General features: G+C 34.9%; 2 protein-coding genes and 1 pseudogene across 2 annotated transcripts; 1 reads left to right on the plus strand and 2 right to left on the minus strand.

Annotated features, from left to right (window-relative positions):
• The first annotated feature begins 15,989 nt into the window (after window positions 1-15,989).
• On the plus strand, window positions 15,990-16,898 carry LOC135155458 (dentin sialophosphoprotein-like). The gene has a single exon (XM_064104432.1). It carries the CDS (start codon window positions 15,990-15,992, stop codon window positions 16,896-16,898), a length of 909 nt encoding a protein of 302 aa, XP_063960502.1.
• Window positions 16,899-20,707: 3,809 nt separating this feature from the next.
• Window positions 20,708-47,415, minus strand: LOC129268481 (SCY1-like protein 2). Its single transcript, XM_064104433.1, has 13 exons — window positions 47,326-47,415; window positions 46,840-47,039; window positions 46,205-46,253; window positions 44,169-44,285; window positions 42,916-43,041; window positions 41,260-41,436; window positions 38,455-38,577; window positions 37,131-37,244; window positions 36,050-36,182; window positions 35,450-35,568; window positions 34,516-34,616; window positions 33,947-34,046; window positions 20,708-21,703 (listed from the first exon to the last, which is right to left on the minus strand). The coding sequence occupies exons 1-13, from the start codon at window positions 47,398-47,400 to the stop codon at window positions 20,708-20,710; spliced, it is 2,430 nt and encodes an 809-aa protein (XP_063960503.1). The 5' UTR covers window positions 47,401-47,415.
• An 18,188-nt stretch (window positions 47,416-65,603) lies between these two features.
• On the minus strand, window positions 65,604-73,240 carry LOC129283849 (uncharacterized; annotated as a pseudogene).
• Between the last annotated feature and the right edge of the window lie 70,939 nt (window positions 73,241-144,179).

Below are 144,179 nucleotides of genomic sequence, written 5' to 3' on the forward strand. Positions count from 1 at the left end.
CTAAAGGATACATTCTAAGCTAAAACATATTGAAAATTTGGCGAGAACAGACCAAGATTTACGGAATTAAAATCAATTTAAATGACTGTGGTGACATCATGAAACAGAAAACACTTGTTCTTAGTTCCGACGCCATTTTGATGACGTCACGATGTAATTAAGAGTCAAATGTGGCATGAAATCATATCTCCTATTCATACTCTATTCGAATATGAAAAGAAAAATTGGGGTCAACGGACTCCCTGAAGAGCTACAGTGAATTTTATATAGGCATATTTTAGCCCATTTACGCGCGCGTAATGCAAATTTGAATGGACGCGCATTCCCGTATTATTGGTCGTAAGAGGCTGAATGAGGTATCAAATTAATCAGAAGATAATGAACAATGGAAAGACATGAAAGAAATGATGACTCGAAGATGCATAACGATGGTAGGTGCAAGAACGCGCACGCATACCTGTGCGCGCGCAAATTCTTGACATGCTCAAAATGACCAGAAACGTACCCAAACTTGACCACGGTCGATTTGGGGAAATTTAAAATTTTGACGCGCGCGTACATGCGCGTCGTGACCTTTGCATGACCTCTGATGATATGTCCTGATGACCTGTCACCTGAACTTGATATGATGCAAATATGGATGATTTTTGATGATTAGTTGCGATGATATGATCAATCATTTAATTTTACAAAATGGCGCCTAGATGACGTCATCATGATTTGATAACCTTGAAAAGTTTCCATTCCCATGTCCATAATGATGCCCATACATGACATGAAAATCAAGGAAATTGACATGCCCGATTTTGAGATAGAGGTGGACAAAGATTTGGCAATAAAAATAAATAAAGTAAATTCTGACGAATATAATAGGTGATCTGTCATCTTAATGACAGACCACCTAAAAAGGACCAAAAAAAAAAAAAAAAAAAAAAGGGGGTCCAGCGAGGTTTGAACCACCGAACCCTGGTATACCAGTCAGGTGTGTTATCCAGTCGGCCACAGTGTGTTCGACAAGCACAGAGAGCAAAATAGGAAACATATTGTCAACTTGACATTGAATGTACATTCTTGCAATTCCAAATTGGCATGATGACAAAACTCTACAAATTCTAGTTTTGAGAATAGTACAAGCTTTAAAATGAAACAGTGGAGATATTGTCTAAAGGATACATTCTAAGCTAAAACATATTGAAAATTTGGCGAGAACAGACCAAGATTTACGGAATTAAAATCAATTTAAATGACTGTGGTGACATCATGAAACAGAAAACACTTGTTCTTAGTTCCGACGCCATTTTGATGACGTCACGATGTAATTAAGAGTCAAATGTGGCATGAAATCATATCTCCTATTCATACTCTATTCGAATATGAAAAGAAAAATTGGGGTCAACGGACTCCCTGAAGAGCTACAGTGAATTTTATATAGGCATATTTTAGCCCATTTACGCGCGCGTAATGCAAATTTGAATGGACGCGCATTCCCGTATTATTGGTCGTAAGAGGCTGAATGAGGTATCAAATTAATCAGAAGATAATGAACAATGGAAAGACATGAAAGAAATGATGACTCGAAGATGCATAACGATGGTAGGTGCAAGAACGCGCACGCATACCTGTGCGCGCGCAAATTCTTGACATGCTCAAAATGACCAGAAACGTACCCAAACTTGACCACGGTCGATTTGGGGAAATTTAAAATTTTGACGCGCGCGTACATGCGCGTCGTGACCTTTGCATGACCTCTGATGATATGTCCTGATGACCTGTCACCTGAACTTGATATGATGCAAATATGGATGATTTTTGATGATTAGTTGCGATGATATGATCAATCATTTAATTTTACAAAATGGCGCCTAGATGACGTCATCATGATTTGATAACCTTGAAAAGTTTCCATTCCCATGTCCATAATGATGCCCATACATGACATGAAAATCAAGGAAATTGACATGCCCGATTTTGAGATAGAGGTGGACAAAGATTTGGCAATAAAAATAAATAAAGTAAATTCTGACGAATATAATAGGTGATCTGTCATCTTAATGACAGACCACCTAAAAAGGACCAAAAAAAAAAAAAAAAAAAAAAGGGGGTCCAGCGAGGTTTGAACCACCGAACCCTGGTATACCAGTCAGGTGTGTTATCCAGTCGGCCACAGTGTGTTCGACAAGCACAGAGAGCAAAATAGGAAACATATTGTCAACTTGACATTGAATGTACATTCTTGCAATTCCAAATTGGCATGATGACAAAACTCTACAAATTCTAGTTTTGAGAATAGTACAAGCTTTAAAATGAAACAGTGGAGATATTGTCTAAAGGATACATTCTAAGCTAAAACATATTGAAAATTTGGCGAGAACAGACCAAGATTTACGGAATTAAAATCAATTTAAATGACTGTGGTGACATCATGAAACAGAAAACACTTGTTCTTAGTTCCGACGCCATTTTGATGACGTCACGATGTAATTAAGAGTCAAATGTGGCATGAAATCATATCTCCTATTCATACTCTATTCGAATATGAAAAGAAAAATTGGGGTCAACGGACTCCCTGAAGAGCTACAGTGAATTTTATATAGGCATATTTTAGCCCATTTACGCGCGCGTAATGCAAATTTGAATGGACGCGCATTCCCGTATTATTGGTCGTAAGAGGCTGAATGAGGTATCAAATTAATCAGAAGATAATGAACAATGGAAAGACATGAAAGAAATGATGACTCGAAGATGCATAACGATGGTAGGTGCAAGAACGCGCACGCATACCTGTGCGCGCGCAAATTCTTGACATGCTCAAAATGACCAGAAACGTACCCAAACTTGACCACGGTCGATTTGGGGAAATTTAAAATTTTGACGCGCGCGTACATGCGCGTCGTGACCTTTGCATGACCTCTGATGATATGTCCTGATGACCTGTCACCTGAACTTGATATGATGCAAATATGGATGATTTTTGATGATTAGTTGCGATGATATGATCAATCATTTAATTTTACAAAATGGCGCCTAGATGACGTCATCATGATTTGATAACCTTGAAAAGTTTCCATTCCCATGTCCATAATGATGCCCATACATGACATGAAAATCAAGGAAATTGACATGCCCGATTTTGAGATAGAGGTGGACAAAGATTTGGCAATAAAAATAAATAAAGTAAATTCTGACGAATATAATAGGTGATCTGTCATCTTAATGACAGACCACCTAAAAAGGACCAAAAAAAAAAAAAAAAAAAAAAGGGGGTCCAGCGAGGTTTGAACCACCGAACCCTGGTATACCAGTCAGGTGTGTTATCCAGTCGGCCACAGTGTGTTCGACAAGCACAGAGAGCAAAATAGGAAACATATTGTCAACTTGACATTGAATGTACATTCTTGCAATTCCAAATTGGCATGATGACAAAACTCTACAAATTCTAGTTTTGAGAATAGTACAAGCTTTAAAATGAAACAGTGGAGATATTGTCTAAAGGATACATTCTAAGCTAAAACATATTGAAAATTTGGCGAGAACAGACCAAGATTTACGGAATTAAAATCAATTTAAATGACTGTGGTGACATCATGAAACAGAAAACACTTGTTCTTAGTTCCGACGCCATTTTGATGACGTCACGATGTAATTAAGAGTCAAATGTGGCATGAAATCATATCTCCTATTCATACTCTATTCGAATATGAAAAGAAAAATTGGGGTCAACGGACTCCCTGAAGAGCTACAGTGAATTTTATATAGGCATATTTTAGCCCATTTACGCGCGCGTAATGCAAATTTGAATGGACGCGCATTCCCGTATTATTGGTCGTAAGAGGCTGAATGAGGTATCAAATTAATCAGAAGATAATGAACAATGGAAAGACATGAAAGAAATGATGACTCGAAGATGCATAACGATGGTAGGTGCAAGAACGCGCACGCATACCTGTGCGCGCGCAAATTCTTGACATGCTCAAAATGACCAGAAACGTACCCAAACTTGACCACGGTCGATTTGGGGAAATTTAAAATTTTGACGCGCGCGTACATGCGCGTCGTGACCTTTGCATGACCTCTGATGATATGTCCTGATGACCTGTCACCTGAACTTGATATGATGCAAATATGGATGATTTTTGATGATTAGTTGCGATGATATGATCAATCATTTAATTTTACAAAATGGCGCCTAGATGACGTCATCATGATTTGATAACCTTGAAAAGTTTCCATTCCCATGTCCATAATGATGCCCATACATGACATGAAAATCAAGGAAATTGACATGCCCGATTTTGAGATAGAGGTGGACAAAGATTTGGCAATAAAAATAAATAAAGTAAATTCTGACGAATATAATAGGTGATCTGTCATCTTAATGACAGACCACCTAAAAAGGACCAAAAAAAAAAAAAAAAAAAAAAGGGGGTCCAGCGAGGTTTGAACCACCGAACCCTGGTATACCAGTCAGGTGTGTTATCCAGTCGGCCACAGTGTGTTCGACAAGCACAGAGAGCAAAATAGGAAACATATTGTCAACTTGACATTGAATGTACATTCTTGCAATTCCAAATTGGCATGATGACAAAACTCTACAAATTCTAGTTTTGAGAATAGTACAAGCTTTAAAATGAAACAGTGGAGATATTGTCTAAAGGATACATTCTAAGCTAAAACATATTGAAAATTTGGCGAGAACAGACCAAGATTTACGGAATTAAAATCAATTTAAATGACTGTGGTGACATCATGAAACAGAAAACACTTGTTCTTAGTTCCGACGCCATTTTGATGACGTCACGATGTAATTAAGAGTCAAATGTGGCATGAAATCATATCTCCTATTCATACTCTATTCGAATATGAAAAGAAAAATTGGGGTCAACGGACTCCCTGAAGAGCTACAGTGAATTTTATATAGGCATATTTTAGCCCATTTACGCGCGCGTAATGCAAATTTGAATGGACGCGCATTCCCGTATTATTGGTCGTAAGAGGCTGAATGAGGTATCAAATTAATCAGAAGATAATGAACAATGGAAAGACATGAAAGAAATGATGACTCGAAGATGCATAACGATGGTAGGTGCAAGAACGCGCACGCATACCTGTGCGCGCGCAAATTCTTGACATGCTCAAAATGACCAGAAACGTACCCAAACTTGACCACGGTCGATTTGGGGAAATTTAAAATTTTGACGCGCGCGTACATGCGCGTCGTGACCTTTGCATGACCTCTGATGATATGTCCTGATGACCTGTCACCTGAACTTGATATGATGCAAATATGGATGATTTTTGATGATTAGTTGCGATGATATGATCAATCATTTAATTTTACAAAATGGCGCCTAGATGACGTCATCATGATTTGATAACCTTGAAAAGTTTCCATTCCCATGTCCATAATGATGCCCATACATGACATGAAAATCAAGGAAATTGACATGCCCGATTTTGAGATAGAGGTGGACAAAGATTTGGCAATAAAAATAAATAAAGTAAATTCTGACGAATATAATAGGTGATCTGTCATCTTAATGACAGACCACCTAAAAAGGACCAAAAAAAAAAAAAAAAAAAAAAGGGGGTCCAGCGAGGTTTGAACCACCGAACCCTGGTATACCAGTCAGGTGTGTTATCCAGTCGGCCACAGTGTGTTCGACAAGCACAGAGAGCAAAATAGGAAACATATTGTCAACTTGACATTGAATGTACATTCTTGCAATTCCAAATTGGCATGATGACAAAACTCTACAAATTCTAGTTTTGAGAATAGTACAAGCTTTAAAATGAAACAGTGGAGATATTGTCTAAAGGATACATTCTAAGCTAAAACATATTGAAAATTTGGCGAGAACAGACCAAGATTTACGGAATTAAAATCAATTTAAATGACTGTGGTGACATCATGAAACAGAAAACACTTGTTCTTAGTTCCGACGCCATTTTGATGACGTCACGATGTAATTAAGAGTCAAATGTGGCATGAAATCATATCTCCTATTCATACTCTATTCGAATATGAAAAGAAAAATTGGGGTCAACGGACTCCCTGAAGAGCTACAGTGAATTTTATATAGGCATATTTTAGCCCATTTACGCGCGCGTAATGCAAATTTGAATGGACGCGCATTCCCGTATTATTGGTCGTAAGAGGCTGAATGAGGTATCAAATTAATCAGAAGATAATGAACAATGGAAAGACATGAAAGAAATGATGACTCGAAGATGCATAACGATGGTAGGTGCAAGAACGCGCACGCATACCTGTGCGCGCGCAAATTCTTGACATGCTCAAAATGACCAGAAACGTACCCAAACTTGACCACGGTCGATTTGGGGAAATTTAAAATTTTGACGCGCGCGTACATGCGCGTCGTGACCTTTGCATGACCTCTGATGATATGTCCTGATGACCTGTCACCTGAACTTGATATGATGCAAATATGGATGATTTTTGATGATTAGTTGCGATGATATGATCAATCATTTAATTTTACAAAATGGCGCCTAGATGACGTCATCATGATTTGATAACCTTGAAAAGTTTCCATTCCCATGTCCATAATGATGCCCATACATGACATGAAAATCAAGGAAATTGACATGCCCGATTTTGAGATAGAGGTGGACAAAGATTTGGCAATAAAAATAAATAAAGTAAATTCTGACGAATATAATAGGTGATCTGTCATCTTAATGACAGACCACCTAAAAAGGACCAAAAAAAAAAAAAAAAAAAAAAGGGGGTCCAGCGAGGTTTGAACCACCGAACCCTGGTATACCAGTCAGGTGTGTTATCCAGTCGGCCACAGTGTGTTCGACAAGCACAGAGAGCAAAATAGGAAACATATTGTCAACTTGACATTGAATGTACATTCTTGCAATTCCAAATTGGCATGATGACAAAACTCTACAAATTCTAGTTTTGAGAATAGTACAAGCTTTAAAATGAAACAGTGGAGATATTGTCTAAAGGATACATTCTAAGCTAAAACATATTGAAAATTTGGCGAGAACAGACCAAGATTTACGGAATTAAAATCAATTTAAATGACTGTGGTGACATCATGAAACAGAAAACACTTGTTCTTAGTTCCGACGCCATTTTGATGACGTCACGATGTAATTAAGAGTCAAATGTGGCATGAAATCATATCTCCTATTCATACTCTATTCGAATATGAAAAGAAAAATTGGGGTCAACGGACTCCCTGAAGAGCTACAGTGAATTTTATATAGGCATATTTTAGCCCATTTACGCGCGCGTAATGCAAATTTGAATGGACGCGCATTCCCGTATTATTGGTCGTAAGAGGCTGAATGAGGTATCAAATTAATCAGAAGATAATGAACAATGGAAAGACATGAAAGAAATGATGACTCGAAGATGCATAACGATGGTAGGTGCAAGAACGCGCACGCATACCTGTGCGCGCGCAAATTCTTGACATGCTCAAAATGACCAGAAACGTACCCAAACTTGACCACGGTCGATTTGGGGAAATTTAAAATTTTGACGCGCGCGTACATGCGCGTCGTGACCTTTGCATGACCTCTGATGATATGTCCTGATGACCTGTCACCTGAACTTGATATGATGCAAATATGGATGATTTTTGATGATTAGTTGCGATGATATGATCAATCATTTAATTTTACAAAATGGCGCCTAGATGACGTCATCATGATTTGATAACCTTGAAAAGTTTCCATTCCCATGTCCATAATGATGCCCATACATGACATGAAAATCAAGGAAATTGACATGCCCGATTTTGAGATAGAGGTGGACAAAGATTTGGCAATAAAAATAAATAAAGTAAATTCTGACGAATATAATAGGTGATCTGTCATCTTAATGACAGACCACCTAATAAAAATAAATAAAAAAGAAAATTCGTACGAAATTAAGAGGTGATCTGTCGATTGACAGATCACCTAACTAGAATTTTAATTCGTCTTGAGGACGAATTAGGTGATCTGTCTGTCATTCTCATGATCACGATCTAATTTTCGATCATTATAACCATGACAATGCAGATCAATATGATCATCATGATTAAAAACAGACTTTTATTAACAAAAGAACATCTTAAATACAGCAGCTGAAAGACAAAATATTACGTTGTGTAAACGATCTTGTTTTATTAGAGAACGCCAAATGCAATTTCCCAAGTGACTACACGAAATAGTGAAAATAATGTTGCCGGAATCCAAGAATGTAGAATCAAATTTTGAGAAAAATGAGTATTTAATAGACGTTACACACAAATACATGAACAAAAAAAAAACATTGTAAAGTGAGTTTCGAACCAGGGACCCTCGCATTACAAGGCAGGTGTGCTATCCATTAGACCACAAAACGTCCCATTCTCTCATCGTTCAAAGAATGAATATCATCTTAAATTGACTTATGACAGTGAAAATTGGCATTGTGATATGCCTCTATAAATTCTCAGTTTTGAGGATGAATAGGTAATATAAATTAAAGTTTAATGAAATATTGAGTAAGAGTATAAGCTCAGCTACAATATGTCGAAATCTGGGCGAAAAATGATCAACAATTACGGAGTTAAAGTCATATTTGCAAATTTATTAAAACGTCATCAAACAAAAATGGAAAATTTTAGTTCCGACGCCATTTTGATGACGTCATGATAAAATTTAGGGTCAAATGTGACATGAAATCATATTTACAACTCATACTCTATCCGAATATAAAAGAAAATTTAGGGGTCAACGGACTATCTGAAGAGTTATACTGAATTTTGTATAGGCATGTTTTTGCACATTTTTGGCCTATTGTGAAAGCGCGCTTGCGCGCGTAATGCAAACTTTGACGGCGGCTTATTCCTTTATTACTGGTCGTAGAAGGTTGGTCAAGGTATCGAATTATTGACAATTTTATAATAAATGCATTATTGTAAAATAAAGTGCGATTCTACGTTGCGTAACGACGCTACGCGCGTGAACGCGCGCGAAAACGTGTGAGCGCGCAAATTCTTGAAATGCTTCAAATGACCTGATTCGTACTCTACTTTGATCAAAAAGTGATTTTGAGCATTTTAAAATTTTGACGCGCGCGTACATGCGCGTCGTGACGTGTTAATGACCTTTGATCACATGGACAGTTGACCCATGATCTGAAGTTAATTTCATGTTAATATTGTTCATTTTTGATGATTGATGATGAAGATATTGTTGATAATGTGATTTTACAAAATGGCGCGTAGATGAGGTCACGATGACCATTTGACGTTGAACTTGTTTCGTACACATTGCATGATAACTGTGCATAATTGATAATATTTTGATGAAAATTGATCGATCACTTTTTTTGATTTTGGTGGAACAAGAAAAGGGTGGAAAAAGAAAAATAAACTAGAATTTTAATTCGTCTTGAGGACGAATTAGGTGATCTGTCAGTCATTCTCATGATCACGATGTAATATTTGATCATTATATCCATGGCAATGCACATCAATATAATCATCATCATTAAAAACAGACTTTTATTAACAAAAGAACATATTAAATACAGCAGCTGAAAGACAAAATATTACGTTGTGTAAACGATCTTGTTGTATCAGAGAATGCCAAATGCAATTTCGCAAGTGACTACACGAAATAGTTAAATTAATGTTCCCGAAATCCATGAATGTAGAATCAAATTTTGAAAAAAATCAGTATTTAATAGACGTTACACACAAATACATGACCAAAAAAAAAAAAACATTGTCAAGTGAGTTTCGAACCAAGGATCCTCGCATTGCAAGGCAGGTGTGCTATCCATTAGACTACACAGCGCCCCGTACTCACTTAGTTCAAAGAAGGAATATTATCTTAAATTGACTTATGACAGTGAAAATTGGCATTGTGATATGCCTCTATAAATTCTCAGTTTTGAGGATGAATAATTAATATAAATGAAAATTTTATTGAATATTTAGTAAGAGTATTAGCTCAGCTAAGATATGTCGAAATCTGGGCGAAAAATGATCAAGAATTACGGAGTTATATTCATATTTGCAAAATTATTAAAACGACATAAAACAAAAATGGAAAATTTTAGTTCCGACGCCATTTTGATGACGTCATGATAAAATTAAGGGTCAAATGTGACATGAAATCACATCTACAATTCATACTCTATCCGAATTTAAAAGAAAATATAGGGGTCAACGGACTATCTGAATAGTTATATTGAATTTTGTAAAGACATGTTTTTGCACATATTTGGCCTATTTTCAATGCGCGCTTGTGCGCGTAATGCAAACTTTGACGGAGGCTAATTCCTTTATTACTTGTTGTAAAAGGTCGGTCAAGGTATCAAATTATTGACAATTTCATAAAAAATGCATTGACGTAAAAGAAACGGCGATTCTACATTGCGTAACGACATTACGCGCGTGAACGCGCGCGAAAACGTGTGAGCGCGCAAATTCTTGAAATGCTTCAAATGACCTGATTCGTACTCTACTTTGATCAAAAAGTGATTTTGAGCATTTTAAAATTTTGACGCGCGCGTACATGCGCGTCGTGACCTGTTCATGACCTTTGATGACATGGACAGTTGACCCATGATCTGAAGTTAATTTGATGTTAATATTGTTCATTTTTGATGATTGATGATGAAGATATTGTTGATAATGTGATTTTACAAAATGGCGCGTAGATGACGTCACGATGACCATTTGACGTTGAACTTGTTTCGTACACATCGCATGATAACTGTGCATAATTGATAATATTTTGATGAAAATTGATGGATCACTTTTTCTGATTTTGGTGGAACAAGAAAAGGGTGGAAAAAGAAAAATAAATAAAAATAAATAAAAAAGAAAATTCGTAGAAACACAAGAGGTGATCTGTCAGTTGACAGATCACCTAATAAAAACTAGATTTTAATTCGTCATGCGGACGAATTAGGTGGTCTGTCATGATTTTTCATTCATTGTCGGCTAATGTTGTATAAAATGAATCCCGGGAATGAATCATTCAGATATGATTGATAATCTTGATCATAGACATCAAAGGAATAAATTTTGACCATTGCTAAATGTGATTATAAATGTAGTGATGACAATCGTGATGATTATAATGATGGTGGTGATAATGCAATATGTTAAATACGAAATAAAGTTAGGAGCACGTAAAATGCCGGCTTAAAAACTCTCCAAAAATCTCAGACGATTTTACCGAAATTGGCTTTCCAAAATTGCGCAATGAAAGGCGCCTTAATTTTCACAGCAGCTAATTTTTAATCGACAGTTTGATGTTTTTTATGCAAATTCTTGTTAAAAATTCTTTGTACTTTGAGCATTTTTTTTTTAATTTCACCCACTGACATTTCACAATGTCAGTGGGTATTAATTTCACAGAATACTTGAAAATTCATAGGTGATACTTTTTAAAAGCTAAAATATCTTAAATATTTTTGTTCAAATTTTCTGCTACATTTCAATAGATTTTAATGAGAAGTTTCATAATGCTATAATTTCACAGCATTCACCTCAAAACTCATGAGTGATGTATTTGATAAAAGAACCAGATTTTTTTGTAAATGTTTGCCAAATTTCTGAAAATTTTTAAACATTTCAAATAATATTTTCCGTCAAAAATTTTCAATATCCATTTATTAATTGTGTATGACTTTGACATTTACTTGAAAATTCTTTCTTGATGATTTTTACTGAAAAAAAGTCAGGTAAAAGATTCAAATACTGGCAATTTTCCCGCAAAATTTCGGGAACATGTGTAATTAACTAAATTGCACAATTTTTTCATTTCACAGAAGGTACCTGAAAATTTGTTATATGTTATATTAAGTAAAAATGAACAAACAGAAAAAAATCCAGGAATTTCCGCAAAATGTCCGGAATGAAAATTTTCAACCCAATAGCGTTTAAATATTGCAGCGTTTACTAAAAAATACATAAATGATGTTTTACAATGTTAAAATTGCCCCTTAAAAAGTTCCGGCAAAATTACAAAAATTGTCCTACATAAAAAAATGCAAGGCAAGTGGGCTTGAAATTTTCAGGAAGACTGTACAATTGGTTAATAAAACATTTCTCTAAAGAATTTCTCAAAAATTACGTCCAGAAAAAATTTGCAAAAATTTAAACACATCATAACACATTGATGCTGTGGTCAAAAGTCAAAATTATTCACACGTTATTTGTAGAGAATTGTCTTCACTATACGATATCAAAATTTGGAAGAAAACTGACCAGTAAAAACGAAGATACGGTCAAGTCATTGACGTTTGTTGCGGAAATATGTAATTTTCACTAATAACTTAAAATTGACGTAATTACAAAATCTCCAAATGAAATATTGAATATATAAAAGAGTGAGAAAAAATTTGGGGTCAACGGACTCCCTGAAGAGCTACAGTGAATTTTATATAGGCATATTTTAGCCCATTTACGCGCGCGTAATGCAAATTTGAATGGACGCGCATTCCCGTATTATTGGTCGTAAGAGGCTGAATGAGGTATCAAATTAATCAGAAGATAATGAACAATGGAAAGACATGAAAGAAATGATGACTCGAAGATGCATAACGATGGTAGGTGCAAGAACGCGCACGCATACCTGTGCGCGCGCAAATTCTTGACATGCTCAAAATGACCAGAAACGTACCCAAACTTGACCACGGTCGATTTGGGGAAATTTAAAATTTTGACGCGCGCGTACATGCGCGTCGTGACCTTTGCATGACCTCTGATGATATGTCCTGATGACCTGTCACCTGAACTTGATATGATGCAAATATGGATGATTTTTGATGATTAGTTGCGATGATATGATCAATCATTTAATTTTACAAAATGGCGCCTAGATGACGTCATCATGATTTGATAACCTTGAAAAGTTTCCATTCCCATGTCCATAATGATGCCCATACATGACATGAAAATCAAGGAAATTGACATGCCCGATTTTGAGATAGAGGTGGACAAAGATTTGGCAATAAAAATAAATAAAGTAAATTCTGACGAATATAATAGGTGATCTGTCATCTTAATGACAGACCACCTAAAAAGGACCAAAAAAAAAAAAAAAAAAAAAAGGGGGTCCAGCGAGGTTTGAACCACCGAACCCTGGTATACCAGTCAGGTGTGTTATCCAGTCGGCCACAGTGTGTTCGACAAGCACAGAGAGCAAAATAGGAAACATATTGTCAACTTGACATTGAATGTACATTCTTGCAATTCCAAATTGGCATGATGACAAAACTCTACAAATTCTAGTTTTGAGAATAGTACAAGCTTTAAAATGAAACAGTGGAGATATTGTCTAAAGGATACATTCTAAGCTAAAACATATTGAAAATTTGGCGAGAACAGACCAAGATTTACGGAATTAAAATCAATTTAAATGACTGTGGTGACATCATGAAACAGAAAACACTTGTTCTTAGTTCCGACGCCATTTTGATGACGTCACGATGTAATTAAGAGTCAAATGTGGCATGAAATCATATCTCCTATTCATACTCTATTCGAATATGAAAAGAAAAATTGGGGTCAACGGACTCCCTGAAGAGCTACAGTGAATTTTATATAGGCATATTTTAGCCCATTTACGCGCGCGTAATGCAAATTTGAATGGACGCGCATTCCCGTATTATTGGTCGTAAGAGGCTGAATGAGGTATCAAATTAATCAGAAGATAATGAACAATGGAAAGACATGAAAGAAATGATGACTCGAAGATGCATAACGATGGTAGGTGCAAGAACGCGCACGCATACCTGTGCGCGCGCAAATTCTTGACATGCTCAAAATGACCAGAAACGTACCCAAACTTGACCACGGTCGATTTGGGGAAATTTAAAATTTTGACGCGCGCGTACATGCGCGTCGTGACCTTTGCATGACCTCTGATGATATGTCCTGATGACCTGTCACCTGAACTTGATATGATGCAAATATGGATGATTTTTGATGATTAGTTGCGATGATATGATCAATCATTTAATTTTACAAAATGGCGCCTAGATGACGTCATCATGATTTGATAACCTTGAAAAGTTTCCATTCCCATGTCCATAATGATGCCCATACATGACATGAAAATCAAGGAAATTGACATGCCCGATTTTGAGATAGAGGTGGACAAAGATTTGGCAATAAAAATAAATAAAGTAAATTCTGACGAATATAATAGGTGATCTGTCATCTTAATGACAGACCACCTAATAAATAAAAAAGAAAATTCGTACGAAATTAAGAGGTGATCTGTCGATTGACAGATCACCTAATAAAAAAGAAAATTCGTAGAAACACAAGAGGTGATCTGTCAACAGACAGATCACCTAATAACATGATAAAGGGCACTAGATATGTTTGCTTTGAATATTTAAATTTTCACAGAAAATCGCTAGTTGAAAAACGGATCAAATGGCAACTAAAACTTTTTAAGATTAGAATGTTTGATGATGATGATAATATGCTACATTAATGTAGTGCTTAATACAATGTATCTAAGTGCTGCATTCTATTATCTAGTTTTTTCCACATCAGCGACCCTTTACCAAAGATAAAACATGCTTTAACCTCGCTGCTTCTCCAATATTCCCATCTGTAAAACATACTAGTATATATTATAATAGTTAAAGGGGAAGCTCACCCTGAAGAAAAGTTTGGTGTCAAAATACCAGAAAATATAATTGAAGATATTGATGTCAGGTTGGAGGAAAATCCTTCAAAGATTAAGATATTAGAATTTGAAGTTTTTGAATTGTGACGTCATATACAAGCAGCTGCCCCAAATGTTATGTAATATAAATTGCATAATATTGTTTTAATGGGTCACGGTGACTTATTTTTTTCTTTTCCTTTTTTGTAAGGAGAGGGAGTGGAATAACTTGTGTTGATTTACAGAAGGTATAATAAGAACGCATTTTCTTCCATTATTTCAAAAGAAATTTTACTGAATTTTCATTACACGATATATTGGGATGCTGCTCAGAATAAAAATAATTAAAATTCTAATAAAGTCTTTAATCTTTGATGGATATTCCTCAAACATTCATCGATATCTTTTATTTTCTCTGCTATTTTTTAAATAAACTTCTTATCAGGGTAAACTTTCTCTTTAATCATAGTGAATAATATTTCTTAGCACATAACACATGCACTGGAAAAAATAAAATCAAAATAAAATAAAATCAAATCAAATCAGAAATCAAATCTTCAAATAGACACATTGAGATCTTGATTAAACTAATTTTATTAGATTGCAGCATCCCGCAAATTATATAAAATCAAATTATTTCACTTTTTGTGACAAAAACAAATTTATAAACATGCAATCAAGAAAATTTTGCAGAAGGCTTTTGCTAGTCTGCATGCACAGACCTTTAGTTTTTGCAATTCACACATTGCATATTAAAGGCAGAGTCTGTGAGTAGTGTGAGTAGTGAGAGTAGATTAAATAAGTACTGTACATGCCTCTACACATTTAAAGGACAAGTCCACCCCAACAAAAAGCAGATTTGAATAGAAAAAGAAAAATCAAACACGCATAACACTGAACATTTCATCAAAATCGGATGTAAAATTAGAGAGTTATGACAAGTTAAAGTTTCGCTTATTTTTTCACAAAACAGTGATAATGCACAGCGAGGTGAATCGACAATGAGAAAATAAGAATATTTCATAAAATAAACTACAAAAGAAATAGAGAGTGGATGACACCATTGTCTCCTCATTTGCACATTAGCCAGGATGTGCATATAACTGTTTTGCGAAATTAAGCGAAATTTTTTAATGTCAAAACTTTCTTATTTTACATGCGATTTTGATGAAATTTTTAGTGTTATGCTTGTTGGATTTTTCTCTTTTATTCAAATCAACTTTTGTTGGGGTGGACTTGTCCTTTAAGCTGAAGAAGTTGAAAAGACAAGCATCAAGAATACAAACATTGAGAAGTTGGACAAGGATCATGACCAGGAGAGGAACAGTAGTGATGAGATGTGTGAGGAAAGCAACTCAGAGACAGATCTTTGTAGAGCTGAAGAAGTTGAAAAGACAAGCATCAAGAACACAAACATTGAGAAGTTTTCCGAGAATGAGGACGTAGACGATCCAGACTATGTGCCAGAGACCACCGATTCAGAGGATGATGTACCGCAGACCACCAATTCAGAGGATGATGTACCGCAGACTACCAATTCAGAGGATGATGTACCGCAGACCACCAATTCAGAGGATGATGTACCGCAGACCACCAATTCAGAGGATGATGTACCGCAGACTACCAATTCAGAGGATGATGTTCTGCAGACCACCAATTCAGAGGATGATGTACCGCAGACCACCAATTCAGAGGATGATGTACCGCAGACCACCAATTCAGAGGATGATGTACTGCAGACTACCAATTCAGAGGATGATGTACCGCAGACCACCAATTCAGAGGATGATGTACCGCAGACCACCGATTCAGAGGATGATGTACCGCAGACTACCAATTCAGAGGATGATGTACCGCAGACTACCAATTCAGAGGATGATGTACCACAGACTTCCAATTCAGAGGATGATGTACCGCAGACTACCAATTCAGAGGATGATGTTCCGCAGACTACCAATTCACAGGATGATGTACCGCAGACTACCAATTCAGAGGATGATGTACCGCAGACTACCAATTCAGAGGATGATGTACCGCAGACCACCGATTCAGAGGATGATGTACCGCAGACTACCAATTCAGAGGATGATGTACCGCAGACTACCAATTCAGAGGATGATGTACCGCAGACCACCAATTCAGAGGATGATGTACCGCAGACCACCAATTCACAGGATGATGCGCCTGCTGTTTTACCAGGAATGCCAGTTGTGTTCATGACCAAGAGAGGAAAAGAATGGATGTAGGAGAACATGGAGAAAGAAAGAGCATACTTATTTGACACAGAGAGTTCAGAGTCCAGCCTTCACTCCAGAAATGGTATAATTGTTTAAAGTTTAAAATTTGTGTCTGTGCTCGCAGACTAGACTTCTTCAGCCTCCAACTGAAATGACTAAGTTCATACATGTTTACTGTTTCTTATGAATAATAACAAAATGTCTAGTCAAATCAGTATCCAAACCATGTGATGTATACCTCTAAGTTCAATTTCTTGAAAGGTGACCAGGGCTCCGAAACACAAAGGTTTGTGATGAATTGCAATTATGAAAGAACCGCTGTTATTGGTTCCTGGTCAGTATTATAAACAAAGTGCGCATGCCACAATGATCTTGATTGGTCATTGGTATTTAGCGATTGATTGCAAACCTTTGTGTTACGGAACCCAGATTTGTCTGTGAAACATAATTCCAGAGTCACCCGAAATATTCTATTAAATCTCTTGTATTGTTACATTTTGGAATGTCATCCATTAAATTCCCTTTTTACTACATAGAAATAAGAAATACTTTTCATTTTGAGGGTTAATAATGCTAAGCCTCAACAAATACGCTTCAATATACACATATATTTTAAAGAATAATATAAAGGTTTTCTACACATTATCCACTAGTCACATTTTCATTTTTGGGTCAGAAAGAACTTTTTGGAAAAAAAATCATTTGTTTTTAATATATGTATGTGTGTTTGTTACACTTTTGGGTGTTTCTTTTTTTTCTAAAACAAATTGATTCATTGCTTGGATTTTAAAAGATATGTTTTTTTTCAGATTCTTTTGGGTTACCAGTATTCAATATGTGTATCTATAAATACTAATTAAAATTGTAGTACTATCGATTATGTAAATATTACCAACTTAAAGGTAAATGCTAGTTTTGGTAAAGATATCAAAATGAGTTCGTACAGAATCCAATGAAATGACCACCAAAGTGTCTGTTTGTATAAATAAAACATATGTGCCAAAGGATTCTGGAAGAAATTGTGTAATTGCTGAGAAATCAGCAAATAAGCACAGGATTCGGGTAGGGCGTCGTGCCCGACGCTCAAAGCAATAATAATACACTGCCCCACGTGCGCTTATCTGTGTTGGTGATCTTCAGCGTGAACATTTTTCAGCGTAGATTTCAAGATTTCACAAAGTTCGGTTTATGTAACTGTACCAGATCAAGATCCTCGATGATATACTGACAATTAAGCCTTGTTTACAGATTTTCTCATGAAATCAGTGTTTACTGCAACTACTGGAATTTCTCTTTAATTACATTAATTATAACAAATGTTATGTGGACAGGGCTGTTGTGGTAAGCAGTTCTGAAACTGACAATGCTACCCTGTATAAATAAAACTACAAATAAATTAATAAATAAAAAAAATATGTTCTTCATCCTTGTCTTTGATGCTTCTCTTTTGTAATTTTTTTTGTTCACAACTTGAAAAATTATACAAGTGGAATGCCTCTGGCCGTCTCACCTGCATCACGCGATTCAATATAGCAGCAGTGCTGATTTTGAAAACTACTATATAACTCGCACAAGATGATCAGTGATACTTGGTTACTCTTATTTCCACGTTTTATAAACTAGACCAATACACTTATAGAGATATGATGGTAATTCAACAAATACCCCCAACGTGGCCAAAGTTTATTGACCTTACATGACCTTTGGCCTTGATCATGTGACCTGAAACTCACATAGGATGTTCAGTGATACTTGATTACTCTTATGTCCAATTTTCAAGAGTAAGATCCAACAACTTTCCAAGTTATAATGATAATTAAACAGAAACGCTCATTGTGGCCAAAGTCCAAAGTTCATTGACCTTTGACCTTGGTCATGTGACCTAAAATGCGCACAAAATGTTCAGTGATACTTGATTACTCTTATGTCCAAGTTTTATGAACTAGACCAACACACTTTCAAAGTTATGGCGGTAATTCAACAAATACCCGAATTCAGCCAAAGTTCATTGACCCTGAGTGACCTTTGACCTTGGTCATGTGACGTGAAACTCATGCAGGATGTTCAGTAATACTTGATTACTATTATGTCCAAGTTTCATGAATCAGATCCATAAACTTTTAAAGTTATGGCGGTAATTCAACAAATACCCCAATTCGACCAAAGTTCATTGACCCTAAATGACCTTTGACCTTGATCATGTGACCTGAAACTTGCACAGGATGTTCAGTAATACTTGATTACTATTATGTCCAAGTTTCATAAATCAGATCCATAAAGTTTTAAAGTTATGATGGTAATTCAACAGATACACCAAATTCGGCCAAAGTTCATTGACCCTAAATGACCTTTGACCTTGGTCATGTGACGTGAAACTCATGCAGGATGTTCAGTGATACTTGATTAACCTTATGTATAATTTTTATGAACTAGGTCCATATATTTTCTAATTTATGATGACATTTCAAAAACTTAACCTTAGGTTAAGATTTTGATGTTGATTCCCCCAACATGGTCTAAGTTCATTGACCCTAAATGACCATTGACCAAGGTCATGTGACATGAAACTCAGGCAGGATCATGGATGTTCAGTAATACTTGATTAACCTTATGGCCAAGTTTCATGAACTAGGACCATATACTTTCTAAGTTATGCTGTCATTTCAAAAACTTAACCTCAGGTTAAGATTTGGTGTTGACGCCGCCGCCGCCGCCGTCAGAAAAGCGGCACCTATAGTAGTCTCACTCTGCTATGCAGGTGAGACAATAAAAATGGTTACTCGGCAGAAAGGTCAATGAATAATGAATACATATACATTTTTAATTTAAAAGAGAATCTTAATCATAATCTAAATGTAAGATGGCATTTATCAATGCTCAGTACAGTTTCACAAAATAGCTTTATTTCGTGTTGTGGAATTACATACATAAAATACAAACTAATAATCAGTGATTATTCTTTTACACAATATACAAATAAATAGATACATACAATACATGTATATATATATTGCAAAATAAATACTAAAGATTTCCATGTAAGATTACTCTCTTCCGTGAGATCACATGTGATTTCAATAACTTTCCCACTATAAATGTACTTTGAAAGTTTTCAATAAAAAGTTTGGCTTGTCTGATTTATCCGTTATGAATAGGTTTTGTCCGTCGGCCAGTGGGACCAGGGACCCATCTTACAAAGGGTTGCGATTGATCAAATCAATTGCAACTATGGATAGCCAGCAAAGTCAACAAATAAAATATATGTTTGTTCAAAAAAAAATATTGATATAAATGTATATCCATAAATTCATTGATTTCTTGACAATTTGGTGTGTTCTCCTTTGTTTACAAAGGACAATCTGCAAATTTTCTGTAGAAAAAATTATGACACTGACGGATTTCCATAGGGTTACGCTTGATTGGATCAATCGTAGCTCTTTGTAAGATAGGGCCAAAGTCTTTATGAAAGTGACTTGATGCAGGGGAATTAACTCTCATCCTACAATGAAAAGGTCGTAGGTTCAAATTCCATTCCATGTATTCATTTTATTTAATACCTAGATAATGTAAATGGGTACCCAGTAGGAGAGTGCTGCTGATAGAATCCCAGCGCAGCACTGACCAGCCAGGACAAGGTGTACAGTACTTAGATGGCCAAAACACCAACAACTCCTGGTAGACCACCTTCCTACTTAGATCCCATAAGATGTAATCTAATATTATTTCTTCAGCTGTAATGTAACTGCATGGACTAATAATATACTCTAATAATAATAATAATAAGAATAATAATACTGCATCTATCCATAATACTGCATCTATCCTAGGAAATCCAGTAGGTTGTCCCCACCAACAGCCTTCTGCTTCTGTTGACTCGTTGCACCAGTGCTGGCGAAAGGATCAAATCCTGCAGCCATTCCCGTTCCTTGTTGCTGCATGGTTGACCCCGGGAACAATCTTTGACCGGTGCCCGCAGAACCTCCGCCGTAATTTACCATCATGCCTTGCTGTCCGAAGGCACCTTGTCCTTGATGATTCATGTTTCCGAATGACCCCTGACCCATGCCTCCCTGCAACCCCTTACCAAATGTCGCCTGGGCCATGCCAACTTGAGGTCTCTGGAAAGAGTTCTGCCCCATTGGAGGGTTAGCAGGGTGTGCGGGATTCGCCGAAGACATCTGATTGAGCGTCCTGTTGGACTTCTGCGACTGGGACGGAGCTAAGAGGGAATCGAACGGTGACATGTCAATGTTCTTTTTCGCTTGAGACGGTTGGCCCATTTGAGGAACCCTCTGTGGCACGTTACCGACCGGCTGCGAGAGCAAGGAAGAATTTGAAAGGCCCATTCCCCCGGTCCCAACGGCACTCCCTGCAGACATAGAACCTGATGGGGAGTAAGGTGAACTGTTCATGCTGCTCATCCCGCTCGACAGAAGACCAGTGTTTCCGCTTCCACCTGTCCTTGTGCCCATACCCACACTGTCCACTCCCGCAGCCTGGCCTTGACCCTTACTCCTGGAATCCATCAGTGACCCCGTCAGATCCTTGGCAGTAGACCTTGACGGTTGCTTCACAGCATCTTCAGGCTGGATTGCCTTCTGATTCTTCAATCTCTGTTGGAATTCCTGCTCCTTCTGAAGCCGTTGTTTCTCTTCCAAGCTCAGGGAGACCTGGGACGGACGTACAGGAGCAGGGTCTGGTCTCTTGCTGGAGGAGCTGTTTGCTTGGCTGATAGAGCTGGATGGGGAGTATTTCTCGATCACAGGGCTGCTCTTTCCGTTTGTGTGACTGTCCAAACCAAACATCTGGTCAATCTAGGAAATTAAGGTTTGACATTTTATTAAGTTATGAATACATGTAAGTGTGATTAGTTTTTTAAAGGTCAAGTCAACCCCAGAAAAATGTTGATATGAATAACAGAGAAAAATCAAACCAGCAAAACGCTGAAAATTTCATTAATATCGGATGTAACATAAGAAAGTAATGACACTTTAAAGTTTTGCTTATTTTTCAAAAAAAGTGATATGCACAACTCAAATGAGAAAGCTGATGATGTCCCTCACTCACTATTTCATTTGTTTTTCATTGTTTGAATTATACGATATTTCATTTTTATAGATTTGACAATGAGGACCAACTTGACTGAATAATACAGTCTTAAACAATGCTCATTCCATATGTTCAGGGAGGAATTAATTGTTGTTTCACTTGACAAGGAGGAGAAAAATAGAACATTTCCTATTTCATATAATACAAAAGAATTAGTGAGTGAATCACATCATTGGTCTCCTCATTTGCATACCGACCAGGATGTGCATATAACTGTTTCGTGAAATTAAGCAAGACATTCTTATAATTTAGAAATTTCAGTTTCATAAAGACAGAATTTTCAAATTAAGACATATAACTAAGTTAGGCATTTATCAAATTAGACGTTTAAAGGTCAAGTCCACCTCAGAAAATGTTGATTTGAATCAATGGAGAAAAATCAGACAAGCACAATGCTGAAAATTTCATCAAAATTGGATGTAAAATAAAAAAGTTAAGACATTTCAAAGTTTTGCTTATTTTTAACAAAATTGTTATATGAACGAGCCAGTTACATCCAAATGAGAGAGTCGATGATGTCACTCACTCACTATTTATTTTTGTTTTTTATTGTTTGAATGATACAATATTTCAATTTTACGAATTTGACGATTAGGACCTCCTTGCCTGAAGCACAAAATGTTAAAATAATGGGATTCCATGTGTTCAAGGAGGAATGACACTTCATTTCACATGACAATGACGAGAAAATCAAAATATTTCATATTTCATATAATAAAATACAAAACAAATAGTGAGTGAGTGATGTCATCAGTTCCTCATTTGCATACCGACCGAGATGTGCATATGACTGTTTTGTGAAGTGAAGCGAAACTTAAAAATGCCATAACTTTCTTATTTTACATCCGATTTTGATGAAATTTAAAGTGTTATGCTTGTTGAATTTTTATCTTTTTATTCAAATCAAGTTTTTGTTGGGGTGGACTTGTCCTTTAAGTTTTATCAAGTTCAAAATTTAGATTTAGACATTTTACTAATTTATACATTTAATCAAATGAGATTATTAAGTTTTATGTTAGAAAACTAAAGTTGACATTTTACTAAGTTTGACATTGAATTAACAAGACTTTTAAGTTTAATTAAGTCTGAAATCTGAAGACATATTATTAAGTTTGATTTTTAATTAACTCTTACTGTGCCAATACGAATACCCCTTGACTGCCAGGGGTATTCGATGGAATCCTAAATTGACCGAAACGTGAGCAGCGACTGATTTTAAAACGGTCATAATTTTTTACCCGTACGTTGTATAATAAAACTTTCTACACATGAAATGATGCATGGTTCATGGGCTTTATAATCGTGTTATTATCTTTCATATTCGTGTTTGGAAAAATTGAGAAAATATGTAATATTTTACATCGTTTTTTTTCAATAAGTAAAACCTAGAAAATAATGATTTCATGAACATTTCAAAGAGTAAATAACCTGAGGAATTGTAGAGATACCAAGAAATTACGAAGATAAAATGAAAGTTCAATGTTTAACCTTTCAAATGACGTATCTATTTATGAAATTGAACAAACAGAAATAACGAAAAAGTATGCTCTTTTGAATGAAATACTATTTTGCTATTCAAGTTATTTCCTCTGAAGTACGAGAGAGTATGTATAAAGGCATTGTCTTCGATCAAGTGACCAATCACAGCACAGCTGCGATCCCCACGCAAACACACACAATAATATATTAGTGCCATGTATCTTCAAAGTGCGGCCAACCATACCCTTTCATTCGTGTAGTCTTCAAAATAAGACTCTGTAATTTTTTTTATTCGTATTGTAAAAAACAAAGTTATTGCCAGTCAGAAGGAGACAAAATATAAAAGAACTAAAGATGATATATTGAAATATAGATAAAGAGGGGTCGGACAGATTCAATACTTACAAGTTTGGGGTATAAAATCCCACAAAATAATATGGGCGTTCTTGGCAAAGTGCACAGAAGTAAGAAAAAAAAAGTTTAAATTTTTTTGTGAATCAAAGAAGAGGGAATGCAGATCAGTTACAAACAAAAAAATCAATACAAATTTTCAAAAATAAAATAGGCCTATTTGTTCTCTATTACTGGTCTGACCAAAGTAGCCACCTGTTAACATTCTACATGAGTACATTCTTTTGTTCATGCCACCAAGTCATGAACAATAGATGCCCAGACTCTCTTTCATGAGGAATCTCTAATCCGCGCTCCCTCCTGACCTATTATCTAAAAGAAGAGTAATTTAGCACAGGATGTTCATAGAAATCGGGGCTCACGCGTGTCTTTTGATTTGACTTTTGAATACTTTCAAAGGTTCCGGTATTGATTTCTTATGGGTGACCCAGGTAAAGAGAAAACAATTTGCCTCCCTACAGAAAAATCCTGCATCCGCCCAGGGCCTCCCCAGCTCGTAGCACTATCCATGGTAAAAGAAATAATTTGTTCAGATAACATAGTGTACAATAATATGCGTGGTATAAAGAATTGTAATATTCAACCCGTTAGGGAATGCATCCATATTGTATTGGCAGCGTGCACCCGGCGAGCGTACGCCTGCACACTCTAAGACGGGATAATAGCGTCGGCCAGCGGCAGCTAGCTGCGATAATTAAAGCACAATAGAACTCACATCAGCTCTCGCAGCTCCCCCTGTGCCTGCTGCCGCTCGCTGCCATACTTTATAATCCATTGGATTAGAGATTTAATCCCCAGCTAGCTGTATCTAGCGGCAGCTCGCTGCCGCTAGCTGCGCTGTAGATATCTCAAACGCTGCCGCTGCTCCCCATTTCTATCAAAATTCGCAAAGGCAATCTCACGTACCCCGCGCCAGCCACGACTAGCCTTCAATAATTCCGCGGCTCGCTCTGGAAGAGTTGACATATACGTCGTGGTGCCTGTACTAGCTAGTTCCACTTGTCGTGCTGTTTTACTTCGAATTATTTTTTTTCTTAAGCATGATAATGAAAGGCGTTCCTCTTTTATGTTCCTAGCAAAGCATGCATGCAAGCACGCTCTATATTGGAAACGACTACAGCTAGCTAGTATATGCTCGGCCGCATCGTGTCGCATGGCGACCGAGTACAGATCAACAACCACGTGCGCACGATGTGATTATGACAACAATTCTCGATCTCGATATTAAAGTCGCGATGGTTCTTGATAGTTTCCGTTGTCAACGAACTGAACTGAAAATTAACACTATCGATAGAAATACTGCCGATTTCGAAAATGTTGCAGCTTGTGAATTGAGATTGACACAGAAGATTCACACATGAAAAATAAGTTGAATTAATTACTTTTTTAACGTATGATTTTGGGGCCGGATACTGATGGATAATGCATTACACGCCTATTTTATCCCGTTTTATCCGAACGTCAACATTGCTTCTTAGCACTGACAACAAAAATATTAATTCTTGAGCATGAAAATCAAGAAGCGCAAGACCAACCGTTCGTTTTAAAAGAATATTAATGATCGAGCAGTTGCACGAATGGTGCCCATGCATAGTTTTTACCTCTATTGAGGCCATAGTTTGAGACATCTTGGTATGAATAGGCCTATATCATCCAACTCGCCGGATAATGTCCACCAAGAGCGTATAAATAGAGTGGTAGGCCTATTCATCTTTGCCATGGGAAGATATTAATATCTTTTAGAGGCCAGATAAAATGAGACAATATGAATATGATGCCCGAATGTAACTAAATTAGGGCGAACTATGATAGCAACGGCAGACTAAGTTTTGGAGAATGATAATGACGCCAAATCATTCAACACGCTAAATCGCAAATCAACAAAATGTCTACTTCTTTTTATTTTGTTTGACATCATGCTGCCTTACTTTTTATGTTAATTTGATATACTTCCTTTTATGTTATTTTTGTTTTTATGTTTTTGACATTTTGATTTTGTTTCTGACATCATATAATTTGTTTGGGTATATTTGTTTTTTGTTGTTGTAACTTTTGCCGAATTTTTGATATTGTAGGCACTCTTGATTCTTGAAAATTATTGGGAACGCAATCTGCTTCTGTGGGACTTTATTGGAAAAATACGCGAATTGTATTTATTTCAGGAGAATAAGAGTTTACATTGGGAGGTTTTAATTAAGTTTATATAATTTATTTCCACTTCAAAACAATTTCGAAAATACGTCTCGAACGATCGTGCATTATAATCTAAGATGTCGAGTACTTTTATTTCAACGTATTTCCCTTTCTGACTTTATTGGAAAGATAAGCGAATAATATTTATTTCAGGATAAATAGTTTATGGTATCTGAAATAAATTCTATATAATTTCCACCTCAAATAATTTTAAAATACGTTCCGATCGTTCATGAGCTGATCTGAGACGTTGAGACCATTATCCAATGTATTTAGAATTTAGATTTCTGACTTAATTGAAAAGAGACGTGAATTGTACTATAGGGTTAGGAGGGTTTTTAGGAGAGAGTTTATTCTAGAAGGTAATTAAATCATTTCAATATAATTTCCAAATCAAAACAATTTTGAAATAATTTCTGTCCCGAACGATTTTCAATTAATCTGAGACGTTTAATTCTTTTTATTCAAACCCTTACCTTTTACCGGACCTAATAAACCGGCCAAAGTCAACGATCAGCACCATTAGCGTACCAAATAAGGGGGGGGGCAGACTTCCCCCCCCCCTGACGAGTCACAGCACATGCAAGTGACGTATCCCTGCCCCCCCCCCCCCCCTGACGAGTCAAAAGTGATACCTGACGGGCCATAAGTGACCCCTCTCCTAATGTGAAGACCTTTTTTTGCTTGTCTTTTTTTTCTGGCGCGAAATGTCATTTACTTGTGGTTCAAGACCTTTTTTGTTTGTCAAATTTTTTGGGGGGGGACGAATTTGCACCCCCTTTGAAAAATCTAGGTATACGCCACTAATCAGCACTACTATTTATACCTCGGTCACATTTGCTCTACAGCGGCTGTACGGCGAGTCGAAAACAGCCGTTTTAACATTTTTGAACCAGCTGCAAATACATGGTTTGTATTTAAAAAAATGAATAAACGGCTGTTTTTTATTCGCTTTACGGCTGCCGTAGATCAAACGTGACCGAGGTTTAAGTCTCGGCATAAAAATCAGTGCTTCTCAGTATCAAGAATATTCAATACTGTATTTCTAGGCACGGGATTAAATCCGATCAGCCTTTCATCCACCAGTTTCCTATAGTGCGCTAACAATTCCCTAGTGACGCTAAAGACCACACGCAGAGTGGGGAGAGGGATTGCGGGGGCGTTAAGGGTCGAATGCAAATTATCGCCCATTATCATTAACTTTCAAAGCTAGACAAACGCCGTCTTTTGATCGCTCTGTATCATTTCGAGCAGGAACAATAATAACAAACCGGATATGTGGTTTAGTAGTCCATTTTTTTTCTTATTAAGAAACATTGAATGAAGAAAAAGAAAACGCTTGGGATCCACAGATGACATCCCCATACAAAACATCTTACTTATGAAAAAAAGGGAAACTGTATGATACTCATTGTAACTTCCATACTGCAATATTTGATGACCCAGTATCATTTTAGGTCTATTTTTTAAGTTTAGCAACATTTTGTGAATAAATAGGCTAGGGCCTTTATACAAATAATGGGAACTGATAGATGTGACGATCCTTTTTTGTGCGCATGTGGTTATTCAAATGAGGAAACTCTTCACCCTCTATATTTTGTTATGAACATGATGAATGGGTGCTACTGCGTATTTCGCGAACCAATTCCATTAGATTGTTGGATGCATGGAATATCTCTGTCGTTCTTTGATTTTCGCCATCATTTCCGATTGATGTTGTTTTGAGGTGCAAACAATTCAAGATAAATTTCATATATCTTTAGGACTGAATTCATGTTCTTTGAGAACATAAATGACACTTTCCCCGACAATATCGGAAAGACAAATGAAATGGAGTTACAAACATCTCAAATTAATGCACGATCGATCGTGCATGATTTGAAATTTAATTTGAGTGTAAACGATTTAAATTTTCCTAGATGGACGAACCTATGTTTTGTCCGAAAAAAATTAAATTACTTATTTTCCCGACAAAGTCGAAAAGGCATTTTTTTAATGGAATAAAAGTCGCAAAATGTCTTATTCTTGATCCAATCCAGCATGAGATGAAAGTATTTCAGTATGGAATATCGAGTTAAAAGATATCCTCTGTCAATAAAAATATATTTGAAGACTTTCGATGTGGAAATAATTGATTTTTGTAGGATTATGAATATCTATATCTTCCAACAATATACGATTGTTGTTCTTGATCCGTCCCGTTATAAAATGATGGTCGACTTCAAGAAAATCGTAGATATACCTATACAGAGTTTCGATCTAGATGATACTTCTAAAAGGTTTCGAATCGGAAAGAGATCCGACCCGACATAAAATGGCGGTATGAAGTTGACAAATATCGAGTTCATAAAGATCTTAAATCATCAAAAATATACTTCTGAAGAGTTTTGGAACGGAAAGAATCTAATTCTCCCTACGCTATAATATCTACATCTTTTAACAAGATGCAACCATTGCTTGTTCTTGTTCCGATATGAAATTAAGTATAAAAAAGTTACTCCTCCCCCTAATCAAAATTACACTGCTGCCGCCCATCCTCCTACCCCGGATGACGGGCAAGGGGATTTAAAAATATAGTAATGTACATAAAATAATGATCCGCATATATTCATACAATTTGCGTTCAGAATTTTATATTGCTCTAGATGCACATCACAAGGCGGTAAATGAACGTGGACTGAAGAAGGGACGATATGTTCTATTTCCACTCCATGCAGAATCATTGCCATGTTCGTGCCATTTCTAGTTAATTGATGCATACGCAATTGTTGATGATTATTTTACATCTCTAACAATTTTGTCCAAAAAGCGTCACTTTTCTCCTGTATCTAATTTGTCAACAAAGTTAGAGCTGCAATGCTTTTATCCTTTCAACGATAAAATGCAAAGAAACAATAGATTTAATTCCCTATAGAAATTAGAGCTATTGTGACAAGTTCGAGCAACTGGCACTTCGTCATTTCACAAAGGAGTGATTAGTCCTCATGATCGAATTCATTGAGCCCGAGCTTCATTGAAAACAGTTGGCATCTCGGTTTTTTTTTGTCTGGACGATCTTTGTGCATTTCTTGGCAAAAATAACTATTACAAGATTTCTTTGAACAGGAGTGAAAGCAGGAAGCCTGACCAGGTTGACGTTATTCCAATAAACCCCAACATGAAACTATGAACAATGAGCACGCAATAAACAGACGAACATTATATTTCAAAAGTGTTTCGGGTAATTATGATTTTTCAATGTAATTTTAAAAATCGCGAGAGCAAAAGAAAGTGTGAAAACGGAGAAAAGCAAATAGAATGAATTAAAGGATGTTAAAAAAAAAAAATGTGAAAAATAGAACATGAAGATTTAAAGAACGGGATTTTAAAAATAGCGACCAATTAAGCCGACATTATATGTTTTGGGTAGTTGGACATCAAACATGTGGTGGGGGGGGGGACACGTCCTTCCAAAAGTCAGTTAAGCGTAGAGGACTCAAAATTGCCATACATGTACCTCCCTGCTCACCCCCACCCTCTCCCCCAACAAATGGAAGCTTTATTTCATTTGATTATTTACGAACGTTCTCACTTGTCAAAACTATCAAAATTGTCAAGGATCTGCCTTATAGAAAATTCAAGCGCACTTCGTGTCGTGTTCTCGTTCTTGCGCCATTTACAAAGGCCAAATGAAATTTGATCTTAGTTATATAGCAATATAATGAGGCATATCTCTTAAAGTAGCTGAAAAGGCGGCAAGGCATTGTGGCCCCGGGCAAATCTAGGAGTTACACTCATAAGTGCCCACATGAGTATGGACTTGGTTTTATACCCCCCCTATTTTTAAGTTTATCTTTCTTTTAATTATGTTAACAATTTGCATAGATTTTGTATCCCCACGCCGATACAAAAGGTAAGTTAGAATCAAAGTAATCCCGCCTTCTAACAAGGTATTCTGTTTGGATGCCTATTGACATTACCGCCCTAAAAAATATAATTGTACATAATAATACCATAGAGCTATATATACTTTGTTGATTTCAACGTGCCCGGGATTTTATAGGTCTAATAAGTTTCGACCCCCCCCCCTTTACATGAATTCGCCGACCAAGGGCAAAAAAGTAGAGACTCCACAGGATGTTCCTTCTTATCCCCTTTTAAGATTAACTGCATGATTAAGAAATACCTAACAAAGGTGCTGTTTAAGTCATTAAAGATCAAAGCGTCATTTTGCTTTCACCATATAATGCGCGGCGAGTTCTTTTCAAAGAAAGTATCCGACTTAGATTATATTGATTAATTATCATTGAAGGGTCATGGGCGTAGCGGACATAAATATTCTGCGAAAGATCCTGCTCTTTTCATTGCGCTTGAGCGTTTTTCATTAAATTGATTAATTGTGTATACATGTACGTGTATGAAAACAGTCATAATGAATTGCGAAGAAGCACTATTATACTCACCTGCTGCGACCAAATTCAATGATTATGTAAAAATGAAATGAAATTACTTGAATACTTTTGCATGAAATATTATGGCATAAAATCACAAATTTTGTAATTTGAACCATCAAATTAATGGCAAGGTGAATTATATCATTCTAAAACAGGAACAAGCGATTATCGTACATTGGTGGAAGAAATAGTTAATTTTTAAGCAGGGTTAATTAGATATATATGAATCCTTCCACCTTGAAACGTACTAGAAGTATTTCTTAGATCGTTTATAAGACAGTTTATGGCTCAATATTTCGCACATTTACACCTTCATTTCGTGTCGGAGCAGAAATAAACAAACAAGCTATAATCGTTCATTGTTGGAAAATACCGTAGATTATTGCAAAAGGAAGTCAGATGCTTTCCGCCTCATAACTATTTAGAAATCTGCTACCCGTTTTATCTAAAAACATTCCAAATATTTTGCTTCATTTCATGTCGGGTCGGATTCAAGAACAAGCTATCATCGTACATTGTTCGAAGAATAGAATAGTTATTTTATTTCCGCGTTAAATAATCTAGGACCCGTGTTATCTGTCAATATTCCAATATATTTTGTTTTATTAAATGTCTGGTCGAATTCAAGAGCAAGCGATTATCGTACATCGTTCAAAGAAATACGTAATTATTTCGCAAGTTTAATTATATGAATACAAATCTTTCCACCTAAAAACGGACCAGAATTATTTCTAAACCATTTAAGACACTTTTAGCTAAACATTTCATTCTTTTATACCTTCACTTCGTGCCCGAGCGGAAACAAACACACAGGCGATAATCGTACAATGTTGGAAAATACCATAAATTATTACGAAAGGTAATTAGATTCTTCCCGCCTTAAAACTATTTAAAAGTATATTTAGAATAATCTACGACCCGTGTTATCAATTAACATTCCATGTATTTTGTTTTATTAAATGTCTGGTCGAATTCAAGAACAAGCGATTATCGTACATTGTTCGAAGAAATACGTAATTAATTCGCAAGTTTAATTACATGAATACGAATCTTTCCACATTGAAACGTACCAGAAATATTTTTTAAAGTTTTTAAGACACTTGTTAGCTCAATATTTCATTCTTTAATACTTTCATTTCGTGCCAAAACGGACCCAAACAAACACGCAAACGATAATTTTACATTGCTAGAAGATTCTATGCCCTATTTAATGTCGGGTCGGATTAAAAACAAGTGATGATTGTACTTTTTTGGAAGAAATAGATAATTATTACGTAAGGGAAATAATATAAAACTCATATCAATATGAATCTTTCCACCTCGAAACGTACAAGAAGTATTTTGCTAAAAATCTAAGAGTCTTTTTAGCTCAATATTTCATAGTTTAATACCTCCATTTCGTGTCGGGCGGACAAGAAAAATCGCCGCATCGGTCGCGCACATTTCACCAACGGAAATATAAAAAAGCACATCATTTGAGTACGAGTATTCGCTTGCAAGTTGGCCGCGTGCAAGCTGCGAGAAGCGGCGAGAAGCTGCAAGGATAAAATCTAGGATTAGATTCTTGTTAATCTGCTTTAATCTGAGCAGCGCGCCGCCGCTAGCTGCGTCTAGCGGGGAGATACATCCTGTTCACTAATTACCGCAGCGGGGGTGTGCTCGCCGGGTGCACGCTGCCAATACAATATGGATGCTTTCCCTTATCATCATTATCATTTCCATTTCTACTCTCTAAAGTCGATTTAAAATCCCCTTGATAGTGACGTCAATGATGCAGCAACTAACAGGTCGGTCTAATCGGTTTTGTTAATGTATCCCTTTCTTTCTTTTCCAAAAAACATCTGATATCACTTTATAAACTCCATTTACTTTTTCTCTGACCAATGGTTTGATTTAGCAAAGGAAAAACATCCACCTTGAAAAAAAATAAATCTTGAGACGAATAAAGCGGCATTATCGGCCGTTTTAATTATTACATTTATTTTTCTGGTTCTTCCTATTTAATTCGAGGAAAATATTGAACGATTCATCTTTTTTTGAGAAGTTTGAATATGATATTGATAAGCATAACAATCATTTTTTAAATGATTTTGGCTATAAAAACACAAACGAATATGAACCGTTATTTACCTGATCTTAAGTTTATGAAGAGAGAGTTTGGCTGCAGAAGGAATGCAATTGATATGATTACAACAATTATTTTTGAATAATAATCATGATGATGATGATGATAATTCTGATGGCAATAACATTAATAATAATAAAAAGAAGGTGAAGGAGAAGAATAATGATAATAATAACAATAAAAATAATGATAATAATGATTATGATGATAGTAATACTAATAATGATAATAATGATAACAATAATAAATGAATAAATAAATAATGAGTGTGATTATTGCAGTGCGCAGACGAGAGTTGGAAATGACAGCCTTCTTTACTCATATATTTATAACGAGAACATTTTTGTGAGAATGCTAAAAACAAAGTATAAGACCTTTCCCCCGCCCCCTCCCCCACCCCCCCCCCCAAAAAAAAAAAAATATCTCCCAAACCGTGCACATTTGCAGGCAGAAAAAGCCTTGACACAAGAATACTACCATACGGGCCTGCAAAAGACCCGATCGATAGCTTATGAATATTCATGTAACAATAGCGAATGGGCGAGTAGTGTTGGGTGAGGAACATCGTACCGCTCTGTCATTGGTCAATTCCGAGCTGAATGCCTTCGCACATTCGCCTTTGCTCTGCCCATAGAAGTATGTGTATTGCTACACACAACCGTTATATCACACGTGTCTATAGGGGAAATCTTGATTCAGATCGCGGCAATATCCGAAATCAACTCTTCAAAATAATGATGCAAAAATACAATTTTACTCAAAAAATGTCTATGTAAACCACTATTTTTTATATGATAAAATGAATTGTGAATTAATTGCCAGTATAACAACATTAAAAACACAGAATATGGTGTTGATTTTCTGGCTGTAAAATTGGTTAAACAAAAAAAAATATTCTGGCACGTATACGTGCCAATGGCACTAGAGGGCTAAGGGCACGCATAGCTGCCAATGGCTCTTAAAGAGTTAAATTAGACTATTCAGTTTTATCATGACAGAAATTTAAAGTTAAAGTTTGACATTTTATTTCAGTGCGTCTCATCCAGTTGTCAAGTGAGATTAAACATTTCACAATGAAATATGCCAAAATTCTTTCCTAAAGCAATCACATTCCAAACAGACTTTAAATCAATTTTATCAACTTTTATCAATTTTCCTGTTAAAAACAACAGAAGCCAACCAAGTGATATGATATCTTATATGTTCCTTTTCAGTTTTAACTGGCATGCAAGAGAAAAAAATCCAGTCATTTAGAAGCTTTTGTATATCATAACACTGTAATACAGTTAATATTTTTTTCAACTCACTCCTGCCCCTCCAGAAGTATTGCTCTCCCCTCTCAATGACAATGGAACATCTCCATTTCCTTGACTGGTTTGTAGCTTCTGGGCAAATTCCACTGACGTCCTAGGGGTGTACAATAAGAGAAATGTATCATTCCAACAACTCTTTACACTAAATCCAAAATCTGCCTTAAATCCTTCATGGAAAATATCCATCAATTAACACACTCTAGAACTAATAATATAAGTGTTATTAATCCTTATTTCATTTACCTTTTTTTCAATAAACATATTGATAGAGAAAAGGCTTTTAAATTACTGAATCACTAAATATCTTGGAAATTTTAGAAAGATTAAAGTCTCACTAAAATCATACTTCAATTCTGTCAGAGAAAATGAGTTCAATAATATCATTACTGGGCTTAAAAGCTTTAACTATAGTTTGATATATTGAACTTATATTCTCAAAATCTTCTTTAATATTTCAACTTCAAAAATAATAAGAAGGAAAGAGAGAGAGGGGAGGAAGGGAAAGATTTATAGAACACAGACATGGTAGTGTAGACGTGATATATAAATAATTTTAAACATACTTTTGTTCTTCTTGTAAAGCGTTCAGTTGTTCCAGTTTGACTCTTTGTTCCTTCTCAACCAATTTGATGAGGTCTCTTATCACTGACATGTATGCATTAAACTGTGATACATAAACAAAAGAAATGGTACCAATCTCCTTATCATTGACATGTATACATTAAACTGTGATACATAAACAAAAGAAATGGTACCAATCTCCTTATCAGTGACATGTATGCATTAAACTGTGATACATAAACAAAAGAAATGGTACCAATCTCCTTATCAATTACATGTATGCATTAAACTGTGATACATAAACAAAAGAAATGGTACCAATCTCCTTATCACTGACATGTATGCATTAAACCGTGATACACAAACAAAAGAAATGGTACCAATCTCCTTATAAGTGACATGTATGCATTAAACTGTGATACACAAACAAAAAAATGGTACCAATCTCCTTATCAGTGACATGTATGCATTAAACTGTGATATACAAACAAAAGAAATGGAACCAATCTCCTTATCACTGACATGTATGCATTAAACTGTGATATACAAACAAAAGAAATGGTACCAATCTCCTTATCACTGACTTGTATGCATTAAACTGTGATACACAAACATAAGAAATGGTACCAATCTCCTTATCAGTGACATGTATGCATTAAACTGTGATATACAAACAAAGGAAATGGTACCAATCTCCTTATAAGTGACATGTATGCATTAACTGTGATACATAAACAAAAGAAATGGTACCAATCTCCTTATCACTGACACGTATGCATTATTGTTACTAAATTTTGACCAATTATCATTTCAACGCAAGGATGTGCTATAAGCTCAATAAAAATCTAATTAAAAAATCTCATAATTCATTTTGGTCGACTTATTGTTGGTTTTGGGTGGCAGGTCGTATGATGTTGATGAAGTTGATAATCTTACCTGATTTAGATTGAGGTTATTATCAATGGAGAGTGGGAAGAGGAATGGTAGTAACTTAGTGGCAGCGACATCCTTGCTGATTCCTAGCTTCTTATGGGTCATAGCCACTTTGATGATACCTGAAACAAAAGAAAGCATGTCTTTAGTCATTTGGCAAGTTTGTTGTGTGAATAATACATTACCATGGTAATTAAGTAATGTATAGCAGTGATATAAGTAAACACATAAATTAATTTCCGTCTGCAAAACTGCATTGCTTCATAATTCTATTTCTTTATCATATTATTCCATTAATACATCAATGCATTACTCTCTTCATGAAATAGATAGAAGTGGAATGACACCATCAAGGACAAACCATTTACCTAAGATTCCCATCAGAACAGCCGGGACTCTTGATGATATCTGTAGAAGGATATCATCAAGGACAAACTATTTATCCTTGTGCTTTAGCCAAGACTCGCTAGTACCCTTACAAACCATTTACCTAAGATTCCCATCAGAACAGCTGGCTCTCTTGATATATGTAGGATATCATCAAGGACAAACCATTTATCCATGTGATCTAACCAAGACTCGCCAGTATCCTAACAGACATACCTAAGATTCCCATCAGAACAGCCGGCTCTCTTGAAGGTATCTGTAGAAGGAGTGGAATGATGTCATCAAGGACAAACCATTTGTCCATGTGCTCTAGCATCTTGCCCAGGCTCACTAGACATCCCACACGAACCTGATCATCAGAAAAGAGTACACCAATGGGTTCATAAAGGTTAGTATCTTATCACATCACTATACATGCAAGGATTTCCCATTGACGCATCCTGGTATAAATATCTGAAATACAGGTACAGCATTGCGATGCCATCTGATGCTTTATGAGACAATAACATGCTGAAAAGGGCTCATTTTTATACTTTGTGTACAGAGTCTGTAGGAAATGAAATTCATAAAGGGTAATCATTTTTTATTCTAATTGGTTGCCCCCCTAGTCCAATTGGGTTTAAAGATCGTGGAATGACAATGGGCAATTCCATAGGTTGGTGGACATGAGCTCAATGTGTCTTTGTACTGAGTAACCACTTTATCTGCACCCCTAGTAAAAACCATGTGTTCTTTATTTTTGAATCATATACAAAGTTTGTCTCCTTAATATACTTTTTTGAAATGGAAATAATCAACTTTCATGAAAGCCTTGTATGAGGACATTTTTCACTTATGTCGACTTTTCATATTATGCATGTCCAAATCATGTAATATGAGTAACCGACACATTTCAAAGATTTCCCAGGAGCATAATAAAATTTCCCAAGTTTTGTTTTTATACAAAGGATAGTCAGACTGCATACTTTGTTGTGATAAAAAGATGTTTAGTTCCTACGAATAATAATGGAGTTACAGCTCCAAGTATGAGTCAAGGTATCTCCAAATATAACGTGAGTAACCGTGGAATAGCCCCAATACAGGAGTAGTTAAGTTCTTGAGCTGTCAAGGTGACTATGGTAAATGGCTTTAACTAAAAAAAATTCCATGAAAAAAAAATTACTTAACAATTTTGTAGATTAGGTCGGGGGCGATAGGTGCAATGGCACGGTCATCGACCAAGATTTCAAGGGGAGCTTGGAAGGGCCCCAACCCACCCTGCCATATGATCTCCTAAAATACTGGGGTTAATACTCACCGCCAGAAGGGATGTCTCCAAACAAAGTTTCTTCATTCGTGGGACTATGGAATGTTTTATTGAATTATACTCTATCATCCCAGCAAATGTAGGTAGAATATTTAGACACAGCTCCTGAAGAAACACATTGAAAATTAGATAGAAATATCCAAAGGCCTAACGGTGTCATACCCACAAATAATTCACCATAGACACATATTTCAAATGGCAGGAAACAAAAATACATATAAAATAAGGATTATATTAGGGGAAATAAATGTTCACTACCATAAGACAGGAAATTTATCTTAGATTTCATATCTGACCATCAAAGATATGTTGACAGATTCATTTTAGAAAATATATGAAAATGTATCTTGTGACGAGATCTCATTCATCATCAGAAACAATTAAATTGTTCAAATTCTTCCGCCAGTCAAACAGTTCTAAAAGTAAAGTTATATTTCCTCCCCATTTGGGCAAAGAAAGTTCAGTAATGGCCCTTCCAGGAAACAGTGTTAGATGGTGAATCATATGCAATACACTTTTGTCAATCAATTATATTAAATGAAAAATCTTGTGAATGGCTTGGGACAAAGTAATCTCTTTTGTTTTTTTGCCTTCTTTTTGTAATTAATAATGCTTCACACAAGATATAAACATGACATCCATTTGGAAAACAAAGGAGAGCACACACATTTGTAAAGAAGATGGATGGTGCAAAAGTAATGATCATAGTTAGAAAACACTTTCAACTAACACATGCATGGTTCTCCATAGTTGTGATTAATCGGATCAATCGCAATTCTTCAGAAGATAGGGCTATTCTTTGATAATCTATATCTGGGGGCCGTTTCATAAAGCTGTTCGTAAGTTAGGAGCGACTTTAAGAACGACTAGTGATCCTTTCTTAGGCGCTAAACCATCGCCAATTTATTATACCGTTTACCACAAGAAAGAATCACCAGTCGTTCTTAAATTCGCTCTTAACTTACGAACAGCTTTATGAAACGGCACCCTGTGCTAAAAACAATTCTAAAGCCCTATAGACCATGATGCATGCATATTTAGAAAACATATTGAATGGACATAGGAATTTTAGATATATTTGGCTTTCCATACTAATATTATTAATTATTAATATTAATTGGACCAACTGTTACTTTCTTCATATTAGATGAAGCTATTCTGCGCTAAACTGAATCTGAGCTGAAGACGATTCTAAAGCCCCATAGGCCATGATGCATGCATTTTTAGAAAACATATTGAACGGACATATGCATTTTAGATCTATATCGCTTTCAATAGTTGTCACTGATCGGATCAATCAAAACTCTTTACTAACCTGTATCTGTGCTGAAGACGATTCTAATGCCCTATAGACCATGGGTAGAACATGATTCTTGATGTCATCTGAGGGTGTTTTGGTCAGTAGGAGTGTCATCCGTTGCATGAAGATCAGCAAAATCTTTAAAAAGAAACAACCAAAAGAGATACATCAGCGGGGTAATTTCACAAATGTACGCGATTGAGTTCTAACAGACATACACTGCATCCCACGAAAAAGGAAGAGATAGATTTTGCAATCATTAAAGGGGAATGAAACCTTGGAACGAGTAGGCTTGTGTCAAAACAGAATTAAAGAATAAGAACAAAGAAAGTTTGGGAAAAATTCGACAAATAATGAGAGTTATGAGCATTTTAATCTTGAAAACATTAATGCCATGGAGATCCTCCCATTGGCAATGTGACAAGGAGGTATGATGTCACATGTGAACAACTTTCCCTTTGATGGACAATAAAATACCCCTAAAATGTCTCTTTTTGCTTTTTCTTATGGCAATACAAACTCTTCATCCATGATGTATTCTTTAAAAATATATATTACATGCACTCCTATAGAAAAGAAATCACACATGATCTACTGATAGATGTGATAAAAGGCATGTTAAGTGAAATATATACCGGTAGGCCTAACTGTTACTTAAAGGAGAATGAAACCCTTGAAACCAGCTGAATCAATATCAAAGAGAATAATAAAAGAAACATATTGTTAAAAGTTTGAGGAAGATTGAATGAATAATAAGAAAGTTATGAGCATTTGAATATTGAGATCACGAGTGCCATGTAGATCCTCCCATCGGCAATGCGACCAAGATCTGTGATGTCACACACGTACAACACCCTCATTACTTTAGTACTTATTTCACTTATTTTCTCACTTTTATAGAGTCTATCACAAGGTGAGGCGTTCTTAATTATGAGATGGCAAGTACAGAGGTTTCACAACATTATATCATTGATGAATCATTTGTCATATGATTAGAATGAGCAAAAAGATATGTTTGGGGTATATTTTCAGTGTCCAAATGGGAGAGTTGTACATGTGTGACATCACAGATCTTGGTCGCATTGCCAATGGGAGGATCTCCATAGCATTAGTAATCTAGACATTAAAATGCTCATAACTCTTTTATTGCTAGTCCTATTTTACTCAAACTTTTGTTGATCTTATTCTTTGATTTTTCTGCTTTCACAAAAGCTAACTCGCTCCAAGAGTTTCATTCTCATTTAAGTAATGCAGGGATGCCACTAGGTGTCCTCCAAAAATACTGAAACTTATCACGGGCCGGGACAGTGGCCAAGAAAAAAAATTAGAGGGGGGCCACCTTACATTTTGGGATGGACACAGGTAAAAAATTGGACAAGCAAAAAAAAATTTTTTTAGGGGGGGGAAGGACCAAGTGGCTTCTTACCTTGTTGTGATCGATGACTTTGAACTTTGAAGTCGAGGTGTGAGAAACTGACGGTAGTTAATTGTTGTGTGTTTCTCATAGAACGCTAGACCAAAAAGCTTCAGTCTCTGTATTTTGGTTGTTAAGCTGAACCGCATTGGCTCCACAAACCAATACATGAACTGAAGAGTTGTTGGCCCGTAAATAAAGACAACGTATCAGCTAACCCAGCTAGCTAGCTGATATGTAACCCAGGGAGCTACGGCCCGCTTCCCGGGCCGGAGTTCCCTGGGTTCCGTGACAGCATGCAACATGTACCATTAGATCTAACATTCAGCGGAAACGGAAACCGGAAACATCTTTGTCGCACTGCCAATATGAGGATCTCCATAGCATTAGTGATCGCAATACTCAAATGCTCATAACTTTCTCATTATTTGTCTGATTTTTATCAAACTTTCTTTGATCTGTTTCTTAGATTTTTATGTATTCACCCAAGCTATCTTGTTCCAAATGTTTCTTTCTATCTTAAACATATTTTTAATATGAATTTGATACTTATGGTAAGAAAGAAATCTCATCTTTAATTTGAGACCAACAGCTTAGCAAATCATTCATGCTTGGCAGGTTACAAACAATAAATATTTAGCCCTATCACTTATAATTTGTGCACAAACGAATCCACTCTCATTTCAGGGATCAGTGAGCAACTAAACAGAGAATACAAAAGAAATTTTAATGAGCCAATCGTCAAATAGGCACAGTTGTCGTATCACAAACAAATCTTGTCCAATTTATCTGTGCAAACTGATTTCAACATTAAAATTCTAAACTCCTCTTGCTCATTAATGCGTGTGAAGTATTTGTCACATATTAGGTATCAAAATGTAGAAGAATAATCAAATTATATGATGATGCAAATAAAATATCATAATTGCCTTTTAAGAAAAAAGGAGTGGGAGTCCCAGTTTCCTTTTTCGGAAACACACTGTATATCAATCAGATAGGATATTTATTAACATCTGGGGCAGACCTTTAAGGGGGAAGTTCACTCTAACTGTAAGTTTATTTTTTTTACAGCAGATAAATTTGAGAAATATATTGGTGAAGGTTTGATAAAAATCCTTCACAGTCTAATAGAATTACGACGGCTTATAAGTTTTTAATATTTTACATAATATGCGAGGAGCTTTCCCATATCATATAAAATGAAAAACCCGCCCTAAATCCTAGTCGATAAAAAGAAAACAATTGACGCAAGACCGGTTTGTATAGTCTATGACAGCATCGCAGCCATGGTTCATAGTATTCTTCATCAGACGTATTGCTAACGTTTCAGACTCATAATGGCAAACAAAAAAGCTGCAGCCTTGCCGAGATCATGGGCTAGGTTTTCCTGCCATCCTACTCCTTACCTGAACAGGTTCTTGCATCTTGAAGACATTCTTTAGGCTTGGTAAGACCAGCTTTACATACTCCTGATCAGAGCATTGTTCAGCGATTAACAGTACATTGGGAAGGACAAACGGCACCATGTCAGGATTCATGAACTCCTTACACAAGCATGGTAGTATCCTCTGCTGCACAACCCTCTAAGAATGAAAATAATAATGACATGACCATAAAAATAATAAAATTAATAATAATGATCATCATCATCAGAGCTGCCAACCTGAAAAAGAATATTTCAGTATTTTTAAAGTTGAAAATCAGTATTTAGGTGAGGAAATCAGTATTTAAATAAAAATACCACAGGACAATACATAAAGCTGAAACTTTAGAAATCAGTATTTTACATTAAAATATCAGTATTCTTCTCACTTTTCAGTACTGAATACTGAATATCAGTACTACTTGGCAGCTCTGCATCATCATCATCATAATCATCATCAACATCATCATCAACATCATCATCAACATCACCATCATCAACATCATCATCATCAACATCATCACCAGCTTCATCAACATCATCATCAACATCATCATCATCATCATCCTCATCATCATAATCATCATCAACATCATCATCAACATCATCATCATAATCATCATCAACATCATCATCATAATCATCATCAACATCATCATTATCATCACCATCATCATCAACATCACCATCATCAGCATCATCATCATCATCATCATCATCACCATCATAATCATCATCACCACATCATCATCATCATCATCATCACCACATCATCACCATCATAATCATCATCATCATCACCACATCATCATCATCAACATCATCAACATCATCACCACCAACATCATCATCACCACATCATCATCACCATCACCACATCATCATCAACATCATCAACATCATCATCATCACATCATCCACATCATCATCATCACCATCAACATCATCATGATCGTCATCAACATCATCACCACCACCACCTCATCATCATCACCACCACATCATCATCATCATCAACATCATCATCATCATCACCACATCATCATCAACATCATCATCATCATCACCATCAACATCATCATAATCGTCATCAACATCATCACCATCATCAACATCATCATCATCATCACCACATCATCATCAACATCACCATCATCATCATCACCATCAACATCATCATAATCGTCATCAACATCATCGGTACCACCACCACCTCATCATCATCATCATCATCACAATCATCATCAGTACCACCACTATCCTCTGCTGCACAACCCTCTAACAAAGAAAAAAAATAATGATGATGATCATCATCAAAATAATAGTTATCATTAAGCGAAAACGCATCCACTAATGACTGGTATTGAACAGTTGGCAAAGTACTTTATAACAGAAACATGCTAAAGCATTCAAAGCAGAAATGCATCAAATACCTTCATAAAGTGTTCACTGATGTGCTAAATTCCAGTAACCTGCTCTATTCCATTTCTGCGTCCTGCTATGTAAGGCAGGCTTATATTTTGTTTTGAAAATCACCTATCCTATTAAAAGAAATGAAAGCTTATTTGAACAAATTTATCCATTAGGTAACCATGAACCGGTCTATTGTAAAACCCTCCATCCGTCAAATCCGACTTACCTTGGGAAGAGTTGAGATTACTTTTGGAAGACCTTTGAAGAATTGAGCTTTCTGTTTGCTTTCTTGTTGAAACAATGAGTCAACGTACTGGAGCGTCATTGCGCCAACGTCATCAAAATATGGAATCTAAGAATGAATTCAAATAGAATGATTGCAACAATGTCATCAAATATGAAATCTAAGAATGGATTCTAATAGAATGATTGCAACAATGTAATCAAAATATGGAATCTAAGAATTAATTCAAATAGAATTATTGCAACAATGTCATCAAATATGAAATCTAAGAATGGATTCACATAGAATGATTGCAACAATGTAATCAAAATATGGAATCTAAGAATGAATTCAAATAGAATGATTGCAGCAATGTCATCAAAATATGGAATCTAAGAATGGATTCAAATAGAATGATTGCAACAATGTAATCAAAATATGGAATCTAAGAATGAATTCAAATAGAATGATTGCAGTAATGTCATCAAAATAGGGAATCGAAGAATGAATTTAAAAAGAGTTATTGCAGCAATGTCATCAAAATATGGAATCTAAGAATGACTTCATTAAGAATGATTAGACCAATGCATCTACACATTGGAGAGTGAAGATACCAACGTCATAAAAATATGGAATACGGATGGCTTGATAAAATTGGGGTTTAAACCAATGACAGAGGGGGAGAGGGGGGAGAATTGTAAACATTTGATATCGCACATCATGGTCGCACTGCCAATGGAAGGATTTCCATTACATTTGTGACCTCAGCATTCAAATGTTCACAAAATTCTTATTTATCAAATTTTTCTCACATTTTCATTGATTTCGGCAGATTGCTTTACTCACTAATGTGTAGATAAGGGCTCATATAAGTTATACCAGGGCTCGACATTAGCAGTGGCCTGGTGGCCCAGGGCAACCAAAAATGAGAGTCGGGCCACCAAAATTCTGTAAAAGCCAACACTTGGTGGCCCGGTTTGGCTACCAGAATTTTGATGAATTGTAATGTTTTCTATTGTTTCAGGGCAACTAGATTTGCTTTGCGGGCCACCAAAAATATGAAATTAATGATTTTGGTGTACCGATTGGGCCACCAAGAAAAAAAGTTAGTGTGGAGCCTTGGTTATACCATGCCAAAGAGATTCTAAGCTTTACATTAATAGGTCATTTATCAATTTCATTTGTGATTAAGTCATGATAAAGAAACGATGATTCTTGGTTTCATTTTTCATGGGGGCGCACTTTACTTCTCTTACCTTGCCGAGTTGATCAGCGTCTGGTCTGATGGTGGGTGTCGTACTTAGTAACATCTTCACATACTCTTTTAAACCATCAGGAAGGCTTGATAATAAAGATATATTCAGACTTCGCAGCTGAAAAATCAAAACAAGAAGGATATTGATAAATCATATTTCCATTCAATATGCTTTATGCAGGTCAAATCCACAGTAATCAACAATTTTTTACTCTATATCACAATAATAATAATAATAATAATAGTCAGTTCGTGTACAGTGCATAACACATTATGAATAACGTCTCTATGCACTTCCAAAGGACTTGGATATTATTACCCGGCTTTAACTCATCAAGCAGCATCACCACCACCACCTCATCATCATCACCACCACATCATCATCATCAACATCATCAAAATCATCACCACCATCATCATCATCACCACCGTCATCATCATCATCACCACATCATCATCAACATCAACATCATCATCATCATCACCACATCATCATCAACATCATCATCATCATCACCATCAACATCATCATAATCGTCATCAACATCATCACCATCATCAACATCATCATCATCATCACCACATCATCATCAACATCAACATCATCATCATCACCATCAACATCATCATAATCGTCATCATCATCATCATCATCATCAACATCATCAGTACCACCACCACCTCATCATCATCATCATCACAATCATCATCAGTACCATCATTATCATCGTCATTTTCACTAGCGTACCTACGGGGGGTAGTCAGCCCCAACCCATGCAAAGTACGTATCCCTGCCCCCCCCCCCCCTGACGAGCTTGAAAGACCTTTTTGCCCCCCTGACGAGCTTGAATACCTTTATTGCCCCCCCCCTGACAAGCCTGAAGACTTTTTTCTGGTATGAAATCCTGTGATTGAAGACCTTTTTTTTGTTTACTTGTCAAATTTTTTGGCGGACGGTTTTGCCCCCCCCCCCCCCTGTGGAAAATCCTAGGTACGCCACTGGTCATGTTGCTGTGTGGCTGTTGGATTTGGTCACTTTCTATAATCACCATCATCATCATCACCACCATCATCATCATTATCATCACCATCATCATCATCATCACCATCACCATCATCATCATTATCACCATCATCGTCATCATCATCACATCATCATCATATCATCATCAGCTTCATCATCATCATCATCACCATCATTCGTCACCATCATCATCGTCATATTGCTATGTGGCTGTTGGATTTGGTCATTTTCTATAAAAAAAGAAATGGGAGACATAACCAGGTAATCATATAAAAACAAAAGAAAATTTGAAAACACCATAACAAAATGACACTACATGATAGAGAGAATAAGTGCAGCTATCGATCTAAAAATACAAGAGGAGTGCTTTATTCCTGATCTTTTTAAACTATATACAGAGAGGGACTAGTAATTGCAAGTTTACATTTTAAAAGGCCAAAGTTTTTCACCCAAATTCAAACTTGTAGAGCTGCTTGGGTGATAAAATCCCCTACCTCAAAGAAGTGAAATATATCAGATGCCATGATACTATACAATGTAATGGTCCTCACTTAGACATGGCAAATGCCTTTTAAAAGAACTTCATTCTCTGTAAAAATATAGCTGGGGCCTTGGGGCCGTTTCATAAAGCTGTTCGTAAGTTAAGAGCGACAAGAACAACTGGTGATCCTTTCTTGTGGTAAATGATATTCACCATTAATGTTCATTGGTGATTATTTAGCACGTAAGAAAGGTTCACCAGTCGTTCATAAAGTCGCTCTTATCTTACGAACAGCTTTGTGATAAATTTCTTTAACATTCATCTGACTTGCAGGAATATTAGGTGGTGATGAGAAAGGATTTACAAAGTCATGTGACTTTCTGGTTGATCAGGTGGTTATAAGGAAGGGAAAACAAAGTCATGTGACTTACTTGGTTGATCAGGTGGTGATGATAAATGGGATAACAAAGTCATGTGACTTAGTTGATCAGGTGGTTATGAGGTTCAGGGAAAACAAACTCATGTGACTTACTGGTGGATCAGGTGGTGATGAGGAAAGGAAAACGAAGTCATGTGACTTACTGTTGATCAGGTGGTGATGAGGAAGGGATAACAAACTCATGTGATTTACTGGTTGATCAGGTGGTGATCAGGAAAGGAAAACGAAGTCACGACTTACTGGTTGATCAGGTGGTGATGAGGAAAGGATCACAATATCATGTTATGTAGTGATTGATCAGGTGGTGATGAGGAAGGGACAAAAATGTCTGGATAATCAGGTGGTGATGAGGTGGACAAATAAGTCACATGACTTACTAGTTGATCAGGTGGTGAAAAGGAAAGGATAACAAAGTCATGTGACTTACTAGTTGATCAGGTGGTTATGAGGAAGGGAAAACAAAGTCATGTGACTTACTGGTTGGTCAGGTGGTGATGAGGAAGGGATAAAAAAAGTCATGTGACTTACTGGTTGATCAGGTAGTGATGAGGAAGGGATAACAAAGTCGTGTGACTTAGTGATTGATCAGATGGCGATGAGGAAGGGATAACAAAGTCATGTGACTTACTGGTTGATCAGGTGGTTATGAGGAAGGGAAAACAAAGTCATGTGACTTACTGGTTGGTCAGGTGGTGATGAGGAAGGGATAACAAAGTCATGTGACTTACTGGTTGATCAGGTGGTGATGAGGAAGGGATAACAAAGTCGTGTGACTTAGTGATTGATCAGGTGGTGATGAGGAAGGGATAACAAAGTCAAATCCAGGTAGTTTCCAGGCTCCATTACCATTCAAGATAATACTTGCTGGTGATATATTACCATGGACCATATGAACATCATTGTGAAGAAACTTCAAGGCATCTGTTAACTGTAAAAGAGCAAACAAACAATAAGTCATGTTCTACAATGTATCAGAAACACAAAACATCAAAATATTCAGAGATAAGTTTTAATTTCAATTTTGTTTCCTATGATATCATACTACTGTAGCCGAAAGATTCACATTTTTTTTTCAAATCATTCCCTATGTCAATGTACGATGCTATCTGAACATGTCATTCAAATTCTGTTATTTCAAAATAGTGTAAACATATAAATTACAATTTAGTGACAAGCATGTGTAAATTACTTTATATTGACGGCACATAACCCACCTGTAGAAAGCCATATTTGATCTCGACTTCAAACAATTTGTGTTCTCCAATGTCTGGTGGTATGGGCGTCGGCATGTTGTCATGGCAACCTAATATATTGGCTAGGCTGGCAAAGACAGGCTCTGTAGCAAACGCCAGGCTTTCTCTGTGAAGTGAAGGTAGAGCAGAAGAGAAAACCAAGTGCAGAAACTGCTGTAATCACCAATTTATATCATAGTAATGTTACTTGTGCAAGAGATCTATAATCAACGTTAAAAGGAAAATGTGTGAAGTCACCGATCAATGCCTGCGGATGTTCCATTCAAGAGAATGCTCCAGTCATGCATAAAAAGAGTTGTGCATAACTTAAAAAGAGCTTTATAAAATACCATCCTGCCGGCTAGGACTCCATGAAAGATAAACCATAAAGGGCTACCCTGTTTTTAGATGAAAAAAAATGAAATCTAAGAAAAAATGGATGGATGGATGGATGACTGGATGGTTGGGTGGATGGATGGATGGTTGGGTGGATGGATGAAGGATGGATGACTGGATGGATGGACGGATGACTGGATGGATGGATGGATGGGTGGATGGATTGGTGGATGGGTGGATGGATGGATAGGGGGCTGAGGCTGGATGGGCCCCTTCCCCTTGGATCCGCCCCTGATCAACTGATGACTACAACATACTTTAAAGTTCTTAAAGGGGTGATACTCTAGGATTGAAATACAATGATTAGAAAGTAAATTATACAAAAGAACATACTGAAATCTTATCAAAAACGTACAAGGAAATACAACGTTATGACATTTTAAAGTCTGTAGTATTTCGGTGAAACAGTTTATTTATGCATGTCGTCTTGTGCAATGACCAAGCCCATGACATCACCTTTCCGAATTTGTGTTTTTTTTCTCAATATATGATATCTTTTATGTTTTAATCCAAGAATGTTAAAAATTAGATTGAATCATGATTTAGGTTTATTTTGTAAGATAGCCAGGGTAGTAGTAGTAAGGATAGTAAGTGGATGGAGATAGATGAGTAACAAACAAAGAGAAAACAAAGTAAAGACTGAAGAGGGAAATATGAATAGGAGGGAAGAGGTAAAACACGAAGGGATTAAGTAAAAAAAAAGACAAAAATAAGTGAGAAAAGGGCAAGAAATAGAAACTAAAGAGAGCGCATGAACACGCTTTCCGAACACTTAAGAGCAGGCTGAGTCATTTTACTGTACTAAGATTACGGACATCGATAGCGAGTTCGTTGTGCGCACGGATGCATGTCGGCATCGGCGCCGTGTTGATGCAAGCTCATGAAGGGAAACTGTTTCCATTTGTTTTGCCAGTCGTAAGTTACTCGATCGCGAACACTTGTATCCGATAGTATACCTGACCTAAAACAGAGCTAAAAGTGATATTCACAAATCAAAACCATGTGACTGTGTGTTATTAATGAACAGTCGTGGGAACGTAAATTTTGACATTTACTATTAGGAATGAAAAAGATGAATCAGTATAGAATTTTATTTTCGAACAGAAATTAATTATTTTGAGAGGAAAGGTGCCAGTTTCCTACTTGGTGATATAATCATTGAGATAAGAATTCAATTTTAAGACGACACTGCTCAGTATTATGGGTAATAAACCTGGCCCGATATGAGTAGTTGAGGACTTGAGATGGGGCTATTAAGGCTTATGGGTAATATGATCTTTAATGTGCTTCTTTTAACGGGAATCGAACCTCCGATCCTCCGATCTCCTTTCAAGTGCCGCGCCTTAGACCACTCGACCACGGCACCTCCACAAATTAACGTAGATCGATTATTTTTTATAGATTTCAATATGTATTAGAGTCATGTTATAATTTCTTTATCATTTTATGTTTTTCATTCTCAATGATAGTTTTACACTGATTATTGTACAGTTAGGTAGTAAAACTTGTTTCAAATTATTGAAGAATTTGCTTTTATGATATTTTTGTATTGTATACATGATTCGAAAGAAGAAGAAATCATGTCATAAAATGATAAAATCCATATTTACATTCTCTCTTCGTTTTTAGTGTGTAAATATTGCATTGCTATTTTGTGTAGCCCATAAAAGCTTTCGATTTGTATATGATTTGTCATTTTCACTTTTCGCTCCGTTCTAGGTCTGTACGGAATCTGCAAGTCCTTTTGACATTCAAGTTCCTAATTTAGAGACATATTTTTAATTTCTCACTGAAAACTGATGGAAAAATAAAATTCATCGCCCTAAAATTCAATCAAAATATACAACCTTTCTTCTAGAAATGTCAACAAGGATAGTTGATATGGAATTGAATGTTATCTTGATATTTTGAGCACGAACGTTTTAGATAATTTTGACGAATTCGTAGTTAATTCTTCGTTAGGCATGTCTAATATGTATTGGATTTCAAATTTCAGGACAAAAATCTGTATAGCGTCCCGCAGTGTTTCCACAGACCCAAAACAAATTTCCCCGCTTGAACTTGACAAAGTCTTGAATAGGTTTTGCCATTTGATTGTAGTATATCTTTGATTATTAAGTTGTAGATCTAATTCGATATCCATTGCCCATGGGCTTTGAAATCATTTCGCTACCCCAGCAAAAGAAAAGACTAGGTCGTGAAAAAAGAAACTAATTGAAAACATTAGACTCAATTATATCTCACGGTATAATTTTGCTATTTGATTGTAGCATAACTGTGACTTTTGATTAATGAATTGTAGATTTATTTCAATATCCATTGCCTACGGGCTTTGAAATCATTTCGCTACCCCAGCAAAAGCAAAGACTAGGTCGTGCAAAAAGAAACTAATTGAAAACATTAGACTCAATTATATCTCACGGTGTAATTTTGCTATTTGATTGTAGCATAACTGTGACTTTTAATTAAAGAATAGTAGATATACTTCAGTATCTATTGCCTATGGACTTTGAAGTAATTTCGTCACCCCAGCAAAAGACAAGACTAGATCGTACAAAAAGAAACTTTTGTATCAATTATAACTTAAAAGTCACAGACTTTCAAAATTAGTAATCAGCTAATAAATATTTTTTATATCAGTGGATTTCCAATACATCTGATAGAAATTGCTTACGGCAAATGTCGCACTTATGTAACATTAACAACGGAAACAATGCTAATCAAAATAATTTTTAAAATATCATTTTACATTATTTGAACGACTAGGTAATACATGCGTTTGAGAAATTAAAGAAACTGAACATTTGCGTAAAATTAGAATCGATTATATTTAATTGTTTTTAGGTCTATTTCTGACATTACAAACCTAAAATGGAGCTAAAAGTGATATCCATAAATCGAAACCATATATTAAGCGCAAAGCAAAACAATGTAAGCTTCATGAATTATTTATTAACCGCTTGTCTAAGAAAACTTAATTTAATTAGCGGATTTACAAATAGGATATGAAGTAAACTGACCAACTCGTTAATTGTGTTGTCTTTCATTGACTATGTGTTATTAATGAATAGTGAGGTTGGGCCGAGGTGGGTTAACCGAAGTCAGTACTTGTGAGATTTGGATACGCACTGTGTCTGATTGAGACCGAGTAAGATGTCTGAGGCTGGGTTCAATGTTATGGATGTATTCTTTTCGGTTAATTTGCTTAGGAGCCATAGCAAAATTAAGTCCCAATGAAAGGACCTGATGTTCATTCTCAGACAACTGAAGTTGACAACAGTTTTGCTAGGATGCAAGTTGTTACAAAGGCTAACAAGAATATTGGATATAGTAATTAATATTATTTTGATATTTTAATGCATGAACATTTTGTATAATTTTGACGAATTCATTGTTTAAAGGTAAAATACTTTATTTGCAACAAACAATATTATTTTATTAGGAAGTCCTTAAAATCAAGGTTAAATTGTCACCATAATTATCATAGATCTAGTTCTGGTACATTGAAATAAACTTTATTTTGTGAAAACATGAAATGTTAGCTGAAAACCGATAATCTGATCACAAAAAGACTTATGTTGGACAGTGTACTAATATTTTTTTGGGAAAATACCTGACATTTCATGGAATTCCGTGCTTATTTTGCTCATTTTTGAGCAATGATATAATTTTTACCTGAACCATTTGGTAGATATTTTTCATTCATACTTACAAACATCGGGTTGTCATTTAATTGGATTATGTTCGAACTCATTTTAAGATCGTTACCATAACTGGTATTTATTTTTATTCAATAATATCATAAAATCTACCTTTACGTCTGTCCGAAATCTTCAAATGTGTCATTATATAAAAAAACACGTATGACGGCATACCAGTGTTTTTACTTGGAAGGGAATTCTGGGTAATCCGGATCATTTTCAGGTAATTTTCGAAAAATGAAAAAAATCCAGAAAATCCCAATTAAACGTAGCAACAATCAATAATCATGTTAGGGCCTATTTCTCAAAAATTACTTGCCTCTTACTTAGCTCAAAATTTTCTGCTCGCATTCCAGGGTTGCATTTAGCAATTTTGTTGCTATTTTAAAAAAGTGCTTTCAACAAAAACGGTTAAATTATTTCAGACAAATTGAGATTCAGTTTGGGGAAATTAGTTTTGGCTCTGTGGAAATACTGCGGTATGCAATCCAATCCACGTGCGCTTAATTGAACTTGACAAAGCCTTAATTCAATTTTGTTAATTGGTTGTGGCCAACGAACGTAGAGGGCAGCAACACACAAGCGTGTTGCTGCCCTCTACGTTCGTTGATTGTGGCATAACTTTGATTATTGAATGGTAGATCTAACTCAATATCAATTGCCTATGGGCTTCGAAATCATTTCGCCACCCCAGCTAAAGATCAGAGTAGATCGTACAAAAAGATGCATTTTACAAGTTTTGAACTAATGTTGACAAACGTCAAATATTTAGTATTATCTAATAAATATTTTTTTATATCAGTGGATTTTTAATACATCTAATATGAATGACTTACAGCAAATTCTTATTTACCTCACATTGACAACGGAAACATTGCTTATTAAATAATTGTATGAATATCTTTTAAATATTTTAACGACTAACTAATATATGCGATTGAGAAATTATAAAAAATTGAATGATAATTTTTTAGAATTGTAATCGATCATATTTAATAATTTTTAAAAAGGTCTAATATTCCCGGGGGGGGGGGGGTACTTCCATTGACGAGTGGATACCATGCGCGACCATGGGGTCTCAAAAAGCACCCTAAACACATATTTCCCATATTCTGAAAATGCACCCCTTAACAAGTGGCATGTAAAACCCTACCCTTAACAAGTATAGGAAACAAAACGATACTCTTGGCAAGTATTCCCTGATAGTCCAGGATAGAAGAGGCACAACCTTGTTTTTTTATATATACAATATTTTTTGATGGTTTCTTGTCAATTCGAGGGTGCTGATTACGAATGTGGATGATGCCACTCGTGTAACCTTGAGCATTTTCCGCAAATTGGCAAAATCCAATATGGCCGCCAAAATATGCAAATTACCCATGAAAATCATAAAATTGTCCGCACATTGGCTGTGAAATGCATGAAATTGTGTGGCAGGAGTGAAATACAATCTTAAAAAATAATTTTTGACAAAATATTAATTTTCCTGATATTCAAAATGGCCGCCATAGGCCATTGTATACACTATTGTGTACAATATGAATAGGGAAAACTAATTTTCACAAAAATGAGCACTAAACTGCAAAAAAAATCGCGATATATGAACGAAGTAATATATGCAAATCATCATTACTAATGAGATATATCATTTATTATGTCATATATGGGAACATTGCTGTATTTTGATATCTAAAATTGCCGGCACTGGCACAAACAGTATTGCGTACAATGGCAATGGGGCCCAAAAAAATCACAAGAGTGATCACTAAAATGCTTATTATGAAAATTAAACGAGTGGAATACTGACTAAAAACATAATTGTTAACGAAATATATCATTAATATGCCATGCATGTGATGAATGTTGTATTTTGATATTCAAAATGGCTGCCAAAGGCCCTAAAAGTATTATGCACAATGAGAAATTGGAGAGAAAAAAATCACAAGAGTAAGCACTAAAATGCATATGTATGTGAAAAATTAATTGGATACTGTCTATAAACGTATTTTCTAACGAAATATATTATTCAGGTTTCAAGTTTGTGTTAAATATTGTATTTTGACTTTCAAAATGGCCGCCATCGACATCAACTGTATTATGTACAATGAAAAGTTGGAAACCAATATTCACAGGAGTGAGCACCATAAATGCACTTAATAGTGATCTATGAGTAAAATATTGTCTGAAAGCATAATTTTTATTAAGATTTATTATTAATTCTGCCAGTTTGGTGGTAAATACCGTTATTTTAATGTCAAAATGGCCGCTAAATGCCCCTACGGTATAATGCACAATATGAATGGGAACAAATAATTTCAACAGAATTTGGCTTTGCTTGGTCAAATGGTGATGTATGGGTGGAATATTGTCTGTAAACATGATTTATAACAAAACATATCATATCTTATGTAATTTAGGTGATAAATACTGTATTTCAACATTCAAAATGGCTGCCATATGCCTTTTTTGTGAACATTATTTGTCTCCACCCAAATTGTATATTATACGATAAGTGCCTATGGTGGCCATTTTCAATTTAAAAATGCAGTATTTATCACCTTAATTACACAACATTATGATATATCTCGTTAGAAACCATTACTTTAGACAATAATTCACCCTCACATCACAATTTACAATTATATGCAATATTTAGAGTTAAGCAAAGCCGAATTCTGTCAAAATTATATGTCCCATGTTACAATGTACATAATACTTTGAGGACCTATGGCAGCCATTTTGGATTTCAAAATACAACATTTATTACCTCCACCATAACCACGACCATTATGTGATGTATATAGATAGAAATAATGTTGAAGACAGTATGTTTACTCGTACATCACAATTATATGCATTTTATGATTCTCACTCTTGTGAAAATTAGTTTCCCTGTTCGCATGTTATATAATTTAGTTAGGGCTTGTAGAGGTTATTTTGAATGTAAAAAATACAGTATTTATCACCTAGGAATGCGATAATTAAAAAAAAAACGTTTTCAAATAACGTTTTACAACAAGATTGAAATTATGGATGTCATAGTCAAGCAAATCCAAATTCTTACAAAATATGTCGCAATTCACATTGTAGATAATATTGTTAGGACCTATAGGGGCCATTTCGAATTTCATAATACAGTATTTATTTCATGCATGACAAAATGAATGATATGTCTTGCTATAAAACATGTTGTCAGAAAATATTTTACTGTTAGATCACAATTACATGCATTTTATGTCTCTTACTCGTGTGAAAATTAGTTTCTCCATTTGCATTATAGGCTACATGATGAATATAGGGGCTATGGCGGCCATTTTGAATATCAAAATACAACATTCATCACATGCATGGCATATTAATAATATATTTCGTGAACAATTATGTTTTTAGTCAGTATTCCACTCGTTTAATATTCATAATAAGCATTTTAGTAACCACTCGTGTGATTTTTTGGGCCCCGTTGCCATTGTACGCAATACTGTTTGTGCCAGTGGCGGCGATTTTAGATATCAAAATACAGCAATGTTCCCATATATGACATAATAAATGATATATCTCGTTAGTAATGATGATTTACATATTATTGCTTCGTTCATACATCGCGATTTTTACAGTTTAGAGCTCATTTCTGTGAAAATTAGTTTTCCCTATTCATATTGTACTTAATAGAGGATAAAAGGGCTTATGGTGGCCATTTTGAATATCAGGAAAATAAACATTTTGTCAAAAACTATTTTTTAAGATTGTATTTCACTCCTGCCACACAATTTCATGCATTTCACAGTCAATATACGGACATTTTTATGATTTTCATGGGTAATTTGCATATTTTGGCGGCCATATTGGATTTTGCCAATTTGCGGAAAATGCTCAAGGTTACACGAGTGGCATCATCCAGATTTGTAATCAGCACCCTCGAATTGACAAGAAACCATCAAAAAATATTGTATATATAAAAAAACAAGGTTTGGTCAATTTTCTATGGGGCCTATCCTGGACTATGAATTGAACCCCTAAACAAGTACAGCGATATTTCAATTGTTATGTCACAGACGTCGGTCGTAGGTTTAGTACAGTCCCACCTCCCACACCTCGCGCAAATCGTACTCTAAACACGTAATGTTGACTCTTCGGGCAAAAAGTACATCCTTTATAATACATTTTTGTCTTAATTTTTTATACCCTCGTAAATTTGACCCTAAACACGTAGCTTTCCTAGCGAAAATAGATACCTTTTTTCATTATTTTAGTGTTTTGACACCCTTATTACGTTACGTACGTAACGTGCCCTATCTTGAAAAAGACATCCTTTTTTACATGTTTTTTTGGTCGCGCATGGTATCCACTCTTCAATGTAAGTGCCGCCGCCCCCCGGATGATATTCAAAAATCGAAACTATATATTAAGCGCAAAGTAAAACAATGTAAGCTTCGTGAATTATTTATTAACTGCTTGCTTAAGAAAACTTAATTCAGCTAGCGGATTTAAAAATGGGATTAAAAGGAAAGTAAACTGACCAACTCGTTAATTGTGTTGTCTTTCATTGACTGTGTGTTATTAATGAACAGTCGTGGAAACATACATTTTGACATTTAGTCTTTAATAGGAATAAAGAGGATGAATCAGTATACAATTTTATTTTCGTACAGATATTAATCATTTTGAGAGGAGAGGTGCCAGTTGTCCTACTTGGTGATATAATCATTGAGATAAGAATTCAATTTTAAGACTACACTTCTCAGAATGATGTATTATGGGTAATAAACCTGGCCTGATATGAGTAGTTGAGGACTTGAGATGGGGCTATTAAGGCTTATGGTTAATATGATCTTTAATGTGCTTCAGAATGATGTATTATGGGTAATAAACCTGGCCTGATATGAGTAGTTGAGGACTTGTGATGGGGCTATGAAGGTTTATGGTTAATATGATCTTTAATGTGCTTCAGAATGATGTATTATGGGTAATAAACCTGACTTGATATGAGTAGTTGAGGACTTGAGATGGGGCTATTAAGGCTTATGGTTAATATGATCTTTAATGTGCTTCAGAATGATGTATTATGGGCAATAAACCTGGTCTGATATGAGTAGTTGAGGACTTGAGATGGGGCTATTAAGACTTATGGCTCCAATTCGAAAATCAAAGTTATGCTACAATTAATCAAACCTCTGTCAAGTTCGAGCGCACATGGATTGGATTTCAAATATCGGGACAAAAATCTGTATATAGCTGCGTCCCGCATTGTTTCCACAGAGCCAAAACAAATTTCTCCAAACTGAATCTCAATTTGCCTGAAGTAATTTAACCTTTTTTGTTGAATGCGCTTCAAAAAACAGCAACAAAATTGCAAAATGCAACACCGGAACGCGAGCAGAAATCTTGAGCTAAGTTGTTATTTCAGATTTTGATGAACTTCAATCTGTATTAGACAAAAGTTACTGTAGTTATTGACACTTTGAGTCATCCAAACTCTCGCATTCTTTCTTTTTCTTGATCGCCTCGGAATGATTTTTTTTCTAGACAGGTGGTGCCATATAAATGACTATTATTATCACTATTTTAATTTTATATTTTTCATTCTCAATGATCGCTGTACAATTCTGTGATAATACTTGTTCCAAATGATGAAGAATTTGCTTTATGAGACATACTTGATTAGCGAGAAGACAGTAAAAAACATGTTATAAAACAAACAAGCAGAAAAATATGTATTCACAGCCCCCTTGAAGGTATGGTTTTACACGCCAATACTTGTTGAGAGGTGCATTTTCAGTATATGGAAAAAACGTGTATAGGGTGCTTTTCGAGACCCCATGGTCGTGCATGGGATCCATTTGTCAATGGAAGTGCCCCCCCCTGGGAATATCACTTTTAGCTCCGTTTTATGTCTGTAATTTTTTTTTAGCGCCGTTTTATGTCAATATGATCGATTATAATTCCACAAAATTCATTTTCTTTAATTTCTCAACCGCATTTATTAGTTAGTCGTTCGAGTAATTTAAAAAGATGTTTAAACAATTTTTAATTACCAATGTTTCAGTTGTCAATGTTACATAAATAAAAATTGCCATAAAACATTCATATTAGGTGTATAAAAAATCCACTGATAAGAAAAAATATTTTTAGATATTTATAATTGTTTGACATTTGAAGACGCATGTTGAAATCTTAGTATCTTTTTGCAAGATCTATTCTTGTCTATGCTGGGGTAGCGAAATAATTTCAAAGCCTGTAGGCAATGGATATCGAGTTAGATCTACAATTCTATAATCAAAGTTATGCTACAATCAAATGGCTGAACCGATTCAAGACTTTGTCAAGTTCATTTAAGCGCACGTGGAATTAATTTCATATTTCAAGACAAAATCTGTCCTAGTTTCCCGCAGTGTTTCCACACAGCCAAAACAAATTTCCCAAACTGAATCTCAAATTGCCTGAAGTCATTAAACCTTTTTTGTTAAAGGACAAGTCCACCCCAACGAAAACTTGATTTGAATAAAAAGAGAAAAATTCAACAAGCATAACACTGAAAATTTCATCAAAATCGGATGTAAAATAAGAAAGTTATGACATTTTAAATTGTCGCTTCATTTCACAAAACAGTTATATGCACATCTCGGTCGGTATGCAAATGAGGGAACCGATGACATCACTCACTCACTATTTCTTTTGTATTTCATTATGTGAAATATGAAATATTTTGATTTTCTCGTCATTGTCATGTGGAATGAAGTTTCATTTCTCCCTGAACACGTGGAATTCCATTATTTTAACATTTTGTGCTTCAGGCAAGGAGGTCCTAATCACCAAATTCGTAAAAATTGAAATATTGTATAATTCACACAATAAAAATAAAAGAAATAGTGAGTGAGTGACATCATCGACTCTCTCATTTGGATGTAACTGGCTCGTTCATATAACTATTTTGTTAAAAATAAGCGAAACTTTGAAATGTCATAACTTTCTTATTTTACATCCGATTTTGATGAAATTTTCAGCATTGTGCTTGTCTGATTTTTCTCTATTGATTAAAATCAACATTTTTCTGAGGTGGACTTGACCTTTAAATGCACTTTTTAAAAATAGCAACAAAATTGCAAAATGCAACCGCGGAACGTGAGCAGAACATCGTGAGCTAAGTTGTTATCTTTGTTTTTCTTATCATTTCAGATTCTGATGAACTCCAATCTGTATTAGAGAAAAGTTACATTTTCTTCATTAGTTATTGCCACTTTGACACTCATCCAAACTCATTCTTTTTCTTGATCGCCTCGAAATAAAATATTTATCGATAGATGGCGCTATATAAATGACTATTATCACTATTATGGGGGTGCCGTGGCCGAGTGGTCTAAGGCGCCTGGCTATACATGGAAAGTCCGGGGTTCGATCCCCGGCCGCGGCACCTATGCCCGTGAGCAAGGCATTTAATCTACAATGCTCTTTTATCCTGCTTTCAAATAAATGAAAATGCTATATGCATTAAACAGTAAATCTTTTCAAAGTGAATGAATCTTTGTTCATTTTTCTTCAAATGTTCATCATATTCATTCCATAATATTTATTTCACATTTTTGCACTTAACAACCACTTGTATCACTTGTTCTCTCTTCTACACATTCTCTCCAATCACTCTATTTAATGACTATTGGCAATTCAATGTATGTTTGCAAGTCTCTAACAATAAAATAAACAAACGGGAACAGCATTTCAATTAATACAACCATTTAATAGGAATAACAGATCAAATAAATATATCATACAAATCTATTACAATTATAAGGATTAGTTCATCCTGCTAATACTACAGCAGGATAAATTTATCTTAATTTCAAGGCTACATGAGGATAAATTTATCCTAATTTCAAGGCTACGCAAGGATAAATTTATCTTAATTTCAAAGCTACATGAGGATAAATTTATCTTAATTTCAAAGCTACACGAGGATAAATTTATCTTAATTTCAAAGCTACACGAGGATAAATTTATCCTAATTTCAAGGCTACACAAGGATAAATTTATCCTAATTTCAAGGCTACACGAGGATAAATTTATCCTAATTTCAATGCTACATGAGGATAAATTTATCTTAATTTCAAAGCTTCATGAGGATAAATTTATCCTAATTTCAAGGCTACACGAGGATAAATTTATCCTAATTTCAATGCTACATGAGGATAAATTTATCTTAATTTCAAAGCTTCATGAGGATAAATTTATCCTAATTTCAAGGCTACACAAGGATAAATTTATCCTAATTTCAAGGCTACACGAGGATAAATTTATCCTAATTTCAATGCTACATGAGGATAAATTTATCTTAATTTCAAAGCTTCATGAGGATAAATTTATCCTAATTTCAAGGCTACATGAGGATAAATTTATCTTAATTTCAAAGCTACACGAGGATAAATTTATCTTAATTTCAAGGATACATGAGGATAAATTTATCCTAATTTCAAGGCTACACAAGGATAAATTTATCCTAATTTCAAGGCTACACGAGGATAAATTTATCCTAATTTTAAAGCTTCACGAGGATAAATTTATCCTAATTTCAAGGATACATGAGGATAAATTTATCTTAATTTCAAGACTACATGAGAATAAATTTATCCTAATTTCAAGGCTACACGAGGATAAATTTATCTTAATTTCAAGACTACATGAGAATAAATTTATCCTAATTTCAAAGCTACACGAGGATAAATTTATCTTAATTTCAAAGCTACATGAGGATAAATTTATCCTAATTTCAAGGCTACACGAGGATAAATTTATCCTAATTTCAAAGCTTCATGAGGATAAATTTATCTTAATTTCAAAGCTACATGAGGATAAATTTATCTTAATTTCAAAGCTTCACGAGGATAAATTTATCCTAATTTCAAGGCTACACGAGGATAAATTTATCTTAATTTCAAGGATACACAAGGATAAATTTATCTTAATTTCAAGGCTTCATGAGGATAAATTCATCCTAATTTCAAGAATACACGAGGATAAATTTATCTTAATTTCAAGGCTACACGAGGATAAATTTATCTTATTTTCAAAGCTACACGAGGATAAATTTATCCTAATTTCATGGCTACACGAGGATAAATTTATCTTAATTTCAAGACTACATGAGGATAAATTTATCCTAACTTCAAGGCTACATGAGGATAAATTTATCCTAATTTCAAGGCTACACGAGGATAAATTTATCTTAATTTCAGTCTACATGAGGATAAATTTATCCTAACTTCAAGGCTACACGAGGATAAATTTATCTTAATTTCAGTCTACATGAGGATAAATTTATCCTAACTTCAAGGCTACATGAGGATAAATTTATCCTAATTTCAAAGCTACACGAGGATAAATTTATCCTAATTTCATGGCTACACGAGGATAAATTTATCTTAATTTCAAGACTACATGAGGATAAATTTATCCTAACTTCAAGGCTACATGAGGATAAATTTATCCTAATTTCAAGGCTACACGAGGATAAATTTATCTTAATTTCAGTCTACATGAGGATAAATTTATCCTAACTTCAAGGCTACATGAGGATAAATTTATCCTAATTTCAAGGCTACATGAGGATAAATTTATCTTAATTTCAAAGCTACATGAGGATAAATTTATCTTAATTTCAAGGCTTCATGAGGATAAATTCATCCTAATTTCAAGAATACACGAGGATAAATTTATCTTAATTTCAAAGCTACACGAGGATAAATTTATCCTAATTTCATGGCTACACGAGGATAAATTTATCTTAATTTCAAGGCTTCATGAGGATAAATTTATCTTAATTTCAAGGCTGCATGAGGATAAATTTATCCTAATTTCAAGGCTACACGAGGATAAATTTATCCTAATTTCAAAGCTACACGAGGATAAATTTATCTTAATTTCAAGGCTACACGAGGATAAATTCATCCTAATTTCAAGAATACACGAGGATAAATTTATCTTAATTTCAAAGCTACACGAGGATAAATTTATCCTAATTTCATGGCTACACGAGGATAAATTTATCTTAATTTCAAGGCTTCATGAGGATAAATTTATCTTAATTTCAAGGCTGCATGAGGATAAATTTATCCTAATTTCAAGGCTACACGAGGATAAATTTATCTTAATTTCAAGACTACATGAGGATAAATTTATCCTAACTTCAAGGCTACATGAGGATAAATTTATCCTAATTTCAAGGCTACACGAGGATAAATTTATCTTAATTTCAGTCTACATGAGGATAAATTTATCCTAACTTCAAGGCTACATGAGGATAAATTTATCCTAATTTCAAGGCTACATGAGGATAAATTTATCTTAATTTCAAAGCTACATGAGGATAAATTTATCTTAATTTCAAGGCTTCATGAGGATAAATTCATCCTAATTTCAAGAATACACGAGGATAAATTTATCTTAATTTCAAAGCTACACGAGGATAAATTTATCCTAATTTCATGGCTACACGAGGATAAATTTATCTTAATTTCAAGGCTTCATGAGGATAAATTTATCTTAATTTCAAGGCTGCATGAGGATAAATTTATCCTAATTTCAAGGCTACACGAGGATAAATTTATCCTAATTTCAAAGCTACACGAGGATAAATTTATCCTAACTTCAAGGCTACATGAGGATAAATTTATCCTAATTTCAAGGCTACATGAGGATAAATTTATCTTAATTTCAAAGCTACATGAGGATAAATTTATCTTAATTTCAAGGCTTCATGAGGATAAATTCATCCTAATTTCAAGAATACACGAGGATAAATTTATCTTAATTTCAAAGCTACACGAGGATAAATTTATCCTAATTTCATGGCTACACGAGGATAAATTTATCTTAATTTCAAGGCTTCATGAGGATAAATTTATCTTAATTTCAAGGCTGCATGAGGATAAATTTATCCTAATTTCAAGGCTACACGAGGATAAATTTATCCTAATTTCAAAGCTACACGAGGATAAATTTATCTTAATTTCAAGGCTACACGAGGATAAATTTATCTTAATTTCAAAGCTACACCATTACATCAACTAGATCAACAACAATGAAAAACAAAAGAAATAAATATATATATATATACTCGAGGTTAAGATTTCGATATTCATTCCCCCAACATGGTCTAAGTTCACTGATTCAGCCCCTCCTTATGATCTCGGCCGTCGATCGCGACGAAAATTGGCACGCCCCTTACCCATGGCATTATCTACAAAACTATAATATCAAATTTTGCGAAAAATCTCATTGCTCATTAATTATGCTAATTTATGCATAAAATCATAAGTTTGCTCTAATTAATAAAATAATGCCCCTAAAATTCTCATTTTTGTTTCACAGACTCAAGATAGGCATCTGATCAAATTTATTTTTCAAAAATTTCAACATCACATTTATTTTCTTATTTATTCTATTGTTTTCTAAATTTCTTATGTATTTCTTTGTTTTTTGACTTTTTGTTTTTTATTGTTTTTTCAATGGAAATTGTCGGGGACTTTATTTTGACCATAAGCAAGATAAAATTAATTGATTTTAAGCAGTAAAAGGAAAAATAATGATACATTTTATGAATTTTGGCTTATAACATTATTTGCATTGGATTTGCACACAAATTCACGTTTTTGAGTAATTTTGGGTCTGCATGCACTTACGAAATGTTGCGTAATTTCGGAACCGCGTACCCGGGGGTCACAATTTTGGTCTCAAAAGTTGCGCAAGACTTGAAAGTAAAAAGTCCGTGAACGACGCGACGCGGTCAAAAAATTTCGAGCGACGGATTTATCGCGAAAAATTTCGAGGGGGGGGGGGCTGAATCAATTCAGCCCCCCCCCCCAGTATTCTTAGGATGATGACAATTCCTCCTATACCCCCAATATGGCCAAAGTTCGTTGACCCTAAGTGACCTTTGACCTTAGTCATGTGACCTGAAACTCACACATGATATTCAGGGATACATGGTTGCTCTTATGTCTAAGTTTCATGAACTAGATCCATAAAGTTTTAAAGTTATGATGATAATTCCTCAAATAACCCCAACACGGCCATAGATTGACCCTAAGTGACCTTTGACCTTAATCATGTGACCTGAAACTCAAGCAGGATCTTAGTGATACACTATTACCCTTATGTCTAAGTTTTATGAACTAGGTCCATATACTTTCAAAGTTATGACAACATTTCAAAAACTGGACCTTGGTTAAAATTTCGATATTGATTCCCCCAACATGGTATAAGTTCATTGACCCTAATTGAACTTTGACCTTGGTCATGTGACCTGAAACTCAAGCAGGATGTTTCGTCATACTTGATTACCCTTGTTCAAGTTTCATGAACTAGGCCCATATACTTTCTAAGTTATGATGACATTTCAAAAACTTAACCTTGGTTAAGATTTCAATGTTGACGACGCCGCCGCCGTCGAAAAAGCGGCGCCTATAGTCTCACTCTGCTATGCAGGCGAGACAAAAACTTAACCTTGGGGAAATTCCATAAAATGATAAGCCTTTTTGTACATCCGACCCCCATTTTTCTAAATTCTTACTTCACTTCATAAACTGACCGAATCAAATGTTGCATAATGAGTTCCATGGTAAGGAGCTTACCTCTTGAGCACTGAGAGGGTAAACTTTCCATTGGCAGTGGAACTCAATTCATTACCTACTTCAGGTACCAACTCTCTATCAATCATTGTGCATTTATCTCTTCTAAATGTAGATACATGTAGGTGATCAAAATTATGTGAAGATAAACCCTGGAAATTATCACCATATCCAAGGGGGGCCACTTCCGTTGACGAGTGGATACCATGCGCGACCATGGGGTCTCGAAAAGCACCCTAAACAAGTATTTTCCATATTCTGAAAATGCACCCCTTAACAAGTATTGGCATCTGAAACCCTACCCTTAACAAGTATTGGTAACAAATCAACACTCTTGGCAAGTATTCCCTGAAATGAACCCCTAAACAAGTACAGCGATATGTTATGTCACGGGTCCGTCGGTCGTCGGTTTTACCTTTACACACCATTTGGTGCACGTCCCCCACCTTCCACACCTCGCGCAAATCGGACTCTAAACACGTAGTGTTGGGACAAAGAGGACATCCTTTATAAAACATTTTAATTTTGTTTCATCATTCCCGCAAATTTGACCCGAAACACGTAACTTTCCTAGCGAAATAGATACCCTTTTTCCATTATTTTTGTGTTTTTGACACCCTTGTTACGTACGTAACATGCCCAATCTTGAATAAGACATCCTTTTTTCATGTTTTTTTGGTCGCGCATGGTATCCACTCGTCAATGTAAGTGGCCCCCCCGGGCACCATATCCAATGTGGAAACATATAGGTACATTGTAATATCACAAAAATACATAATTCAAGTGGCTTCCATATAGACATACAGCTTTTGAGTCCTGGACAAACAAACTCATTCCAAATTGGTATGAATACAGTGTATGTTCATACAGACCTAATATGCAAAGTATTCTTCACGTTTTTCCTTCAAGTAACACTGGATATCCTATGGTAATTTGTTTGTTTTAGTGAGACTGTAGGGGAAAGAAATGACTTCTAGAAGAGAGACTTCTCCTGTGTACGGCTGACCCTTCTGTCCTTGAACTGATGTGGTAGGTGATATCCACGTGGACGTTTCTGATCCTGAGTACCAATGCAGCTTCACACTGTCTCAAGTCATTTCCAACACTTTGCTCACTCGCGGCCACTCATTACTGAACTCTTCTAAGTAGACTGCAACCATATCTCCCAGTTTTAATACTAGCTGTTGAGGCCTTTTCTGCTTAGTACCTAGATGGACCTGAAATATTGCAATGAGAAAAATCTAAATATTTATTACAAAGGCAATACAAGTTAACAGTGTTATAGTGCACATACACATATTATGGGGCACAAGTGATTAACTCTGAGTGTTTGGAATCCCAGCTATGGGTTAACTTTCTTCAGCAAGAAATTGAACCACATTGTGCTGCAATCAACCCAAGTGAGGAAAGCGGGTACTGGCAGGATTAATTTGGCTACTTTTACACATTTACTTACCGCTTGAATAGGTTGCTGTTCATCATTTGAGAATTCCGAAGTTGGATCAAGATGTCTTTGTGGTGTATTCTGAGACTCTTTATCCATCAATATATCCACCAGTGGCCATTTACCAGTCTTCTATTCCTAAAAAAAATCCCCAATAGAATGAAAAGAAGTATATGCACAAGTGGTAAGATAAATCCGACCCAAATTTCAAACTATAAGTGCTTGCATAAATGATTGGAAGTTCCAACCCTTATCCCCTATTGATATTAATTATACCTTATTATAGTATAAAAATATACCAGGCTGATTTTGCCAGTACAACCGAGGATGAATAATTCCCTCTATAGTTTTCCAAATAATGGCCTGGTATATTGGTTTTATATCCTACTTTAATAAGTTAGAGCAATAGATCTTGATAATCTAGTTCTTGTACATCCTTTTTTTTTTTTATCTGAACCAAACCAGCCCCGCTGACTCAGTGACTGACCTGCTTTTCCTGAAGTGCTTAGCTACGTGCTCAGTGCGCGTATTAGTGCTTGCAAGTGACGTCAGTGATAACGGAATAGCACATTTTCTTCCGTGGGCTTTCATTTTCGACATCACCGCAAAATAATGAGAATATGTTTGGTCACATGATGCTATTTAAACCAATCAGCATACAGGATTTAATTTATGTAGGATATAATAATTACTATTTTCATACAACAGGACTAAGATGCAAAACAGTCATTATATCTCTGATCCTATGAACCTGTTTAGACATGTGAATAAATAAATGCTTTCATTCTTTTAATACTTTTGATTTGAAGGGTGTACGTATAAAGGAGATGCCAGTATTGAGTGACAAACTTTTTATTATTTCCACAGGAAATTCTTCTTCTTTGTAAATTTTGTCCATCAATATTTTTTAAAAAGCTTTTGCAACACCTGTCAACAAAATTAATGCGGAGAATTACTTCCTCATATACCTAGGACTATTGAAGTTTATAATGGAAGCCACATCAAATTAAAAAATTTATCGGCCATTTCAGCAACCTTGCCCTCCCTCTTACAAACAAAGCCAATACAAAGACATGAAGATGATCTACTGTACTTACCACCTTCCTCCATGCTAGCTAGCAGATTCTCCCATTCCTGTCTTTCTTCAATACTAAAGTAGGGGACATACTTTGGCATATCCTGTTGGAGGTTGGTAAGTGTAATAGCATGTACTTTAGGGACAATGGATGGTTGGCCTGGAGGGTGATGTGTGATGATGTTATCCCATCCAGTTGTAGCCTGCCATGCACTGCTGTTGCTCCACTTCTTGGTGTGTAATGTTCACAGCTTTTCCATTGTGTTTTGTGATTCTAAATTGATGTGGAAAGCTGTGCAGTGACATCTTGTTCAGGCAAGGTTTGAGCCAGTCTCTCACATTGTAGACTGCGTTGAGTCTTTCCAATGTGGTATTTGGTTTTCGATAAGAGAGTGGGATATGATGAAGCAGAGATGAAAGTGTTGGTATGTTTTGCCGTGTTATGCATGTTGAAACCCGGGTGAATAGCTGGTCAATGTCCTCGTGTGCGTGGCCCTTCATTAAAAATCCTACCTTTACCTGCATTGAAAATGATAAGAAAAAGAATATAACAAACAAAATTATGGTAGATTATTTTAAAACACTTTCCCGGGATACACATTGTTCTGCGAAATGATAAATTAAATATCTGTTCAGAGCTTAACCCTATCCAGCCAGGGGGGGGGGGCTGTTTTTGCCCTCTCAACATCTTTCATGATAAATCTGTAACAAGAAAATATTGTGCTGCGACGTTTCATGACTTATTTCCTTTATTAAGCCTCATGCAACTTTTAAGACCAAATTCCGATGTTACGTAAACATTAAGTGCATGTAAGAACAAAATTTGCTTAAAAATGTGATTTCATGTACAAATCAAATGCAAATTCTGCATGCAGCTAAAATTCATAAATGTATCATGATTTTTATTTTTACTGATTAAAAGCAATAGAATTCATGTTAGTTATGACTGAAAAAAATTGCCGATGATTTCCAACGAAAAACAATGAAAAACATAAGTTTTAAAAATTGCCATTTTTAAAACATTTCATAATAATCCTGTCTAGACTGCCCAGATCAAAATCTAGCAGTTTTGGGGGTATTTTTAAAGATTCACAGCCAACTTATGATTTAATGTATAAATTACGGTAACATATTCAATTGATTAAACATAAATTTGAATTAAGTTTAGTCCAATTGACAATCGAATTGTGGAGATTACGTCTTGGGTGTGTGCATGCAAATTTTTGTCGCGATCAAGCGGAATGAACATCCGAGGTTTGAAGGGGGAAAGCAAAAACAACAGGTACGTCTCCCCGGGCTATGCCATTCTAAATTAGCCCAGGCGAAATAGGGTTAAGATAATAAACATAATTAAATGGAACATTGTAAAAGAATAGCCCAATATTGAGAAAAATATTGTCCTGAAATTCATGTCATATTTTCAGTGATACTTGATAACTATTTGTTTTTCTAAAATTCATGGAATAAGAATGTACACTTTTTGTGTATGGAAAATGCAAAAACTTAATCCTAAAAGGGGGGGGGGACTTTCCCAGACAATTTTACATCATATCTGTAACATGAAAAGCTGGTGCTGACTCATTCTAAGACTTTCTTTCAAGTCTCGCAAAAACTTTTGAAACCAAATTTGCGACCCCTCAGTCAGTACACATTTGTAAAGTGTGCATCAGGCCCAAAACTGCTCCAAAACAAGATTTCCTCTACAGATCCAATGCAAATTGTGATGTAATGCCAAATTCATAAATATATCACCATTTCTACATTTACTGATTAAAATCAAGTGATAATATTTTCTTTATATTCTGAATACAGTTGCAGATGATGTCCATCGAAAATGCAAAACAAAAAGTTGAAAACACAATAAATTAAAAAACAGACATCAGAAAAAAAAATTCAATATCAATTTTTAGCTAATTACTCTTTGCCTATTAATATACCCTTCGCTGTTTACAGTACCAATTTTCTAGCTACAACAATGACTGGAAAGAAAGGAAAGTTGCTTTCACTGTGACCGTATGACTTTTTTCCGTTTATCCTGCACAATACTAATACATAGATCACATGGTTCTCTATGCAATGTTGCTTCCAAACTGTATTTGTTTTCGAAATTAGAAACGAAGATAATCATTCTCTACTCAGGCGCGTAGCCAGGGGGGGGGGGGGGCGGTCGCCCCCCCCCCACCCAAACGTCCCCAAAAAGAAAAAAAAAGAAAAAAAAAAGAGGAGAAAAGGAAAAGCGAATGGAGGAAAGGGAAGAAAGGTAGCTTTGTGGGTTTTTCTTTTTATTCTTTATTTTTTTCTCAAAACAGAAACTTCTTCACTCTTGCTCTAAATTTATATGAATTTTGTTTCCGCGCTGCACGCAGTTAAATTACAATATTGCAGTTCTCCTTTGTTTCCCTAACCCTTTCTCTAACCCTGTTTTTCGACCTCAGCTATGTGTTTCTTGCCAGTTAAAGTTAAATGTATACATTAGGGCATGGAATAAGAGTAAGGTTAGACCGAAGTATATATATATTTTCAAATTGATCGCGCAACTTCTGGTTGGGTCGACTCCGGGCGGGTAAAATCTTTATATCAATTTCTGCCATCACCTCCATATATAGGCAACTTCTCCTGCTTTTCAGCTCATTACTAAACAACCAGAATTTGGGGGCAAACAGGATCCTAATTTTAAAAGAGGAAGGTATAAAATTTGTATTTAATAAAAAAAAGTACAATATTTTTTAAATCAAATTCTATTAAAATTTCCTTGCACATTCATCTCCTGTCCTGTTTTGCGCCCTCAGTTTGAAATTTTGAATGACACTTAAGTTTCTTTATCATTCAAAATTAAGCGATTCAGGATAAATCAAATAAATTATACATCATCCTTTTTTACATAATTTCAAGAAATCACAGAAGTTTCAACTTTTTGCACACTATTTTCGTTGTAATGAAGTTCAATAATCTTAGAAAATCGATTGAATTACAGCCGATGGGGTAGAGATATCTGCATTTGATGAAACGTCCGCCCTTTGAAATTTCAGAGTTTTATTGCTCTCCTCCCGGCATATACCCTTCTTGTTTTGCGAGTTAAAGATATGCACTGCCGCTAAATTGTGTGTAATCATATCTGATCTTTCCAAGGGAAGCATTCAGTATAACTTAGGGAATACCCTTATCTCGGGACCCTTTTCTTTAGAAAAAACTTGATAAAACGCTTTAGCTTTCACGCTTCGCAATGGGTAAATATTATTGTAATTTTCTTCATTTTATCCCTTTTTGTGCGTTCACAATCACTTTTAAAAACAACGTTCAAAATCAAAATATAGTCAACTTAATTGGAGCTGATATAGGTACTAGAGACAAGAGAGACGGCTCCTTTTCATTTTAATTTAAGAAACACCGAAAGCTTCGCACGGGAGGGGGAAACTCCCCCTCCCTGCACCCACTCCCTAGGGAGCGCGCTTCGCGCGCTCTGTGAGTGTTGGCACGCTTCGCATGCATTTACCGCCCCCTCCAAAATAAAATCCTGGCTACGCGGTTGTCTCTACTTAGTAAAATAAAAAAGCTTCATGAAATTTCTGATAAAAATAGGAAGTAATTGCAAATTCTAGAATACATTCTGTTAGATTACATGATGGACATCCAGGATTACATGTGGTGTTGAGTGTTCTTATCCCTGCAACTCTCGCGTACCACTGAAATGTGAATTTAAATTGCCTCAAGCCCTCAACATTGTATCTCTGCATATACTTTGAAAATACCACATTTAAACAAAAGAAGAGGGAAGAAAGATGGCAAGTGAATAAAGATTGATAATTGTGGAGGCTAGTCTTCCGGGCTGACATCCATGACATATAAATGATACTTATCCTGGAAGGCTGTGATAATTAAATCTAAATACATGTACATATACACTATCAAATATTTCATTGAAACTTACTTTTGCTGGAAAAGGTGTGACTCTCTTTCTTGCAGTAAAGTTTGTCTCTCTTCTCTGCCAGTTGTCATCTCTAGGCAAGATTTCAGTTTGGTGCATATGTCGCATTTCGAAAACCGGTTCACCTGGAATGAACAAATAAAGAGAGAATTACACAATGTATATTTTCTAAATTTTTCAAGGAATAGTAGTTAACATCATCATAGTTGGGTGCTATACCATTGTAGCAGCTGCACTGCTAAAGCCAGCAAAGTATGCTATATTATTGTAGATCACCTAAAGACCTGTGTTTATGTTGGGGAATACATAGTCAAGTATATCAAATCTACTTGGTTTCAAAACAGCTTCATGAAATGTGATAGAAATAGGAAGTTATTTCAATAAAATTTTCAATAAAATGCAAAATCTCTGGTTTTATAATTAATAATAATAATAATAATATAGGGTATTTATATTGCGCACATATCCACCTTGTTAGGTGCTCAAGGCGCTCCTATATTACCCGGCTAAGCTAGGCGTTCATAGCGCACACAGCTTTTTAAGGAATTACTTCCTACCGGACCGGTACCCATTTACCTCACCTGGGTTGAGTGCAGCACATTGTGGATCAGTTTCTTGCTGAAGGAAATTACGCCATGGCTGGGATTCGAACCCACGACCCTCTGTTTCAAAGTCCGAAGACTAATCCACTGGGCCACAACGCTCCACATTAACCCTATGATTCAGATTTCCCCTCAACATTTTTTGTGATATATCTGCCGTGCGAAATTGTCTGACTGCGCCATTGACTAAATTTTCATTTTAAAGTCTCACACAACTTTTGAGAATAAACTTGCGACCCCTGAATACATGGTTCCAAAATTACCCAATATTTTGTTAGTGCATACAGACCCCAAACTGCCCCAAAACATGAATTTTTGTTCAAATACGATGCAAATAGTGTTTTTAGCCCAAGTTCATAAATGTATTACCTTTTCTCCTTTCACTGATTAAACATAATAAATATCATGTTGTCTATGGTCAGAGTAACAATGATTTCCATCAAAAAAATCAATAAAAAACAAAAAAATCAATCAGAATTCTAGAAATAATGATATATATAAAAATAATAATTGCGATATTGAATTATTTTTAGCAAAAGGGCCTTATTTAGATAGAGGAAAGGTTTTTTCATGCATAAATTAGCATAATACATTGGCATAATTAATTAGCAATGTAATATTTTTGAAAATTGATTTTACCATTTTGTAGATTATGCCATGTGTAATGCGAGTGCAGATTTTCATCGCGATCAATGGCCAAGATCATATGGGGGGAGGGGCTGAATCAGCCCCGCCCCAGTCTTCTAAGGTATCAAAATAGCCCAGTTTTTTTATGGTTAAAGGTATAATAGTTTTGTAAATATACAGTGCAAATACTCATGAGAATCACCTACCTTTGGAATGGTAACATGAGACATTTCCTGTCTCCATTTGCGGAAGAAGTATTGCTGACTACAAACAGAACCTCCTTGCTCTTCTACTTCCTCCTTCATAATCCAATACACATTTCCACGTGTAAGGCATGATGGAAGATGGATTTTGTTGTTGGTTGGCAGTTTCTCTCCAAACTTATCGACAAATTCACTAAGCCACACCATTGACGTCATCACAGACAAAAAAGTCCTTTATGATGGTGATTTGATGGACGAGATGTCACCAATCCTTCTGGAGGTTAAATGAATACCAAGGTGGTACATTTAAAGCAAAAGAAACTATAAACATGTATCTTCTACAATATTATTATCAATAGAAAAGTTTCATATTATTCCCTGAGCTTAATTTACACTGGTCACATGTACAACAATTGCTATCACTTTAAAATTGTGATCACTTTAAAATGTTATCAATTAATTCTGATTACCTTTGATCCGTAAATCATATCCTGCCTCCAAATATTTGAACTTGGTAACCCTTGTACATGTACTTGGTATTTTTTTACCCTTTGAAATTCTATTTGGGTGAATTATCCACGTTCTGAATTCCAAGCCAAGCAATGGAAAGACTGAGTTAAGAGATAGGTGACAACCACATTTCTGCTGGTGAAATTTTGGGTGTACTAAATTTTGATATCCAAGGTCTTGTATGTCCAATTTTAATGCTTTTAAGTCAATTTTTTAGACCAGTATTCGTCGAAAAAATTTGATATTAACGCACCTTTCATTGTAATCTATCCCTACAATCAAGCTTCCTGCAGTTGTCTTATATCAGCACTCCTCTTCATTACATGTATCTTTCTCTCCAGCATGCACATATAACAATATGTTAAAGACTTGTTTGAGATTAAAACAAGCAGACTCCCCTTCCCCATCTCCTAAATAAACACAGAGACCCATTTTCACCTGGAATTTGTGCTTGAATAATTGTAATGTTTGGGAAAAGACATCTGTGACTATCAAGTAAACCAAAGAATTGTCCTTTATAAGCGTGCTGGGTTTAGCTCCTGCACCAATGATTATAGCAGAACCAGATCCTAAGAGACAACATGTAAAACTATAATCCCTCATAAATAAATTAAGTGAAAAAAAAGAAAGTTTTAAGTACGTATCATGATTTAATTTTACAAGAATGGTACTAGTCATGTTAAAGGATACCTTTTGAACCATTTACCTGCTAATCCTGACTCCATCTTCCATAAGCGGGTCCTAGTAATCCCAAGGATGAGTCTCCACCCATGTTTACAAAGTTGTGATGTTCAATAAGGTACTGCAAAATCCATAGCCTCTGATCTGCTAGAGTATTGTTCTGAAATCTTCTGCGGGCCTTGCTTGCATCTATTCTTGATATCTTATGAAGACAATAACTTCTGCAGCATTTCATCCTCAGTATTGCCGCTAATTCCAGACAGGCTGCATTTCGCACTGTAAAGTCATCAAAAACAAAAACATCAGGGCATGAATGTACCAGGATGTTCAGTAATACTTGATTCACCTTTTGGCCAAGTTTCATGAACTAGGTCCATATACTTTTTAAGTTATGCTGTCATTTCAAAAACTTAACCTTCGGTTAAGATTTGGTATTGACGCCGACGTCGGAAAAAGCGGCACCTATAGTCTCACTCTGCTATGCAGGTGAGACAATAATCTCTTAACCCTAATTTAACTACGTTATTTCAGACCATGAATTACTGGGGGGTCGGGTCAAATGACCCCCCCCCCCCTTCAGATCTTGGCCGCTGATTGCAAGATCACCACAGAAATTTGCATGCACCTTGAGCCATATGTAAACCACGAGACAGTTGTATAGTTAAGCTTTTTTTAAATTTTTATTTTTTTATTTTTTATTACTAGTAATTAATTGTGCAAATAAGTATGACATTTTCCGTAAATCTTTAAGGTTTTTGCCTTTTAGTTTACTCTCACTTTATGTACATGTAAATAGTGCAATATTAATTTTTGGTGAAAATATCAAATTCTTCATTTCTAACAAATATCCCCCCCCCCAAAAAAAAAATGCCAAAACATAATTAAATTGTATGCCTTTTATTTTTTTATATAGTGTATGTATGTCTTTCTTTTATTCAAATCATCATTATTATTTTACATGAAATTTGTTGGAATTTGTTTCCAGGGTTGGCGATTTTTTTAAGAATTTTTTTTAGATTAAAAAAATCAGATTTATTTTATTTAAATCAGATTTTTTTTATCTAAATCAGATTTATTTGATTTTTTTTTTTTTTACAAAAATTTCTCAAACAGAGTGGAAACACCAAAAATATAACCCTTACACTGAAGTCATAATCAAAATCATACATTTTGAAACTAAAATTATCATTAAGTTCTATTCTATTTCATGATAATAAACTCCAGTCAAAATAGAATTTATATTGAGTACCGTATTGAAAGTCATGATTACGAGGCTGTTTTCTGCATCCTCTCGTATAAGGTATTTAGCTCCTACTGAATGGTTTGGGTCTTGGTACAGCAAAGTTAGTACCGTATTCCTATTCAAACATGAAACGAGGATCAGTTTCTTTGGAAGAATTCCATGACTCAGAAACTCACATTCTCCAAGAGAAAAATTCTCGATTTTCATGCCAAGAACAGAAAATAATGTGTTAAAGAAAACTACAATTTTTTTTATTTGTTAAACATCCTTTGTTATTTGAGCCACAATTTGAACTTTTTTACTGTTCAAAGCATTGTTTGCAAAGCTGTGACTTACTGGGAAAAAGTTGCAAGTATATTTTAATTATTTCTTTTCGTACAATCGAGGAAGTGGGAGGTTTCTAGTACAATAAACCTGAAATATTAATTTGGCAGTTCTTAGCAGTTTTGCTAGGAATAAGAACACCTGGTTCTACAGCTTTAAATACATGTAATAAAATGTTATACTAATGGGATAAAACCAGGGACTATGCAGATTTTGTGTATTATTGCACTCGATTTTCTGTGCATTATTGACCCTTTCTCAGTGTACCTGCTGAATGAGCACAATTGTACAGAAAGTATGAACAGGCCTTGGCTAAATTCAGGCCTATGATAGTATAAATTCAGTTTTTACTCTTTGAATTCCTTTTTTTAAACATATTTTTTTTGTTCTGGAGTACCATTATTGCTGTGGGTGTACAGCTGCATATAAAGTGTTAACCGATATAGGCTACATGTACATTGCAAGATCAACCTGTCTTAAAAAACATATGATTTCAATTGTTTTGAGTAGATATGAAGGATTTTGTTTTGATGATATAACGTTGATAAAATCTTTCTGTTTTGAGTAAAAAAAAATATTACTGCCACATGTCAATCATTTGTACATGTTTCAATGTAAGTTATTTAAAATCAATGATTTTTTAAAATCATAGTGCAAGTGGAGTAGGGGGCGAGTGTTCACCACTTTATAGGCTATAATGCAATATTATCCTGATTTTTAATGACATGATTTCAATTGTTTGGAGAGTAGATATGAAGTATTTATTCATGTTTTGATGATATAAAGTTGATTAAAAAAATTTCTATCATTTGTACACGTTTCAATGGAAGTGATTTAAATCATGATTTAAATCAACGTGATTTAAATCAGCCAACCCTGACCCTTTCGCAATCAATAATAGCACAAAACATAAACAAAAATAAAATGTGCATACATTTATGATTTTTGGTTGAGAAACAGAGTTTGCATTGTATACAGAATCACATTTTGGAGCAATTGCAGGTCTTACATGTACATGTACATGTGCTTTAAAAAATGTTGTGTTATTTCTCAACCGCATACCCAGGCATCACAAATTTGGTTTCAAAAGATGTGCAATATTTAAAAGTAAAAGTCAGGGAGCAGCGCGGAAAAAAAATATATTCGCGCAGCTGCATAGTGAAAAAATTTGTTGGGGACCCCCTCCCAGCCTCCCCCTGTTTAATGCGAGTTAACCTGAAATGACCTTTAATTGTGACATGGAAATAGCTTCAAATTAATTTCCCAAATGTTGTGACAACAGACATATGAAAATGCAATGACTACCAAATCAAGATTACTCTTGTCAGTCTAATCAGTTAGATCTAGATTGACAGTTACAAATTAAGATTCCAATTGATTTATCAAACGACAAATGCTCTCATTCGTTCCTTAGCCCATAGTAGCTCATTTAATAACTAGGGTATCCACTCATGCAGTTATAAAACCTGATCTCCCAGCGGGCCCTGCTATTATCATCATTATCTTACAAGTTACATTTGTACAGGTAAAACAAAGTGCAAAATGTAACATAAAATTATCATTATGTAAAATTTTAACTTAAAAATAGCTTACTTTTGCTGAAGTTCCTTCTACACGTACGTGATACAGCTTCAGAGCAATGAGAGGAGTCAGACTCTGTCTCTCTGTCAGCAAAATAAACCATCAGACGTTTTCTTCCTCGGGAGGGTTGATCTTGAATAGATAGAATACAAATTAAAATGACTTATTAATACTTCAGTAGATCTCAGAACTGTTGCAAGAAGTCTAACAAAATTATTGCCTAAGTTTCAGATCTACTGTATGGTTTGGTGGGCTTAATCATTCATTCAGAGATCCATGATATCAACAAGGTTTTGGTAACCTATTAACTAAGCATTCTAAAAACTTGCCTTAAACAGTTTCAGGATAGATTTCCATTTGTATTTGCACTGATCTTAACCCGCTTGCCTTCAAACCTCTCAAAGAGCATTTTTTCTACTGAACAACAAAACATTAGGTGATGCCATGGCCCTGGGAAGCAGAGGTGCTAGATTTGCCTTGGGGTGATTCATTTATTATTCTCCGTAGGCAGCACCCCTGGTATTCTGGAAGGTGCTATAAAATGGAGAAATGTAACTTAATCATACAAATAAGTGTATGAAATTAAGTAATATCCTTAAACTCTCTTTAAATTTATGTAGCTTAGTGAAATGGTAATATTTGGGGAAATATTGATTTTGACATTGCTACATACCCCACAGAAGTCACCAGAAATTGATTTTCAGTTGAATATGCCAACAGAAATAGGGGAATCTTAGCTTCATAATGATATATAATTCATGCATGAGTATTGGATGTTAACAGTGGCGTAGCTATGGGGGGGCAGGGGGGGCACGTGCCCCCCCCCCCGGCTGCCCCCCCTGAAAAAATTGGCGGAGCAAAAAAAAAAGAGAAAGAAAAGAGAAGGGGAAAGACAAAAGGAAAAAAGAAGAGGAAAATAAGAGGAGGAAGACGAGTGAGACTTGCAAAACAAAAAATCTTTCATGTTACTAAATAAAATTTTCGCTCGCGCTTCACGCTCTAATTTCCTGTTCGATGAGATTCATATCTTGCTCAATAGGCTGATATGGAGCTTAAAATGTCAAGTTTTGAAGTCAATATACAAAACATATTTCATCTCGGACATCGAGCTTTCATTATTTTTTTTTCATTTACAAATTTAATACACTCTGTAAAATGTCCGTTAATATGGTCTACATAATTATCAACATTTTAAGCTCACGCTGCGTGGTCGCATTATTTGATTGCCAAGTTCCTTGTCTTCGTGTATTCCATAAAGTTCTCAAAATATCAATTTTCAGATGTGACTGTCAAAACGTAGGCCTATTTTTTTATTTCTAGTTGTCAAGCCTTAAAAACAAAAACTTCCACGTTGTCATTACGCATGTTAGATAAACAAATCTTTCATTATAAAGTGTGATCCACATCCACTTCACAATTTTCCTACACAGTACTTGAAACAGTTTTTTAAATTGACCCTCTTCAGATCGTAATATCAAATGTTTTCAGCTCACGCTTGCATTATTGATCTTCATGATTATAAAAATGTATTCAGAATGCCAAGATTCTAGGTCTAAATCTAAAATATGCGCACGCGTGTTTATTGAGATAGCCTGCATGTTCTTTATTTAAAATATGCTTATCCAGTTTCAGATCAGAATATCAATAATTATCAATGATACCCAATCAACCATATCCTATTCATAATATACAAAATATGAATAGAGTGTCCCACTTTTAGGTCTAAAATCTTAATTTTCTTCCAAATTGTTTAGTTACATACATGTACCTATCCCATTTATGATTACAAAAAGTGCTTAGAATGTCAATTATTTAGGTCGAAATGAAGTTTTAGCTCCCGCTTCACGCTCCCATTATTGATATATGTACCGAATTCGTGGGTAGCTGTAAACAGTCCTTAACAGGTCTGTTTCCGATCATGCCAGAACATTTATTAAAAATTTCTGCTCGTGCTTCGCGTTTGCAGTAATTATCTAGTTACATACACATCTTGTTCAGGATTAAACTGTGCCCAGAATGTTCAATTTTCAGGACAAAATAAATAAAAGATAAAAAAAAATCACTCGCGCTTCGTGCTCGCACTTTTTTATATAGGGCTTATGAGATTATTTCCTATTTAGGTTGTTTTATAGAAGTGACTGATCGGGGAAAATATAGGTGAAGATAATTTCGGGCTCCACCCCCAGTCGGATCTGCCCTTGTGACATAGTATATACACACACACACACAGAAAACAATGTTCCCCCCCCCCTGAAAAAGCAAGGACCCCCCCAGGAAAAAATCCTAGCTACGCCACTGGATGTTATAACCCTCTTTACCAAGAGAAGAACTTTGACTCCCACAGATGTTTACTTTTGACAAAAGAGGGATTAAATTTGGCAAGTCTATTGAAGCAAGCTTACCCTCACACTATTGTACAAGGTGACAAAAAGAGGATTAGAACTCATTCAAATCAGCCTAGAGCTACTTTGACACAGTAATTAGGCACTTCCTGTCTTGATTGCAGAGAAGTATCAATGAAAGGTTTTATCAAGTTTTAAATTTACTGGAATTCAAAATTAGGAAAATACTCTTGTTTTGCATTTTAGGAAGAACAAATTCCAAAATAATTTAGAGACAAAAAATCCCAGTCTAAATAATACTTTCAGAACATCAATATGGGTTTGTTTGGTACATCCATTTTGTTAATGGGTGGTCAATGGATGGCACATGGTCATTCTTTAATACCACATACAACTTAAAGGGATGGTCCGGGCTGAAAATATTTATATCTTAATACATAGAGTAGAATTCACTGAGCAAAATGCCAAAAATTTCATCAAAATCGGATAACAAATAATAAAGTTATTTGAGTTTAAAGTTTAGTAATATTTTGTGAAAACAGTCGTCATGAATATTCATTAGCTGGGCTGATGATGTCACATCTCCACTTTCCGTTTTCTTATGTTATTACATAAAATCATATTTTTTTCATTATTTCATACTTGTGTGAATAATATGTCTCCCTTATAATGAAATAAGTTGCAGCAATAAATATCTAATGCACTAAATCAGGTTGTCAATCCAATTTTTCTAGTTATTGGAGGAAAAAATTGAATAAACCTAATTTCATATAATAAAATACAAAAGAACAAGTGGGGATGTGAAATCATCAGCCCATCTAATGAATATTTATGATGACTGTTTTCACAAAATATTGCTAAACTTTAAAATTCAATAACTTTGTTATTTGTTATCCGATTTTGATGAAATTTATGGCATTTTGCTCAGTGAATTCTACTCTATTTATTAAGCAATAAATACTTTCAGCCCGGACCATCCCTTTAATGAATCTGAGTTTCTGTCACATGATACACAAGACTATTCACTTTAAGAAAAAAAAGAAATATTTCCATTCCTACTTTTCATACACTAATGATGCTAGAAGTAGTAGTACATGTAGTTACATTACAAGTTATCGGGCCAAATCATAAAATAAGGTTACTTCAGCTACTGGTGGGCTTAATCATTGACTTTAAAAAGGTAAATTAATACAATACTAGCACATCAATGATGTGGAGCTCATCCGGCAACCTACAAAGAAATTGAACACAATTTTTAATTTCAGCCCAGTTGACAATGTAGTGAATTATATTGGTGACATAAATTGAGGAAACAGAATTGAAATTGATGAATAAATGAGAGCTTTTTTGTGATTTATGAAAAAAAAAATTTCTAGTCAAAATTTCTTAATTCTGTGTAAAACATTGGTGAACCCCATGTAGCTCTCAGATGGAACAAAAAAAAAATCAAAAACGGTTAACAAATAAATAAGAAGCATTTATTGTGAGTTTTCAATAATATGCATGAAATACATGCAGCATATTTAATGAGTTTCTAATTTTGTATCCCCCACCTAGAGCTATCATATAAAGCAAACAAAATTGAAATTGGAAAATGAAGGAGAAATAAGCATTTTTTGTGATTTATTGATAAATTTCGCATAAATATCACAAATTAGCATAATTTTCTAGTCAACATTTAAAAATTCTGTGTGGAAGTTTGGTGACCCTCATGTAGCTCCACCAGATGGAAGAAAAAAATCAAAATTGACCAACTAATAAAGCTTTATTTGTGATTATGAATTCATTTTGCATAAATTAGCATAAGTAATTTTCTAGTCAAAATTATTTGTTGAAGTTTGTGAACCTCATGCAGCTCAACCAGATGGAAGAAAACAAAATCAAAATCGGTCAACAAATGAAGAGGCATTTTCTGTGATTTATGAATAAATTTTGCATAAATTAGCAAACATTTCGCATAAATTAGAATAAAAGATTTTCTAGTCAAAATTTCAAAATTCTTTGTAGAAGTTTGGTGAACCTCATGAAGCTATACCAGATGGAAGAAGAAAAAAAATCAAATCAGTCAACAAATAAAGAAGCATTTTATGTGAATTTTGAAAAATATGCATTAAAAAATTTCGCTTGAATTAGCATAAAAAAATTTCTAGTCAAAATTTCAAAATTCTGTGTAGAAGTTTGGTGAACTTCATAAAGCTCTACCAGGTGGAAGCAAAAAATCAAAATCGGTCAATACATAAAGAAGCATTTTTAGTGAATTTTGAAAAAAATGCACATAAATTAGCATATTTAATGAGTTTCAAAATTCTGTGTAGAAGTTTTGAATCCCCCACCTAGTGCTATCATATAAAGCAAACAGAATTGAAATGACAAAGCATTTTGTGGACGGACGACAGACGACGGATGCAAAGCATTTTGTGGACGGACGACAGACGACGGATGCAACGCCGCGAAATAAGCTAAAAACAAGGAAAAGTAATCAATGCAATAGCAAAGTAATACATCAGAATAAATAAAAGCCAGCAATTAATTTTATTTGTCAATATTGTGGGTGGCACCTATGTTATTTTTTTGCATTAAGAACTATTTCAAAGTACCTATATATATAAGAAAGAACTCTTTTGATACTTTTCTTTGAATGGTGCATTCCTTAGTGAACATTACTATTAATAATTCTATCCATGTTATCAAGCAATATACAACAAAAATTATGGAAACTTAGTAATATTAATAATGAAATTTCCAATGCAATGTTTGCAAAATCTACATTGCAAGTGTACTCAGATTGAGTGAATTCAATAAATGTCACCATAATAAGATTCACTACTTTGGGGGGGGGGGGGTCGGGGGTGGTATTCTGAGATTCATTTCATCTCAGATAAAATAAAATATTTTATCTCTGTTAAAATCAGTGAGATAAATACCCTTAACCTTATCTTAACTGGGCTATTTCAGACCAACATATACTGGGGGGGGTCAATTTGACCTCCCCCCTCAGATCTCGACGGTTGATTGCGCAATTGCCGCATAAATTTGCATGTGCTTAGAGCCGGATGTAAACTACAAGACCGTATAGTAAAATTTTCCGAAATTGCTTACATTTTTTTTAATTAATTAATTAAGCAAATAAACGTATGAAGTTTGCCCTAATTAGGCGTTTTTGTGTATGTTCTTGCCTTTAACTCAATTTATAAAGCTAGTAGAATTCTAATTTTTTACATTTCTACCAATAATCTAAACAAAATTGAAGAAAAATAATCAATTTATTATGTATCTTATTGTTTTTTTTATTCTTATGTATTTCTTTGTTTTTTCAAACCTTTGTTTTTATTGTTTTTTTTCGATGGACTTTGTCGGAAATCCTTTTGTGAACATAAATAACATAAAATAAATCTATCTTAACCAACCAAAGTAAAAATAATCATACATTTATGTATGTCAATTTGCATTGACTTTGTACACATAATCACGTTTTTGCATAAAAACACTTTTTTCATAACTTTATAAAACATGATTTGCTCAGGGCTCATGTCTTCATTGTTCCTGGTGCTTGCATTGTCTGTTTAACGAGATATAATAGATCAAATATTTTTTCGGAATACTATAGTTTTCAAGTATATTTGAGAGACATGACGTTGTCAAATCAAGTTAATATACACCAAATACATTTCCTCGCACTTCGAGCTATTATCATTTTATGTAGTGACATATGCTTCCTTTTCATGACTTCTAAAAGTGATCGGCCCATTTTAAGGTCTTAATATAAAACATTTCCTGTCCGTGCTTACGTTCGCATTAAAGGATTGGTGAGATATCTGCTCTTCATGAATTCCTAAAATCAGTCCTTAAAATGTCCCTTTTTCTGATTTGAATATAAAAAAAATTCAGCTCGCGCTTCGCACTCGCATCATTTAGTTAGTGAAATACATATGGTCTTAGTGAATTCCTACAAACAAGCCTTAGAATGCCCCTCTTCAGGTCTGAATTTCCTTTATTTTCTGTTCGCGCTCGCAATATTTGATTAGTGAGATGCATGTGATAATCATGATTGACTACAAAAAGTGCTTCATGTGTTTAGATGTAATTCTAACCAAATCAGCAAGTGCTTGGCATTCACATTAGTTGACTATGGTAAGATATGTATACTCTTAATGGATTCTTTAAAAATATTCCTTAAGATGTCCCTTTTTCTGATTTGAATATCAAAAATTTTCAGCTCGCGCTTCGCACTCGCATCATTTGATTAGTGAAATACGTATGGTCTTAGTGCATTCCTACAAACAAGCCTTAGAATGCCCCTCTTCAGGTCTGAATTTCCTAAATTTTCAGCTCGCGCTTCGCGCTTGCAATAGTGAGAAGCGTATGTTAATCATGGTTATAATGACTACAAGTGCTTCCTGTGTTTAGATATAATTCTAACAAAATCAGCAAGCATTTGGCACTCGCATTAGATGAATATGGTGAGATATCTACGTAATGTACGTAATATGGTGAGACAGGTACGTAACATAACAAAAATTTGCTTATAATATCCCTTTCTACTGTAGATCTGAATATCAAAAATTTTCAGCTCGCGCTTCGCGCTCGCATCATTTGATCTGTGAGAAACATACGGCACTGTCCTTAAAATGTCTGTATTAGGTCAATATACCTGCCAACTGAGGACACGAAGCGCGCTCATTATAAAGTGACTCAAAATTTTTGCTGGTGACCCACGGTACGCAACTGTGTGGTGCTAAGGGTGTTCCTGCACCGGCAAAATTTTTATCTTTAAAAAAATCAAATGCTATAAAACACTTAGTCTCAATAATAATATCAACAGTTAATACAAGCGTCAATATTTTTTCCCTTCTAAATAATACTGCACTTCTATATCCAAAATAAGAAGACCAATTCACTGGCCCAGGGAAAAAATACACGGGGGCGGCGGCCAATTCACCCGGGAAATGCTTTAAGTCACCCTCATAATCACCTAAAATCATGCTTTCAGGGGTGACATAAAATCTGGAAGTCGCCCCAAAAGTTATTGCTGAGCGATGAAAACTCAGCGGCCCCCTAGTACCTAATCTGAGTTCTCCTTGTCATTCAAAAATCATCCAAACTCCACACTCCACACATGAACAAGCCTAGAGGATAGCGAGGAGCACAGTTTCAAATTCCCAAGTTGCATTTTTTTTACTGTATATAGTCAGTTTCACTATGCAATTTTGACCAATTTTTTTTAGGAAATGAAAATTATACATTTTTGGACAGGTTATTGTATAGGGAATCAGAATAGCAATGTTTCCATTTGCACCGATACCTATATGGCCGCCATCTTGGTTTTTTTGAAAATGGCCACCAAAAACTGTGTTTTCAACAATATCGCAGCTTCTAAGTAAAATAGAATCATGATTTCGGCACCGAAACCACAGTTTCTTTAATAGGTCAAGGAATCCATGGTAGGCCTATAAAAATAATCAATTTCATTCAAAAAAAAAAATTCTTTTATTTATTTCTTGTCTTTTTCTACGTATTTCCAGACTCAAACTCCCATTAAAAGCCAAATTAAGTGATCTGAACATACCTTCAGTAAGGGAAATGATAAACCAGTGTGTAATACTAATCATTTATCGAGTGTTAGGTCACATGATTAGGTCATAGGTCTATGTGCTGCAATCTTAGTATAGCCCCCCCCCCTCTTTATTAAGCCATGCCATCTATAAAATTATTTTTCTTTCTCTCTCTCTCTCTCTCTCTCTCTCTCTCTCTATGTATCTCTTCCTTCTTACATCTGAGAGGCAACAGCCCTAGGAAGATTTTGAATAGGTCAAATGCAAATATACTAAAGTAGTATCTCATTCTTTTATTGTTTCCTCATCCAATCTCATGTATATTTGGTAATTATGTTTGGGACAGTTCTGGTATCCTCATATCTACACAGAATTTACATACACTTTAATATTACAATGGATAGGGACCTATATTGTCATTGCATTCACTGTTGGGCTATATGCAGGTAGGATTTGTATACATCCATATATATATAGTGAAAATAACATGTATGGGTAACACATTAAAATGGGTCATTGCATAGAAAATAGGCATTTTCAATGCATTTCTTTGTGCTAGTGTGAGTGTACAGATATAAAAGAATAGAAAAGTAGCTATTCAAAAAAATAAAATACATAAGTCACATAATATAGGTTCCACGAGCCTAATTACATCAGGAGGGCTAAAGATATTCGTTCGACCCAACCCATTCGAATTTTTGTCAATTTGATATTGCTGATTGACAAAAATGTATGAATGTGATTCAAAATCTAACACTGATTCTAGAAATGGTAACTACTGAACTTACTTCGCCCAAATTGGGAAGATAAATAAGTGATTTGGAACTATTTTTTGACTGGCGGAATAATTAGGGCTATTTTACTGTTTCAGTTGATGAATTCGATCGATTCATAGTTATCTTCATAAATGGCGATTTATTTTTAAAATGAGCTGGCTACGGTACCCTTTCCTGGTCAGATTTGGAATGTCAGATATATATCCTATCCATTGATAGTAAACATTCCACCCTCTAATTTCACATTTATTTTTTATGAATTTTTCAAAAGTGCCATTTTAACACACAAGTCTATGGGGAATGTTTTACGCGCGTGACACCATAGTTGAAAACTTTGTTTTTGGCGGCCATTTTGAAAAATCCTAGATGACGGCCATATAGGTCACAGTGCAAATGGAAATATTGTTATTCTGAATCCTTATACAATAACCTTTCCTTTAAATATATAATTTTTAATTTTTTCAAAAAAAATCCGGCGAAAGATAAAATATGAACTAATTTTTTCCCTGCTTTTCCCTGAAGCTAGTGGTGGGTACCAATGGGAGAAACTCATGTTTACAAGAGTCTTCAGGAAATTGGCAGGCTCCCAAAATGAGATATCAATTCATACACATATATTATGCAAATTATAGACTGCATGTATACGCAAATGTACTTTGTATCGATCTTCAAGACAAAGTTTTTAAAGACTCACCTGGTGAATTAAAGTTTATATCGACTTCAGAAATCTAACAATCTGACTTTCTGAAAGGGAAATCTACTTCTGTGGAGTAGCCACCTGTAGGCATGTTTAAAGAACAAAAAATAAAACAACAAATTCAATCATTTTAGATCAAACCTTTCACCCATCATTCATTTAGAGATAAGTCCAACAATAAATGTTAGCAGAATTTTAAAGAGGTGGAACATCATAAAGAAAATAAATCAGAGAGGGCTCTAGAATATGCAAATAATTGCATCAGCACCTTTTGTTTAATAAAAGCTTAAAGGAGAAAAGAAATCATCTAAATCCTTCAACTTTACTTAAGTCCTTATAAAAACAATTGAATTGCTTCCATAAAAACAATAATATCTCCAACATGTTAACATTAGGCCTACCTAATATCACCCCCCCCCCCCCCCCCGTCTTTTTAAAATCAATTTTTGTTTGAGTTTGCTTGCCCTTGATGCCACATTTCATGAGGCAATCTTATATGAATATGAATTTGTAAACATTACTCAAAACATATTCAATATACCTGCTTGAAGCTCAACTTCACTTGCTTGGAGTTCATCTCGTAGTGTACATGGATGTACCTTCTCTCTTTGAACAACACTGCTTTCACTGAACACTTCAAGTTCCACCTGGCAAAAGATTAAAAAAATCCAGACTTAAGAAAGGAAAATTAGAATGATAATTACATCATACAATGTAGGTAGGACCTAGGCTAACCTTCTTTCTTTTAATACTATGCTTACCTGTATATTTTATAAAAGTATGCAAATATTCAGGCTATATAGGTTCATTCCAGTTAATATAGGGCGATAATGACCTCATTTACCTGGGATGTAGTAAATGTAATAACCATGTAGTCACTTTTGCATGCATGTGGTAGGTAATTAAAACCTGTACATGTAATGTGTAACTTTTAAAATATGATAAACAAAGGAAAAGCATGTAAAGCTTATCTTCAGCTTGGTTTATCTCCCCAAAGGGGAATGTCTTTAGACCCCATTTCATATCATTAATAGATTACATGCCCCAAAAATGGTTGTGGTGTAAAGGTCGGATATAATCTAAAAAAATTGTTTGAATGTTATTTGATAAATTTGCTAATTTTACATTGATTGCTTGACTTTTCCATTGCACAAATCTATTTTATTCATTACGACACACTGACACATAGTCATAGAATTAAAACATAGAGTAAATAGATCCCTCTAGGCCTAAAACTGTTTCACCGGTATAAAACTCCGTTTATAAAAATGAAAATATACTGAAAAGCTTGATAATATTATATCACAATTTTTGTTATTCCTCGTCCAACCTTGATGAAATTTTTAATCAGTATAGTTTAGGCCCTCTCTCTGTTCAAATCCTATGTAGATCAATTGCATGACAATTTTTTTCATTCTTTAAAATATCACTTTTGAAATAAAAAATTGAAAGAGTTCCCTATGCACCCTACACCAAAAATAACAAGTATTTAGACTTCTCGTTCGTTCACTTCAGATTTATCTATCGATTTTTTAGTGTTATTATCAAGCATTTGTTTCTAAGAACGAGAGAAGATAAGCTAGTCATGCTATAGACAGCTGGCAGCCGTCTGTTTCGAGGAGTTTTTAAACAATTTTATTTTCATCTTATTTCTCCTCGTACACAGACGGCTCGCTATCGTGCAGCCACCATTAGGGGGTTAACAATGCAAAATTCCCCCGATGGGACTCATTGATTTTTGTCTTTATTTCATAAAAATATATAAAATGAACTGTACCAAAATAAAGATTATTATTCCGTTTTGGTCTGAAATGCACCAAAACCGGAAAAAGAAACTTAAAAGGGGGGAAAACAGTGACTTACTTCGGCTGTCGCGCAACTCCCACTTTCCAGGTTGGGATCTGAACTTAATACATAAACATATGGCCATTGAGTCCCTGTAGGCTGTACAGATCGAGCTACAACTTCGGTCTCTGACTGTATTTGGTGAGTGGAGCCAACGAAGTTCAGCGGAACAACCAACATAACAGAGACCGAAATCTTTTGGTCTAGTCATGCTACATCTACATTGTAGATCGAGACAGCTGGGTGCCGTCTGTCTCAAGGAGTTACTAAATATTTTTTTTAATTTCTCTGTAATTGGTAGGTGGATCGAGCCAACACTAAAGTCTTTGGTGGCGGAACAACCAATTTAACAGAGACCAAAGCAATTGCTCTATGCTACAATTCATACATGTACAAATTACAATGACGCATGCATGTAGCCTAGACAAGACTCGAGGATAGCCTAAAGAAGGTCTAGACTTTAGTTTAGTCTAGTATATCCCCAGTAAAGTACCGGTAGTACTAAATAAACTAAAAATAAAGCCTATATTAAAGGCTAAGCTAAGGCTTAGGCTAGGTTAAGTAACTTAAGTAGGCTTAGGCGAAGGCTTATAGGCTTAGCCTTTGGCTTTAATAATAATAGGCGCGCCTTACCTCTCTCTTCGCCAACGGGATCTGCTCGAACAACGTCGTTGCTTGTTGCAATCTTCAAACCCGTAGCTGATGTCAAATCGCCAAAACTCGACTAAATAATCAGACTGTGCCTGGCCTGGGAGTCGTCCCCGTCTAAGCCGTACTCCGGCCCGTAAAGTGGTGGCCTCTTCACTTGTTGCAGCATTTTCCTCTTCTGTAAAATAGAGAGCTTCGAAAAGATGTCGCGCTTCGTCGCCATCGTATATTTTTCTTCGTTTAAATTTAGTCCACATTGCAAATGTGTGCTGAATGAAGAGTACTTAGTCTTAGATTTACGAGTGAACAGTTAAGATTTCGGGATGCAATTATTAAGCAGCGCAGTGTGATACAATTACACACGTGCCCAGCGTCAGCTTTGTGTACAAACAAAACACACGTGCGATTGATTGCGAAATCAAGCTTCTTGCACGCGTACTATCGTGTGGCCGTGGCCGTGGGCATAGGGTATAGATAGGCTGGACAGGGGCGCCGTCGTCCAGTGTGTGTGTGTGTGTGCTGAACATATAGGTCCACTGTGTGTGTGAGGGTGCGTTTACAGTGTATTGTTTGACACTTTTGTTATGTTATGTTTCTGGTCCACCTCCATGGTATGATCATGGACCTATAATTATACATGATGTACGGTTCCGTACATGAATTTTGAATTTGAATTTATTAACAAACTTCATTCATATGGCATGAATATTTTGTTTTAAAATATATAGGCCTACAATGATAACATAAACAAAAACATTCACAACCGTACATGTATGTCGTATAAATCAGCAATACATCAATACATAGATTTCCAATTATTATAAAGATATACATCTATATATACAGAGAGAAATTTAACATAAAGAAGGTGTAGCATAATGCAATATACATAAGTTATCTAATTATCGAATACAAATCAGGAAGTAAATAAATGTATAACGTTAGAGATATATCTTTGGTAATGGTGGCTTTGGTGGATTTTAGATATTTTGAATGAAATTTAAAAAGAAAAAATGTACTTGGTGTTAAAACTCACCCCTCTTATTTATAATCGCTTTGAAGAACTTACACAAATTATCAATTATGTTTTCATTATCAAAATTTGTCTTCATCGCTAAGGTTCTTAAACTGTACATTTCAGCTATTTTGTCAAAAAATACCACCCTTTCAGTTGTGTGTACATTACATTCTATTATCGTGTGATACTCATCCCCAACCCTAATTCCTGAATTACAATTATTGCACGTTCTTAAATGTGAGGGTATTTTATCTGGACGTCTATGTCTTCCAGTTTCAATGGGTAAATTATAGGAACTTATTCTAAATCGACAGATGTTTTTCCGTATTTTCTTATTTTTAACAGTTAATAGATATTTCTCTGTTTGTATATTCTGTTTAAAAACTTAAGTTCTCAATTTATTTTGTTCAACATCATTTGCTCGATCATTACGTAAATTATCCAATAAGAACTGGCGATTGAAAATATCTTCAACTTTGTTTTGTTATTTCTTCTTCTAATACTCTATCACTATCGACTATCTCACCTAGTTCTAAACAATTCTTATTCACATCCAAATGTATGTTAAATCCCTTAAGAAGGTACATGTATATGGGCATGTCCGTAATAGATGGGAGCGGGTGTGTGTTGGAAAGTGTATACCTTTTTAAAAGAAGGGAAAGTTCTCCCTGAAGAAAAGTTTGTTGTAAAAAGTAGTCGAAAAAAAATATTGGTGAAGGTTTGAGGAATTCCGTTTAAGATTTACCTCAAACGAGGAGCACCATAATAAAACAGGCGCGTAGCCAGGGGGAAGCGATGGGGGCGGTCACCCCCCCCCCCCCCCCAATAAAAAAACGCTCTAAAAAGAAAAAGAGGGGAAATTAAGGGAAGAAGAAAGGAAAAGGAAAAGCGAAGAGAGGGGAGATGGGTACAGCCCTAATGTTTTCTCTTTTTTTTTTTTTTTTGTCAAAAGAATAAAAACCTAAATGAGACGTTCAGTTCTCTCTCTTATATAATTCATTAAAAAATTTGCTTTCGAGCTCTATCCAAACTATATGATACGGTTTTGCCCCTTCCCATCTAGGGGAATTGTATATTCTTGCCATATAAATTATAGAGCATACATAAATTTAAGAAAAAATATGATGATTCTTTTTTAAATTGCAGTGACACAAAATTTCGGCTCTTCTGTTCGGAGCGGGTCAACACTCCCGCCACTCCCAGAGTTCCCATAATTATTATGATATCTTCCCACTTTTCAGTGAGTAATTTGTGGCAAAGTATCTGCTCAAAAGGGGCTCGAGGCATTATAAATTCATGCCGTGCTATATGTACGATGAAACTTTATTCTGTACGCTGTTACACCCATCTCCTGTCTTGTTTTGTGCGATTGATTTGAAATTTTGAATATCACTGAACTGTCTGAATCATAATTAATAAAGCGCTTAATAAGAATGAGCGAAATTACACTTTTTTCTCCCGAAATAAATCACAGATGTTACCGTATTTCACGTGGAAGGGAAATAAAAAGTCCCTCTCATAGTCTGGCTTGCATCACTGGGCCCTTTCACATTTTGAGCTTCCTTTTTCATCGTTATCCATTTATAATCTAAGAAATATCAAAATTAGAGCAGGTTAAAGTTTCAATTCAGAGCTTCAAAACCATTCGCGGGAAGGAATATTTCCTCCTTGCATACCCGTCTTCTACTATGTTTTGTGATCTAAAGACATCTACTGTGGCTAAAGTTTTTATCATCAAATATGATGCGACCAAGGGAGACATTTTATGCCACTTCTGTTCTCAATTTTATAAAACGTTTTAGCTTCCGCGCTTCGTGCGGTATTATTTCATTCAACGGTTTTAAAAATCTTTTCCCATTTTGGGGACGCTCGTAATTTCTTTCAAATACATTTGTTTTAATCACAGCAAGTGGGGCCAGTTGATAAGGATACTAGAGATGCAAGAGACGTCTTCTTTTCATATTAAATTAATGAGATATCAAGAACTTTCCTACACCCTTTCCTTCGAGAGTGCGCTTCGCGCGCTCTGTAAGTGTTGGCACGCTTTGCGTGCACTTACCACCCCTCCAAAATTAAATCATGTCTACGTCGACGCAGTTGATATAAAATACATGACTTTCATTTTCATTTCTAACTTATTTTTGTTTTCTTTTCGTGATCGGGTGTGTATGTGTCAGTCAGGGACACTTTTCATCATTTTATGATGGCGCTATCAGGCCCAAAGAACAATCTAAAAAAATGATTTGTCTATTGATACGAAAAAGGTACAGAAAAACCCATATTAATTTTCAGAGAAAAGGGGCGTGTAAGAATACTCATTCCATATGTGGCGTTAATTTTGACTGAACATGCTGAACATGACATGTAAGCTGATAGCAATTGTTAATTTGAATCGTCACATATTCGTGTCCTATAATACCACACAGGGTAGGCCTATATCTCTTCCCGTATTTTGGTGATTAGAGTTGAGGCCTTTCCTAATTTTTTCGATGGCTAATATTTTTTCAATTTTCTCTAATATGATTTAGGCCGATAAATAACCTGTGAGGGGCGTTTTTTTGCAAGCAATATAATTTCTCCACGTCTCATCTGAATAACGTAAAGTAGACCTGCTATGCAAGAGCTACCAACAGGGGCCGCGGAAGCGGGGGGGGGGGGGAGGATGGGGAGTATAGATCTATAATCCTCCGTGGATAGGTCCATGCCATGGGGCGCTTTGGCATTGTCTAAATGAAATCGAAGGATTTTGTGCACAATTATTAGGATTGATTTTGTTACAATTTCCAATTTCCAAAGTAAAACATTTTCGGTAGGCCCTATTCATTTTTTTAGGGAGGTAGTAACCCCCCCCCTCACTGCTTCTGGCAATGGGATGACAGACCAAACTTTTGTTCTCTGTGAGGGATTTTTTGTTAGTTTGAGGGGGGGGTGGGGATGCGTAAATTTTGCGCGGTCCAGACATATAACATATTTGGCAAAATCTATTTTAGAAAACAATGAGAAGGCGAAGCGAGCGAGCAAACATTTTCAAATTTTTAATCGGAATTTAATTTTGTAACAAGTTTTGACATAAACAAACATAGGGCCTATATTTATCAAATTCACCCCTTTTCTTCCATGGTCCCTATAGCCCAACATCACACACGCCAGTAGAGGTTGCAATCCTTATAAGACTACAAGTACTACGCTTTAATATACAATCTATCATGCACACATTCGGGCTCATTGACAATAGTATGATAGTCTGTATACACAGACGCATTTATACTCGAGCACAAGCGATTAATCCAAATCATCCACAAAACATGAGATGCGTCATGAATGTATTAAGGTAGAACAAAATGTTACTGGGAAAAGTAGGCAGAATGACCACCAGTTAGCTGGACATTCAAATAAAAAGAATGTATACAGATCATAGATGTACGTATCATCTTTATGATGCTATACCGTACATATGCAACAAACTAGAAAGGTGATCGATCGCGCCTAACGGTAAAAGCAAAATTTTCCCCAAAATTTTGAACACGCCATATGCAGGTCTTGTACTAGATGAGTATATCATGATTTTCTAAAGGGAAATTTCTTATATTAATTTCTTCTGGCGCACCATGCTAGCAGCTAGCCGATAGCCTATAACTGTTACCCCCTCTTAAAGAAACTTGTAGACTATGTAGTTAATATTATATTAATTCATTTTTCACATTATGATTTAGTTTGATATACTAGCTCATTGGATACTTATTAGCAAAGCAATATCGATATATGTATATGCCGTAGGCCTATATATTTTTTGCGATATCAGAAATAATTTGACATAATTATTTTAGGGTCTCGGTTCGTAGAATAGCTGTAACCCTAGCTAGTAGCGTTGCAATTGCAAAACGAAAGCAGAGTCAGGGAATCGAATGGAGATTTAAGACCAATAGAATAATAGCCCTGCTCGCGCTAACAATAGGGGATGTGTCACGCATGCTGCACATCGCTGCACATGCATGCAGTGCAGCGCTGCCACGGATCTCGAACGCATACCGGTACTTGTTTTTTCACAACATGGCATCTGGTGATTACAAACCGCTCTCGATAACCTTGTCCTTGATTAAGCCAAAATAGCTCTTCTCGACATTGTTTTTGTTTTGGATCACGTTTTTACTGTTTAAGTGTTTCTATCTTCTGAAGTTCTCTTACGCGTTATTATTGACATTTTTAATTACGAGTTAAAACTACGAGAGTTTCATCTTCTTCAGCTGGTACGGTACCGCCTACCGTATGGTAGTGGTCGTGCCATATTCGTTCACTGTCTGTGGTCACTCCCTCCCGGGCGCGGCCGTCCCAGCAGAGCCAGCAGTTCGAGCGAAAGCGACGAGTAAAGGGACAAGAACTCGGAGTCCACACTTTGTTTCTACAACAAGTCAACGGGCATGCAACTTGCTCAATCGAAGAGGACTTAGCCTGGAGGCGTCTGGGGAGTAAAAATCATAGTACTAACGTACACTTACTGGGGAGTAAGTGTACGTTGAGTAAGTGTACGTTAGTACTATGATTTTTACTCCCCAGACGCCTCCAGGCTAAGACAGAGGACTGGGGAAGTGTACAACAGGCCTGTCGTTTCCGTCCGGCGAAACAAAGAGATGATGGAGGTGAGATATAGTAAATTTTAATGATAATGTGTGCCTGAGTGAGTGAGATAATGTAGGTCCTAGTCGATAGTCTTGAGGACTCCATGATGATAATTTTTTAATATTTGGACATAAACTTCTTGAAGTTCTTCATCATGGAGTCTTGAACCGCCTGCCATTTAAAGAGACACTTGTAAACAAAGATGGATTTCCCTAGGAAATCCATCTTTTAAGATAAATATCACGTAAATGATTTTGATTTTATTTTTTGTACACCTTCATACACCTAATGGGTATGAAAGTTTCCAAAATTGGTTAATGAAAAGGCGAGAAATGGAAGGTTTCTTACCAGACCGATCTCTCGTAGATCCCTCATCCGTTTGTCAAAAAAGCAAATACAATAGGTCTCGCCCATCAACCGCTTTGTTACAGTACGTACCTGCGATTAGTGATGTTACAAAATGCCGTTTTGAAGAACAATTTATAGATACAAATTATTATCTAACAAATACTAAAATTTGATACGTGATTATAAATAATTATTATAATAATAATTATATTATTTATATATATTGCGTGCCCTTGCAAATCATGATATTTCTGGTTATTTTCATAAGTAGGCGAGACACAAAATCGCTTATGTTATGCCTTGTCTTAGTTTAGAAAAGTAAGCAAAATCACTTTGCAGAATACATCTCACATTACCATTGTTGAAATTTTGTGCTCGTTCAGCTGCAGGTTTTTTTTTTTTTTTTTTTGGGGGGGGGCAAGGGTTGGGTACATGTATACAACCATCTGGCCATGGAGTAGCCACAAAAGCTAGCCCATCTTAAGGTTAACAGTGAATGTGATGTAAATAAAATTGATTACTATCCATAGTATCAGTACAAATCATTCATATTACAATATGAAAAACCTTTGCATTTCAAAATTTGACACAAAAACTAATTGCTGTATAGAGTTAAAATATTTTTTTTCCTCTTAAATGTCATTACAGAACTCAGAAGTACCACAACTGAATTGGGAAGGACAGTGAGAAGTCTCTGGAAGACAGGAGATGTGCGTGTATTTGAGTTTTGTCAGACGTGTATCAAGCAGATATGATTATTTACGTCTGGGACCGACCTTTAACATCACAATCTGAAAGACGTGACTAGGGCTCGAACCTCTGCATCAATTTGTAACTTCCCCACAGCTTGGATTACAGGCGCAAGCCACAACGCCCAGGACAGGAGAGCTGTCACAGATTATTTAACAAATTTGTTAACCCGGGTACATAGTTACATACATGTTGTTTACATAATTTTTTTTAACATGCACCACAGGCCACAAGTTAAAGGACAAGTTCATTCCTACAAAAAATTGATTTGAATAAAACGAGAAAAATCCAACAAGCATAACACTGAAAATTTCATCAAAATTGGATGTAAAATAAAAAAGTTATGACATTTTAAAGTTTAGCTTAATTTCACAAAATAGTTATATGCCCATCCTGGCGGGTATGCAAATGAGGAGACCGTGACGTCATCCACTTACTATTTCTTTTGTATTTTATTATATGAAATATTCTAATTTTCTTCTCATTGTCAAGTGGTACAACGATGAATTCCTCCCTGAACATGTGGAATTAGCACTGTTTAATACTCCATGGTTCAGTCAAGTTGGTCCTTATTGTCAAATCTATAAAAAAATAAAAAATATTGTATACTACTGATTTGTGAAAAATAAGCGAAACTTTAAATGTCATAGCTTTCTTATTTTACATCCGATTTTGATGAAATTTTCAGCACTATGAGGCTGTTCTCACTACGTTCCTAAAACTAGTTTACTGGGAACCGGTTCAGAAAGCCAGTTTGGAAGATCGCTTTGCTAGCGTTCTCACTTGATCACACGAAAGTGGTTTTCAAAATCACTTCACGTATAGCGCTCTTGTTGCTATGGAAACGCTCTCAGTGGGGAGACACGTTTCGCGCGAAATTCGAAACCGCAGCATAGGCATTCTACACCTGTCGTGTGGAGTAGCGCGCTCAAAATGTGCGAAGATCGCTTCCCGAAGAACGGTTGTGTCCTCACTTACGCTAAAACCACTTTTCCGATGCGAAGCGATCTTGAAAACTACATCGCGAGGTGGTCTTCCAAACTGGTTTGGAAGAGCGCTTACAAGAGCGCTTCGACCGTTCTCACTTAGCGTTAAACTAGTTTCCACTAAACTAGTTTAAGGAACTGAGTGAGAAAAGCCTCTATGCTAGTTTGATTTTTCTCTATTGATTCAAGTCAGCATTTTCCTGGGGTGGACTTGACCTTTAATGAAAAACTTACTCTTGTCTACAAGTCCGATGCAAATTTATTGATAAATGTCATTTGCCACCCAATGAAATTACCAAGTGTTAAATTATTCTAAGGTGAATTGTGTCATTGCTGTGGCTTTGAAATTAAGGTAATTTTATCCTTGTGTAGCTTTGAAATTAAGATAAATTTATCCTCGTGTAGCCTTGAAATTAAGATAAATTTATCCTCGTGTATCCTTGAAATTAAGATAAATTTATCCTCGTGTAGCCTTGAAATTAGGATAAATTTATCCTCGTGAAGCTTTGAAATTAAGATAAATTTATCCTCATGTAGCTTTGAAATTAAGATAAATTTATCCTCATGTAGCCTTGAAATTAGGATAAATTTATCCTCTTGTAGCCTTGAAATTAGGATAAATTTATCCTCGTGTAAATTTGAAATTAAGATAAATTTATCCTCATGTAGCCTTGAAATTAGGATAAATTTATCCTTGTGTAGCCTTGAAATTAGGATAAATTTATCCTCATGTAGCCTTCAAATTAAGATAAATTTATCCTCTTGTAGCTTTGAAATTAAGATAAATTTATCCTCGCGTAGCCTTGAAATTAGGATAAATTTATCCTCGTGAAGCTTTGAAATTAAGATAAATTTATCCTCATGTAGCTTTGAAATTAGGATAAATTTATCCTCGTGTATTCTTGAAATTAAGATAAATTTATCCTTGTGTATCCTTGAAATTAAGATAAATTTATCCTCGTGTACATCCTTGAAATTAAGATAAATTTATCCTCGTGTAGCCTTGAAATTAGGATAAATTTATCCTCGTGAAGCTTTGAAATTAAGATAAATTTATCCTCATGTAGCTTTGAAATTAAGATAAATTTATCCTCGTGTAGCTTTGAAATTAGGATAAATTTATCCTCATGTAGCCTTGAAATAAGGATAAATTTATCCTCTTGTAGCTTTGAAATTAGGATAAATTTATCCTCGTGTAGCCATGAAATTAGGATAAATTTATCCTCGTGTAGCTTTGAAATTAAGATAAATTTATCCTCGTGTATTCTTGAAATTAGGATGAATTTATCCTCATGAAGCCTTGAAATTAAGATAAATTTATCCTCATGTAGCTTTGAAATTAAGATAAATTTATCCTCATGTAGCCTTGAAATTAGGATAAATTTATCCTCATGTAGCCTTGAAGTTAGGATAAATTTATCCTCATGTAGACTGAAATTAAGATAAATTTATCCTCGTGTAGCCTTGAAATTAGGATAAATTTATCCTCATGTAGCCTTGAAGTTAGGATAAATTTATCCTCATGTAGTCTTGAAATTAAGATAAATTTATCCTCGTGTAGCCTTGAAATTAGGATAAATTTATCCTCGTGTATCCTTGAAATTAGGATAAATTTATCCTCATGTAGCCTTGAAGTTAGGATAATTTTATCCTCGTGTAGCCTTGAAATTAGGATAAATTTATCCTCGTGTAGCTTTGAAATTAAGATAAATTTATCCTCATGTAGCTTTGAAATTAGGATAAATTTATCCTCGTGTAGCCTTGAAACGAAGATAAATTTATCCTCGTGTAGCCTTGAAATTAGGATAAATTTATCCTCGTGTAGTCTTGAAATTAGGATAAATTTATCCTCGTGTAGCCTTGAAATTAGGATAAATTTATCCTCGTGTAGCCTTGAAATTAGGATAAATTTATCCTCGTGTAGCTTTGAAATTAAGATAAATTTATCCTCGTGTAGCTTTGAAATTAAGATAAATTTATCCTCATGTAGCTTTGAAATTAAGATAAATTTATCCTCGTGTAGCTTTGAAATTAAGATAAATTTATCCTCATGTAGCTTTGAAATTAAGATAAATTTATCCTTGCGTAGCCTTGAAATTAGGATAAATTTATCCTCATGTAGCCTTGAAATTAAGATAAATTTATCCTGCTGTTGTATTAGCAGGATGAACTAATCCTTATAATTGTAATAGATTTGTATGATATATTTATTTGATCTGTTATTCCTATTAAATGGTTGTATTAATTGAAATGCTGTTCCCGTTTGTTTCTTTTATTGTTAGAGACTTGCAAACATACATTGAATTGCCAATAGTCATTAAATAGAGTGATTGGAGAGAATGTGTAGAAGAGAGAACAAGTGATACAAGTGGTTGTTAATTGCAAAAATGTGAAATAAATATTATGGAATGAATATGATGAACATTTGAAGAAAAATGAACAAAGATTCATTCACTTTGAAAAGATTTACTGTTATTACTGGTAACTAGGTGTGCACTTGTTAAAAAAAAAGTTATCATTTTATATTTTTCATTCTCAATACGTTGTACAATTCTGTGATAATACTTGTTTCAAATGATGAAGAATTTGCTTTATGAGACATACTTGATTAGAGAGAAGAGAGTAAAAAACATGTTATCAAACAAACAAATAAAAAAATATGTATTCACAACCCCTTTGAATCAGAACGTCTTCACGTTCGAGCCGTTAAAAGAAGCACATTAAAGATCATATTAACCATAAGCCTTAATAGCCCCATCTCAAGTCCTCAACTACTCATATCAGGCCAGGTTTATTACCCATAATACATCATTCTGAGAGGTGTAGTCTTAAAATTGAATTCCTATCTCAATGATTATATCACCAAGTAGGAAAACTGCCATCTTTACTCTCAAAATAATTAATTTCTGTACGAAAATAAAATTCTATACTGATTCATCCTCTTTATTCCTATTAAAGATTAAATGTCAAAATGTATGTTTCCACGACTGTCAATTAATAACACACAGTCAATGAAAGACAACACAATTAACGAATTGTTCAAGTTACTTTGCTTTGAATCCAATTTCTAAATCAGCTAATTAAATTAAGTTTTCTTAGGCAAACGGTTAATGAATGATTCATGATGCTTACATTGTTGTACTGTGCGCTTCTATAGTTTCGATTTGTGAAAATCACTTTTAGCTCCATTTTAGGTCCTGTAATGACAGGAATAGACCTAAAAACGATTAGATATAATCGATAACAGTTACACAATATATCATTCAGTTTCTTTAATTTCTCAATCGTATGTATTTGCTAGTCTTTCAAATAACATTAAACGGTGTTTAAACAGTTTTATAAATTAGCATTGTTTCCGATATTAATGTTATGTAAATAAACATTTGCTGTTAGCTATTCATGTTAGATGTATTATAAATACACTGATATAAAAAAATAAGTAATTTATTTTATAGTTGTATTTTGTTTGGTAAATTTAATAGAACTATAATACTCATTATGGTTCTATATATGAATGTTCATGCCTATCCTTTGCTGGGGTGGCGAAATGGTTTCAAAGCTTGTAGGCAATGGGCTAGATCTACATTTCAATAACCGAAATAGAAGCTATCATTGTCGAAGCAATACTTTGACAAGTTCAACTAAGCACACGTGGATTAGATTTCAAATTTCAAGACAAAATCTGTCCTAGCGTCCCGCAGTGTTTCCACAGAATTAAAAACAAATTTCCCCAAACTGAAACTCAAATTGCCTTAAGTCATTTAACCTTTTTTGTTGAATGCACTTTTGAAAAATAGCAACAAAATTGCAAAATGAACACCGGAACGTGAGCAGAACATCGTGAGCTAAGTTGTAATCTTTGTTTTTCTCTCGAATCATTTCAGATTCTGGTGAGTTGTAATCTGTATTAGAGAAAAGTTACATTTTCTCTACTTATTGACTACATAATCAAAATCATTTTGACACAGAAAGTCGTCACGTTATTCAATCCATTTAAAGAAGCACATTGAATTAAGCTTTCCTAGGTAAGCTGTTAATATATTCATGAATTTTACATTGTTTTACTTCGCGGAAATATCGTTTCGATTTGTGAAAATCACTTTGGTCTAATGAAAAAAAAGACCTAAACAATATTAAATTGAATACAATTTTACAAAATTATCATTCAGTTTGTTTCATTTGTCAAAAGCGTGTATTGGCTAGTTGTACAAATAAAATTTAAAAAAAGTTTTAATTTTTCTTTTTAAATGAACAATGTTTCCGTTGTGAATGTTAAGTAAGTGAACATTTGCCGTAAGCCATTCATATTAGATGTATTGAAAATCCACTAATATAAAAAAATATTATATAATTATTAATATTTACATTACGATATCGATAGTTGAAGTTGCAGTCAAAATAGGCTCTTTTTGCACGATCTATACTCATCTTTTGCTGGGGTGGCGAAATGATTTCAAAACTCATGGGCAATAGATTTTGAGTTAGATCTACAATTCAATAATTAAAGTAATGCTACAAAAAAATAAGAGATAAAACTAATTCAAGACTTTGACAAGTTCAATTAAGCACACGTGGATTGGATTTCAAATTTCAGGACAAAAATCTGTCCTAGTTTCCCTCAGTGTTTCCACACGGCAAAAACAAATTTCCCAAAACTGAATTTCAAATTGACTAAAATAATTTAACCTGTTTTGTTGAATGCACTTCTAAAAATAGCAACAAGATTGCAAAATGCAACCCCGGAACGCGAGCAGAAAATCTTGAGCTAAGTAAGAGGCGAATAATTCTTGATAAATTGACCTTAACATAAATATTGAATGTCGCTACGTTTAATTATTGTAGTTTAATTGGGATTTTCTAGATTTTTTTCTTTCATTTCTCGAAAATTACCTGAATATGATCCGGATTACCCAGAATTCCCTTCAAAGTATAAACACTGGTATCCCGTCATACATGTTTTTTTTTTTTATAAAAGAACACACGTGAATATCTAACCCGCGTGCAATACATTTTTGACATGCCGAAGGAAGAATAAACTACGAATTCGTCAAATTTATCCAAAATGTTGTTGTTTAAATTATATGAAAAAAATAGCTTCCATATCAAACATTTTTGTCGACCTTTATAGAAGAAAGGCTGTATATTTTGATTGAAATTCATGGCGATGAATTTCATTTTTCCATCAGTAATCAGTGAGAAAGAAAAAAAGTCTCTAAATTAGGAACTTGAATCGCAAAAGAACTTACACCCCCCCCCCCCTCCGTACAGACCTCAAACGGACCGAAAAGTGAAAATGACAAATCATATACAAATCGAAAGCTTATATGGGCTACAAAAAATAGCAATGCAAGATTTACACCAAAAAAGAAGCAAAAATGTAAATCTGGATTTTATTATTTTATTATATTATTTTTTCTTCATTCGAATCATGTATACAATAAAAAATTAAGTCTCATAAAAGCAAATTCTACAATGATTTGAAACTAGTTTTACCATAGAATTATACGATAATTATTGTAGAACTGTCATTGAGAATAAATAAAAACATAAAATGATCAAGAAATTACAACGTGACTCTAATACATATAGAAATCTATAAAAATAATCTATCTACGATAATTTGTGGAGGTGCCGTGGCCGAGTGGTCTAAGGCGCGGCACTTGAATGGAGATCAGAGGATCGGGGGTTCGATTCCCGGCATGGCACTTGTCACAGGCCCAGTGCAGAAGCAAAGGCCAAAAAAACTCTAGAGAAAAGATAATTGCCTAAGTACTCTTTACACAACAAATCACGAAAAAGAAAATGGATTCTATCTTTCCTTTGATTACCTGTCCACTTTTTAACTTGGTCATGATTTTTTTTAATTGAGGGGGGGGGGGGGGGTATCCCGAGCCCCCGCCCATCTGTGCTGCACTGTTCAAAATGGACCATAAACTTTGTAGCACACAATGAAAGGATTTGAAAAAAAATCCACGCTCTCCCTACTTCGGTTGACATTTTTTTTTAGCTTGAAGAAGGAATATTCAAAGATAACAACCTAGGCTAACAGAGAGCATATTAAAAAGAAACAGAACAATTTAAGTAAATAAATAGATCTGAAAATGAATTTTGACCACATGATTAGAAAATTATGGCAAAGAAAATGAAAAGGATAAGAGGAAGTCTGCTAATTAGCAAGAAGTCCGATCATCATATTTATAATTTTATGCCATTTTGGTGCAAGCCTCCTTTTTAACCCCAGACAAAAGCATACCGTGTTCGCTCAAGCATTTTTTTAGCATTCGAAAGATAAGACCTTAAAGCACCTATTAACACCAAAATATATACATCATAATTTGAAACAAAAATTTTATAGACTTTTTAAAATCTGTCCCGTTTTTTTATATTGAATCGCGTGATGCACGGGTGAGACCGCCAGAGGCATTCCACTTGTTCTAGTTTTCAATCTGTATTAGACTCATGTTATAATTTCTTTATCATTTTATGTTTGTCATTCTCAAATAGTTTTACAATTGTATAACTCAGTGGTATAACTTGTTCAAATTATTGTAGAAATTGCTTTTATGAGATTTTTTTTCTAATTGTGAACATAATCCAAAAGAAGACCAAGTCATGTAATAAAACAAAATAAAATCAATTTTAATATTCTCTCTTTTTTTAATTTGTAAATATTGCATTGCTATTTTTTGTAGCCCATATAAGCTTTCGATTTGTATATGATTTGTCATTTTCACTTTTCGCTCCGTTTGAGGCCTGTACGGAGGGGGGGGGGGGGTCTGTAAGTCCTTTTGACATTCAAGTTCCTAATTAAGAGACTTTTTTCTCTCTCACTGAATACTGATGGAAAAATGAAATTCATCGCCATAAAATTTAATCAAAATATACAGCCTTTCTTCTATAAAGGTCAACAAAAATGTTTGATATGGAAGCTATTTTTTTATATAATTTAAACAACAACATTTTGGATAAATTTGACGAATTCGTTGTTTATTCTTCCTTCGGCATGTCCAAAATGTATTGCGCGCGGGCGAAATATTCATGTGTGTCCTTTTATAAGAACATGTATGACGGCATACCAGTGTTTTTACTTGGAAGGGAATTCTGGGTAATCCGGATCATTTTCAGGTAATTTTCGAGAAATTAAAAAAAATCCAGAAAATCCCAATGAAAATCCCAATTAAACGTAGCAACAATCAATATTCATGTTAGGGCCTATTTCTCAAGAATTACTTGCCTCTTACTTAGCTCAAAATTTTCTGCTCGCATTCCAGGGTTGCATTTGGCAATTTTGTTGCTTTTTTTAAAAAGGGCTTTCAACAAAAACGGTTAAATTATTTCAGACAAATTGAGATTCAGTTTGGGGAAATTTGTTTTGGCTCTGTGGAAATACTGCAGTACGCAATCCAATCCACGTGCGCTTAATTGAACTTGACAAAGCCTTAAAGGAGAATGAAACTCTTGGAGCAAGTTAGCTTTTGTGAAAGCAGCAAAATCAAAGAATAAGATCAACAAAACTTTGAGTAAAATAGGACTAGCAATAAAAGAGTTATGAGCATTTGAATGTCGAGATCACTAATGCTATGGAGATCCTCCCATTGGCAATGCGACCAAGATCTGTGATGTCACACACGTACAACTCTCCCATTTGGACACTGAAAATATACCCCAAAACATCTCTTTTTGCTCATTCTAATCATATGACAAACGATTCATCAATGATATAATGTTGTGAAACCTCTGTACTTGTCATCTCATAAAGAAAACACCTCACCTTGTGACTCTATAAAAGTGAGAATATAAGTGAAATAAGTACTAAAGTAATGAGGGAGTTGTACGTGTGTGATATCACAGATCTTGGTCGCATTGCCGTTGGGAGGATCTACATGGCACTAGTGATCTCAATATTCGAATGCTCATAACTTTCTTATTATTCATTCAATCTTCCTCAAACTTTCAACAATATGTTTCTTTGATTTTTCTCTTTGATATGGATTCAGCTGGTTTCAAGGGTTTCATTCTCCTTTAATTCAATTTTGTTAATTGATTGTGGCCAACGAACGTAGAGGGCAGCAACACACAAGCGTGTTGCTGCCCTCTACGTTCGTTGATTGTGGCATAACTTTGATTATTGAATGGTAGATCTAACTCAATATCAATTGCCTATGGGCTTTGAAATCATTTCGCCACCCCAGCTAAAGATCAGAGTAGATCGTACAAAAAGATGCATTTTACAAATTTTGAACTATCGTTGACATACGTCAAATATTTATTTATATCTAATAAATATTTTTTATATCAGTGGATTTTTAATACATCTAATATGAATGACTTACGGCAAATTCTTATTTACCTAACATTGACAACGGAAACGTTGCTTATTAAATAATTGTTTGAATATCTTTTAAATTATTTTAACGACTAACTAATATATGCGATTGAGAAATTATAAAAAATTGAATGATAATTTTTTAGAATTGTAATCGATCATATTTAATAATTTTTAAAAAGGTCTGATATTCCCGGGGGGGGGGGCACTTCCATTGACGAGTGGATACCATGCGCGACCATGGAGTCTCAAAAAGCACCCTAAACACATATTTCCCATATTCTGAAAATGCACCCCTTAACAAGTATTGGCATGTAAAACCCTACCCTTAACAAGTATAGATAACAAAACAATACTCTTGGCAAGTATTCCCTGAATTGAACCCCTAAACAAGTACAGCGATATTTCAATTGTTATGTCACAGTCGTCGGTCGTAGGTTTTACCTTTACCTATTGGGTTTAGTACAGCCCCACCTCCCACACCTCGCGCCAATTGTACTCTAAACACGTAATGTTGACTCTTCGGGCAAAAAGTACATCCTTTATAATACATTTTTGTCTTAATTTTTTATACCCTCGCAAATTTGACCCTAAACACGTAGCTTTCCTAGCGAAAATAGATACCTTTTTTCATTATTTTAGTGTTTTGACAGGTTAACTGACGGATGGTCTATTATCACTTGGTCTAATCATCAGATGGGCTAACAACATTCGGGCTAAATCCACTTAGTCCAATTCTCTTTTGGTATAATGACCACTTGGTCTAATAGCCAATTAGTCTAATGACCACTTGGTCTAATAGCCACTTGGTCTAATGACCACTTGGTCTAATAGCCAATTGGTCTAATGACCACTTGGTCTAATAGCCACTTGGTCTAATGCCCAGTTGGGCTAATCGTCACTTGGTCTAATTTCCATTTGGTCTAATTGCCATTTCGTCTAATGTATTTTATTGTCACTTGGTCTAATACCAGTTCGTCTAATTTTCAGATGGTCTAATCCTCACTTGGTCTATTATTCATTTGGTCTATATTGCAGTTGGTCTAATGTGCAGTTGGTCTAATCCTCACTTGGTCCATTATTCAGTTGGTCTAATTTCCATTTCGGCCAATTTCCACTTGGTCTAATTTCCAGAAAGTCTAACATTCATTTCGTCAACATGCCATTTGGTCTAATTTGTAAAGTGTGCATAGTAATTTGTTTTCAATTTTCTGGTGAAATTTTTTTAACTTTCCGAGCGCCGGCTTCGAATCTTCACATGCGCGCCCCTCGATATTGGAGTACAGTTAGAGTGACGTATATTTCGTCTCCAACTGAATTTTGAAAATATGGGGATTTTCGAAAGCCAGTGGGGACGAAAAAAATATGGGGATGAAACAAACTTTGGGGATTTTCTTTCTGTTTCAAGGGATTTTTGAAGGTTTTTGTGAAAAACAATCAAATTTGCTATTATTCTGTAAAATAACGCTAATATAGAGGTGGGGAAAATATGATATTTATTCATTTACCTTTACGTATACGATCTTCTGTAGAAAGTTAATGCTGGCTTAACCTAATCATGGTTCCCAACTTTTCCTCTAATAAAGTTACAAAATTCCCGAATTATTTAAACCCATTCCCAGTTTCTCATGTTTTTGCAATGAATTACATGTATTATTATTATTATTATTATTATTATTAGTTATGCATGTATAATGTACCAATAGGCCTATACTTGTATTGTAGTAAAAGAGGCTACACTGAAAAACAAGTGGAATGCCTCTGGCCGTCTCACCTGCATCACGCGATTCAATATAGCAGCAGTGCTGATTTTGAAAACTACTACAACTTGCACAAGATGTTCAGTGATACTTGGTTACTCTTAATTCCACGTTTTATGAACTAGACCCATACACTTATAGAGATATGATGGTAATTCAACAAATACCCCCAACGTGGCCAAAGTTCATTGACCTTACATGACCTTTGACCTGAAACTCGCACAGGATGTTCAGTGATACTTGATTACTCTTATGTCCAAGTTTCAAGAGAAAGATCCATCAACTTTCCAAGTTATGATGGTAATTCAACAGATACCCCCATTATGGCCAAAGTTCATTGACCTTTGACCTTGGTCATGTGACCTAAAATGCGCAAAGGATGTTCAGTGATACTTCATTACTCTTATGTCCAAGTTTTATGAACTAGACCAACACACTTTCAAAGTTATGGCGGTAATTCAACAAATACCCCAATTTGACCAAAGTTCATTAACCCTAAATGACCTTTGACCTTGATCATGTGACTTGAAACTTGCACATGATGTTCAGTAATACTTGATTACTATTATGTCCAAGTTTCATGAATCAGATCCATAAACTTTTAAAGTTATGATGGTAAATCTACAGATACCCCCAATTCGGCCAAAGTTCATTGACCCTAAATGACCATTGACCTAGGTCATGTGACGTGAAACTCATGCAGGATGTTCAGTGATACTTGATTAATCTTATGTATAAGTTTCATGAACTAGGTCCATATATTTTCTAAGTTATGATGACATTTCAAAAACTTAACCTCAGGTTAAGATTTGGTGTTGACGCCGCCGCCGCCGACGCCGCCGTCGGAAAAGCGGCGCCTATAGTCTCACTCTGCTATGCAGGTGAGACAAAAACCACCATAACATGTCAATCAATGAATGCTGTTTTAATACTACAAAATGTAACAGAGTCTGAATGACTATCGTGCTTTCCACTTTAGGGCCGATCAAAATTCCCTGATTTTGCCCTCAATTGAGGCATTTTCCCCTGATTTGAGGCAATCCCTGACTGGAGAAACGTTTAAAAAAATCCCTGATTTCCTTGATGGGAAATCCATTTTAAGGAGGAGGCGAAGAAGTAGAACAAAAAACAGAATGAGAAGATAAAGATGAATGACTACTGTTGTGATAACTGATAAAGGTCTTCAAGCGTAGACTTTACTGTGTTATTTACGCGTCAGCTCAGAATGATGTGGCTGCTACTGCTAAGATGGTCGCAGTGATGTTGTTGCAGCTAACCCGATAGACCTGTATAGTGTTATCAAACTATATCTAACTGGTCTTGTTATTTGCCTCCAAACTAACTATTGAAATAATCAAAATATTCATAACAAAATTACATGATCTAATGGCTTTGTAGTTTTGGAATCCCCTAAACTGCATAACTAGGCCATCAAGTTCAAGTATCGTCCGTAAAATGGTGCATCACAATGGCATAAACATGTTTACCAAATACGTATTCACACAATCAATTACATTATATTTTCGTTCCTTTCTTCCTTATAATTTTATTCTGATGAAACCCCGCCATTCGACCATTATAAGCTACAAGGTCACCAACTTATTGTTCTGTAAATGTGCATGCGGTGATGTAATTATTATGAGTATGATTTAATTTTCATCATCATCTTATAATCGATATACAGGCCTAATTATAAGAATTATTTGATTAGATTAATTCATTTGATGAGCAATTATCTCATCATCGATAGTCCTTCACAGTGAGGTTTTGCGCCCACCAGCCCTATCCCGGCTGCGAAATTATTTTTCCCACCGAGTTGTGGACCAACATATAAATATTCATGACTTGCGTCTTCGGATTAAGAGTACGCATGCACATGGACTTCTTCGGATTAAGAGTACGCATGCGCGTGGACTTTGCCTCGACCAGTGCCGGTCGTAAGCATTCACGTTCAGTTGCTCAGAATGAATTAGCATCGTCAAATTACCGGTACCCTTACATAGTTACATAGGCCTTATAGGTATGAGGCGCCGAATGTACCAATATTATATAGAACAATTATTTGTTATATAATCATTATTTATCAAATAATAACTATTATTTATATATAATTTATATTCTATTTGTAAATAACTACTATTATATAAAATACAATTTCTAATTATTTATATATAATTCCAAGTAATACTTCATTATTTGTAAATAATAATAGTTCGACATTCCATTATTTATAAATAATGATTATTTGTTTTTCATTATTTATAAATAATGATTATTTGTTTTTCATTATTTATAAATAATGATTTGTTTTTCATTATTTATAAATAATGATTATTTGTTTTTCATTATTTACAAATAATGATTATTTGTTTTTCATTATTTATAAATAATGATTATTTGTTTTTCATTATTTATATATAATGATTATTTGTTTTCATTATTTACAAATAAAGATTATTTGTTTTTCATTATTTATAAATAATGATTATTTGTTTTTCATTATTTATAAATAATTTGTTGAGTTTTCCATTATTTATAAATAATGATTATTTGTTAAATAATGAAAACGTCTACTTCATTATTTATAAATAATATTTTCGAGTGCACCATTATTCTCATTATTTATAAATAATCATTATTTAATGTTCGAGTTTTCCATTATTTATAAATAAAGATTATTTGTTAAATAATGAAATATCTACTTCATTATTTATAAATAATAATTTTGTTTCAATATCCCATTATTTATAAATAATCATTATTTATAAACAATTTTTACAGTTTGCCATTATATACAAATACTTATTATTTATATACAAATAACCATTATTTATTAAATAATGCCATTATTTATTAAATAATGCCATTATTTATTAAATAATGGAAAACTCGCTATAACATGCAAATGTAGGACCGCCCATGATATGAATATTCATGATGCGATTTCCTTTTTCGTGATTTTTCTTCACAAATTTTTGTCCATTTCCTCTTCATAATGACATTTCTTGAAGCAATTTTCTAGGGATATGGTCTGATTGTAATATTCTTCATTTTGTATATAAATTCGTCTTCGTAGAAATATCAAAAAGTGTAATTTTATAGGATTTTTCCTACAGTTCACAATCCCCATAGGCGCGCGTGTATCGTAGGGACAACCGGTGAATCGACGGAGTGCTCTTCATCGAAATACTACGTTGGTTGGTCCCCGGAAGTGGCGGGCGGAATTAGCCCGAATCCTCGATGGAAGTCGATCAAGTGCATATGAGCTGAGAGAGTGAAATATCAGTGTACTTGTACAGGCCCTTCTACTTTTTATAAATATTTCTTGTTGCTTTTTTTGTTAAGTTAATTTTTCCTGGTGTAGAGATAAGTTTCAGTTCTAATAATGCACTTCAAATACATTTTGGAGTGTCTGTTTGAGGCGTTTGGGGCGATTTCACCCTGGCCCCAAAATGCTCGCAACGACAATACAGGGGCATGATATGACCCCTAAATTTTTAAAAACTAATTTTTCTATTGAAAATTATCACAAAATTCACCAAAAGTGTGCACGAAAGCCTTCGTATTTCACTTTTAAAACTCCAAAAAGTGCGCAAATGACAAGCTTGGTCGCTTCGCTGTATCGCTTTCAACTTGAGAACGTTTACGCGTCTGCTTCCCCCCCCCCCTCCTCCGAAAGAAATTCTGTATACGGCCATGCTCTAAAGAGCCTGGCACATTGATTCATGTATACTTTCATTTTCATTATTTTTATCTCATTATCAACATGGCCTTACGCAGAATTTTTTCCAGGGGGGCCGGGGCCGGAGCATGACGCGCGTAAACTTTCTCAAAAAAATCTTGAAAGCGAGACAGCCACGGGACCAAGCCCAAATGACAAGCTTGGTCGCTTCGCTGTCTCGCTTTCAACTTGAGAACGTTTACGCGCGTCTGCCCCCACCCCCCGAAAGAAATTCTGTGAACGGCCATGCTCTAAAGAGCCTGGCACATTGATTCATGTATACTTTCATTTTCATTATTTTTATCTCATTATCAACATGGCCTTACGCAGAATTTTTTCCAGGGGGGCCGGGGCCGGAGCATGACGCGCGTAAACTTTCTCAAAAAAATCTTGAAAGCGAGACAGCGACGCGACCAAGCTCAAATGACAAGCTTGGTCACTTCGCTCTTTCAAGATTTTTATGAGAAAGTTTACGCGCGTCCTGCTCCCCCCACCCCCCCCCCCCCCGGAAAAAATTCTGCGTAAGGCCATGATGATAATGAGATAAAAATAATGAAAATGAAGTATACATAAATCAATGTGCCAGGCTCTTTAGAGCATGGCCGTATACAGAATTTCTTTCGGAGGAGGGGGGGGGGGAAGCAGACGCGTAAACGTTCTCAAGTTGAAAGCGACAAAGCGAAGCGACCAAGCTTGTACTTTGGGCACTTTTTGGAGTTTTAAAGTGAAATACGAAGGCTTTCGTGCACACTTTTGGTGAATTTTGTGATAATTTTCAATAGAAAAATAAGTTTTTAAAAATTTAGGGGTCATATCATGCCCCTGTATTGTCGTTGCGAGCATTTTGGGGCCAGGGTGAAATCGCCCCAAACGCCTCAAACAGACACTCCAAAATGTATTTGAAGTGCATTATTAGAACTGAAACTTATCTCTACACCAGGAAAAATTAACTTAACAAAAAAAGCAACAAGAAATATTTATAAAAAGTAGAAGGGCCTGTACAAGTACACTGATATTTCACTCTCTCAGCTCATATGCACTTGATCGACTTCCATCGAGGATTCGGGCTAAATTCCGCCCGCCACTTCCGGGGACCAACCAACGTAGTATTTCGATGAAGATCACTCCGTCGATTCACCGGTTGTCCCTACGATACACGCGCGCCTATGGGGATTGTGAACTGTAGGAAAAATCGTATAAAATTACACTTTTTGATATTTCTACGAAGACGAAGTTATATAGAAAATGAAGAATATTACAATCAGACCATATCCCTAGAAAATTGCTTCAAGAAATGTCATTATGAAGAGGAAATAGACAGAAATTTGTGAAGAAAAATCACGAAAAAGGAAATCGCATCATGAATATTCATATCATGGGCGGTCCCACATTTGCATGTTATAGCGAGTTTTCCATTATTTAATAAATAATGGCATTATTTAATAAATAATGGCATTATTTAATAAATAATGGTTATTTGTATATAAATAATTATTATTTGTATATAATGGCAAACTGTAAAAATTGTTTATAAATAATGATTTTTTATAAATAATGGGATATTGAAACAAAATTATTATTTATAAATAATGAAGTAGATATTTCATTATTTAACAAATAATCTTTATTTATAAATAATGGAAAACTCGAACATTAAATAATGATTATTTATAAATAATGAGAATAATGGTGCACTCGAAAAAATTATTTATAAATAATGAAGTAGACGTTTTCATTATTTAACAAATAATCATTATTTATAAATAATGGAAAACTCAACAAATTATTTATAAATAATGAAAAACAAATAATCATTATTTATAAATAATGAAAAACAAATAATCATTATTTATAAATAATGAAAAACAAATAATCATTATTTATAAATAATGAAAAACAAATAATCTTTATTTGTAAATAATGAAAAACAAATAATCATTATTTATAAATAATGAAAAACAAATAATCATTATTTGTAAATAATGAAAAACAAATAATCATTATTTGTAAATAATGAAAAACAAATAATCATTATTTATAAATAATGAAAAACAAATAATCATTATTTATAAATAATGAAAAACAAATAATCATTATTTATAAATAATGAAAAACAAATAATCATTATTTGTAAATAATGAAAGACAAATAATCATTATTTATAAATAATGGAATGTCGAACTATTATTATTTACAAATAATGAAGTATTACTTGGAATTATATATAAATAATTAGAAATTATATTTTATATAATAGTAGTTATTTACAAATAGAATGTAAATTATATATAAATAATAGTTATTATTTGATAAATAATGATTATATAACAAATAATTGTTCTATATAATATTGGTACATTCGGCGCCTCATATATAGGCTTAGATCTATATACATATATCCAATTCTCAAACACTTCTCAAACTAGCTGCCATTAATGGCAAGTCATGTGCTAGGCTAGGGCTCGCTTAGGCTACTACTTTACCTCAAATCTGGACCTGTCTAATGCTTAGTACTAATCAGTGTTGTAGTGCCTTGATGCTCGGCTTTGGCCTTAAGGCCTACTTTTTCAAGGCCTTGGCTTTGAACATTCAACCCTTGGCCTTGAGGATTTTGAGCCTTGAAATTTCAAGGAATTTTCAAGGCATTTTGTATTTTGTACTTTCATTTGTTTTAAATAAGTAATTATAAATGTTTCAATTGTTTTTTATTTATTTATTTAAAACGGTTTAATTCAACAGTCTATAGCGGCTGAAAAGCCAAATTGCATTTCCCTTTACAATCATTTACATAAAAAATACAATCAATATCAAACAAAGAACAACTGAATTTTCACAAATTCTACATCTTAAATACACTTATATCACGATATAAATTAAATTGAATAATAAATTGATACTGATAGTACATGCATTTGTTGTAAATTGCTGATAAAAAAAATCGTACAGATTAATAAAAAATTTACATCTAAATGGCAAGACTCGTTTTTTTTTCTTTCCCGTAATAATCCTGATTAAAAATGTTATAAAGAAATAATATGGTTCATCATCTTAAGTTGTTTACTCAAAGCAAAGGACAGAGAGAATTACAATAGGAATTAGAAAGAGAGGGAAATTGAGCGAAAATCAAAGAGAGAGAAATGAAGGGAAAGGGGGAGAGAGGAAGGAGAAAAGCAACGAGGTGAATTGAGATAGTAAAAAAAAGACAGACTTCTGTGTTGTACACTCGCAATCTCTCTTTATGACAATAAAGAGAGATTGCGAGTGTACAACACATGGATACGTTATTAATTGATTGCACTTCCTATATAAAATTTGAGAATTTACAAAACAACGTAACTCCAGTCATGTAAATGAACCTAATGTACAGCTACAGCTACAGTTTTTTTTTTATTTAATGACACTAATGGTCAATACTACCAGTCACCAGTAACATTAGCAGCATCAGTAGTAAGTGTACTAGCAGTGTTATCAATTGTAATTGTCACCATTATCAAGAATTTTCAAACAAAGAATACATCAGTTATGAAAAATAGCATTATGTATTGGTAATGTGTAATTGTAATCATGACTAATGATGATAATGACAGTACATAATAATGATCATGATCAATATAATAGTACTTTGATGACAAGAATAAATTTGACATCTGACTGCAATTTTGACAACAATTTTTATACTTTAAACATAGCTAACTCTAAAGAACGATAACAAGGTTGATTTCTATTTTCCTTGTATTATATTCTTTGGCCAGCAAGAATATTTTAAGTCTTAATGATATTCTGAAAAATATTTGGTAAACTTGAACACAGTCTTCAATTTTGTCACATCCAAATGGATTATGTCAATGGCATGATGAGCCAGAAACTTTGAGGGCCAAGCATGGCATATAGAACAAAATTTCTGTCAAAAAAGGAGAAAGCGATTGAAGCGAGCGAGTGAACAAAATTTGTTCCCCTCTTTCTATAGGAAAAGCTAATTTAGCGATAGATTGTTTAAAAAATAATATCACATTTACTCCATCTTTTCGTTTCCCTCCTCCCCCTGTCTAAGTTTATTCTTCGTGGTGGAACTTCTTCTACTCTCTATCTCTTTTCTAAATTGTATATTTGTTTTGGGTCAGATTGACAAAACAAAGGGGAAAAATGTTTACTTCTTTTTAATCATATATCGTTCAACAGTGAATTTCATTTCTCTACAGTTTCAAGGAAATAAACAACGTATTCGTTTTTGTGTCAATATGGTTTCAAGAAATAATAATATAAAAAATAATTGAATAATTAATAATTATTAATATTATCCATAAGTATTAATAATTAATGATTGATTAACTGTTTAAAGAAATAATTAAGATTCACCCTCTCTCAACTAAGGGTATGTGGTGCGCCCTGTTTATTTTATATCCTTTTGAATATATCTTTATTTTGTTAGTATTCTTTATTCTGTTTCTTTACGGTAAAATAAGTGTAGAAAATACAAAAAAATGAGAATTGAAATTTAAAAGTGGTTGTAAGCAGAAAAAAATATGAAAACTGTCAAGAGTCCTAAAAATGACTCATTTTCAGTTTTTTGAAAATTTTAGCTTGCGCTTTGTGCTCTCTTGCCCCCCCCCAAAAAAAATCCCTGTAGGATTTTTTTTCCAAATGAAATATGCCCTTTTGAAAAAGAAATATACCTTCTTTAATAATAGAACATAATACATTTTAGGTTCGAAAATCACAGATTTTGAATCGTGCTTGCATCAATTATTGTTTAGTACAGTACTAATCCTGCTTATGGTTACAAACATGTATAGAATGTTGCTTTAAGGTTCGAATATCAAAAATTTTTGGCTCGCTTCCTGCACTCGCATCAATTATTGTACCTGTTCTATTCCCGTTCACAAAAAATGTCCAGTTTTTAGGTTGGAATATCATAAATTTTGGAGCTCGCGCTTTGCGCTCGCATTTTTTTCTTGTTTTTTTTTATTGGCAGTAATTAACTGCTTCCTTTACTGGTCAGTTTATAAAAAAAAATTAGCGAGCGTAAAGTTATTCTTAGTTAGATTTACATCTTTTTCATGATTACAAAACCAGCTCAGAATATTTAATTTCCATGTCTTATTACACGACTTGTCAAGTAGTTTGAGCTGGTGGTTCGCGCTGGCAAAATTGCACAAGGATGCCCTTTTAACAATGATCACTGGCGGCGGAAGCCACAAAATTTAGGGGGGGGGGCACCTGAAATTTTGTGATGGACACACTAAAAAAAATATTGACAAGCAAACAAAAAGATCTTCATGTTTTTTGTTTCATTTTGACATTACAAATTATTAATTTGGCTTCTCAAGGGGGGGGGGGGGCACGTCCCCTGGGCGAATCAATTGTAAATCGTCAGGGGGCAGTCTGCCCCCCCTTCGGTACACTAGTTGTTCCATGCTGATACAGCGTAGATCAGAGTCTAGATCTAGACTAGAGACTAGACTAGAACTAAGATTTTTTTTTAGATCTAGGACTGGCTCTGCATACGGACTAGACATATTTAACCATCATGGTAAATAAAATCAAACGTAAAGTTCGGAATTTACCGGCTCGAAGTTAACCATGGCATTAGTCGGCTATTACTATTATAGTATTAGGCATTAGACAGGTCCAGATTTGAGGTAAAGTTAATGTGCTAGACTAAGCTAGCCCTAGCCTACCACATGCCTTGCCATTAATGGCAACTACAATGTAGCTTGATAAGTGTTTAAGAACTGTATATATTTATATATATATATATATATATATATATATATATATATATATCATAAACATCATAAAATTTACTGTATCTTATGAAATATTTGTGCTATCATGACAAATTTGATATCAAACAAATGAGTATGTCATGTCCCTTTATCACATTGCTTTGTCATCAGGACCTAAAAAATATTTAGGTGTAATTTTCCCCAAAAAATCTTCATATTTTAGACAATTTAAAAATAAAAACTTGACAAAAACTTTTCATATTTGTGCTAGTTACTTCTCAACACATACATTTCAGATTACACTTTTTGTTCAGTGGTGACATATCATGATAGAAAAAGAAATATAAATCATAGATTTGACATTTATATAATTCTATGAAACGATGTTTGAAAATATAATAACAAACAATAGAATACATTTGACATGAATATTACTTTTTTTCTTTAAAAAAGATTCCACCTGAAATTTAATTTAATCCTAGCGGCATTCCAATCATGTGAGAGAGCTTAATATGCTCTTTCATTTGACACAAAATTCGTCATGGTAGTATTTATCAATCTGAAGATATAGTAAATTTTAGAATGTTTGGCAAACAAACATTTTTCACTGAATTCCATGGGTGTATGTAAACTTTCAGCCTCAACAATATATATATATATATATATATATATATATATATATATATATATATATATTGGCGAAGAAGCTCAAAAAGCATTGAAGCTAGAGACGTAGCCTGGATTTCTTCAACTTTTATTCGTACAAGCTTTCGGCCATTTAGTTCGGCCTTCTTCAGGTATCTGAAGATGTAAAAGACACAATGGCTTTACATGTACCATGCATATATTTTGATCAATTTACTAAATATAGGTATATCTTAAAAGAAAATGTTTTACATCGGTAATGTTTAATTAGGATTATCCAATAGCTATTAAAATCAATTAATTAGGATAATCCTAATTAAACATTACCGATGTAAAACATTTTCTTTTAAGATATACCTATATTTAGTAAATTGATCAAAATATATGCATGGTACATGTAAAGCCATTGTGTCTTTTACATCTTCAGATACCTGAAGAAGGCCGAACTAAATGGCCGAAAGCTTGTACGAATAAAAGTTGAAGAAATCCAGGCTACGTCTCTAGCTTCAATGCTTTTTGAGCTTCTTCGCCAATATATTACTCACTGAAGCACCCACGCAATGTTTAGGTCCTTGCTCATCACAATTATATATATATATATATATATATATATAAAAGAGCCTATAAGGCCTATGTAACTATGTATAAGGGTACCGCATGCGTACTCTTACTCCGAAGAAGCAAGTCATGAATATTCATATGTTGGTCCAGAACTCGGTGGGAAAAATAATTTCGCATCCCGCGGCTCTACCGATCCTGGCGAAATGTATTAACTGATGCATGGTATTTATCCATTACGTACCAAATTTGCTAATTCTAGATGAAATAAATAATAATGAATGATGCTATATTAGAATAAATGGAAATTATAACAATTATGAATTAGACCAAATGAAAATTAGACCAAGTGACGATTAGCCCAAGTGGTCATTAGACCAATTGGCGATTAGACCAAGTGGTCATTAGACCAATTGGATATTAGACCAAGTGGTCATTAGCCCAATTGGATATTAGACCAAGTGGAAATTAGACCAAACGGTCATTAGACCATGTGGCAATTAGACAAAATGGTAATTAGACCAAGTGGAAATTAGCCGAAGTGGAAGTTAGACCATCTGGAAATTAGACCAAATGGTTTTAGCCCAATTGGTTTTAGACGAATTGGATATTAGACCAAGTGGGAAGTAGACGAATTGGATATTAGACGAACTGGTTGTAGACGAAATTAGTTTAGACTATGTGAAGTTGGACAAACTGATAAGTAGACCATGTGGTATTAGACCATCCGATAATTCACCTTTTGACACCCTTATTACGTTACGTACGTAACGTGCCCTATCTTGAAAAAGACATCCTTTTTTACATGTTTTTTTTGGTCGCGCAAGGTATCCACTCTTCAATGTAAGTGCCCCCGCCCCCCCCCCGGATGATATTCACAAATCGAAACTATATAAGCGCAAAGTAAAACAATGTAAGCTTCATGAATTATTTATTAACCGCTTGCTTAAGAAAACTTAATTCAGCTAGCGGATTTAAAAATAGGATTAAAAGGAAAGTAAACTGACCAACTCGATAATTGTGTTGTCTTTCATTGACTGTGTGTTATTAATGAACAGTCGTGGAAACATACATTTTGACATTTACTCTTTAATAGGAATAAAGAGGATGAATCAGTATAGAATTTTATTTTCGTACAGAAATTCATTATTTTGAGAGGAATGGTGCCAGTTTTCCTACTTGGTGATATAATCATTGAGATAAGAATTCAGTTTTAAGACGACACTGCTCAGTATTATGGGTAATAAACCTGGCCTGATATGAGTAGTTGAGGACTTGAGATGGGGCTATTAAGGCTTATGGTTAATATGATCTTTAATGTGCTTCAGAATGATGTATTATGGTTAATAAACCTGGCCTGATATGAGTAGTTGATGACTTGAGATGGGGCTATTAAGGCTTATGGTTAATATGATCTCTAAAGTGTTTCTTTTAACGGTTTGAATAACGTGACGACTTTCTGTGTCAAAATGGTTGTGATTATATAAGTTCGTAAGTAGATCGATTATTTTCAGAATATCAATATGTATTAGAGACTAGTCACATTTCATTCATTATCATTTTATATTTTTCATTCTTAATGATAGATGTAAAACTGTATAAATCTGTGATAATGTTTGTTTCAAATGATTGTCGAATTTACTTTGTGAGACCCCGTTATTGAATATTTGATTTAAGAGAATGAAACAAAATCATGTTACAAAACAAAATAAATTCCAGACTTGCACACACTCTCTCTCTCTCTCTCCCTCTCTCTCTCTTTGATGTGTAATGCCTAGATCTTTCATAAAATTTGTTGAACTTCTGAGGGAGACTAAACGAAAAATGAAAATAAACAATCGCCGCTAAAATCAATCAAAACTTTATACAGCCTATCTATTACAAAGGCTAACAAGACATATAGAAAATAATATTGTCTTGATATTTTAATGCATGAACATTTTGTATAATTTGACGAATTCATTGTTTAAAGGAAACATAATTTATTTATAACAAACAATATCATTTCATTAGGAAGTCCTTAAAATCAAGGTTAAATTGTCACCATAATTATCATAGATCTAGTTCTGGTACATTGAAATCAACTTTACTTTGTGAAAACATGAAATCTTAGCTGAAAACCGATAATCTGATCACAAAAGACTTATGTTGGACAGTGTACTAATATTTTTTTGGGGAAAATACCTGACATTTCATGGAATTCCGTGCTTATTTTGCTCATTTTTCAGCAATGACATAATTTTTACCTGAACCATTTGGCAGATATCTTTCATTCATACTTACAAACACCTGGGTTGTCATTTAATTGGATTATGTTCGAATTCATTTTAAGATCGTTACCATAACTGGTATTTATTTTTATTCAATAATATCATAAAATCTACCTTTACGTCTGTCTGAAATCTTCAAATGTGTCATTTTATAAGAACATGTATCACGGGATACCAGTGTTTTTACTCGGAAGGGAATTCTGGGTAATCCGGATCATTTTCAGGTACTTCTCGAGATATGAAAAAAATCCAAAAAATCCCAATTAAACCACAATTAAACGTAGCAACATTCAATATTTATGTTAAGGCCTATTTCTCAAGAATTATGTGCTCTTACTTAGCACAAGATTTTCTGCCCGCGTTCCGGGGTTGCATTTTGCAATTTTGTTTCTATTTTTAAAAAGTGCATTCAACAAAAAATGTTAAATTACTTCAGGCAAATTGAGATTCAGTTTTGGGCAATTTGTTTGGCTCTGTGGAAACACTGCGGGACGCTACAGACAGATTTTGTCTTGAATTTGAAATCCAATCAACGTGCGCTTAGTTGAAATTGACAAAGTCTTGAATTAGTTTTATCTCTTATTTGTAGCCTAACTTTAAATACTGATTTGTAGATCTAATTTAATATCCGTTGCCTATGGGCTTTGAAATCATTTCGCCACCCCAGCAGAGGATAACAATTAGATCATGCAAAAAGTCACAATTTACATAAGAATTGAGCATATCAAAATGTGGTGTCAATTTTATATAAATATCTAATAAATGTTTTTTATACCAGTTGATTTTCAAAACATCTGATATAAATTGCTTATGGCAAATGTCGCACTACGTAAAATCAACAACGGAAACATTGTTATTAAAAAAACTGTTTAAACATCTTTTTGTATTATTTGAACGACCAGCAAATACATGCTATTGAGAAATTAAAGAAATTAAATGATATATTTGTACAATTGTAGTCGATCATATTTAATCGTTTTTAGGTCTATTTCATTACTGACCTAAAACAGAGCTATAAGTGATATTCACAAATCAAAACCATGTGACTGTGTGTTATTAATGAACAGTCGTGGAAACATAAATTTTGACATTTACTCTTAGGAATAAAGAGGATTAATCAGTATACAATTTTATTTTCGTACAGAAATTAATTATTTTGAGAGGAAAGGTGCCAGTTTCCTACTTGGTGATATAATCATTGAGATAAGAATTCAATTTTAAGACGACACTGCTCAGTATTATGGGTAATAAACCTGGCCTGATATGAGTAGTTGAGGACTTGAGATGGGGCTATTAACCCTAACTAGGCCGGGCTTTTTTGGCTGTTCTGTGGCCGGGGGGGGGGGTTGATTCAACCCCCCCCCCCCTGAGATCTCGGCCGCTAATCGCGCGAGCGCCGCAAAAATTTGCACGGTGGTAGTGTGCGATGTAATCTACAAGGCTGTATGGTAAAATTTTCCAAAATAATGAGATTTTATTTTATATGAATTAATTATGCTAATTTATGCATAAATCATACTTTTTGCTCTAATTCACAAAATAAAGCTCCTAGAATGTTAATTTTTGGTAAAAACATTCTTTGTAGCATTCTTAACAAGGGCAATTGAAAAAAACTTCGGTTTGGAAATCAATTTCTTATGTATTTTATTGTTTTATGAATTTCTTATGTATTTCTTTGTTTTTCAACCTTTTGTTTTTCTTTGTTTTTTTCACCAGATTTATTGCACAACCTTTTTGAAGCATAATTATGCTAAAATCAATTGCTTTCAGCTCTTTAAAGTAAAAATAATCATATCTTTATGAATAAGATGAGAAAACTCAATTTGCATTGACTTTGTACACAAAATCACGTTTTGGAACAATTTTTGGTCTGACATGCACTTACAAAATGTTGCGTAATTTCGGAACCTTGTACCCGGGCGTCGTAAATTTTGTCTTGATATTTTAATGCATGAACATTTTGTATAATTTTGACGAATTCATTGTTTAAAGGTAAAATACTTTATTTGCAACAAACAATATTATTTTATTAGGAAGTCCTTAAAATCAAGGTTAAATTGTCACCATAATTATCACAGATCTAGTTCTGGTACATTGAAATAAACTTTACTTTGTGAGAGCATGAAATGTTAGCTGAAAACCGATAATCTTATCACAAAAAGACTTATGTTGGACAGTGTACAAATATTTTTTTGGGAAAAATACCTGACATTTAATGGAATTCCGTGCTTATTTTGCTCATTTTTCAGCAATGACACAATTTTTACCAGAACCATTTGGCAGATATTTTTTTAATTTTTACTTACAAACACCTGGGTTGTCATTTAATTCGATTCTGTTCGATCTCATTTAAGATCGTTACCATAACTGGTATTTATTTTTATTCAATAATATCATAAAATCTACCTTTACGTCTGTCCGAAATCTTCAAATGTGTCATTTTATAAGAACATGTACGACGGCATACAAGTGTTTTTACTTGGAAGGGAATTCTGGGTAATCCGGATCATTTACAGGTAATTTTCGAAAAATGAAAAAAATCCAGAAAATCCCAATTAAACGTAGCAACAATCAATAATCATGTTAGTGCCTATTTCTCAAGAATTACTTGCCTCTTACTTAGCTCAAAATTTTCTGCTGCATTCCAGGGTTGCATTTGGCAATTTTGTTGCAATTTTTAAAAAGTGCTTTCAACAAAAACGGTTAAATCATTTCAGGCAAATTGAGATTCAGTTTTGGGAAATTTGTTTTGGCTCTGTTGAAATACTGCGGTACGCAATCCAATCCACGTGCGCTTAATTAAACTTGACTAAGACTTAACTCAATTTTGTTAATTGGTTGTGGCATTACTTTGATTATTGATTTGTAGATCTAACTCAATATCAATTGCCTATGGGCTTTGAAATCATTTCGCCACCCCAGCAAAGGATCAGACTAGATCGTGCAAAAAGATACTTTTTACAAGTTATGAACTATCCGGCATAGGTCAAAAATAATTTTATATATATCTAAAAATATTTTTTATATCAGTGGATTTTTAATACATCTAATATGAATGACTTACGGCAAATTTTCATTTACCTCACATTGACAACGGAAACATTGCTTATGAAATAATTGTTTGAATGTCTTATTAAATTATTTTAACGACTAACTAATATATACGATCGAGAAATTATAAAAAATTGAATGATAATTTTGTAGAATTGTAATTGATCATTTTTTTTTTTTTTTTTAAAAGGTCTTAATCATTACAGACCTAAAACGGAGCTAAAAGTGATATTCCCGGGGGGGGGGGGGGACACTTCCATTGACGAGTGGATACCATGTGCGACCATGGGGTCTCAAAAAGCACTCTAAACACATATTTCCCATATTCTGAAAATGCACCCCTTAACAAGTATTGGCATGTAAAACCCTACCCTTAACAAGTATTGGAAACAAAACGATACTCTTGGCAAGTATTCCCTGAATTGAACCCCTAAACAAGTACAGCGTATTTCAGTTGTTATGTCACAGACGTCGGTCGTAGGTTTTACCTTTACCTATTGGGTTTAGAACAGCCCCACCTCCCACACCTCGCGCAAATCGTACTCTAAACACGTAATGTTGACTCTTCGGGCAAAAAGTACATCCTTTATAAAACATTTTAGTCTTAATTTTCTATACCCTCGCAAATTTGACCCTAAACACGTAGCTTTCCTAGCGAAAATAGATACTTTTTTCATTATTTTAGTGTTTTTGACACCCTTATTACGTTACGTACGTAACGTGTCCTATCTTGAAAAAGACATCCTGTTTACATGTTTTTTTTTGGTCGCGCAAGGTATCCACTCTTCAATGTAAGTGCCCCCGCCCCCCGGGTGATATTCACAAATCGAAACTATATAAGTGCAAAGTAAACAATGTAAGCTTCATGAATTATTTATTAACCGCTTGCTTAAGAAAACTTAATTCAGCTAGCGGATTTAAATATAGGATTAAAAGGAAAATAAACTGACCAACTCGATAATTGTGTTGTCTTTCATTGACTGTGTGTTATTAATGAACAGTCGTGGAAACATACATTTTGACATTTACTCTTAGGAATAAAGAGGATGAATCAGTATAGAATTTTATTTCCGTACAGAAATTCATTATTTTGAGAGGAATGGTGCCAGTTTTCCTACTTGGTGATATAATCATTGAGATAAGACTTCAATTTTAAGACGACACTGCTCAGTATTATGGGTAATAAACCTGGCCTGATATGAGTAAATGAGGACTTGAGATGGGGCTATTAAGGCTTATGGTTAATATGTTCTTTAATGTGCTTCTTTTAACGGTTTGAATAACGTGACGACTTTCTGTGTCAAAATGGTTGTAATTATATAAGTTCGTACGTAGATCGATTATTTTCAGAATATCAATCTGTATTAGAGACAAGTCACATTTCATTCATTATCATTTTATATTTTTCATTTTCAATGATAGATGTAAAACTGTATAAATCTGTGATAATGTTTGTTTCAAATGATTGTCGAATTTACTTTGTGAGACCCCGTTATTGAATATTTGATTTAAGAGAATAAAAAAAAATCATGTTACAAAACAAAATAAATTCCAGACTTACACACTCTCTCTCTCTCTCCCTCTCTCTCTCTTTGATGTTTAATGCCTAAATCTTGCATTACTATTTTGTGTAGCCTATAAGTTTAGGATTTGTAAATGATTTGTCATTTTCACTTTTGGGTCCATTCGAGGTCTGTTATTGGCGGGGGGGGGGGGGTCTGTAAGCATTTTTGAGATTTTGGTTCCTAAATTGGAAATAAAATTTGTTGAACTTCTGAGGGAGACTAAACGAAAAATGAAAATAAACAATCGCCACTAAAATCAATCAAAACTTTATACAGCCTATCTATTACAAAGGCTAACAAGAATATTGGATATAGAAATTAATATTATTTTGATATTTGAATGCATGAACATTTTGTATAATTTTGACGAATTCATTGTTTAAAGGTAAAATACTTTATTTGCAACAAACAATATTATTTTATTAGGAAGTCCTTAAAATCAAGGTTAAATTGTCACCATAATTATCATAGATCTAGTTCTGGTACATTGAAATAAACTTTACTTTGTGAAAACAGGAAATTTTAGCTGAAAACCGATAATCTGATCACAAAAAGACTTATGTTGGACAGTGTACTAATATTTTTTTGGGAAAATACCTGACATTTAATGGAATTCCGTGCTTATTTTGCTCATTTTTCAGCAATGACACAATTTTTACCAGAACCATTTGGCAGATATTTTTTAATTTATACTTACAAACACCTGGGTTGTCATTTAATTTGATTCTGTTCGAACTCATTTTAAGACTGTTACCATAACTGGTATTCCTTTTTTATAAAATAATATCATAAAATCTACCTTTACGCCTGTCCGAAATCTTCAAATATGTCATTTATAAGAACATGTATGTAGGCATACCACCGTACCTTGGAAGGGAATTCTGGGTAATCCGGATCATTTTCAGGTAATTTTCGAGAAAAGAATTTAAAAATCCAGAAAATCCCAATGAAACTACAATTAAACGTAGCAACATTCGATATTCATGTTAAGGCCTATTTATCAAGAATTATTCGCCTCTTACTTAGCTCAAATATTTTCTGTTCGCGTTCTGGGGTTGCATTTTGCAATTTTGTTGCTATTTCTAAAAAATGGCAATTTGAGATTCAGTTTTGGGAAATTTGTTTTGGCTCTGTGGAAACACTGCGGGACGCAACAGACAGATTTTGTCTTGAACTTTAAAACCCAATCCACGTGCCCTAATTGAACTAGATAAAGTCTTGAGTTAGTTTGTATCACTTATTTGTAGCATGACTTTAATTATTGATTGTAGATCTAAATTAATATTCATTGCCTATGGGCTTTGAAATTATTTCGCCACCCCAGCACTGAATAAGAATAGATCGTGCAAAAAGAACTTTTAAGGCAATTACGAGTTGTGTCAAAATGACTTGGAATATAAAAAAATAATTTTAATATCAGTGTATCTTTAATATATCTGATATGAATGGCTTTCGGCAAATATTCACTTACGTAAAATTAATATGGGAAACAGAGCTAATATAAAAATTTGCTTAAACATCTTTTTATATTATTTGAACGACTAACTAATACATGCGATTGAGAAATTAAAGAAAATGAATGATATTGTGGCGTAACCGAGCTCTGTCGGGGTAGCGTTCTGCCGTCTCGCAGTCTCCAGAACCCGGTCCACGCTTCTCCTCACTTTTATATCTCTTTTGGGGCAGGTTCGTTCACAAAAGTATATTGTGCAACGTGGTACACTCTCTCGCTCCTCTGAAATACACCGGATCACCCGCTCACTCACCCTAAATCATGCAAATGAAGCAACTTGGGAGATATTCAGTATATATACCGTTCAACTTGATTTATTCGGAGCTTACATCTTACAACCGCACGCCACCGCAGCTCCCAGCGAACTGACGTACTTCTCCAATAATCGCAAAGCATATCACAACTAAACTATCGCCCTCTACGATTAAACTATGAAATACATCTTAAAGGTATAACTCATTATGCTACACAGCCCCTCCCCAAGTCTGGGCTGTCCTCGGACCAGGTATTAACAACAAATAGTCCGGGTTATAATTGAGCAAGGTGCCACAAGAAAAAGGAGAAATTTTCATATATTGCTTCTAGACCAGTTTTTTACGCTGAATATGAATATATGAGGTAACCAGGCTGTATCCTGAAAATTAACCCGTGAGGGCGCTTTTTTCAAAATGGCCGCCAAATTTTCAGAACATTTGAATTTTCGTACATAGATTTTGACATAAATATTCCATTGCCACAAAATTAGTGTCATATGAAAGACAAATAAATTTTCTACAATTTGGTACTATTTATAGGGGATAAGTAGGTCATTTGGCTGAGATTTTAAGTAGAAAACTGCATTTTTTGTCATTTTTTCCCAAAAATTGAAAATTTTGCAAATACATGATTTTACATAATTCTAAAAAAAATTAATGAATTACCTTGAAATGTTCCAGAAAACTTTATTGATATACTATTATCATGTGGATGAAATTCCAACTCTGTATCATTCTTTTTAGCAAATTTATAAGGTATCAAACTTGAATACTTCAATTTCAGAAATGTCGCTTTTTGTATGCATTTCCATAGACTAATACGTATAACATGTACTGTACATGTATAATATGTATAATGTATAGTTTAATAAAATTTAAATGCAATTATCTCCGCTATTTAACCATTTGGAGAGTTAAGAGTAGGCTTTTCTCTATCAGCTACATAAAACAAAATGTTGGCACATCAAGGCCTGACCCTCTCATGGGGTGGGGGTGTCGAAGTCACCCCCCCCCCCTTGCCCTTGGCTATATCATGTTGTTGTATATTGCCTATTTGTTGGAAAAATCACTATTTTTTGAAGCACCCATTGAGGCAAAAGGCATTTCTGCTATACAGTACAGCCACTTTAATTACTTTGAAACCACTTGGAGAGGAAAAGAGTAAGCTTTGTCATGTTTGTTCTACCAGCTATATCAAAAGAAGTGGCACGTACATCGAAGCCAACCCCTCTCGGGGTGAATTTGGAAATTCACCATTTTGGACCCAACATTGAGGCAAAAAAGCGTTTGTGCTTAAATAGTATTTTATTAATTTGAGAGAGTAGAGTTTGTTCTACCAGCTACATAAATAAGCGCTAGCACATCGAACCCTAGCCCTCTCAGGGGCTGTCTAAGTCACCCCCTCCTCTATATCATGTATGTTGCCTATTTATTGGAAATTTCACCATTTTGGATCACCCATTGAGGCATAAGGGCGTTTCTATATCATACAGCCAATTTTATTTTCTTGCAATTACTTTGAGAGAAAAGCGTAGGCTTTGCTCTATCAGCTACAAATTATTAAGAAGCGCTGGCACATCGAAAAATATCCCTCTCAGGGGCTGTCTAAGTCAACCCCTCCCCCTCTATATCATGTATATTGCCTATTTATTGGAAATTACACCATTTTGAATCACCCATTGAGGCAAAAGTGCGTTTCTACTATATAGCCAATTTCATTTTCTTGCAATGACTTGGAGAGGAAAGAGTAGGCTTTGCTCTATCAGCTGCATATAAACAAGTGCTGGCAAAGAAAAGCCTACCCCTTCCGGGATGCTGTTGAAATCACCCCATCCCTTTTGCATTATAGCATATTTATTGAAAAATTCACCATTTTGGAGCCCCCATTTAGGCAAAAAGGCGTTTCTGATATAGTTCTGCCACTTTTACTGCCTTGAAACCACTTAGGGAGGAAAGAATAGGATTTGCTTTATCAGCCACATATAAAGAAGTGCTGGCAAATAAAAGCCTACCCCTTCCGGGAGGCTGTTGAAATCACCTCACCCCTTTTGCATTATTGCCTATTTATTGGAAAATTCACTATTTTGGAGCCCCCATTTAGGCAAAAAGGCATTTCTGATATAGTTCTGCCACTATTACTGCCTTGAAACCACTTAGGGAGTAAAGAATAGGTTTTGCTTTATCAGCTACATAAAAAGATGTGCTGGCAAATAAAAGCCTACTCCCTTTAGGGGACTGTCGAAATTACCCCCCCCCCTTGAAATTCACCATTTTGGAGCCTCCATTGAGGAAAAAAGGCGTTTCTGATATATAGTTCTGCCACTTTTAAATCCTTGAAACCACTTAGGGAGGAAAGAATAGGTTTTGCTTTATCAGCCACATATAAAGAAGTGCAGGCAAACAGCAGGAGGCTGTCGAAATCACCCATCCCTTTTGCATTATTGCCTATTTATTGAAAAAATAACCACTTTGGAGCCCCCATTGGGGCAGATAGTCATTTCTGATTATGTTTCTGCCTTTTTTCACCCTTGAAAACTCTTGGAGAGAAAAACTATGCTTTGCTTTAACAGCTACATATAAAGACATGCTCGCAAATAAAAGCCTATCCCCATCAGAGGGCTGTTGAAATCACCCCACCCCTTTTTCATTATTGCTTATTTATTGGAAAATTCACCATTTTGGAGCCCCCATACCAGAAACACTTTTTTGCCTCAATGGGGCTCCAAAATGGCGAGTTTTCCAATGAATTGGAAAAAATCGTAAAAAAGGTGGGGTAACATCTATATAGTCCCCTGAAGTGGGTCAGGTTTCGATATGGCAGCAATTCGTTATATATAGCTGAAAGATGGGAACCTACTCTTTCCTCTCCAAGTGGTTTCAAGAAAATGAAATTGGGTGTTTTATACAGCAGAAGTGCATATCGCCTCAATGGGGGCTCAAAAATTGTGAATTTTCAAATAATTAGGCAATAATGCAAGAGGGGTGGGGTGATTTGACAGCCGCCAAGATAGGTAAGCTTCAATGTGCCAGCACTTCTTTGTAGAGCAAAGCATATTCTTTCCTCCTTAATTGGTTTCAAGGCAGTAAAAGTGGCAGAACTTTATATCAGAGATGTCTTTTTACCTCAATGGGGGCTCAAAAAAGGTGAATTTCCAATAAATAGGTAATAACGCAAAGGGGTGAGGGGGTGATTTCGACAGCCCCCAGAAGGGGGTAGGCTTTTATTTGCCAGCACAAAATTATGTAGCTGATAGAGCAAAGCCTATTCTTTCCTCTCTAAGTGGTTTCAAGGCAATAAAAGTGGCAGAACTATATATCAGAGACGCCTTTTTGCTTCAATGGGGGCTCCAAAATGGTGACTTTTCAACAAATAGCCAAAAACCGAAAATTAGTGGGGTAACTTCTACAGCCGCTTGAAGGAGATACGCTTTGATTTGCCAACACTTCTTTATATGTAGCTTATAGAGCAAAGCCTACTCTTTCCTCTCCAAGTCATTGCTAGAAAAGAAATTTGCTGTACTATGTAGTAGAAACGCCCTTTGCCTCAATGGGTGATGCAAATTGTGACTGTCCAATAGATAGTCAATTACCGAAAATTGGTGGGGTAAATTCTACAGCCCCCTGAACATTCTGAAGGGGATAGGCTTTGATTTGCCAACACTTCTTGATATGTAGCTGATAGAGCAAAGTCTAATCTTTCCTCTCCAATTCATTGCAAGAAAATAAAATTGGCTGTACTATATAGTAGGAACGCGCTTTTGCCTGAATGGGTGATCCAAAATGGAGAAATATCCAATAAATCGGCAATATACATCATATAGAGGGGGGGGGGGGGGGGTGACTTAGACAGCCCATGAGAGGGCTAGGGTTCAATGTGCCAGTGCTTATTTATATGTAGCTGGTAGAACAAACTCTACTCTTTCCTCTCTAAGTGGTTTCAAATCAATAAAATGGGGTGTACAACAAAGCACAAACGATTTTTGGCCTCAATGTTGGGTCCAAAATTGTGAATTTTCAAATAAATTGGCAATATTAAGCAAACCACCCCCCCCCCCGAGAGTGGTAGGCTTCGATGTGCCACTTTGTATGTAGCTGGTAGAACAAAGCCTATATACTCTTTCCTCTCCAAGTGGTTTCAAAGCAATCAAAGTGACTGTACTGTATAGCAGAAATGCCTGTTTTTGCTTCAATGGGTGCTCCAAAAAACAGAGATTTTTCCAACAAATAGGCAATATACAACAACATGATATAGCCAAGGACAAGGGGGGGGGGGTGACTTCGACACCCCCACCCCATGAGAGGGTCAGGCCTTGATGTGCCAACATTTTGTTTTATGTAGCTGATAGAGAAAAGCCTACTCTTAAGGACGTTCCACAGTTATGTTTGTGCGCATTATGATCTGCGCATATTTTACACTCTGCGCGCTGACGTCACAATGGATGAACTGGTGATTAATTAGCTGTGGGTATGAGCTGATTTTACTCATCATCTGCACTCTAACTACAGATCCGACGCGTTATTTTATGAAGCTAAAAAGATGGAATTATTCCATGGACCATTTTAAAAAATATCTCTACAATTTCAAAATACTTTACTTTGCAATGCTGCCAAGAATCACGAATATGACCCCGAGTTTGAATAAATGGTAGAGTGGTTTTGATTTTTTCTTCACATAGATACAAAGCATTTGGCGCATTTTTGGTGTTTTAAAAAGCACATTTGCTCTAATAAAAATGCTGATAGTTTGAAAACAAGCACATGAACCCTTATTTTTTAATGTTTGCACCTCTTAGGTATACCTTCCTCTACAACTTTGCAAATTTTGGTGAAAATGACATGGATTTTGAATAAAGTGCAGCATTTATTGTCCTTTTGTAGTTTGTTATTGAAATTTCACATTTTGCAGATTGGGTTTTTGTTATCTTTTACGCCATTTTTAAGAACTGACAGTGCTGTTTGACTTAAAATTGCAAACAAATAGCACTATAAATAGATTCTCCATTCTAATGATACAATTATTAACCCTCTTGCGAAATTTGATGACTTTTTCATGTATTATGACTGAGTAATAGAGGTTTAAACTCATTGTAGTGATCTTGCGAGGTCTAAAAATGCCAAATTCTTTTGAATGCGCAATTCTTAAGAACATCCAGGTGGGTGAACTTTGAAGCTCTATAGCAAAAAATCAAGCACATGGACCTATGTTAATTTTTGCATATTTCGAATATTCTGGTTTTAAAGTATCCATATGCAAAGTTTGGTGAAAATGACATGGATTTCACTTTAACTGTGGAACGTCCTTAACTCTCCAAATGGTTAAATAGCGGAGATAATTGCATTTAAATTTTATTAAACTATACATTATACATATTATACATGTACAGTACATGTTATACGTATTAGTCTATGGAAATGCATACAAAAAGCGACATTTCTGAAATTGAAGTATTCAAGTTTGATACCTTATAAATTTGCTAAGAAGAATGATACAGAGTTGGAATTTCATCCACATGATAATAGTATATCAATAAAGTTTTCTGGAACATTTCAAGGTAATTCATTCATTTTTCTCAGAATTATGTAAAATCATGTATTTGCAAAATTTTCAATTTTTGGGAAAAAATGACAAAAAATGCAGTTTTCTACTTAAAATCTCAGCCAAATGACCTACTTATCCCCTATAAATAGTACCAAATTGTAGAAAATTTATTTGTCTTTCATATGACACTAATTTTGTGGCAATGGAATATTTATGTCAAAATCTATGTACGAAAATTCAAATGTTCTGAAAATTTGGCGGCCATTTTGAAAAAAGCGCCCTCACGGGTTAATTTTCAGGATACAGCCTGGTTACCTCATATATTCATATTCAGCGTAAAAAACTGGTCTAGAAGCACTATATGAAAATTTCTCCTTTTTCTTGTGGCACCTTGCTCAATTATAACCCGGACTATAAAAGCATAAACATGAATTTGTTATCTCGCTCTTCCCAAGAAGAAAATAAAACATTAAAACATCGTTAAAAGTATACAGGTATATACATTGGCATAGTACATAAAGGAAGTACCGTTCTTACATTAACAACCAAAATAATCTATATACAGAAATAGATAGAAAGAGTCAAAATAGTAGCATTGAGATCAGGAACATGTCAAGAGAATTACATAAGAAAGGTTAGAAAATAGGAAAAGGAAACATGGAAGCAAAAAATATAAAGAATACATCAAGGCATAAAACAACATGTTGAATACAAAATTCAAATGCGTCAGAGTCTGACTGTTTCTGGCACAAAGTAATATATAGCGAAAGTTCTGATCAATATCTATTCTGCAGATTTCTATTATAGTGCTAGAGGATTCCTTCTTGGGAGTTTCTTCAAGGCGCATGTCTAGAACTACTTTTCATCATCTCGATCTCTCTCTACAAAGACTTCTTTGGAGGCCAAGGCGTTACCCTGTCGTAACAATCAGCGGATGTGCATCCAACGCAATTCCTTCGAACTATCTATCTGAAGAACAACATCACATGCCATGTTACATTCCGACCTTGGTCACACTCCTACTTCCTGTAGAGTATGTCTTGCTTCATCTCCAGCTGTGCATCCTCCAATAGGACTTCTCCACACTAGACTTTGAAGCCACCGTTGACCAATCGGGCCGGTCGACTGACTGATGCTCCGCTTCCAAGATCTACCTGATCGAAGGTTCTTTCTGTTGGTATCTGCTCATTGCTGATGTCAAGTTCCACGGCAACCACCCTTGCGTCTGCAAAGATCCAACCAAGTGCCCGATGATCCGTCCTGATCTCCGCCCATAGAAGTTCTGTTGCAGCTCCGAAATACTACAATGGCCCATGACTCCTTTTGAGCCCCATAGTAGTTTTTTCTCTGCTTTCTGAATGCAGTACCCCACTAGCATAGGATATGACTTGCTCCTTCCCAACATAGGACAGCTCCAGTTCCCTCGTTGCTAGTATCTGCATATCCAACAAGTACTTCTCTTCGACGTTCAGAGATCCCCATCTCCACGCTGCACTTATCCTGCAAGGAATTTCAGATCCATTCTTCATAGCCACTCGTCGTAGGCGCTATACATTTACATGTATAGGCGCTATCCACGCTGTCGTCTACACACCGACTCAATAGGCGCTATCCACGCTGTCGTCTACACACCGACTCCATAGGCGCTATTCACCCACGTGTATAGGCGCCATCTCCGCGACACACACTCAAGGCGCTATTCACCAACGTGTATAGGCGCTACCAACGCCACACACACTCAGGGCGCTGTTCACCAACGTGCATAGGCGCTACCTCCGCCACACACACCCAAGGCGCCATTCATGCACCAACGTGTGTAGGCACTATCTCCGCCACACACACCCAGGGCGCTATTCACCAATGTGTGTAGGCCCTATCTCCGCCACACCAACTCAAGGCGCCATTCACCAACGTGCATGTGTAGGCGCTATCTCCGCCACACACACTCAGGGCGCTATTCACCAACGTGTGTAGGCGCTATCTCCGCCACACACACTCAGGGCGCTATTCACCAACGTGTGTAGGCACTATTTCCGCCACACACACCCAGGGCGCTATTCACCAACGTGCATAGGCGCTACCTCCGCCACACACACTCAATACGCCATTCACCAACGTGTGTAGGCACTATCTCCGCCACACACACCCAGGGCGCTATTCACCAACGTGTGTAGGCACTATCTCCGCCACACACACCCAGGGCGCTATTCACCAACGTGTGTAGGCACTATCTCCGCCACACACACCCAGGGCGCTATTCACCAACGTGTGTAGGCGCTACCTCCGCCACACACACCCAGGGCGCTATTCACCAACGTGTGTAGGCACTATCTCTTCTTGCCTCTCTCCAGGCTCCCTTCCTCTGCGCTATCCACGCTGTCGACAACACACACACTCCGGGTGCTATTCACCATGTGCATCGGCGCTCTCTTCTTGCCTCTCTCCAGGCTCCCTTCCTCTGTGCTATCCACGCTGTCGCCAACACACACACTCGTGGTGCTATTCACCAACGTGCATAGGCGCTCTCTTCTTGCCTCTCTCCAGGCACCCTTCCTCGGCTCTCTTTACCCCTCTCTCCTGGCGATCTTCATAGGAGATATACGTGGCGCTCCCTGTAATACAGGCGCCTAAGTTGTCTGAGCTTCCAATACCACGTTGTTCAATCCCACCGCTGCCACCAGTGTGGCGTAACCGAGCTCTGTCGGGGTAGCGTTCTGCCGTCTCGCAGTCTCCAGAACCCGGTCCACGCTTCTCCTCACTTTTATATCTCTTTTGGGGCAGGTTCGTTCACAAAAGTATATTGTGCAACGTGGTACACTCTCTCGCTCCTCTGAAATACACCGGATCACCCGCTCACTCACCCTAAATCATGCAAATGAAGCAACTTGGGAGATATTCAGTATATATACCGTTCAACTTGATTTATTCGGAGCTTACATCTTACAACCGCACGCCACCGCAGCTCCCAGCGAACTGACGTACTTCTCCAATAATCGCAAAGCATATCACAACTAAAATATCGCCCTCTACGATTAAACTATGAAATACATCTTAAAGGTATAACTCATTATGCTACAATATTTTCGTAATATTGTAATCGATCATATTTAATCGTTTTTCGGTCTATTTCATTACTGACCCAGAACAGAGCTAAAAGTGATATTCACAAATCGAAGCCATAAAAGCGCAAAGTACAACAACGTAAGCTTAATGAATTATTTATTAACCGCCTGTCTAAGAAAACTTAATTGAATTAGCGGATTTAGAAATGGGATTAAAAGGAAAGTAAACTGACCAACTCGTTAATTGTGTTGTCTTCCATTGACTGTGTGTTATTAATGAACAGTCGTGGAAACATAAATTTTGACATATTCTCTTAGGAATAAAGAGGATTAATCAGTATACAATTTTCGTATAGAAATTAATTATTTTGAAATGAAAGGTGCCAGTTTTCCTACTTGGTAATATAATCATTGAGATAAGAATTCAATTTTAAGATGACACTGCTCAGTATTATGGGTAATAAACCTGGCCTGATATGAGTAGTTGAGGACTTGAGATGGGGCTATTAAGGCTTATGGTTAATATGATCTTTAATGTGCTTCAGAATGATGTATTATGGGTAATAAACCTGGCCTGATATGAGTAGTTGAGGACTTGAGATGGGGCTATTAAGGCTTATGGTTAATATGATCTTTGATGTGCTTCGTTAAACGGCTCGAACGTGACGACTTTCTGATTCAAGGGGGTTGCAATAACAAAATGTGTTTTAATTGTTTTTTACTATCTTCTCTCTAATCAAGTATGTCTCATCTCATAAAGCAAATTCTTCATCATTTGAATCAAGTATTATCACAGAATTGTACAACGATCATTGAAAATGAAAAATATAAAATGATAATAGTGATAATAATAGTCATTTATATAGCGCCATCTATCTAGAAATATTTTATTCCGAGGCGCACGAGAAAAAGAAAGAATGAGAGAGTTTGGATGAGTGTCAAAGTGTCAATAACTCAATTCAATTCAATTCAATTCAAAATTTATTTCAATCAATCAATCATAAAAATACAGGTATATACAAATTAGGTAAAAACATGGGATTGGGAGCCCCTAGAAGTTTTCATTAAAAAAAACTTGTGAGTGGGGCACCACCATGGTACAATCAAATACAAATTAATATAATACATACATGTACATAAAGAGCGAACAACAAATACCATAGAAATCAATTTGAAAAAAAAAAACAATGGGCTAACATAGGGGAAATAAACAAACAAACAAGCAAACTAGAAGTAATAATTATAAATAATAGTGACCTACAGTGTGCTATTGGCAGGAGTTTTTATACTGAGCAAAAAATTCAACTTTCAAGAGTATTTTAAACTTATTTAGGGTTTTACTTTGTTTAATATTATTATTTAAATCATTCCACAGCTTAATTCCTCTACAACGTAGAGAATTTTGGGTAATTTTAGTTTTTGGAAGATATTGGTGAAGATCTGCAGAATGACGCGTAAAGTATGAATGGAAAGAGGCATTTGTGTTGAAGAGATTATCAAAAATATTTGGCAAGAGATTTGAATGGTAATTGTACATAAATATGTAAGTATACATAAGAACCAAGTCAGAAATTTTCAATATTTTACAATCAAGAAATAACTTGTTTGTGTGACTATTGAAATGTGCATTACAAACTGTTCTGATTAACCTTTTTTGAATAAGAAATAATCTATGTAAATGTGTTTTGAATCCATTCCCCCATAGCATACAGCAATAAGTGAGATTGGGTAAAACCAAAGTATTATAAAGTGAAATTAATACATGTCTGGGTAAAATAAACTTCAGTTTGCGGAGGACACCAGTACTTTTTGATAAACGAGTGCATAATTCATCAACATGAGGTTTCCAGGATAGAAATTCATTGATCTTGATACCTACAAAATTTATATTTGATACCTTTATTTAACTAATAAAGAAAATGGAACTTTTCTTTAATACAGATTGGAATTTATTAGAATCTGAAATGATAAGAGAGAAAAACAAAGATAATAACAGGTGGTATTTGTACGCAGATTCGTAGATAAATTTGTTTTTTTTTCTAAACAAGTCCACATGTTGGTCAATATCATACATATAGCATATTAATTCATTTGATTCATGATAAAAGAGAAAATGTGGATTAAACGCCTTGCTCAAGGGCATAAGTGCTGCGCCGGGAATCGAACCTCCGATCCTCTGATCTCCATTCAAGTGACGTGACTTAGACCACTCGGCCAAGGCACCTCAACTAATTAACGTAGATCGATTATTTTTCTAGATTTCAATAATATTAGAGTCGTGTTATAATTTCTTTATCATTTTATGTTTTTCATTCTCAGTTATAGTTTTACAATGATTATTGTATAATTATGTGGTAAAACTTGTTTCAAATTATTGCAGAATTTGCTTTTATGACACTTATTTTAATGTATACATGATTCGGAAGAAGACGAAATCATGTAATAAAATAATAGAATCCAGATTAACGTTGTCTGTTCTTTTTTTAATGTATAAATCTTGCTTTGCTATTTTGTGTAGCCCATATAGGCTTTCGATTTGTATATGCTTTGTCATTTTCACTTCTCGGTCCGTTCGAGGTCTGTAAGTCTTTTTGAGATTCAACTTCCTAATTTAGATTTTAAAAAATATTTTTCAGGGAAACTGATGGAAAAAATAAAATTCAATAAAAATATACAGCATTTTTTCTACAGAGCATCAACAAGAATATTTGATATGGAATTGAATGTTTTCTTGGTATTTTGAGCACGAACATTTTGGATAATTTTGACGAATTCGTAGTTTATTCTTCTTTAGGCATGTCCAAAATGTATTGCACGCGGGTTAAATATTCACGCGTGTCCTTTTATATAAAAAAACAAACATGTATGACGGTATACCAGTGTTTCTACTTTAAAGGGAATTCTGGGTAATCCGGATCATTTTCAGGTAATTTTCGAGAAATGAAAAAAAATCCAGAAAATACCAATTAAACGTAGCAACAATCAATAATCATGTTAGGGTCTATTTCTCAAGAATTACTTGCCTCTTACTTAGCTCAAAATTTTCTGCTCGCATTCCAGGGTTGCATTTGGCAATTTTGTTGCTATTTTTAAAAAGTGCTTTCAACAAAACAGGTTAAATTATTTCAGGCAAATTGAGATTCAGTTTTGGGAAATTTGTTTTGGCTCTGTGGAAATACTGCGGTACGCACTCCAATCCACGTGCGCTTAATTGAACTTGACAAAGACTTCTTTCAAATTTGTTAGTTGATTGTGGCTTGTCTTTGATTATTGAATTGTAGATCTAACTCCATATCCATTGCCTATGGGCTTTGAAATCATTTCGCCACCCCAGCTAAAGATCAGAGTAGATCGTGCAAAAAAGAATCTTTTGTATTTTAAAACAACTTAGAAGTCTATAATATTAGCCTTCAAAATTAGTTATTACCTAATAAATATTTTTTTTATATCAGTGGATTTTCAATACATCTGATAGAAATTGCTTACGGCAAATGTCACACTTATGTAACATTAACAACGGAAACAATGCTAATTAAAATAATTGTTTAAATATCTTTTTACATTATTTGAATGACTAGGTAATACATGCGTTTGAGAAATTAAAGAAACTGAATATTTTCGTAAAATTAGAATCGATTATATTTAATTGTTTTAGGTCTATTTCTGTCATTACAAACCTTAGATGGAGCTAAAAGGGGCTAAAAGTGATATTCACAAATCGAAACCATATATTAAGCGCAAAGCAAAACAATGTAAGCTTCATGAATTATTTATTAACCGCTTGTCTAAGAAAACTTAATTTAATTAGCGGATTTAGAAATAGGATATGAAATAAACTGACCAACTCGTTAATTGTGTTGTCTTTCATTGACTATGTGTCATTAATGAATGGTGAGGTTGGGCCGAGGTGAGTTAACCCATGGACCTATGAAGAGATGGACTATCAACGCGAGCAATTCTTTGGTCCAATGATAGTCACCGTCGCCTGGTTATGCACATCTTAATGAGAACATACAGGTGTTGTAACAATAGCAATTACCATGACTACCAAGACGTATCTGATCACCCAAAGACGGAACAGTTTCCCGGTCTTGTTTTTGTTGGCTGATACCCTGTTTCAGCATGTGCCTTTCAGTCAACATGCTTCATATTTGGAGCAGCAAACTTGAAAAGCAGACGATCTTTATGATATAAAATATGATATTATTCGATCCGCTAACTACCGCTCACACATAAGGACCTCACTAACATTGAGAGATACACGATCTATAAATGTTATGTACCACGTATATCTGGAATGTTATGGAGAAACTTGGGAAAATTAAATTTTAAATGGTAAATAATCAATCACAATATTGCCTCTACATTACAATATGAAGACATTTCCCCAAATAAAACACATGGAACTAAGATTACCAAATGTAAAAAAGAACTGCACATCGATTTTCCATAATTTAAGTGATTTGTTGTCTATTGCGCATATAATTTGTGAAATATAAATGTCCAGTCACGAACTGCTTCCGTCCCTTCTCACGGTGACGATCATTGAACCAAAGAAGACTAGTATGAAGAGAATGTTATTCAGAGGACAATTACACTTTTTTTACAGTCACCTGTTAGTGAATTCATTAAGTAAGCGATGAATGTCCATCTCTTCATAGGTCCATGGTTAACCGAAGTCAGTACTTGTGAGATTTGGATACGCACTGTGTTTGATTGAGACCGAGTAAGATGTCTGAGGCTGGGTTCAATGTTATGGATGAATTTTTTTCGGTTAACTTGCTTAGGAGCCATAGCAAAATTAAGTCCCAATGAAAGGAGTGGAGCGTTGTGGCCCAGTGGATAAGTCTTCTGACTTAAAAACAGAGGGTCGTGGGTTCGAATCCCAGCCATGGCGTAATTTCCTTCAGCAAGAAATTTATCCACATTGTGCTGCACTCGACCCATGTGAGGTGAATGGGTACCCGGCAGGATTAATTCCTTGAATGCATGAGCGCTGAAAGGCAGCTCGAGCTAAAGCCGGGGTAATAATAATGATAACAACGCGCCTCGGAATAGAATATTTCTAGATAGATGGCGCTATATAAATGCCTATTATTATTATTATTAAAGGACCTGATGTTCATTCTCAGACAACTGAGGTTGACAACAGTTTTGCTAGGATGCAAGTTGTTACAAAGGCTAACAAGAATATTGGATATAGAAATTAATATTATTTTAATATTTTAATGCATGAACATTTTGTATAATTTTGACGAATTCATTGTTTAAAGGTAAAATACTTTATTTGCAACAAACAATATTATTTTATTAGGAAGTCCTTAAAATCAAGGTTAAATTGTCACCATAATTATCACAGATCTAGTTCTGGTACATTGAAATAAACTTTACTTTGTGAGAGCATGAAATTTTAGCTGAAAACCGATAATCTGATCACAAAAAGACTTATGTTGGACAGTGTACAAATATTTTTTTGGGGAAAATACCTGACATTTAATGGAATTCCGTGCTTATTTTGCTCATTTTTCAGCAATGACACAATTTTTACCTGAACCATTTGGCAGATATTTTTCATTCATACTTACAAACACCTGGGTTGTCATTTAATTGGATTCTGTTCGAACTCATTTTAAGATCGTTACCATAACTGGTATTTATTTTTATTCAATAATATCATAAAATATACCTTTACGTCTGTCCGAAATCTTCAAATGTGTCATTTTATAAGAACATGTACGACGGCATACCAGTGTTTTTACTTGGAAGGGAATTCTGGGTAATCCGGATCATTTTCAGGTAATTTTCGAAAAATGAAAAAAATCCAGAAAATCCCAATTAAACGTAGCAACAATCAATAATCATGTCAGGGCCTATTTCTCAAGAATTACTTGCCTCTTACTTAGCTCAAAATTTTCTGCTCGCATTCCAGGGTTGCATTTGGCAATTCTGTTGCTATTTTTAAAAAGGGCTTTCAACAAAAAAGGTTAAATTATTTCAGGCAAATTGAGATTCAGTTTTGGGAAATTTGTTTTGGCTCTGTGGAAATACTGCGGTACGCACTCCAATCCACGTGTGCTTAAAGGGGAATCCAGCCTTGGCCATAAAATGTTGTGTTGGAAAGGAGAAAAATAAATTAAACAGAATGGTGAAAGTTTGAAAGAAATCGGACAAGCAATAAGAAAGTTATAGCTGCTTTAAAATTGAGATCACTAATACTATGTAGATTTCAATTTGGCAACTGGGTAAGTAAATTATGACAAGGGGCAAGGACAACTTTCCCATAGGCCATGTACTTTATTATCAGGGATTTGTGGTTTTCTCCTAAGTACCCATTCCCCTGGGGCAGTAATATAAATATAACCCAGGTAGTATATTGTTTTATGTCCTCATGAAAGAAAAATATAATTTGAAATAAAACTTTTGGGGAAAATGACTATTTAGCCATAATATATATTGGAGTACATGGAAGAGTCGTCCTTGCCTTACATCGCTATGACATCCCATATACGGCCAATTTGAAGTCTCCATGCGTATAGTGATTACCAATATTTACAACTTTAATAAAAATCATAACTTTCTTGTTGTTTGTCCAATATTGTTCAAACTTACACCTATCAACTTGTCTTATTTTTCTTTTCCTTATAAAAACAAGTTTTTATTTGGGTTGGATTCCCCTTTAATTGAACTTGACAAACCTTAATTCAATGATTGTGGCATAACTTTGATTTTTGATATGTAGATCTAACTCTTTATCAATTGCCTATGGGCTTTGAAATCATTTCGCCACCCCAGCAACAGATCAGAGTAGATCGTGCAAAGAGACACAATGTACAAGTTTTGAACTAACATTAACAATCGTCAAATATAAATATATATATCTAATAAATATTTTTTATATCAGTGGATTTTTAATACATCTAATATAAATAACTTACGGCAAATTTTCATTTACCTAACATTGACAACGGAAACATTGCCTATAAAATAATTGTTTGAATATCTTTTTAAATTATTTTAACGACTAGCTAATATGGGATCGAGAAATTATAAAAAAATTGAATGATAGTTTTGTAGGATTGTATTCGATCATAAAAAAATTAAACGGTCTTGATTATTACAGCCCTAAAACGGAGCTAAAAGTGATATTCCGGGGGGGGGGGGCACTTCCATTGACGAGTGGATACCATGCGCGACCATGGGGTCTCAAAAAGCACCCTAAACACATTTTTCCCATATTCTGAAAATGCACCCCTTAACAAGTATTGGCATGTAAAACCCTACCCTTAACAAGTATTGGAAACAAAACGATACTCTTGACAAGTATTCCCTGAATTGAACCCCTAAACAAGTACAGCGATATTTCAATTGTTATGTCACAGACGTCGGTCGTAGGTTTTACCTTTACCTATTGGGTTCAGTACAGCCCCGCCTCCCACACCTCGCGCAAATCGTACTCTAAACACGTAATGTTGACTCTTCGGGCAAAAAGTACATCCTTTATAAAACTCTCTCTCTGTCTCACACACGCACACACATTGGGAGGGGTCATCAAAAACTACTTTTCCTACAATACCCTCGCAAATTTGACCCTAAACACGTAGCTTTCCTAGCGAAAATAGATACCCTTTTTTCATTATTTTAGTGTTTTTGACACCCTAATTACGTTACGTACGTAACGTGCCCTATCTTGAAAAAGACATCCTTTTTACATTTTTTTTTGGTCGCGCATGGTATCCACTCTTAGGAATAGAGAGGATGAATCAGTATAGAATTTTATTTTCGTACAGAAATTCATTATTTTGAGAGGAATGGTGCCAGTTTTCCTACTTGGTGATATAATCATTGAGATAAGAATTCAGTTTTAAGACGACACTGCTCAGTATTATGGGTAATAAACCTGGCCTGATATGATTAGTTGATGACTTGAGATCTTGAGATGGGGCTATTAAGGCTTATGGTTAATATGATCTTTAATGTGTTTCTTTTAACGGTTTGAATAACGTGACGACTTTCTGTGTCAAAATGGTTGTAATTATATAAGTTCGTAAGTAGATCAATTATTTTCTGAATTTCAATCTGTATTAGAGATAAATTACATTTCATTCATTATCATTTTATATTTTTCATTCTCAATGATAGATGTAAAACTGTATAAATCTGTGATAATGTTTGTTTCAAATGATTGTCGAATTTACTTTGTGACACCCCGTTATTGGTATATTTGATTTAAGAGAATAAAAAAAATAATGTTACAAAACAAAATAAATTCCAGACTTACACACTCTCTCTCTCTCTCCCTCTCTCTCTCTTTGATGTTTAAATGCCTAAATCTTGCATTACTATTTTTGTAGCCTATAACTTTAGGATTTGTAAATGATTTGTCATTTTCACTTTTGGGTCCATTCGAGGTCTGTTATTGGCGGGGGGATCTGTAAGCATTTTTGAGATTTTGGTTCCTAAATTGGAAATAAAATTTGTTGAACTTCTGAGGGAGACTAAACGAAAAATGAAAATAAACAATCGCCACTAAAATCAATCAAAACTTTATACAGCCTATCTATTACAAAGGCTAACAAGAATATTGGATATAGAAATTAATATTATTTTGATATTTGAATGCATGAACATTTTGTATAATTTTGACGAATTCATTGTTTAAAGCTAAAATACTTTATTTGCAACAAACAATATCATTTTATTAGGAAGTCCTTAAAATCAAGGTTAAATTGTCACCATAATTATCATAGATCTAGTTCTGGTACATTGAAATAAACTTTACTTTGTGAAAACAGGAAATTTTAGCTGAAAACCGATAATCTGATCACAAAAAGACTTATGTTGGACAGTGTACAAATATTTTTTGGGAAAAAATACCTGATATTTAATGGAATTCCGTGCTTATTTTGCTCATTTTTCAGCAATGACACAATTTTTACCAGAACCATTTGGCAGATATTTTTTAATTTATACTTACAAACACCTGAGTTGTCATTTAATTTGATTCTGTTCGAACTTATTTTAAGACCGTTACCATAACTGGTATTTATTTTTTTTTAAATAATATCATAAAATCTACCTTTACGCCTGTCCGAAATCTTCAAATATGTCATTTATAAGAACATGTATGTAGGCATACCACCGTTCCTTGGAAGGGAATTCTGGGTAATCCGGATCATTTTCAGGAAATTTTCGAGAAAAGAATAACAAAATCCAGAAAATCCCAATGAAACTACAATTAAACGTAGCAACATTCGATATTCATGTTAAGGCCTATTTATCAAGAATTATTCGCCTCTTACTTAGCTCAAATATTTTCTGCTCGCGTTCTGGGGTTGCATTTTGCAATTTTGTTGCTATCTAAAAAAAAATGCAATTTGAGATTCAGTTTTGGGAAATTTGTTTTGGCTCTGTGGAACACTGCAGGACGCTAAGACAGATTTTGTCTTGAAATTTGAAATCCAATCCACGTGCGCTAATTGAACTTGACAAAGTCTTGAATTAGTTTGTATCACTTGTTTGTAGCATGACTTTAATTATTGAATTGTAGATATAAATTAATATTCATTGCCTATGGGCTTTGAAATTATTTCGCCACCCCAGCACTAAATAAGAATAGATCGTGCAAAAAGAACTTTTAAGGCAATTACAAGTTGTGTGAAAATGATATTGAATATAAAAAAATAATTTTTGTATCAGTGTATCTTTAATACATCTGATATGAATAGCCTACGGTAAATATTCATTTACGTAACATTAACATCGGAAACAGTGCTAATTAAAAAATTTGTTAAAACATCTTTTTATATTATTTGAACGACTAACTAATACATGCGATTGAGAAATTAAAGAAAATGAATGATATTTTCGTAATATTGTAATCGATCATATTTAATCGTTTTTCGGTCTATTTCATTACTGACCCAGAACAGAGCTAAAAGTGATATTCACAAATCGAAGCCATAAAAGCGCAAAGTACAACAACGTAAGCTTAATGAATTATTTATTAACCGTTTGTCTAAGAAAACTTAATTGAATTAGCGGATTTAGAAATGGGATTAAAAGGAAAGTAAACTGACCAACTCGTTAATTGTGTTGTCTTCCATTGACTGTGTGTTATTAATGAACAGTCGTGGAAACAAATTTTGACATATTCTCTTAGGAATAAAGAGGATTAATCAGTATACAATTTTCGTATAGAAATTAATTATTTTGAGAGGAAAGGTGCCAGTTTTCCTACTCGGTGATATAATCATTGAGATAAGAATTCAATTTTAAGACGACACTGCTCAGCATTATGGGTAATAAACCTGGCCTGATATGAGTAGTTAAGGACTTGAG

The sequence above is a fragment of the Lytechinus pictus genome, chromosome 9 (genome assembly GCF_037042905.1).
Source record: "Lytechinus pictus isolate F3 Inbred chromosome 9, Lp3.0, whole genome shotgun sequence".
NCBI lineage: Eukaryota > Metazoa > Echinodermata > Echinoidea > Temnopleuroida > Toxopneustidae > Lytechinus > Lytechinus pictus.

Coding starts and splice junctions, on each gene's coding strand:
- LOC135155458 (XM_064104432.1), top strand. CDS start 15,990: ATGTGTGAGGAAAGCAACTCAGAGACAGATCTTTGTAGAGCTGAAGAA.
- LOC129268481 (XM_064104433.1), bottom strand. CDS start 47,400: ATGCCGACGCCCATACCACCAGACATTGGAGAACACAAATTGTTTGAA. Junction 46,254..46,839: donor CATCACCACCTGATCAACCA/GTAAGTCACATG, acceptor CCTGATCAACAG/TAAGTCACATGACTTCGTTT. Junction 36,183..37,130: donor TGGAGACATCCCTTCTGGCG/GTGAGTATTAAC, acceptor TCTGATGATCAG/GTTCGTGTGGGATGTCTAGT.